Genomic DNA, 115,975 nt, shown 5'->3' with positions numbered 1-115,975 from the left:
GTACTGGAGAGGTAGACCATCATAGTATACTCTACAAATATAGTACTGTACCTAAAAATAGTGTACCATATTGGGCTTACCTGCACATATTGAAACCGTTGGTTCTTCACCCTGATTGCATTTCTTTTAAAAGGTACTCTGTAAACTTGCTTCATCCTCAGCCTATTGCGGTGAAGTATGCGCTGTATGGTTGATATGGCAATACGCTCCATCCCTCCAAAAACGCCCTGATCTTGAATGATCCTTGTCTGAAGTTCACGCAGGCGAATGGTATCGTTTGCAATGACGATGTTCACCACTGCCATTTCTTGGTCATCTGACAACAGTCGTTGCCTGCCTCCAGCCGGTGGCCGCCTCTCAGTTCTGCAAAAACACAATGTAAGCAAACAATTACTGATGATTACGGAGTCATCCATTTGTACAATAATATCTAAAGAACATATCGTCTGTAAATACACTTCAACATTACATAAACAGTATATCCTCTCACAGTAGTACAGCAGATACAATATGTAACAGTACAGTAAATTACGGTACCTGTTTTCTTGTCTGAAAGTACGGACAATGGATGCCACCGTGAAACGGCTGAAGTTCGGCTGAACTCTCTGTCCAGCTTCCCTCATTGTCATACCATGCACCAGCACATGGTCAATCAAGGTGGCACGTATTTCATCTGGGACAAATTATCTCCTGCCTCTGCCTCTGCCTCTGCCTCTGCCTCTGCCTCTGCCTCTGCCTCTGCCTCTGCCTCTGCCTCTGCCTCTGCCTCTGCCTCTGCCTCTGCCTCTGCCTCTGCCTCTGCCTCTGCCTCTGCCTCTGCCTCTGCCTCTGCCTCTGCCTCTGCCTCTGCCTCTGCCTGCCGTCCTTTGTCGTCCATGTTGAGGATCCATTGTTCATAAGCACACAGATGCAAACTGTGGCCCTATTTATTGGTCCTGAGATTGGTGACTGGCGATTGGTGATTGGTGACTGGTGTGTTAACAATTTTGCTGCCAAGCGTTTGCACCTTGAGAAAGGTGTGCTACCTGAGTTTAGGTTGTGATGACTTGAGTTAAATATTTCGACTGCTAGTGTTTGTTGCATGAGCACAGTGTGTAACCTGTGATTCATGAGGGCATTTGTTTGTAGAGATTTGCAGAAAAAGTTTGACAATTTGCAGCATGTGTTAAAACAAGTGAAAACTGTTTTTAGTTTTGAGAGATGTGTTGGTCCTCTGAGAGCTGAAATAATCATTCGGGAGTTTTTGCTAAAAGAACCAGTTTTAGTGTGTTAGCAATCGAGGAAAACTGTTAATATAAAGACTGTTGCCATGATACAATACAGTAAATATATCCTCATATAAATAGTGCATTTGCTAGGTAAACCTAATTCTAATTCAGTACAGTACAGCAAAGTGTGTGAACCGTTATCACTTTGAGTGTTGTTGTTATTGTGTATGATACAATGCACATTTTACTGCATTGTCCTGCCAATGAGGTCCAGTTAGGCTGCACTCACAACCCAGGTTCCATCATGAGTCATACTGAACATTGTTAGAAGTGTTTTTCCTTCTTCCTTATCAGTGAATTATGAGTTTTGCCAAAATAGATAACATTTGTGTCTTCTCAAAACGAGAACATGCTTAGACTGTGTCAGTCTGGACAATGGATGTAATGATCTGTTGACATATATGAAATCAATGAACAAATTCAAAAAGGTAACAAAGCAAATCTTTATTTGTTACTGTGAAATAAATCTTTGTTCAGCAGACTGCAAAAATAAAAATCGTAGTTTGTAGGCCTGCTGTAAAAATAACAAAAAACAAATACGTGATCAACCAAAGTTGCACGTATTTCATTTGAAATGTTAGCTCATCTCCCTCTTCCTCATCCACCTCGTACACGTACACGTACACCTCCTCTTCCTCCTCCTCTACCTCTACCTTGCTGTGCTGCGTGTTGCTCCATTGTTTTCCAACACAATAGAAGTCACCTGAGGTCTCTTTTATTGCTCTGACAGATAATTGAAAAGTTTAGCCAATTGAGTTTGAGCAGGTGTGGCATGAGTGAGACCAATTGGTACTTAAAGTTTGGCATTTGAAGGCCAGTGTTTTCCATGTGAACAAACAAGGCTTGATTATCAAAATTGTGCTAAATGATGAGATTTTGTGTATAGAGTGCAAAAATGTGATTTAGAATTGCTATTTGAGTGAAAACAAAGGAATTGTGCTTAGAGTTTTGTGGAAATAGTCTTTGTTGTTGACACATGAGCTTCAAGTTTTCACCATCGTGTGCATAGTTCCAGTTTTAGTGTTTAAACATTTGAGAAAAACTGTAGTATTTATAACAAGGCTATTCGCTCAGAAAGAAAACCCCACTTTTCAAAGATCATCGCGGATAATAGCAAGAATTCTAGAGTAATAATTTTTTAATGATAAAATAACAACCATTAGAGCTGGTATTGTTAGAAATACTAGTATCCCACATGATTTGTCCTGTAACAAGCCGGCAACCATGAGGAATTTTAACAGTATCTCTGATGCAGAACTCGACAGAATTATAGCACAGAGTAAATCGTCAACCTGCTGCCTCGACCCTGTCCCTACAAAATATTTTTAAAAGTTGTTAATCGAGTTTCCACATCAGTTCTAAAAATAATTACACATCTCTTAAGACTGGAATTTTTCCCAACACATTAAAAACCCCTGTTGTGAAACCGCTACTGAAGAAACCAAATTTAGACTACAACGTCCTAAGTAATTACAGGCCGATTTCCAATTTACCCTACATGAGCAAGATACTTGAGAAAGTAGTCTTTAACCTTAGCGCACAAGCCAAATCTTACCAATCCTTGCCCATTTAGGGGGTACCATATTTAACCCTCTGGGGTCGAGAGCTCCGCCGGCGGAGCTCGACAAGATGAAATTAACTTTCGTTTCTATGTGGATGATTAACTTCACGTGCTGTTATCATACAGACGCAACAAAAACATTGACAGAAACCTTAGAATCACGACTTTCCAATGTGCCCATTGGCAAATAATGTGAATTGTTTTAAATGTTCTAAATTTGATTAATTAGATCATGTATGCTTCGTTAAACTTTACTCATTACTATGTGAATTTCGCTCAGCAGGAAGTCCGCCCAAATCGCATTCACATGTTAACAACATTATAATTACTCTCCATAGAAGGAGACTAAAGGAGGGGGCGATGCGAGATCCATGTGAGAAATGCCAAGTCTGCAAAAGCGGGATAGAATGTCAAAGTGTCGCCTAATTCACTTCTTTTGAGGTGAACATTTCGTTTAATTTTGGGAAATGGTCCGTCCGGAAGCCGACACTGATGAAGAGCGGTGTCATTTCGAACAGCGAACTGATCCAGCTGAGGATCAACTTCATGCGTAAGTATATTTCTTATGATCAAATCTGTAAATATGTGTACTGTATTGCAACGTATCTGTGTTTGTAGGAATATCCAGCAATATGCGCGTTTGTAAATTCCCACACTACGAACGATTAAAACTATTGCATCTCAAAATTATAGGATAGGCTCTCTGCGTCTGGTTGTGTTAGAAGTTGTCACGTAACGGGTAGGGGGGACCCAAACGCAGAGGGAAAAAAACACAAACTCAAAAAGGGAAAATTAACAAAGACTTTACTTACACGACAGGCAAACAAGCAGGGAACAGAAAAGGCCACGATGAGCAAAAACACAAACTCAAAAAATATCTAATAAAACAGAAAACAACAGGAACTCAAAAACACAGGCAGGGCAGAACACAGGCAGGCAGAGTACAAGGGCAGGTCCATTTCAAATAGATCAAACACAAGTAGGAAACAAACACAAGGAACCAGCACCCGAGTCAAGGGAACAAAGAACTTAAATAGACAGGGGGTAACAAGACACAGGTGAACTCAAAAAACAATCAACCCAGAAAAGGAGGGGATAACAAGACACAGGTGGGAACAATGATAGAATAACGAGACAACAATAATACAATTAACAGGGGGGAGCAGGACACAAAACAGAAGTGCCGCCATCTGGCGGCCCAACAAGGGAAACACAGACAGGAAAACACAGAACCATGACAAGAAGTATCAGGTAGACTGTATGTTTTTCGATCATATTGGTAATAAATAGCCCGTGGCGTGGCTAAGATTCTAAAACTGATGTCCTCGCACAATCGATATTAGCATACTGTAAGTAAATTCGGGAAATAGCAATATAATAACCACTTAGCTAAACAGACCTAGCCTACTTCAGGTTGAGGCATTGTTATTGATGAGTTGCATGTAGTTGAGCTGGAATAGCAATGTTTATTTAGTTTAGCTAATGTTGTTTCGTTGATAGCTTGCATTATTTGTGAATGTGTGCTGTATTGCATTCTCTGTGTGTTTGTAGGAATATTCACTAATATGCGCGCTTGTAAATTCCCACACTACGAACGATTCTAATCATTGCTTCTCAAAATTATAGGATACCTCTCTGCGTCTGGTTGTGTTTGTTTGGTTCTTCGTTTGTATATTACATTACATTACATTACATTCATTTGGCAGACGCTTTTATCCAAAGCGACGTACAAAAAAGTGCATTTCATGGTCGTAGACAACTGCTGAACACGGGTTCAGTAAGGTACAATTACTTATTTTGTACAGCATTTCTAGCCGAGAACAATGAACACTATTCTGGTCTAACATCTGCAAAGCCAACTAGGCAGAAGAATAAGCTACAGTATTAGGACAAATACAAATTACCAAGAAGTGCAGGGATGGGGCAACATGTAAGTGACAGGAAAAAGGTTTATTTTTTATTTTTTATTATACAGCGTGGTGGTGGTTAGTCTAGGTATAGACTGAAGAGATGAGTCTTCAGGCCACGGCGGAAGATGGATAGTGAGGGGGAGGTTCGGAGAGGGACGGGGAGTTCGTTCCACCATGGGGAGCTAGGGTGGAGAAGCTCTGTGATCCCTTTGGGCGGGTGGGAGGGGTTACAAGGCGCCCTGCTGCCGCAGAGCGGAGTGGTCGAGCAAGCACATAGAATTGAGTCATGTCCTGCAAGTAGATGGGGGCTGTCCTGTTGGCTGCAGTGTAGGCAAGGGTCAGGGCTTTGAACCGAATCCTGGCAGCGACCGGTAGCCAGTGAAGTGATCGCAGCAGAGGAGTGACGTGGGAGAATTTGGGGAGGTTGTAGATGAGTCGGGCAGCGGCATTCTGAATCATCTGTAGTGGCTGTATGGCACAAGCTGGCAGGCTTGCAAGGAGAGAGTTGCAGTAATCAAGGCGAGAGGTCACCGTAGCCTGGACGAGCAGCTGGGTGGAGTGCGTCGTCAGGTATGGTCGAATCCTCCTGATGTTGTACAGGAGGAATCTGCAGGACCGTGATGTTGCCTTGATGTGCTCCTTGAGGTCCAGTTGGTCATCCAGGACCACCCCCAAGCTCTTGGCAGAGTGAGAGGCAGTCACTGTGGTGCCATCAACCGTGATTGAGAGTTCACGAAGCAAGGAGGTCTTGCACGGGAAGAAGAGCAGCTCAGTTTTGTTGAGGTTGAGCTTCAGATGGTGGCTGGCCATCCAGGTGGAGATGTCAGCCAGGCAGGAAGAGATCATTGACCTGTGTGGCCGAGGGGGGGAAAGAAAAGAAGAGTTGTGTGTCATCTGCATAACAATGATAGGAAAAGCCATGTGAATTAATGACTGAACCAAGAGATCTGGTGTATAAGGAGAACAGCAGAGGACCCAGTACAGATCCCTGCGGCACTCCCGTAACAAGTGGATGAGAAGCAGAGGCTTCTTATGATGTAACCATGTCACATTTCCTAAGTTCTGTTTTCATTAGTTAGTGGTTTGCCCCTTTTTTGTAAAGCACATTTAATTTTCACCTGTTGACGGAAATTTGCTATATAAATAAAGTTTGATTTGATGTCACATTTCCTAACAATTTTGTTTTTTATCATATTTATAGAGATGCTGATCAGGAAACACGGCCTAGTTCACCACTAGCTAAGAGGCCACGCAAGCGTTGAAAGAGTACACCAGTCTCATCTCATCTTCCATGCGTATAGTTTGCTTCAATAAATGTTCTGAAAATCAAAAGATGTCTTTGTTTCTGTCTTCTAAATGGCTCACTGAGTCTTTGTCTTAGTGGTGGGGAGGCATGTGGCCAGGTGTGAATAGCCTACTTAGCTGGCAGGTCGTCCTACCCAATGCATATTCATTACAGAAAGGCCATTTGCCCTCCCATTCTCACCTGTTGTTGAAAAATAGTAGTCACAACACTAACTTTTAGCAATGTATTTTATATTTCTCATTGGATTTGCTAAAATATTTTGTCATCTTTTGATACCCAAGACCTTGATGAACACATTTCAGTGACCAAAAGTCTTAGTCACAATTGTTCGGTGTGCTTTATTACAACATTCCTGTGCATGTTCAAAACTACTGTTTACAGTTTGTGTGTTTTTAGAGCAGTTTACAATCCACACATGATTATGACCTACTTACTGCTGCCATATTATTGTAGCTGAGTCTGTGCTGAAAACAAAGATATGAAACACTTTGGAATCACTATATAAAATTTATGAAATTTACACAAATGTCAGAGCATCGCACAATCACCAGTGTGCCTCATTTTACCCTTAGACCCCAGAGGGTTAAAGCTTTATAACTCCAGATGTGAACACCACATAAATGAAGCAAGACATTTGTACAATTTACAATACTAATGCAGATTAGTTTATATTCATAATTTTGGAAGAAATAAAGTGCCACAAATGCAATTGTCTAGACAAAAAATCAAAAATGAATTTGCACTTTTTTAGTTTGCAATGAAATACTGAGAGATTGCATATATACAGCAGGTTAAACTCTACATGTGCTGGATCAAAAACTTCTTGACCACAAGTTCATAAAATCTAAGGGTGGATATGTATAACTACTATAGATTTATGAAGCAAAAACTAAGCAGTGTACCCAGCGTCTCTAAATCTATCCAAAATGTCTAAATTATGCATTGCTGTAAATCACGACATATTCACATATTACACTGCAAATCAACTGTTTTGTCTCAAGAAACTCACTGTTGCATCATTTTCAAGTGGGAATTACAAGCTTTCCATCAGTGCAGTGGTCTAAAATATTTAGGGGCCCAGAAACATATCCAAAATCTCTCCAAAAATGAATTAAATGCTTTTTGTCCATTATAAAGCATATAAATGAGCCCCTTATTAAGTTTTAAGATGGAACATTGCTATCAGGTTAAAAAATAATGCAAAAATATTGTCACACAATGCGGTACAGTACCTAAATGTGTAATAATTAACTCTTGTATGTATTTCTATACTCTGTACTCTCGTATGTTTTCTTGTATGGGAATGGGGCGACATGAAACAATTTTCAACCGTCCACCGCGTTTTGGCAATGCTCCAACTCTCATGTCATCACTGTTGCATGCTTCACAAAAACTATTAACTACTAACTAACGCTTACATTACAGTGTGAAATATCCACATTATATAATACCACTAACCTGTAACTATAACTATTTTGAGCAGTAATACTTACATAGCAATGACGAAATCTTATCTGTTTTCAGCAGATAGAGACAGAGACAGGAAATCAGTGATATAGTTCTATCCGCTCCTGTCTTACACCAGAAAACGATGTCAGCTAGGTCTATCAGCAAACATATAGCTTAGCTATGCTCAGAAGTCCTCAATAATAATAGTATTTTCCAAGAAATTCCGAAAACAGTTGACAAGGTTTCGTTAGCAGCCTTTTTGTTTTACTGCTACCATAGAGTGAATGCATAATTGAATGCGATGATAAGAAAATTTCCGGTTACGCTGACCTGTAAAACACGACGCTAAAGTTGGCTCCCGATTCGAAATTTCCGGTCCACCTCAAATCGGTTGTGTTATAAGATTGGATGGTTTCGCAGTCTTCCTTACGTATTTGCAAAGGTTATAACTTGCTTCTAAAAGAGAGATACGGATCAAGAGAGAAATTGTACAAAGGTGGTAATGAGAATTAAAAACTTCTGGAACAGATAGTTGCTTGCTCAAATAGTTTTTTGGAAATATGTCCAGCAAAGATTATCACATTGCTCCATTTCTTTGGGAGGTGGTAGAGGACTGCATTCTACATGTACAGATGTGAAATGGCTACTGTAACTGCATTGGACAGTACATTAGGTTATTAATGCATTACATTTATGGTGACTCTCCCCTACTATATCCATCCATCCACCCATCCATTATTTAACCTGCTTCTCCTGGTCAGGGTCGCAAGGTGTGCTGGAGCCTATCCCAGCATACATTGGGTGAAACGCAATAACACACCCTGGACAGGTTGCCAGTCCATCGCAGGGCACACACACCATTCACTCACGCACTCATACCTTGGGGCAATTTAGACTCTCCAATTAATCAGACCTCCCTGTCTTTTAACTGTGGGAGGAAACAGGACGGAGTGTAGCACAGTGGGTAAGGAACTGGGCTTGTAACCGAAAGGTCGTAGGTTCGATTCCCGGGTAAGGGCACTGCCGTTGTACCCTTGAGCAAGGTACATGACCTGCACTGCTTCAGTATATATCCAGCTGTATAAATGGATACAATGTAAAAGTTGTGTAAGTTGCTCTGGATAAGAGCATCTGCTAAATGCCTGTAATGTAAAAACCAGAGTGCCATTAGGAAACCCATGCAGACAAGGAGAAAATAGAAACTCACAGGACACACAGAAAGGCCCCGGCTGGGATTCAAACCAATGACCTTGTTGCTGTGAGGCAACAGTGTACTGTATGTAGATCTTAATGGCCATCTCCTCATTTTTTACAACTTGACTGCCTTCATGTTTATTTGTTTATAAAATATACCTCCACTGGTTATGTCTGTCCTTGTATTGGCTTGCCATTTTAATGTGCAATTAACACGGACCAAAAGTTGGTAAAATTATGGCATGTAATTCAGCATTTAAAATGTAATATATCTGAATAACTTTTATAACTTTTTATAACTTTTTTTTTTTTTTTTAGAAGGAATATTTGAACTTCATTTTTGGCCAATGTTGACAGCTGTGACAAACACACCTGCCACAGGCCACCAAAGTGGCTTTCCAAGGGGCCCTCCAGCACAGAGACACAGGGAGAAGATGTTCAAATAGTCCACATTTATTTGTAAGGGTTTGGCAAGATGTTACTGCCAAGGAGCAGATGTTAAAACACTGTCATGACAGAGGCTCCCCCATGTGAGTGGGGATGGCAGATTTAACCTGTGCGCACTGATTACCTCACTACGCACAGGTGCAGCCACTCCTGCTCCCGGGTCCAATTAGCCTGGCCAATTATCTAATTAATAACCAATTATCTAACTAGCCAGGTCTAATTAGCTTGACCCAGGGCAGGTGTGGCTGCTTAAACCAGCCATCCCCACACCACAACAGCCTTATCACATACAGGGATTTGGAATTGTGGCTCTATACCACAGTGATACTATGCATCAAAAAACTATTAATTAAATATCCAATTAAATTAATCACTGTGGTTCTTTGACAGCATAACTCACATCTCTCTCATGAATGAATACTTTCAGTATGACTTAATCACATAATTATAAAACACATGGGGGGAGGGGTGTTTGCTCACTTCATGAGGATAACAGACTTTCTAATACTCCTTTCTCAATCATACGCACACACACATTGACTGATCTCTTATCAATCACACTCACACTCCCCTCTCTCAAATTCTCAAACAGCCCTCTCAATCACACTCCTCTTTCACTCATACTAGAATTCTCACGCTCACGTACCCTCATATATTGCTCTCATACGCTCCTCTCAGTTTAGTCAAATGGTTTTTTGGAATGACAAAATTTTGTTGCCAAAGCACAGTAAGTTCACAACACACAATCAAAATTATGTCAACAACAATTAAATGCTTTGTTGATATACACATGCATATACAATATACTTTAGAATCATAATCAGATTTACAGTATTGGTCAGATAAGTTTGCACATGTGGGGAATTTGTATTGGTTTGGTTCCCATAGATCACATTAAACAATACACAATAGCAACAGTACACAATAGCAACTGCAGCAAAAATTAGGAGTAAGAGAGGTTTAACAAAGGAAAATAAAAGTATATAAAATAAAAATAAATTAAGGCATGTAAATAATTTAATAAAATAATAAAATATGAAGTACATAAAATGTAGAATTTTTATTAAGTACATAAAATTAGAATCAGAATTATGATCAAATTGACAATGTGATACGAAATTATAACAAAACATAATACCAAAAAGTCACATGCCAGCAAAAGACACCGCTCAGTTGAATTTATTGCAAAAAGTGCCCACTTGTTCACAGGTCATACATAAACCAAAAAAATAAAATACCCCACTATTCATGGGAAAGTGCAACGAATGTCAGCTTTGATTTTATATACAGTGTCCATCAGTCAGACACCTGCCTTCCAGAAACTAGAGTCCAGGTGGGGGTATTGCACCAAGCAGGATTACACAGTTAGCCAGGCAACTTCTAATATATAATAGCATGATATTTATAATAGTCCATAGAATTACCATCTATATCACTAGATCAACTTTAAATAAAATTGTATGCCGTTACAATATTAACCTTATGCAAAAGAACAGCAAGCCAACCTCAGCCTAGCCAGACCTTCATTTGAATGATTCTGGCTAAGCTATTCATAGTATTGGATTGATTGCAGACCTTGGTTGGCAAACACAGGTGATTGTAATCAAATAGTAGGTGATTATCATGAAAGACCTGTCCCATGCATTGCGCCATATTGTATGGGCGGCATGTAGTTGGAATAAAGGTGGATGTGAGGCCCGGGCATGAATGGGAAGCAAATGGCGTTTTTAATGACGCCCACAAAATAGGGAAACTCGTAAAAAAGGAGATTGGGGAAGTAAGAGCAGTGAGGGTAACCGGGGGGGGATTGTAATCGTGGAGTGTCAGTCGAAGAGACTGAGGGACAAGGCTCTTAAAATCTAAAGACTTGAATCCACAAAAGTAGTAAATTTTTTAATGAGAGAAAGAGCGCTGCGGAAAGGTGTTATTAGTGGGGTCCCGTTGTCGGTAGACGTCGATTGTTTTTTGGAGGTAGAAGGAGTTTTAGGGGCAAAGCGGATGAAAAGCTATCGGGAGGGATAAGAACAAGACTGTGGATCAGTACTTTTAGAATTTTAGGGAGAATTACCAGAAAGAGTCTATTTAGATTATGTTTGTTACAGGGTGAGGGAATATGAGAAGGTTCCACTGAGGTGCTATTGGTGTCAGGATTATGGACACGTGGCAGCGGTGTGTAGGAAAAAGGATCACAGGTGTAGAAGGTGTGGGAAAGATGGGTGTTCTGATGATGATTGTACGGTGTCTAAAGAACAGGCAATATGCTTTCACTGTGGGGGAAATCATGAAGCGGGAGCAAAGCAGTGTGAAAGAAGGAAGAGGGAAAGTGAGGTGGAAAGAACATGAGTGCAGAATAAAATAACATATGCAGAAGCAACGAAGAGAGTGAGGCCAGAAGCGGGAACTGAGAGGAAGGAACAGAATAGAACTAGAATAGAGGGAAAAGATCAAGGGAGATGTGACAAAGAAATCATGCATTTGGATAGAAGGTTTCTGGCTTTTATTGCGATGGTGATTAATTGTCAGATGACTTATTTTTCCTTTAATTTGTCACTCATCTATATATATATATATATATATATATATATATATATATATATATATATATATACACACACACAGAGTCCCCTCCAAAAGTATTGGAACAGCAAGGCCAATTCCTTTGTTTTTGCCACACACTGAATACATTTGGGGTTGAGATAAAAAGATGAACAGGTGAGCAGAAGTATTGGAACAGTACGGAAGAGGATTAGGGCCACATGTGAAATTTTTTTTTGAGTTCTGACTTTAAAGTCAGAATTCTGAGATTAAAGTCAGAAGTATGGGTACCTGTAAGGAACCAACTTCAGTGAGAGTCACTCTGTGTCATGCAGGAGGGAAACCACACGCTGACCGAAAATGTCGGATTTAAACGAGTTTTTGCGTGTTTGAGGGGTCCCAGAGGAAGCCATTTCATTAATGGAAGAGCAAAAGGTGAGTGAAACAGAAATATGTGTTGTTTTGGTGCCTGGTGTTTGTAAAAACAAAGGAAAGGCTACGGATATGAAGGATGTGAAATGCAGACACGGGTTAGCTAACGTTAGTAGCACGTTTGTTAGCCAACATTAAGTTACTGCAAACTAACGTATCCCGGCTAGCTAGCTATAGTTATAACTATTGAATTGTATTCAAAACAGCGGTTACTACAAACGCAATCGTTTACAAAGATACGGATGAAAATGCGTCCCGTAGCCATGACTTAAATACGGAACGCCTATTCTACTGTCAAAATAAGGGGCGATTCGGTATTTTGCGAGATGGTTGGCATTCCTAAATGAAGCCAGTAACTAGAACCGTGATTCAACGTTGCCATTGCGAAATTGGACATTGACAAGGGGAGGGGACGTAACAACAATTCAAAACCGAAAGAATAATGTTGCTGTTTTAACTGCTTAGAATGCTGGATTTTGTAGCGCATTGATTTTAGAACTGTTAAAAGGCCGATGTGTCCCTTAACTGAGAAGTAATGCCCACACTTTGGACCAATCAGAATCGAGTACTGCTTTGAAAGGGTCTAGAATGGAGTAAAATAGATAATATCAGTTTCGATTGCAGGCAACATCCAGATACTCATAAACCTATGAGTGTGTGTGAAGTCTCACAGTGAGACGGTTTAACACTCCCTGGCTTTTTTTTTTACAAAGCTTTCCTGCAAATTTAAATCAGTATTTCCCTACTGACACTAGTACTGACTTAAGGGGCTTAACCTTAACATTATTTATGCAATGTGCACAAATAATAGAAAATAATATAAAGAAAATGATTGAAAATGATCTTTCTTCTTCTGTGCAGATTGACAGCGACGTCATAGTGCTGATGGATGATGCAACTCTGGCAAATTACATCCCCTCTTACGGAGACCGAATTGCCCTCTTCAATTTCTGCAAAAGTAAAAAGCCCCTCTCAAAGCGAAAACAAGGGCTTTTAGAAAAACTTCATGAGAAAATGAGTCAGAAAGGAAAGCACCAAGGAAAACACATCACACGAAGACACAAGAACAACACAGACGAAGAAGCTAAAAACAACCCGAAATGTAGAGATAGGATGGATTCACAGTAATGGCAAAGTAGCCAAACAGGTGAGGGCAAAGCAGGGAGGTGGCACCAGGAAAATTCAATTGGACTTTAATGCTGGATTAAAAGACATCCTTCAGGAAGGAAAGGAACTTTTCTTTCCTGATGGAGTATCTCCTAAAGGATCAGAACCAGATTTTGACTTTGAGGTGTGGGACTTCAAACAGAACTGCCTTACTGATGACGCTTGCCTGTCCGTTGGCACTATGTACGAGACTGCGAGGCTGACAATGTTACGCTTTTACATTGCAACCAAGCCAAAAGAACTTGAAGATGATGCCAGCGAGACATCTGAAGTGATCCTTGTCTCGGCACACAGTGGCAATGAAATCAATACAGCAGAACTACAAGAGGGAGATGGAGCTGGAGTCCAGCCTGCTTTAGAAATGTCTGTTGTCTCTGAAATTACGTTTGGTCCCCTTTATGGCGTTGAAGAAGACACAGAGGACACATTGATCTATGAGGGTTTTCCTATGCCCGCTAGTCCAGCTCACCCAGAGTATGTGATAACGATCATCGTACATCATGCTAACTCTTTACATGACATGATCACTGCTTTTTCTGATGCAGAGATTTTGAATTAATCACTGAGCGTGAGACGCATACTTCCAGACAATGAAGGAGAAGCAGGCTGTGGATCTGGGGTACTGAGAGATGTTCTCAGCTGCTTCTGGCATGAATTCTACGAGCGATGCACACTCGGTACAACAGTTAAAGTGCCCTTCATTCTCCACGATTTTCCTGCTGAAGCATGGAAGGCAATTGGCAGAATCCTTTTGAAAGGTTACCAAGATTGTCAATATTTGCCAAACAAACTTGCACTCCCCTTCCTTGAACAGGTGCTTTTTGCCAATGTGTACAGTGATCTTAAAGAACATTTTCTGCAATTTGTGAGCAGCCAAGAACGTGAGGTTTTGATGGAAGCGATGAGTGATTTTTCCGCAGTTGACTCTGATGATCTTGTGGAAGTTCTCGACAGCTATGGCTGTAGAAGGAGAATCACCGCTGAGACTCTTCCTAAAATACTGGATGAAATAGCGCACAAAGAACTTGTCCAAAAACCGATGTTCGTTATTGACTGCTGGAGGGAGATCACCCATCATCATCTCTCCCTCAGTCCAGAGGCACTGACCAAGTTGTTCTCTGACCTGCAACCAACCACGAAAAAGGTCTGTAAACTGCTGAAATTTACCATTGATTTGACTCCAAAACAAAAGGAAGTGGAAAATCATCTGAAAAGATTCATCAGAGAGTTAGACGAAAGTAAACTTCAGAAATTTCTGTGGTTCTGCACCGGATCTGATCTTGTAATTACAGACAGCATCTACGTGGAATTTGAAGAAATGACAGAATTCACAAGAAGACCAATTGGGCACACGTGTGGGAAGATTCTGCACATAGCTGACAGCTATGAAAACTTCCCAGATTTCCGTTCAGAATTTAATGCAGTTCTTGAAAGCAATGTCTGGGTAATGGACATTGTTTAGATTCCCACAACCATTACCACAACAATCCACTGTTAATAGTTGTTCATGTTTTAACTAATTTCGCAGAATTGCAAGGACATAATTGCAAAGAATGGTGAGGAATAGATATTTAGGACCTATAATAAGCACTTCAGCATGGCCCTTAATAGTTTGAGAGAACTTACTCCAGCTGTGGAAAGAAGGAAGCCCAGCTTTGGCTACAAAATCTCCAGTTTCTACTTTCATCCCTGGTTTCATGTGCTAGGGTGGCGCATTCACAAACCACACCAACTGGCATACTGTCCATTACCAAAGCCAGATCCATCTCCACCAGATCCAAGTTCTCCAGCTGCACAACACAAACCTTGCTGGACAGAAATGTGTTTTTTTCATGTAATTGAAGGCCTTTTAATGCTGCTAAGAAGGTTGAGGGCTTAGATTCCAACTGCAGCAAGAACAGTTGCATGCTTCATCACTGCAGTGTGCAAACAGCTGTAGAATGTATTTTGCTCTGTATTTTTGCTCCTTTTTGCTTTTTTGTAAGTTGCAAAATGATGTACCACCGAGGTGAAAGATTTGTGTAAACCATTGAATTGCATGGAAGTGTAGCCAAACCCGCATCTGTCCATTGACTGAAATCTCATGTTGGACAAAAGCAAGCGCTTTGCTCAAGTCAGACTAGTTCATCCATATTTTCTACTAAGGTCTGAACTAAGTAGAACCGGACATTGGCATAATCTAAAAGTAATGCTGGCAGTTTTTCAACACTGTATTGTTAATTGCCCAGTAATCGGTCCAATTTTACCCTTGACTTTTGCATTACTCACGCTTGCAAAATGTTGCGTTAGGCTATATGCCATTGCTGGGTTTAATTGAATTCAGGTCTTTAAAGTTTGGATACTATGACTGCTAAAATACCACGTCCTAGTTAGTGAAAGCAAGTCTGAAGTGTAGTTTTAGTAGGCCTAAATACTGAAGCTATTCTGTTGTTTTCTCAGATGTCATATTGCCTTGATACCACACGTCTTAATCAACCAGTTTGATGATGCATCTTGCAGTATCTTGTGACACCACAAATCCCAGTTGAATTGCATGAATATATAGCTAACAGTAACTCTACATCTGTCCATTGGTCGTGATCTCATGTTGACTGAGCAAATCAGACTAGTTCTTCCTTCTGAACAGACCAAGTCTTATACATATTCTCTTTAAAGTTCGGACACTTATTACTATCTGATTGTTATGTGCTAAAATTGCAAATATTTCTTTTTTACTGAAAGTCTGTAGTACAGTTTGATTAAGTCATCCAAATCCAGCATTGCAAGCATTGTTGTGAGCAGCAAAACTGATGTAATCTCTTTTCATTTTGTACACTTTGTACTGATTGTTATTGCATAGGCACTATACAATGCAGTCTCATAATTTTGAGTTCTTACATTACACACCTTGTGGATCAACCAATTTGATAACAGCAATGTCAAAGGGCTGTAATTGTTCAGTCATTCTTGTGCCAAATTCTCATGTTCTCAGGTGTCATGTTAATCTTAATTCAACACCAGAAAGTATTTCCTTGTTACTAAAAGTAAGTCTGGAGTATAGCTTTAGTATAGCTGTATGCACATCTTAAACATTAACACATGCCTTAATTCTACACCATGTTTATGGATGACTCTTGAGGTATTTTGTGATACCACAGACCCTGGTTGAATAGTCAATGTTGCCTTCTAAGTGTTCATGATCTTTTACATTAGGTCACTGATGTAGAACATATGTTATGATCAAGAGGCTATATGCGACTATCTAAGGCTAAACATTCTACTTTTTTATTTTCCCATCAAAATGAATCAGAATCAGAATCAGAATCGAATTTATTGCCAAGTACATTTACACATACGAGGAATTTGCTTTGGTCAACACACCGAGGCAGCCATCTGCGGCGCCAACTTATTAGATGAGAAATGAGAGAACAGGAGGAAGGAGGAGGAAGAAAAACAGTCCTTTCAATGAAACGAGAGGGCACTCGTTTCATTGAAACGAAGAAAAAACCTCAGCACATAGCAACATCATAAAAACATTACAAACATTACAAACATTACAACAAAAACTCGAAGACTTGCACATGTGGTAGGGGGTAGGGTGTCGGGGAGGGGAAGTGTCGCAGCACAGACACTGGGGGGAGCGCGCAGCCGCTCAGGCGCAGCGCATCAACCCTCAGCAGACTGCACTGTAACGGGGGAGGGAGGGGGGGTGGGAGCCAAGAAGGCGTTGAGTAGGAGGTGGTGTGTGTTGTCTTCATGTGCGTGTGTGTGTAAGTCCATGGACTTCATCTCCACCACAGTCTCAACATTGTCTCTGCCGTCTGATACTGATGACGAGGACACGGCCGTTGCCGTGGAGATAACCTCGAAGAGTCCTGATCCAGAGACAAAGTTCCATAGGAGCAGGGAGGTGGGGTAGGGCCGAGCATCTGGCTGCATAACAATCCAGGAGAGTGGAGAGATATCAGCCTTCCAAGGCCGATGTGGGGGAGCCAATGAGGATAAGGATTGTTTTGGGTTCAGGCAGACTTCTGCATTTTTCGTCTACCTTTAGTCCTGTGGTTCTCTCAGCGTTGTTCCAATCATCCGAATTAGTGGCCCATTTCAGTGAGCCGAACCGACAACTTCTCCAAGTTGGTATCCGTCATGCGAATTTGCGATCCAATCGCATCCAGTTTGCGATTGAGCTCACAAATCGCTTGAGTCTGAGTGTTGACAGCCCTGCCCGTTCCCTCAATGGCGGGCAGCTTCCCAATTAGTGCTGCCAACGCCTTCGGCATTTTGCGATAAATCAGGATGCTGCCAGCTCCAAACAGCAGAAAGCCTGTTATCATAATTCCAATCAAGTAAACGTCTTCAACATCCTCAACGGAAAGAATCGACAGGCACACGACCCTCCACTCGTTCCAGGAGTCCATCGTGTATCCGGCTGCAAACGTTCCGTCAGGGCAAGAGGGCTCTCCCTGACCCGTTCTTCTCGTATGAAATTGTATGTTTCATATACTCTATGCATTATGTAGAATTTTTCATGCAGGGACCCATTTTAGCTCATGAGCATCGCTTTAGTTGAGATCTCTTGTAAAGCCTCTTTAACTGTAAAAAGGTTAAATGTTACTTTTAACATTGAAATGTTAGTTTAAAAAGTCGAGCCATTCTAGTTATGCTCTTTATCGACCAGCCAATCTGGTTATGACATTTAACCATGTTATTATTGGTATTACTAAGAAAATGTATTTTTATATCAACTTTTAATGTGAATTAAATGTTACTTCTTCCACCACATTTGTATTCGCGTCTTTGGTTGAATGTTGATCAAGCTCCCTATCCATATGGGTAAAAAGTGATGGGGTAAATAAGGTTTACAATACAGTTGTTCGAGAATGTTACAAAGCATTTTATAGTCATTCATATTGGACACAAATGTGAGAAAGTCATTAGTCAGCTGGCATTAAAAACAATTGTGAAAGAAGTGTGTGGACAATTTACACGAGTGAAATGCACACTGCATTGCATGGGCATTCTGAGAATAAAGCAGGGCTCTGAAATTACCAATAACAACTGACTCATTTAAAGGTGCAGTAAATAATTTCACCAGTACCAGGTGCCAACCATTCACCATTAAACAGTGGTAGGGATTTACCTAGAAAGAACAGATTTTAGTGTTAAGGAAAAATATGAAACCTGAAACGGTTCCACTGAAAGTCTAATAGTAAATGCACAATGGTCATTTTGAACACTCTTAATAAAGACTTGGGGCAGTAATACAAAAACTTGTTCTTGAAACGTGGGAAAGAGAAATACGACATGGAAATTATGTTTCTGAGGGTCAAACATTTCTGAGGAATACATGGAATATCAAGGCCTACAATTTTTATTGATACATTTTTGACAAAATGAAGTAACAATACCATGGTGGGTTGTTTTTAACCATCTCATGTTTAAGAAAGCCCTTTCACTGCTTAAGCTTTAGAACCAAACCTTTTCCTCAGTTTTCCTTACTACATATAGTACTTAATACATTCATTTGTCCCCATTTGTTTTGCAGCAAAATATTTCTTAAAAAAAAAACATTTCACTGATTATTTTTTATTAAAATGTAGCTACAATTTAGCTATTTTTTAAGGGCTCTTGAGTTGTAGTTTTCTTCTTTCAAACTTCACCTCAAACTGCATGTTTTCCTTTGTATTTAGTAAAAATTGGATTTGTACCATTGATCAAATATGTTGCTGTATTTCCTCTCTTAACATGATGTACAGATCAGCTGCAGCAAGCGGATCTGCTGGAGCATCCCATCCATCAGTAGACAACACAGTTCAAAAACGGTTTCATCGCACGGAAACTGGCCTTTGGGAGTACACTCTTCCTTACACAAAGTGACCTCCTCCATGGCAATAGGTTTGAGTCTATCCTCAGCACTGTGCAACTCTGGGAATAAGTACATCACAACTGGCCGACCCGACGCCGCCTCATTACTTGATCTTGGTCTGATTTTGTGTGAATTCCATGTGTTGACGACTTCATCAAGTTCATCCTGCATAAAAAGAAGCACAGTAAATACAGATTACAAACGTGTCAAATACGTCTTGTACTACGTAACTGCTGCCTGTCTAAATTGAAGCTTAGGTTGCTGCGTTGTCACTGTATGCCCCCATCAGCTAAGTCAATATCGAACAGACACAGTACGCATCATTGTTAACGTCAACAATCAATGTAAAATTAAGCAGCAATAAGACAATAGCCCTTCCACCAAACAGCACGTGCACACAGAACGGTGCTGCACTGATGGCCTAATACTTTCATACATTATCGGTTTTATTTAACTTTTCAATCCCATTCATACTAATTAGACCCTTTCCCACTTTTCAAACAATTCATATGCCTTCAGCTGCTTTTTCATGCATTGATCAACTCTTATATACTGATTCATACTCCATTCTAACCTTGAAATGTTCCACATCTTTAATACATTGAGTTTTATTCAACTTTTAAATCCCATTCATACTTTTTGAAAACATTCAACACAGCTGATTGAGATTTCCTAATTAGACCATTTCCCACCAGCAATCCAGTTTAGCGTCAGCCTTTTAACAGCCAGCATTCACACTGCAATTTCTTCAGAAATTGCATTCTCCAGTTATTATTATTATTAGTATTAGTATTATTATTATTATTGTTATTATTACTTATACAACTTTTTTTACCTGAAGAAGATTAAGGAAACAGAATTGGATAAGACTTTTGTCCAAAAACTCTCCCGTGAAATGCCCATCATCCTGGAAAGTTTGAAATAAGTTCATCCAGAATTGCGCACTCTGTCTGCGGAGGGTACTCCACCATCCCTCAATGCGCTGGTTTGCTGTGCTTCTTCCATAGAGGAAACTTCTCTCCCCTGCAAAACTGTCTGGGTGGTTTCTCCGCAAAAACATCTGCATTTCTTCTACACAACCATTTTCCGTGCCCCTGTCTGCACGAATCCTCTCTGGACATCCACCTATGCATGAAACTGTTTTGATAAAGTAACTTGCAACTACTTTAGGATCGCTGTTCGTGGTATAGGCCTCCATCCATAACACATAGCGGCTAAAACCATTTATACAGCCATTGATGGCAATGCCATAGGGCTTTAACTTATCGTAGCCGTCCATGTGCCAAAGTGCATTTGGCCCTCTGCAGCTGTACTGACGTCTTCTCAAGCGTCGTGCTCGTCTTAATTCCACACCTTGTGGATCAACCAATTTGATGATGCGTCTTATGGTATCTTGTGACACAACAAATCCCCGTTGAACTGCACGAAGATGTAGCCAACGGTAACCCTGCATCTGTCCACTGGTCATGATCTCATGCTGGACAAAAGCCAGCACTTCGTCCAAGTCAGACTGGTTCCTCCTTCTGAACAGACCAAGTCTTCTACAAATTCTCTTTAAAGTTTGGACACTTATTATTATCTGATTGTTATGTGCTAAAAGTGCAAGTATTTCTTTGTTACTGAAAGAAAGTCTGAAGTACAGTCTGATTAAGTCATCCAAATCCGGCATTGCAGACGTTGTTGTGAGCAACAAAACTGATGTAATCTATCTAATCACTTTGAGAGGAGACTTTTGCAGAAATTGAAGAGGGCAATACGGTCTCCGTAAGAGGGGATGTAATTTGCCAGAGTTGCATCATCCATCAGCACTATGACGTCGCTGTCAATCTGCACAGAAGAAGAAAGATCATTTTCAATCATTTTCTTTATATTATTTTCTATTATTTGTGCACATTGCATAAATAATGTTAAGGTTAAGCCCCTTAAGTCAGTACTAGTGTCAGTAGGGAAATACTGAATAAAATTTGCAGGAAAGCTTTGTAAAAAAAAAAAAAAAAAAAGCCAGGGAGTGTTAAACCTTCTCACTGTGAGACTTCACAGTTCTAGTTACTGGCTTCATTTAGGAATGCCAACCATCTCGCAAAATACCGAATCGCCCCTTATTTTGACAGTAGAATAGGCGTTCCGTATTTAAGTCATGGCTACGGGACGCATTTTCATCCGTATCTTTGTAAACGATTGCGTTTGTAGTAACCGCTGTTTTGAATACAATTCAATAGTTATAACTATAGCTAGCTAGCCGGGATATGTTAGTTTGCAGTAAGTTCATGTTAGCTAACAAACGTGCTACTAACGTTAGCTAACCCGTGTCTGCATTTCACATCCTTCATATCCGTAGCCTTTCCTTTGTTTTTACAAACACCAGGCACCAAAACAACACATATTTCTGTTTCACTCACCTTTTGCTCTTCCATTAATGAAATGGCTTCCTCTGGGACCCCTCGAACACGCAAAAACTCGTTTAAATCCGACATTTTCGGTCAGCGTGTGGTTTCCCTCCTGCATGACACAGAGTGACTCTCACTGAAGTTGGTTCCTTACAGGTACCCATACTTCTGACTTTAATCTCAGAATTCTGACTTTAATCTCAGAATTCTGACTTTAAAGTCAGAACTCAAAAAAAAATTTCACACGTGGCCCTAATCCTCTTCCATAGAACAGACAGTATTTAAGTAAATGAAAAAAAATAACACTTAATATTTGGTAGCATATCTCTTGCTTGCAATAACTGCATCAAGCCTGCGACCCATTGACATCACCAAACTGTTGCATTCTTCTTTTGTGATGCTTTTCCAGGCTTTTACTGCAGCCTCTTTCAGTTGTTGTTCGTTTCAGGGGGTTTTTCCCCAATCTCCTCTTCAGGAGGTGAAATGCATGCTCAATTGGGTTAAGGTCTGGTGATTGACTTGGCCAGTCTAAAACCTTTCACTTTTTCTCCCTAATGAAATCCTTTGTTGTGTTGGCAGTGTGTTTTGGGTCATTGTCTTGCTGCATGATGAAGTTCCTCCCAATTAGTTCGGACGCAAATCTGATTATGATTCTAAAGTATATTGCATGTGCATGTGTATATCAACAAACCATTTAATTGTTGTTGACATAATTTTGATTGTGTGTTATGAATTTACTGTGCTTTGGCAACAAAATTTTGTCATTCCAAAAAAGCATTTGACTAAACTGAGAGGAGCGTATGAGTGATAGAGCAATATATGAGGGTACAGTGTGACAATTCTAGTATGAAGTTGGCAGACCGAATGTTTTTGTAGACTTCTGAATTCATCCTGCAGCTACCATCATGAGTTACATCATCAATAAAGATTTGTGAGCCCACTCCAGAAGCAGCCATGCAAGCCCAAGCCATGACTCTTCCTCCACCGTGCTTCACAGATGAGCTTATATGTTTTGGATCATGAGCAGATCCCTTCTTTCTCCACACTTTGGCCTTTCCATCACTTTGGTAGAGGTCTCATCAGTCGATAAAACTTTGTTCCAGAACTTTTGTTTGTGGCTCATCTCTGTACTTCTTTGCAAATTGTAATCTCGTCTTCCGATTCTTACTACTGATGAGTGGTTTGCATCTTGTGGTATAGCCTCTATATTGCTGCTCTCTAAGTCTTCTTCGAACAGTTGATTGAGATACCTTCACCCCTGTCCTGTGGAGATTGTTTGTGATGTCACTGACTGATGTTTTGAGGTTTTTCTTCACAGCTTTCACAATGTTTCTGTCATCAACTGCTGTTGTTTTCCTTGGTCGACCTGTTCGATATCTGTTGCTCAGTACGCCAGCGGTTTCTTTCTTTTTCAGGACATTCCAGGTTGTCGTACAAGCTATCCCCAATGCTTGTGCAATGGCTCTGATCGATTTCCCCTCTTTTATAAGCTTGCTTTTCTCCCAAAGACAGCTCTCTGGTCTTCATGTTAGTTTATCTTTTATAACACAAATGCAGTTTTCACAGGCAAAACCCAAGGCTAACACCAAGAGTAGACATTCAGAACTATTTATTGTTTAACCAATCAATCTAACAGGATACATCTGGGCAACAAGAAACACCTGTCAGTCACATGTTCCAATACTCACCTAAAAATTGGGTTGTCTGATACAAAAGGTGATATGTTCTAAGTTGTTTAACAAATCTAGATAAAAATACCAGGAAATAAAAGCTGAAATTCAGATCGGTCATCTCATGTACATATTTTGACCTCAAACTCAATTGTCTTCAGTATATAGCAAAAACAAAGGAATTGACCTTGCTGTTCCAATACTTTTGGAGGGGACTGTATATATATATATATATATAAAATCCTGCCTGGGCCTTTTTGTGTGGTTTGCATGTTCTCCCAGTGTCCACGTGGGTTTCGTCTGGTACTCCGGTTTCTCTAAATTGAGTATGAATGTGTGAGTGTATTATATGTGAATGGTGTGTGTCCTGTGAAAGATTGGCAACCTGTCCATGCAGTAGTCGTGCCTCTTGCCCAATGCACACTGGGATAGGCTCCAGCATCCCCCGGGACCCTGACCAGGATAAGCGGGTATAGATAATGGATGGATGGATGAATATATGTATACATATATATATATACACTCACCGGCCACTTCATTAGGTGACAGGAGTGGCACCCAGTGTGGTCTTCTGCTGCTGTAGCCCATCTGCTTCAAGGTTTCACGTGATGTGCGTTCAGAGATGCTCTTCTGCATTCCTCAGTTGTAACGAGTGGTTATTTGAGTTACTGCTGCCTTTCTATCAGCTCGAACCAGTCTGGCCAATCTCCTCTGACCTCTGCCATCAACAAGGCATTTTCGCCCAGAGAACTGCTGCTCACTGGATATTTTCTCTTTTTCGGACCATTCTCTGTAAACCCTAGAGATGGTTGTGCGTGAAAATCCCAGTAGATCAGCAGTTTCTGAGATACTCAAACCAGCCCGTCTGGCACCAACAACCATGCCATGTTCAAAGTCATTCAAATCACCTTTCTTTCCCATTCTGATGCTTGCTTTGAACTTCGGCAGATCGTCTTGACCATGTCTACCTGCCTAAATGCATTGAGTTGCTGCCACGATTAGATATTCGCATTAACGGGTGCAGTTTGCAGTTGAACAGGTGTTCCTAATGAAGTGGCCAGTAAGTGTATATATATATATATATATAGTAATGCTTGCTGACGTAACTTGTGTATAGTTGAGAAATTACTTTTGTGTTTATGTGCAACTAACCAGTAAGTGCGCACTGTAAGTTGTACCAGTATTTGCATATGGGCCACAGATGATGTATAAGAAACCGTGTGTGGCCAGTTCCTGCAGTCTCTGGCTTATTTACGTTTCCTTAGATTTGTGAGGTAATAAATGAGCGCAAAGACTCAAATACAATATCCACCCGGTCTGAGAAGGGCTTCAACCTGGCAACGTCCCTAGAGGAAGAAGCACTGCAGGTGCTCTTTGACATCAGTGACAATAAGCCCCCAACGTTTGTTGAGTGCAGCGCTGGCCAGGTGGTTTGGCGAGGTAACCACAAGCAGAAGAGAAGCTGGGTCTATTTGCAGAGGATGTGCAGTGGCTAACTCAACGAGCTTACACATCCACTGCAAATAGACCCAGCTTCTCCCCAGGTTTCCTTTTTTTAGCCTGTAGCTGGTTTTTGAGAGTGATGAGACAGCTTGGCCCTCCACGCATTCTAGCAGGGAATCCTTCTAACACATTTCAGGCAGCAGGTCTGCACTGCATGCCCAAATGATCTGAATGAGCCTCTGGCCCAGGCTGAGAACCTAAAGGCAGTCCTTAATGGCCAGTGCACCAACAGTTCGTGGGCTGGTCAGCTTGGATGACAGGGGTGGACAGGAAATGACGTCAGGGCAGTGGAGGCTCCAAGATGGAACCTCTGGTACAGGCGGCATTGGAAAAAAAGGCATCTGATGTGAGACTTCAAATGGAGTCTGTGAGATGACAGTGAAAAGCCACAGCAGCCGGGAAATGGGGCACCATCAGTCTGTGAGCAGAAATCCCTCAGAAAAACAGGCTGGGCTGCTTGGGCTGCTTGTGAAGTGGCCGATACACCGGTTACTGCGGTGATTGACACCAGACCTAATATTAGTTTAATTCAATGGGACTGTTAACATATAGAGCAGCAAGGGTAACCACAGGTATTAAATTAGAGACAGTGACTAGGCAAATGGCCGACAATCTCAATTGCTATAAGCTACCTGTGCGGTTAGGGCCGGCCATTATTGAACAAGAGTTCTTTCAAGCTAACATGACCAGTTCCTGTATCTTAGGCCTGGATGCCCTAACCAGTGCTGGGGTGACTATTGACAAAGCCATGCAGTTTGCCCTCCTTAAAGGCCAATGCCAACCCTCTTCCAATAATCACAGTGGCACAGAGTGCAAAGCGAGTAGCTCAACTGTCCTGCAGACAGCGATAGAACAATTAGTGCAGCACAGTAGTGAAGGGCTTAGTTATGGTGAACATAGCCAGCTACACATTCTACTAGTATTTGTTTGTGGCCAAAGACAGCAAGTGCACATGGAATAATGTCACCAAAAATGTCATTGATACAGGTACAGTCACACCTATCTGTCATCAGCGGTGGCACCTTCCCCTGATGCAGAGAGCAGAAGTAGAGGCAAAAATGAAAATAATGGTAGCAACCAGCATTATTCACCCCTTTGAAAGCTGGTGAGCCTCTCCTCACAGCTCCCTCCTTTTCTGTGTAGACTATAGGTGGCTAAATGCAGAAACTAAAAAAGACTTACCTGTTCCCCTGTGTTGTAGATGCATTAGAGAGCATAGGAGGCTCTACTTGGTTTTGTCTGCTTGATCTACATAGTGGCTCTTAGCAGGCCCTCCTCACTGCTGCTGCCCCTCAAGATGGCATTTATGTCATGGTTCTGTCTTTTTGTTTATGTTTTTACTTTTTTGGCCGCCAGGTGGCGGCACTTCTCAGTTCTGTACTTCTGTTCGTTTCCTCATTGGTTTCCCCTGTATTAATTGTATTATTGTTTTCTATTATTGTTTTCTATTATTCAATCATTGTTTTTGTTCATGTCTCGTTATCCCATACCTCTCTTGTTTGATTATGTATTGAGTTCACCTGTGTCTGGTTTATTTAAGTCCTTTGTTTCCCTGACTCGGGGGCTGGTTCCTTGTGTTTCTGACTGTATGTATCTGCCTGCTTGTGTTCTGCTTGTGTGTGTGTTACACCTGCCCGTATTCTGTCCTGCCTCTGTTCCGCCCTGCCTGTGTTCTGTTCTGTTTTTTTAGTTCTTAAGAATTCTTTTGAGTTTGTGGTTTTGCCTCTCATGGCCTCTGTTTGTTCCTGAGTTTTTTTGTAATTAAATTCTTTGTTAATATTCACCCTTTGGAGTTTCATTAGTTTCTCCCACTCTGCGGGTCCATTTCCCCAAAAACCCGACACTTTACTGCCGTTTGGGCTTACAAATATCCCTGCCTGAGTCCTAGCTTTGGTGTACCCAGATAAAGCATTCATTTTGGACACCAATCCTAGCAATGTAGGTACTAGAGGGGTTTTATTGCAGCTCACAGAAGAGAGGTCACGCCACCCCTGTACTGGTAACCCTTGCCGACACTGTGTGCTGAGCTGAGAGATGACCAGAAGAGGGAACAGGAGACCCCCCTCAAGACCATCCCCGAACCTGAGTCCAGTTCTGAGTACACTTCTGAACAAGTAGTTGAGAAACATTGGTCCTCCTGTCTTACCGATCCGCTGAGCAGGAATTCATTGTCTGCACCCTAGTGGCATTGCAGTTCAGAAGAGAGCTCCTTCCCAATGGCCCCAGTACTGAATATGTGCACCAGCTGCAAAACCATCTGGACTGCGTCCACCAGCTGGCCAGAGAGGAACCTGAGCAGGGGGCACAGCAAAAAAGGAATTACATCCTGCACTGCTCCAGTCGGGTGTTCCAGCCAGGGTACATGGTCTGGTTGTACAACCCTCACCGACAGAAGGACCGGGCACCTGAACAAGTTGGAGAGTGTCTGGGAGGGCACCTACATGGTCCTCTTGCTCTTGTCTGACGTGGTGTACCAGGTCTGACTGCAGATTCGCCAGTGGGAAGTGGTCCTGCATGCGGACCACCTTGCACCGTATTGGGGGACCCTGCTCGCCAAGCAACAGCCGCTGGTCCCAAGTGACACACAGCAGCCGTCAGCAGTAGCCGTCAGCAGCCTATAAACCTTCTGACTGACCTTTTTTTCCATTATGGAGAGAACACTGAGAGTCTACCAATGTCCTCTGTGCAAATTAATGCACATATGTTATAACGGCCACAGCCTATAACTTGTGACAGTAGACTAGGAGTTGAAATAAGGGTCAAGTTATGAAAACAACAACAACAACAACAACAATCAAATAAAGGTCTGAATATGTGAATTAGCGACACAGATTGCATTCATATTTCTATATAAAAACGCATTGTGTCAGTGAACTTTCGATGAAAACTTGCCAGAGTGTTTGAACAAGGCACAAACCAATGCAGTTTATAAGCCTCAACGAGAAGGCACAAGTCAAAAAGCTTTTACAAGATTGATGGATGTTATCCTCCTTTCCAGTGTCCTTTTGTTACTGCAGGGAATTATATTATTTCCAGTAGCCTACCCCCAGAAACCTCCATAAAATATCACTTTGGTGACTAAACTCTAAATGGCAATTTTGGACAAAGCTGACAAATAATGTCTGATGGATGACATCAACAATATCTAGATAAGGATAATCAAGCTTCTATGATGTTGCGATTTGGTGAACATATTCTTACTGTACAACATCAGAAGGATTCGACCATACCTGACTACGCACCCAGCTGCTTGTCCAGGCCATGGTGACCTCCCGCCTTGATTACTACAACTCTCTCCTTGCAAGCCTGCCAGCTTGTGCCATACAACCGCTACAGATGATTCAAAATGTCGCTGCCCGACTCATCTACAACCTTCCCACAGTACAGTCACCAAAATGCAGTTGGTTATTTATAGCATTGTATCTTTCAAGGTTAAAGGGGAAATTAGATGGAGCAAATGCAATTTTATTCAGCTCAGGGCATTCATGTGTTAAAAAGTGCGGAAGGTGATTTTTCTGGTTTGCTTTTACTGTATACCCAACGTAAACTACGCAGAACTACCACATACCTCACATAAATGTGTCAAGCGTTTTGAGTCAATTAAAACGGGCTAACAAAGAAAATCCGGATGAAAATATTCAGCAACCGAATTAAATAGTTTGAATGTTTCGGTATGTAATATGCTGTCCCAGCACGAACGCTTAATAGTTTATAAAACAGATGCTTAATGCTAAAGCAAGAAAAGAACAGAAGAACACACAAAATAATCCTCAATCTTAATTTCTCATCTGTAGACGTTGGCAGGCTATAACCAAAAGTAGGCTACTAATGTTTGAAGTCAAGTTATTGTTTTGAAAATAATAAATCGGTTTGCGGCTGCAGATTTTTAAAAATGGCGGTTGAAATAAAATGTTGCGAGTACTCGACCAATCAGAAATGTTCAGCGCTTGAGCCCCACCCCAAAAGTTCCTGTACTTTTCGAAAGTACTACCCCCCGAGCAGGGACTTTTTTAAGGGTAAAATAAAGTCCCCGGAACTTAATTTAGACAGCTAGTTCCTGCGGTGGAAACACACTGAGTTCCTCAACATTTCACAACAGCTATAATTAAAGGACGTCACAGTTGGCTATTGAGAGGTTGTGTCTGTTGGATGCTGGGATACAGATTTTTCACAAGGAGATATAGATCTCTCACAGGGACATATACAGTAGGTCTCTCACAATAGTGGATGTGAATGAGTTTGTGCACTCCTCTACATAAACACAATGTACACTCTCACTAACACACACTTACTCTCATTCACACACACACATACACACAATGTACACTCCACACATGCGTACATACATGCACATAGCCATACAGACACCAACACACACACACACACACACAGAGGTCAAGAGAGTGCAAAATAAATGCATGCAAGTTTTTCTTTATCTGAGGATATTACAAGAGTTTGCCAGCATGATGTCCACGCAGGACTTAAGGTTTGTCTTTTTCATATTAAAGAGAAAGTGTCTTATTGTGACAGCCAGGAGGGAAAAGAGCACTGCACAGGATTAATGATTCAGTACACCAAGAAAACCCAAACATACCTATACCATGAATAAAAATAAACAGTGTACTTTAAAATCTAATACTTACATAAAATCATAAAGTAGGTATATTTATGTATTGTAGCGTATTCAAGTCAAGTTTGTACAAATTTAGGGAGGTATACAGCTTTAAGGAGGGTGCACTGCTGCCTGGGAAAGGTGGGTGGAGTTTAGGGTCAAGACAGCCCTTCCTGTGCATGTTTAGTCTGTGAATTGAGCTGTGAGAGTAAGAAGTGTCTGTCTAGAGAGCGTAGAGAAAACAAGTTTATGAAAGTTGCATTGGTTTGTAAGGCGTGGTTGTGGCCGACAACAGCCGTAATAAATACACAATTCGTGTAAACTGTATCGGAGACTCTTTAATAGTAGCGAACGCTACAGTATATATGAAAAATCTATATCAAGCAGCCATACTGTAGTTTTAAATTAGTTATATATTTTTAAAAACAACATTCAATTGTGAATTTAACCCTGGAAAACAATTTTGGAAACTGAGAAGTCATATCATATTATGCATTTTTTAATGAATCAAATTTTTTATGTGAACAATTAATGAAAAAATAGACTTCTTATAGATGGATGAGGTACAAATGTGAAAATCAGCAGCATTTAGTCTCATGTAAGACCTTCTTACAATCACGTTTACGTAATGCATAGCTTTTGTATCTGAGGTGGCAGAAAGCACTCTGCAATTGCAATCAGCAGCAGGAGACACTTCAATCAGGACTAATGCAGTTTTGTCTTAATCATGCTCTACAGTCAGGAAATATGAAAAGTTGTGTGTTAAACACTTTCTGGGCTCCAAAAGAGTGCACTGCAATCAATACAAATACAGAGCAACAATACAGACTGAAAATAATTTACTTCATGCAACAATTTCTTCTCAGCGTGAACAAAATTGAACACAAGAGGGAGCCATAACCAACTGTGACCAACAGCGACTTGCATTTGTTTTTTTCCTCTTGATTTGGCACATGTAGCCAAACAAGGGCCGGCTCCCTCATTTAAGAGCCATCTGACCTCTTGACTATTTTGCAGAACTAGTGATACATTTTCAGTGTTTCACACAAATTCCAAAACCAAACAGCTATTTGAAACACTTTAAACAAAACTAGAAAATTCTCCTAAATTATTTTTAAAATGCAGTGTTTACAACTACCTGCCAATTGCCATTATGCTAATTTGTCATCAGGTGAGTTAGTAAAGCACACAGCACAGAAGGTGCTAATAGTAATTGTTCAGTATCTTATTTCAAGCAGGACTCACTATAGAGTCATTTTTGTGGAAGCTATTCCAAGAAAACAATCAATGGAGGAGGCTAAAGAGTTGTTAGAGTAAGATAAGTAAGAATGTTAGGGGGTACAGTTGGTGGAGAAGGTAGATGAGAGAATAGACAAAGGAGGGAATGGAAATATATTAGCTGTAGGAGGGATAGGAGATAGAAGGAGAGAAGTGGGGTAGATGGAAATGGGAGAAAATAGACGTGGATGGAGGAGGGAGAGATGATGGGATATGGAGAGGAGGAAGGGAGTCAGGAGAGAGAGACTAGATGGAAAGGCAGAGCACATCTCAAAAGAAGGCTCCAATGGTTTCAAAGCAACTCCTATCACTGTTGTCATCAACCATGGTTTGTCCTTGAGGGAGGCTGGAGAGGATTCAGCCTAATGACAGAAGATCAGAGGATTCAATCATCTGTGTGGTCAAGAAGGAAAATGGGTAAGTCGTAATCATTATTGTGGATCATCCAAGTAATGCAGTGTACTATATATATATATATATATATATATAGTTGAGGCCTTAGGAGTAATTTTTAAACAACTGAAGGTACCACAAGCATATGTAAAAACAATTGTATGCAAATATAAAAACCTTGGGATCACACAATATGTAAGATATTTTATTAACAATGTTGTATTTTGTTTAGTTTTACTTTTTTATTGATGATGATTTAGGCTAATGAAAATAATGTTTATGTATATATTATGTGCTGAGACCAAGGACCACAATGGAAATAAGTTTGTGACTTTTTGTGCTATCCTTGATAATTTTAGGATGCATGACTTGCTGTAACATGTATTTTAATAATTGTCAAATAAACTAAACTAAACTAAAACACACACACTGCATCGTTCAGGAAGGAGGCACAAATTAACTCCCAGGCTCAAACAAACTTTGGTCCGAAAGGTTCAACTGAAACCCAAGACAACAACAAAGGTACTGGTGAAGGAGTTGGAGGCATCACGTACCAAAATATCTACATCCACCATGAAGAGAATCCTACATCGCCATGGCCTGAAAGGCTGTCACGCAAGGAAGAAGCCCCTACTCCAAGACTGGCATAAAAAAAGCCAGAAGGAAGTTTGCAGGAGATCACCAGGATGAAGACCTAGCCTTTTGGAGGAGTGTTCGCTGGTCAGGTGAAACAAAAATTAAACTGTTTGGCCATAATGGTCAGTGCTGTGTGTGGAGGAAAAAGGGTGAGGCTTTTAATCCAAAGAACACCATCCCAACTGTGAAGCATGGGGGTGGCAGCATCGTGTTGTGGGGGTGTTTTGCTGGAAAAAGGGACTGGTGAACTTCAGAAAATAGTTGGCATCATGAGGAAGCAGGATTATCTAATCTAGAAATACTGAAGCAACACCTCAAGACATCAGCTAGACCGTTAAAACTTGGTCGCGACTGGGTCTTCCAGCAGGACAATGATCCTAAGCATACTTCCAGAGTTGTAACAAAATGGCTTAAAGACAATAAAGCGTGTCTGAGCAAGGAGGCCTACAAACCTGACTGACTGAGTTACACCAGTGCTGTCAGGAGGAATGGGCAAAAATTCTGGCAAAGTATTGTGAGAAGCTTGTGGCTACCCCAAGCATTTGATTTACGTGAAGCTATTAAAAGGCCATGCCACCAAATACTAACAGAGTGTATGTAAACTTTTTACCCACTGAAAATCTGACAGATTTATTTCAGCTTTGAAGCACTGTCTCTAAAGCTATTATTTTGAAATTACCTCTTATGGAAATAAAGTAGATACCTTATTTGACTTAACATAGGAAATGTATGGTAACATGAAATGTGTGGAGTTGTGAAAAATTGACTTTGGATGTCTTTAGCCTAAGTGTATGTAAACCTTTGGCCTCAACTGTACATGCATTTATATAATACCACTACATTACAGGCATTTAGCAGACATTCTTTTTCCAGAGCAACTTACACAGCTACATAGCATTTACATTGCATTCATTTATACAGCTGGATTTATACTGAAGCAATGCAGGTTAAGTACCTCGCTCAAGGGTACAAGAGCAGTGTCCTACCCAGGAATCAACTCTATGACATTGAGGTTACAAGACCAGTTCCTTACCCATTATGCTACACTGTGGTCCCATGAAAAGGTATTTGTCCCTATCCTTATTTCCTATTTATTACTGAATGTCACACTGAATGATCTCAGATCTTTAGACAAAATGTAATATTAAACAACGGGAACCTGAAAAAAAACATTGTTAAAATAATTATTTCATTTATTTCATGAAAAGTTGTCAAACATCCATATCACCCATGTGAAAACGTAATTAACTAAATTACCGATTTCACCACCTTTAGCAGCAATATCTGCAACTTAAACACTTCCTATAATTTGATATCAGTCTTTCACATTGTTGTGGAGAAATTTTATCCCACTCTTATTTGGAGAACTGCTTTAATTCTGACAAATTGGTAGGTTTTCGAGCATGAACTGCTTGTTTCAGGTCCTGTCACAGTATCTTTATTGGGTCCAAGTCAGGACTTTGGCTAGTTGTCCAAATCCTGAGGCAGCAAAGCATCCGCACACCATCACACTACCACCACCATGTCTGACTGTTGGTATGGTGTTCTAACTGTAAACTGCAGTAAAACACCCTGAGGGAAATTTCCCCACCTTGTCAGGGAAATCCAAATTATTTTCATGGTTACTTGTGGATTCCCCCGTTTTTACCATAATGCTATACACCCGGGGTTAAATTGGGGGTGGACGCCGTCCATCCACCTTTGGTAAATAAATAAATAATTTTGACTGGTAGTTTTACAAATAACTGACAATTCAGTCCATTTTTCGTGTGCTCCGGTCCATGTGTTCCCTCTAGCCAGTCACTCCCTCAACCAATCAAAAATCCGAAGGAAAAAACTCAGGAGGAACAGTCGTTCATATAGACAGACACAGAAAGAAAAATATAATTGATTATCTTGATTATTTGGAAGCGGACGCGGTAGGTAATTTCATTAACATGTAATTTCATCTATGCAACATTTTAAAGAGAGATGAATAAACAGCCCCCACGAACGCTGGCTATTCTTAACGGCAACTTTGATTGCCTGAGCAAAATCAGCAGGTTGCTCGTCAGCAGCTAAACTAGGATTGAATATTTCCCACGTACATAACGTTTTATTCAGCAGCGACTGGTGAGCTGAAAATCGGTAGGGCGCAAAACTTTCCTTTAAACTAATCATTGATCTCAACCTGTTTTCATTAGTAATTTTCCTTTATAATCAAGCATGCCAACGATTGGATTAATCAAATGGCAAGTAGCCTAACACACAGTGTCTTCATACCGCATTAGGGGGATTTAAATCATAAATTCAATTTATCCGTTAAAAATCCGTTTTAATCACCAAGTAGTCTACACTTAACAAACAAGATACACCAGTCTGTTATCTACCGTGTTAGCTTTCAGAATAACCAGTGAAAACAAAATCTGCACTACAATTTTGTTTACAATATACGCATTATATTTGCCATGAATACAAGTGCGGAGAAAGAAGTGCATGTATCCGCAAATAATGTTGATTAAAAATGTGCACAATTTGGTACTACTAAATGTAGGCTATAAGGCCTAGGCTACTCGCTAAAACTGCCTATTTGGGGAGAGCTGGCTATATATGATAGTATTGAGTGATTAGTGATTAAAAGTGATTTTTCTAAATCGCATTTATCATTTAATCTCCCTAACACAATGCGAAGAAGCTGTGTCCTTTTCCAATTGATTAGTCAGATGTTTGCATGCTTGTTAATCACTGAAAATTAATTAGAACAGTTTGAGATCAATGATTAGTTAAGGAAAGTTTTGCGCCTCACCAGTTTAAGAAAGATGGATAAAGGAGGAAGAAAGTGAGGACAAGAGATGGATGACCGATTATTTTCGTGGGTAAAAAAATTTCTCAGCATTAATGACACTCAATAAACTTGAAATATATTATGTAAAAGCTTGCATCAATAGTATACTTTTTTTAAAACATTGTTTTCCTTAATTACAATTATGTGCACAATACATTGAAGATACAACTATTTTGAGCTGAGACATTCATTGGTTTGTACCTTTTTTCACCCACCTCCCACTGGATCTCAGGGTCCACCCACCTCCCAAATCCCAATTTAACCCCTGGATACACCTATATAAAGTACAACACTTAAGACATACGCTTGTCTTTCGAAAAACATCTGAGGGGTTTTATGCTATGCATTTACACAATTCCCTTAGGTAAGGAGGAATAATCTCTTAAGTAAAACATCTAAGGGAAAAACATAACGTGTTTTATGCAACTGGCCACTGTAGGCTAAGGAAGAACTCTACAGTTTATGTTCTTGAAAACATTACTATCTGTCTGAAGTATGCACTGTACATTACATCACATTACATTTTTTTGGCAGACGCTTTTATCCAAAGCGACGTACAAAAGTGCATTTCATGGTCATGGACAACTACACTACACTGTAACTGTACCTGTTACTGTAATATTTACCAATCACATATTCTTTCTCTAAAGAATGATGGCACTTGATTCCAGCTAGAAAAGACATGAGTACATCTATGTTGATGAGGTTGGGTTCACACTTTCAAAAGAGAAAGAAACATCATTGGTCAGAGTGCCACTATGATGGTCCCAGGGCAATGTGGAGGAGCATCTGTACAGACAGTTTCAGATATAGAGTAGAGGCTCACAATGTTGTCTTGGGGCCCTACAGCTTAACAAGATTCTTATTCTACTTGGATTCCCCCAATTATACCCTTATCATCAAGGACCGGGAGGGCCCAGAGTTGACTTTGTGACGGTACTGGACAATGTACAGTTAAACCATTCACTAATTGCAGGGGTTTGCAGTTCATCCAAGGCTCATTTTGGTATTCCTTCCACTTTACTCTCCATTTTGGACCTGATTGATGATTATTTTCTACCTGGAGTTGGAATGTCTATAACTTCAGATGTGCAGGCAAGACTTCTCCAGGCTATAAAAGAAACCTGTGGAGATATTGGTGCAAATGAATGACAAGACGGCAGTTTTTTCTTCAATATTTGGTCAGAGACAGTATTCACTGTAATGCTAATGAAATGCTTCACTGTAATCCTCTGGCTTGATCAGAAGAAACCCATTTATAACCAGTTAAAGTATTGTTAGAATGGTAAAAACAAAAAACAACCCTTGGTTTCTTTTGTAATTTGTGAAATGTGATGTGCAATTCTCTTTCACTTGTAAATCTTTAGTACCTATGCTCTTGAAAACAGACAAGCTTTATCCCTGTAAAACACTGCCAAGACACACTCTACTCAGTATGTGATGAACAGATTTTTTGTTGACAGGTCTTTTTAGTAAAGAAAAAAGTATTGTGTGTGATTGATGTGATCACATTTTATACTTCTGTGTGAATGTAGCTGAATATATAGATGTGTGTATAGTTTTGTTGCAGATATTAGATTTTTGTAATAGCTAAAAACTGTTTTCGATTTCACTGCATACTGCAGCCAATTTTGAAAATTGAAAGTGTGTTTAAACGGCAGTATTAAGATCATAGACTTTTGTTTGGCTATATATGCCAAATCAACTGAGAAATAAACAAGTGTGTTGTTCACTTTTCAATCAATTTTTTAATTTTTTTTTCAACAAAAGTATACTGACCATTATTTTGACTGATTTTTTTTAAGTATAAAGAGAAAAGGAATCAGGAAGTGATCTGGTTAGAGATGTGACATACAAATAACAGTCATTATTATTAATACTAGTAACAAAGGCTCAGCCTTATTAGAAGTTATGAATGACATTGCATTATCAAGATTGAGAACTTGGCATCACAAATTCAAACTGCTTATAGTTCTGCAGTTGAGGCCAAGAGTTTGCATACACCTACAGTAGGCTAAAAAAAAAAATAAGATCCTTAGGAGAACAACTCCCGCACACACAGGATCGTATACAAACAGAAAACACGGAGTAAAAACGACTCCGAAGGACAAACCTGTCCAGCTGTAAAACTGGCTTGAGAAACCAAAAACTACCCTTTAAAAACCAGGGCGAAAAGAAAGGGACCAGAGATACGGAGGCGAAGCTCCGATACCAAACCCGAGACTGGTTTCAAAAATAAAGACAACCGAGTAGAAAAAAAACTCAGCGAGAAGAAAAAACCTGAGACGCAGCTCAGAAATAACAAACAAAAAACAATACCAGGGACAACGTCCCGATACCCAACAGCTCACACAAGCTCAAAATAAAAGTATAAATACCGTAAGGCGTCAGAATGCGCTCACTGCGCTAAGAGACTGAACGCCTTCTAAATGAGGACACAGAATCGCACACAAACACAATTCTGTACAGAGTCCACCAAGTACCAATACCTTACCGGCTTAGTATAAAAGAGGTTTAACACAGAAGCGCTGATTGCTGTTCAGTCAGCGCTTATAAAGGCACCTCCCCAGGTGAAAATAATAGGTAATCAAACACCTGAAACAAATTAAGCATCTCCCAGACGCCGGGTGCCTTCTAGTGGCAGCACAAGGCCACTGCACCCCAGACCCATGAGATAAATGTCCTGAGTTAAGTCAATTTACTTTATTTCCATTAGAGTTAATTTCAAAATAATAGCTAAGAGACAGATTTATTTAAGCTATTATGTATTGTATCAGATTTTCAGTGGGTCAAAAGTTAACATACACTTTGTTAGTATTTGGTGGCATTGCCTTTTAATTGCTTAACTTGAATTAGACACTTGAGGTGGACTTCCACAAGCTCTCACAATACTATGCCAGAATTTCTGCCTCCTGACAGAACTGGTGTAACTCAGTCAGGTTTGTGGGCCTCCTTGCTCAAACACGCTTTTTCAGTTCAGTCCACAAATTTTCTATGGAATTCAGGAGAGGGCTTTGTGATGGCCACTTCAATACCTTCACTTTGTTGTCTTTAAGTCATTTTGTTACAACTTTGGAGGTATGCTTAGGATCATTGTCCTGCTGGAAGACCCAGTTACGACCAAGTTTTAGCATTCTAGCTGGTGTCTTGAGGTGTTGCTTCAGTATTTCTAGATAATCCTGCTTCCTCATGATGCCAACTATTTTCTGAAGTTCACCAGTCCCTTTTTTACAGCAAAACACCCCCACAACATGATGCTGCCAGCCCCATGCTTCACAGTTGGGATGGTGTTCTTTAGATTAAAAGCCTCGCCCTTTTCCCTCCACACATAGCGCTGATCATTATGGCCAAACAGTTCAATTATTTTTTTCATCTGACCAGTGAACACTCCTCCACAAAGCTAGGTCTTCATCCTGGTGATCTTCTGCAAACTTCTTTCTGGCATTTTTTATGTCGGTCTTGGAGTAGGGACTTCTGCCTTGTGCGACAGCCTTTCAGGCCATGGCGATGTAGGATTCTCTTCATGGTGGATGTAGATACTTTGGTACCTGATGCTTCCAACTGATTCACCAGTTCCTTTGTTGTTGTCTTGGGGTTCAGTTTAGCCTTTTGGATTAAAGTCACTCAGCCCTGGGAGTTAATTTGTGCCACCTTCCTGAATGATGCAATGTCCGTGTGGTCCCAATATTTTTATATCTGCAAACAATTGTTTGTACAGAGGCTTGTTGTACCAGTTGTTTGAAAAATGCTCCTGAGGCAGAACCGGACTTGTGAAGGTCCACAATTTTTTTTTCTGAGGTCTTGTATATACATACATAAATACAGCCACTGGTGCCAATTAACTCCGAATTAACTCCTAATTATTACAATTGGCCAAACAGAATCTTCTAAAAAGTCATTACATCAATTTCCAGAATCTTCCAGACTGTTTAAAGAGACAGTCAACTTGGTGTATGTAACATTTGACCTACTGGAATTCTGATATAGTGAATTAAAACTGAAATAAATCTGTCTGTAATTGACTGTTTTAAAATTACCTCTGATGTGAACAAAGTAGATGCCCTAATTGACTTGCCAAAATAAATTTATGGTAACATGAAATGTGTGGAGTTCTGAAAAACTGAGTTTGAATATCTTTAGCCTAAGTGTAGGTCAACGTTTGGCCTCAACTCTAAATCAAAATTTAAAATTATATTATATATATTTTTTGAAGCCCAGAATGGAATTAAGGCTAGTTCATTCTTTTTTTCATATCAGAATTCAAATTGGACCTACTGATAGTGGAATACTGTATATTGGATTTTGTTGAAAAAACGTCAGTTTGGCTTAGAATATTCCATGGAATTATAATTGTTCATAATTCAATAATAATTATTAATGGAAAAAATTTGAATTAAAGCTGTAATCGAAAACATTTTAAAAGCCTCCAAGTTTACATCATAATGTCTTCACAATGTCTTTGGGATATCATGCGCAGATCGCCTTATGTTATTAATGTCACCTGAATGAAGTCGGAAGGTAGGCTTAATGTCAAGATCCATGTCATAGTAACAGCATGTCAGCAGAATCGAACAATTAGTCAAAGTATTAGTACTGCAGGGTAATAATCCCCAGACACTACTAATTAAGTGGTTCAGTCCATCCCAGAGCAGAGGTAATGATCCCCATCCTGCTGCCCAGTTGGTTCAGTCCATTTGAGAATTATATTAATGAGCTTCAGGCAGAATGTAATGGCTGCACAGGAACTGGGCAGTGAACACGAGAGCCTATGGACCATGGCCAACAGTCTGATTAGTGCATCCCACCCAAATATGTTCTGGCTCTCAACCAAGGCCCAGATTCAGCCTGATTAGTTTGGCTGGGATGCTGACTTTGAGAGCGGATGCTCCTGATTGGTTGAAATGCTCCCAACCCAATTTCCTTACATTTCTGTCCATGTGCAATCTTTTTTTTTTTCAATCTCCAGATTGTGCACCAGATGGATGTTCTGGAGCAAACTCAGCACCCTGTTATCTGTTTTTACACCACTGGCACTGTTTACACTTCTCAAAGGACCCACCACTTCATCCATGAATGAACTGAACAGTTTGTGTGTGGGACTCAATTTTCTAAGCTTGTTAATGCTCAATATAAAGAGTGGTTCATATGGCTATTTTCAGAGACTTCTAAAGGGATAACAAAAATTGTGATTCATTTGAGAATTTTCTGAGCTGTGCTAAAGAGCAGCGATTCATCTAGTGATATTATGTGGGCTTTTTTTTTCAGTGATGATTAAGCAATTACGACACAGACTGGGCTCATTGAAAGACTGGTTTGAGCATCAGTGGGAATGCCCCCAATAAAATATCCAAATGCAATCATTAAATGGCCCTTTTCCCTATATTCACACACGGTAAAAGCCACATATTATATAGACTTAAAATGTGCAAAATTATATGTGCCATCATAATTAAAGTCTGGACTTTGGCTTTGCCATTCCAGAATACTAACTTACCTTTGTAGTTTTTGCTATTTGCTTTGGGTGATTGTCCTGTTGGAACATAAATATTTGCCCAAGAGAGATTACTCTTAAATGTATTTTAATATGACTGCAAAAAGTATTGTGGATTGAAAGATAGATAGGCTGCTACTCATGGGCTGCTGGTTGTGGTTGTGTTTCAGAGAGGATCAGCAGCTTGCTGCAGTATCCGTCACCTCTTAGGGGGCGGTCTCTTGTCAAGGGGTGTGGCTCATTGAGGTTGTGGGAGTTGTCTAGAGCTGACAGCCCAGGAGGAAGGTCCTTCGGTATCAGTGTGACACTGGGATAACTGGGATGTGAAATGTGTTGTCTGCTGCTGATTCAAAACCACTCCTTTGGAGCGTCCCTCTATTTTACTTTCCTGATGTCTCTCTGTTTCTCTCTGTTTCCATCTCAGTGGTCTCTCTCTTGATGCTTCTCATCTTTCTACACCTTTACTTGGTTCTCCCTTCACCTGGAATAGTCTTCATCTGGGACAGAATTTTCACTGGTAAGACTCCTGTGTGTGTGTGTGTGTGTGTGTGTGTTAGCATCTGGTGTAGGATGTGTTTCAGCTCACAAACATACACAAATATGCAAAGAGACATATTTTCAAGTACTCATGCTCACAGATACATATATGCTCTCTTGCTGTAGCAGCATAAATGTATGATATAGCTTTGCAACTGTGCAAGAAAGGAATTGCCTCATTGTCTTTCATTAATTGGATTTGCTGTATTGGACATGAGTAGATTATAAAGAGGTTAATTATGGTAATCTGCCACTGTGCTTGGTTTCAAAGTTAGTAAAAACATGAGGAAGAAGGTTAGCTTAGTACACAAGTATGATCCCCTAATACATTTATACACTCCAGAATAATCTGGTTCCAAAACAATCTGATTAAATTGCTGTTATATAATAATTAATTTTACTGTTCTGCTCAAATAACTGACTAGGTTCTACTATAATCACAAACTTGCACCTAATTGCACCCTCATTGCAAACTTGCACCTCATTGCAAGCACTGCATTAGAAATGTGGCAGGGCACAAGTGATGAGTTTTGTTGTGTTTCTGACCTGGAGAAAATTGAGACAAAATAAGACACCCACACATCTCACAGGAGAACCCTGCCTTCACACTATCTGCCTGCTGAGGCCAGGCTAAGCCAGGGCACCATAGGTCACCGTCTTCAGAGTTCACTGGGCCCACATCACTGCTAATCAAAGCCTGATGAGAAAAGGCCACGGTGTGTGCAATCAGGGGTCCCAATAAAATAATAATAAAATAATAATAATAATAATAATAATAATAATAATTGATTTAATACTGCTGGTGTGGTATCATTTTGTCCTACAAGGTTATATTTTCCTACTTTTTATTTTGTGCAGTTGCTGCACATAGGCTGTGAATTTTTGGAAGAAATTAGCTTTAATTTGCTAAGCATTTATTCCAAACTTACGTTTGTTTAATTATACAGTATAAGATTCCCCTTTCCACTAAAAATTATGTTTTAAAAATGAATCTTTATGAAAGGTTACTTAAGTTAACTTTCTAGCTAGCTATCATTAGTCGTACGCATGCTGGCATGGTAATCTAGATAGCGTTTGCGGTTAAGGAATTTCAACAGCAACTTTCCTTACCTAGCTGATTGTCTCTGAGAAGCCTGATGATAAATTAACTTTTTTATGCTTCAACCTAGTCAGAGGTTTCAGGTGTTTAATAACTCAAATGCAGGTAATTTAGCATGATATGACATGGTAACAATTAATAACCCATATATTGTATTTTGTCATGATAAGAAAATCTTACAGCATAATGCAGAAAAAAATAATACCGGGCATGCCACCTGGATGATTATGGCTTATGGCATAGGACAACCAGGTTGCCCTCAGCTTTTAGTACAGAGAACCTGTCACTCCTTCCCCAACCAGCTTATCTGAACCTCCTCATTAAGAGGTCGGCTGTGCTATGATGAGAACAGTCTGTATGTGGACAATACAAAATGATGATTCATCACTAAAGAGGACATCTTGCTGAGACATCAGGTTCCAGTGAATGGAATTAGCCCATGATTTGATATAGAATCTTGGCTATGCCACTGTTAACTATGGCTAGTAGCTCCGAAGAGCTGCAGCATGGGCTTGGGAAGGGAAGCTGAAATGTATTGGCTGTGCAACTCAGATGGACAGAGTTAAAACAAAAAGTGGTGGCTGGCAGAACAGAACATACTTTAGAGGGAAAGCTTGCCTTTAAATTTATAGAGGACATGGCCGTGATGAAGACAGGCCTACAACTAGTACAACTGGTCAAAAAATTGTGGTTTTTAAAAAAACATATTCAAATGACAAATAATAAAACATGCATGACCTCACTGTTGATGAGGCCCCCTGAGGGTACACTTGCTCCATCAGATTTTAATGTGTTAATGAGCACTGGTAAGCACTGGTCACCCCATGTCCCCCTGGGCCTTTAAGCCATCACAAGGTCAAACAGTCTGAATTACAGAGCTCTACCCATTGGGCTATCTGATGCAGTGGGAGGTTTCTCTAGTTTATGGGGGAAAACACGCCACAAATTATGATTCAAAGGAGTTTCACCTGACTCTTTTAGTCAGATTTTTATTATATTGTTATAACCAGACCCCACAAATATGTTGCTGTATTGGATGTATCTTCTTCTAGAGCTATAGAAATATAATGTACAACTTTGTATGTAGATCAAGACTAATGACCTCTTAATGAATAGACTTATGTGGGTAAGAATATCTAGACTGGCACATGTCCATTGTACTTAGACAGAGGTTGAATTTCTCGGTAGGCCTACCTTAGATAAAGAGAAATGAAAGAACAAACTTATTTCTATCTTATTTCACTTAATTTCATACAAGATAGAGTAGCAGAAGTGAGCAGCCTACGCCAAAATTAGGGAACTTGTGATACATACATACAGAGCATAAAGAACCTTCTGCAATAGTACGTCTGGTCGTGTCTACAGGTGGAATCTATGTCACTGTGCAGATTCAGCAATCTTGGAATCATTTGTATAACACATTCAACTTACTGAGATTATCTGCAGCAGATGAAAATCAGTGGATATTCACTCATTCTGTAAATTAGTTTTTCTTTCTGTGCCTGTCTATATAAACGACTGTTCCTCCTGAGTTTTTTTTTCTTCAGATTTTTAATTGGTTGAGCGAGTAACTGGCTAGAGGGAAAACATGGACTGGAACCTACGAAAAATGAACTGGATTGTCATAGTTATTTGTAACACTACCGGTCAAAATTATTTATTTATTTACCAAAGGTGGGTGGACGCCGTCCACCTGCTTCCACCCCCAATTTAACCCCTGAAAAATCCACAAACAAGTTTCAACATTAGAGTAGCATCTTAATATTCAGATAGGATACAGATTCAGAACTTTCCACCAATTCTTCTTTGAATCGTATTTTTTGGAAAACTATGAAATTCTAAGTATAGTTTCAGAATTAGTGCACTGAGCCACATAGCACGTTCTCTTGCTGTGAGATTCCGCCATTGTTAGCGCTGCATAGTGAGTAAACTGGCCCCACATCTGCACCAGCATACCCAGAAGTGTGAAACAGGCTAATTCTACCTCACCGAACATGAACACAGGACAGCTGTGGGTCATGGCACACCAACAGCAAATGAGCGCGTGGACATGTGACCACATCAGAGGCTCTTGAGTCTAGCCTGAAATCTGTTCAAAGCCAGCCAGCAACCACACTGTAGCCTCGCCTTTCCGCCCCATCACTGCAGTATCTCATCATTTCCCAAAACTGCTACAAAAATAGCTGCACCACTTTTTTTTTAGCAATGCAGACATAAAAGGCAGGCTGCTCAGGATTACAGATGCAAAATAATACATGATTGTAGTACATCTCAATGTGATTGCTTCAATGACATTTGACTTGGAAAGGATGCACCAAGTCAACTGTCAGGGAAGCTTATTTACCGATTGTTAAATTTAAAATATTGAATGTACACTCAGTGGCCACTTTATTAGGTACATCAGCTCATTAACGCAAATATCCTGCTCCTCCAACTGGTTGCAACTCAATATATAAAGCATGCAGACATGAGGAAGATGTTTATGTTTATTTGTAGTTGCTTGGCCAAACATTAGAATGGGCAAGACGAATGTAATCTGTTCTGTGAGCAAAAACACCTTGTTAATCAGAGAGGGCACAGGAGAATGGGCAGACTCATTTAAACCAACAGAAAGGCCACAAATGCTCAAAAACAGTTATTTATAACAGTGGTATGCAAAAGGGGATTTTTGAATAAATAATGCATACAACCTTGAAGCAGATGGCCTATAGAAGAAGACCAAGTTGGGGTTGAGTCCTGTCAGCAAAGAACAGGCTACAGTGGGCACATGGTCACCAAAACTGGATGACTGATGTCAGAGCTCACAAGGAAGATTAAGACCCAAGTGCAGAAATCACATGGGAAGGCAGAGATAAGTAAAACAAGTCTTTACTGAGTATATAAACAGTATACAAACAAACAAACAAAAAAACTAAACCAGGAAACACAAGGAGCACTGGGAACAAAACAGGGCATGGGGACTAGCAATGAGGAGAACGTACAAGAAAACACAAAGACCAAGCACAGAACTTGTCTCTGTAGGAAAACCAGGAACAAAAATGCATAGTGGAACAGGGGCAGACAATTAGGAAATGAGCAGACAAGTGGGGAGTGTGGGAAACCAATAATCCAATTAACAATCCAACACACCAGACACAAAACACGGTGACAACAAAACAGGGAATTAGTGGTCCTACGCATTGTTGCTGACCATATGCATCCCTTTCTGACCACAGTCTACCATTTTTCCAGATGGATACTTCCAGCAGGATAATGTGCCATGTCACAAAGCACACATCATTTTCTGCTGGTTTCATGGACATGACAGTGAGATTGGTTTACTCAAATAGCCTGCACAGTCTCCAGAACTCAGTCTAATAGAGTCTCTTTTGTATGAGGTGGAACAGGAGGTTTTGCAACATTAGTGGCTGAAAAATCCACAAGAACTGCATGAAGCTATTGAGTTAGCATGGACCAAAATCCCTTCAGAATGTTTCCAGCACATTGTTGAAACAATACAGCAAAGAATGCAGGCTGTTCTGAAGGCAAAAGGCAGTCCTACCTGCTACTAGATAGGTGTACCTTATAAAGTGCCATACAGAGTATAATACCTACAGAGTGTGTGCATGTGTAGGGTGTGTGTGTGTGTGTGTGTAGGGTGTGTTTTCAAACAAGCTCTATGTGGGTATTATCTGGCAAAACTCATTTTCTAAGCTTAACTCTAACATTTCACTACCACTAAAACCTGTTTCTGCAATCCACTGCCCTGAAGTTCACTGCCATCTCTATCTGCCATAAACTGGGCTCCTTTCTTCCAAAAAAGAATTTTGTGTCCATTTTCTGTGAATAGCAGTTGATACAGCATGTTGACAAAAAACACTGACCAAGACTGTTATTTTACATAAAATGCCATATCCTGCACGGAGCTTGATATTGCCCTGAAAGGTACCCCTTGCTGCAGAGTGTAACCCTGAGGCAACAAAAAGAAAACAGCCTTTCCTCAATATATAGCTTAACAAAACATATGAAAAGAACTATCCATTATGCATCATTAAAGGTCCACGCCCAAGAACATTTTTTTTTATTGTAAAGTTATTTTCTTCTAAACTGGCTACATACTGAACTTTAACCCGCTGTTTCACCAGACCATGTGCTTCTCCAGCATTGCTTCTTGAAAGAAAGACCTCCCCCAATTGTTACATCAGCACCTAATTGGATTTATTGCAGACATGTCATCAGACACTACTATGTGTACAAAATAAAATGCTTGGGGGAGGTGTTATGGGCAATGCTGTGGAGCAGAGGGTGGAGTGTATTAACATAAGGTATATGAGCAATATTTAAAGAATAGTTAGTGAATGTGCAGAATTATTATAATTAAACAAACCAAAATACAAATACAACAAATAATACAAAATATAAAAAAATAATATACATAATAATAAAGAGATCAGTCATCGAGCTAACATCCATATAAAAGCATGAAGCATGCTATACCTGTCCTAAAGTAATTACATAAGAAACAAGAACTAGGGTGTGAGATGATTTCCAAGATGAATTTTTAAATTCATAGATACTGCTCTTAATATTGATAAGCATGTTGATTATTCTTTGTGACCTATGAAATATCGTTATTGATGTTGCCTTCACCTGAGGACACAAAATTGTATCTGCTTGTTATCTGACAGCATCCAATGGTCTTATATACAGCATTGAATTGGCTTCCAAGAAACAGGACTATTAGTTTCTGCCAACTTCTCAGGCATACTTTCAATGACACCATTATGGTGAACTTTGCAAACTTCAGACCATTAGCACATTGTCCTTTGCTGCTATGCTGACATCTGGGAGCTCTAATGGTTTCATTTAATCAGACTCTGTACACATCCTGACATTTACATCTAAATGACACCCTGCCCTTTCCCTGCTGCTAGATACCAGCTTCTCCTTTTCTTCTCCCCATGATAGAGACCCCAGTGCCTCCTTATTTACCCACCATTAGAGACGCCACTCTCTTTTTCTATACCCACCAATACACTCCACTCAAACCTTCATGGATAGATAGTGATAGAGACCCCACTCTCACTGCTTATACCACAGGTTCCCTTGCCAGATGGTCAGCTCCTATGTTCCTAATTGCAGGAGGTTCCAGCTGGCAGCAGCTAGCTGTGCTATATAATTGCATATGAATATTCAAAAAGCCCCAATGACAGAACATCCATAGAGCCATTTTTTCATTTTGTTATAACGAGGAATAGAGACAAGGCTAGTCTCAGCGATATATAGCAATAGGGACCCCTCTTGATGTTACAAGTCCCAGGCTTGTCATTTAATGGGGATTTTGCAAGATAGTTCCTCCCTTTGCCTCACTGTTTGACCCTCCACCCTGTACTCTGCACAAAATCACATACTATTAATCTCAGCAGCCTACACTTTAGCAAGCCATCGCCTGTGCCTATAGGCCTATTAATAGCCCTGATGATGTGCCTTTTTCTGTGGTATGGAGCTAAACACAGTAAATTGAAAACACTGACAGAGCTAAGAAAGAGGCTGATTCCTTCCTTCTCCCTTCTCTCCCAGACCCCCATGCCACCCCACAAACACACACACACCTACACGCATCACATCTCTGAGTTTGGGTCAGTGGCAGTGGGTTTGTGGCAGTCTCAGTGCTGCAATGGATTGGATTGGGTTCAGGTTTCACACTAGCTGTATGTAAGCCTTCCTTTCTGATGGCCACCAGTTTTTTTGACTGTTACAATACTACTCTATTTCTGTGTCTATTATGTACTATAGCTTTCTCTCCCCTATCTGTACCCCTCTTTATCTCTTCTTTCTGTCTATGTCTTGCCCTCTGCCTTTTTGTCTCTGTGAATAAATCCTCTGGCTGTCTTATTGTTTTCTCCATTTTGCTCTCTTTGACAGTGTTTGATGTCCTTTCCCTCCCTATGTCTCCTAATTCTCCTCTTCTCTCTTCCTCCTCCTTCTCTCTATTACTCAGAGGAATCCCTGTTCTGTTGTTCAGCTGTGGGGGGCAGAAATATGTTGCTCTGGTGGTTCCTGGGTCTGGCGGGCTCCATCGTGCACTGCAGAGGTAATGCTCATTGTCTTATTGGCTTGTTTCCATGGTAAAACTGGGTGTGGGGCGAGATGGTGTGTCGGCAGATGTGCAGTCGGTCAGTCAGTCCCAGGCTCTAGTACCAGGTGAGGCACCTGAATGTTGTCACAGCACAGTGTGTGATGCACTCAGGTGCTCTTGTGGAAACTGCTGGATCTCGTTGGAGCTCTGGACTGCTGGATTAACCCTGGGAGAGCAATGCTAAGAGGTCAGAGCCCCAGCCAGAGGAGGCTGTATGGGGGAGGGGATTTGGGTCACCAGCTCATAGACACCACTCTTGAGTCTGCTACAGACTTTAATCCCACCCCTCCTTCTCAACAGCGGGTGAGGGGGGTGAGGGGGGGCAGCTGGGTGAAGTTCTTTATATAACAGTGTGATCCAATTGGACAGGGAACACAGCAGCTAATTACAGACCATAGATCACTTCCAAGGCACATTGCTGAGTGGAACACAGCCTCACCCTTGTATGTACTGTTGTGGTTGGTGGGGGATGGTGGGAGGTTGGGGGGGGGGAGGGGGGGTGGCGGTCACTGATGACATGGTCCATAGGGTTGCCAGGAGTTTTAAACAGGAAATGTTTGAAAACATTGACTGAACTATTAGGAAGCTTGGAAACCTGGGATTGCCATCTCAAGATTCTCTTTAGGAACAAGGCTGGCAGTACATTTTGGTAGGATATTTACAGAATCGCCAATATCATCACAGGGGGTGCAGTAATGACACCACTGAGAGTGCAGCAATGACCTCAAAGGAAACTTTAGAGATGAGATAATGGGGGATATGACAATAATGTCATAATGAGTTCCGTGATGATTTCATAGTGGGCTGCAACAATGACAGCACAGGGGTATACAATGAGGATCATGGCCATCTTCCATCTATGAAAAAGCTATTTAAGGGCAAGGACATTTGCGCCCCAAAAACTGCAAATTTGATACCCATGTGGGGTACTGCCACTGTCACACTTCCGAGCAAGGAATTCAGTATGTCAGTAAATATTCACCTATACAAGTAGACCATTTTTATGAAGGAAATTGTGGAGGGGAGCATGTAAGTACATATACAATTATCTAGAAGATATAAGCATGCACATAGATGTGCTCAAGGAGAGTTATCTCCATACCCATGTAGCTGCTGCTTCACACCCTTGTCAACTAGTCCTTTCCAGCAGTGACCAATGAGCAACAATATAAAGCTGGTAGAGCCAAAGTCTGTTCTGAAGATGGTTCTGATTATTAACAGTCTCATTACTGCCAGTATTAGTAAATATCACTTTTCAGTTGCCATTCCTTTCTATTTAAATGAGAAGGGGCTTTATAGAAGGGGCTTGCCACACTAAATTGTTTCAATGCTGTTTTTGTAACTGTTTTTTGTCATGACAAAATATTTTACATACAGTGCACAAAGGCAATGCTACAATGTTACAATGCAACCAAATGAGGAGGAATCAATCACAAGAGGATGAGCAGCATAGATGGTAAAATATGGCTCACCAGTATTTTTGCACAGTTGCAAACCAGAAGCAGGCTTATCATTTAAAAAGGTAAATTCCCTGCCTGCCCCTTAGCTGACACCACCATCTACTCTCACCATCTGGAAGGAGGGATCTATGAATGTGACATCACCTCCAACTCCACCCTCCTCCTTGATTGCTCCTCCTCAAGGCTGTTACGAAAGTCTCGTGGCCAGAGACCAGAGGGATTACCTTCTTCTCTGCTTTCCATATTAAATTAAGAGATAAAGTTGCCCTGTCTTTTATGGATGCGCTGGATTTTAAAACGGGCAGACCTAGAGCATACAGCTGTGAAGGTGCTGGTTAGTCCTCATTATATTGATAGTACTGTCAGTCACAATTATGCTTGTCACCAGGACACATAAGGACACTTGCTAGAAGTCAATGTTTATGTCAATGGGAAATGCTACTGTTGGGGCCGCTGTTGGAGGTTCAATGGTTGTGTTAAAAGTGAAAGCACTCTTTCTCAAGTGAATAACAGTGAATTCAGTAAACAGTGAATAAGTGACACACATGTTTGGTTTGGAACACACATGTGTGGAACACATAATTAAGAAAATGCTATAACAGGAGAGATCAAAGGTCAGAGATTAAAATACCTTTTAGGGGACAGAAAACAAATCCTATCAACAATCTTATCCTGCATCTTAATCCAAGACCTTATCCTCAGTTAGAACTGGTAATGGAACATGTACACAATAGCTCTCATGCCGAACATTTTCTTATTCTTATCTTGACTTTCTCGTATTTTGGCATGAGTTGGTATGAGTGTGCCACGTCAAATTCGGCAAATGTTCATAACTTCAGAAAACTGTCATAATTGACCCACGTAAAATTGAGGACTGCCACTTGTTCGTAAAGGAGAGCGTGTTCATGAGAATGTGAATCAGCATGATTGACAACCAAAAATTGCTAGATAAGGCTAGGGGTCCCGACCCGTTTGTCCTGAAGTACCATAAATAAAAATGGCATCCAAGAGTAAAAAGAGTTTGGTGATTGAAGTCCTGCTTTCAGAGATCAGTAAACAAAAAATATAATTTCTAACAGTGTCAATAGTGATATTAAGGGATGCATTGTCACTTGAGATCAGTACCATCGCTGAAATAAAGAAGAAATGGTTTGATATGAAATTGGATTCAAGAAAACATACAAAAGCAAGGTGGTCTATGACTGTAATGGGAGGGAGTCAAGGGATATGAGAGAATAACTTCCATAATAGGCACAGTTCTGTACAAAAGTCATAGATCACCCTTTCATTTATTCAGTGTCAGATGATAATGGAGGAATAAATAAGTTACCAAACAAGTTTCCGAAGGTGTCAATGACGTTGTTTTAGAACACTTCGCCAACAGTCAAACAACTACCCAAACATACCTCAGCTGCCTAGCAGATTTCTTTGTCATGTGTATCAAAAATGGCTAAAGGAGATAGTTCTATTGAGATTAGATATGAAAAAAAATCAATCTGCATAAAGAAGGCAAAAGTCAAATGAAAAAAGGTATAAAAAAAGTTCCTGTAGCCAGGAGTCCAATTGTAGTGGGTATTTGGAGGTGCGATGGAATTGGGTTGGATCAGTCCGTTAAGTTGCAGCTCAAACAATTTCCAGATTTCCAGAAGCAAGCCTCATAGGCTAGATACAATCCATTAGTCAAAAAATAAAGTTTTTAGCATTAAAGAATGGCAGGCTAATTGTACATGACTTGTTGGCAAGTCTGGACCACTCGTAAATTCCATTGGTGCCTAAGAGGAAAATCTGAATACAAGAAAATTGGTGAAAGCGGCAAGCACTCTTGCTCGTACAAGAAACCTAACGAATGTGTTTGTTAGGGTGGTTGTTGCATGAGGCCCAATGTGTTTATTTTACACCGATTTCCTGTAAACACTGCACCACACAAATACACAATTCTGGAAACTTTATCAAGTCTTTTACTGACTTTTACTTACAGTTCAGAAAATAATTATGTTTTACTGTACTTCTGCTTATAAATAAAAATGGTTTTATTTTTTTTCATTGTTGTAATTGTTTACAACAATGATGTAATTGGTGAAATGTTTTTAACTGTTTCCAGAAACTTGTTTGCAGTGTAGTTTTGCCGTTCTGTAGACCTGACCTGTAAAATATAGGATTCAAAGTTAGCATTCAAAGCCATAGCTGGGGTGCCACGGTCTATGTGCTGCACTGGTTGTTAACTGTGCACGTAACTATAAATAGTACTGCCATAGGATTTAACACAAATAACCGGAACATTGGTGTTTGTAATTTGGTTTGTAAATGCGCATGAGAAAATTAACGTAAAAGGTGAAATGTAGTAGTACAACTTACCGCATTGTTTGGCTGGTTTGGTGTGGTGTTGGCAGTATCTGGGGATGCAAAAGAGGCGCCGCTGTCTTCCGCAAAACTTTATTGATTCAGGAGAACATAACAATACACTAACAGATGTGGGGGGAGATGGTAACCACAGTTCTTCTTCTGTTAAAAGTGTTAGTGTGTTGTGTGGAATTATTTTTACATCAAGATGTGCAGTATTGTTATAATTAATATCTTTCAGGTAAATATTGTAAATTATATAATTGTTAACTTTAATTTATTTCCCTTAGTTGGAAGGTTCCAGGGGAGGCGCTTAGGAGGGGAATCTATATAAGCCAGTCCCAATCATTTAGTGGGAAAAGAAGGGCTGAGGAGAAGGAGTTGTGCGGTGCGATGTGATGCAATAATTGAGTATCAACAAAATGTTTATACTGCTTCATTTTTTGTTCTTTGTTTCCAAGTGTTTTTGTTTGTTAGTTAGTTTGTAAATAGTTCTGCCGACCATAATTTCTTCTTGCACCTGTGGAAAAATAAATCCCTCACTGGAGGAGTGCACTTGACTTTTGTGTGGTTCCATTACTGCCGTATTCGCTCGACCATCCCGTCACAGTATACAAACATTCACATGCATGTCTGCATACTTGTGTATGTATGCACACAGCCATGAACACATATATGCAAACACACACACCTACACCCCTCTATGAACAGACTCATCTACATGTATGCACACACACACACACACACACACACACGTACTCCACTTCTCCCTCTTTCCAAAATGTCCGGACTGTCATTTCTGTGTAGAAACTATTAAAGCTGCAGTTTAGCTGAATGGTAGTCAGTCAGCTTTAGCTTTAGTTCTACTGAAGTAAAAGAAGGTTGTTGTTCCTGACTGTTCCCAGGCCAGGTGAGCAAGTGTGATGACTTCACTGACCTTGACTTCCGTGAGACGTTCATGGGGACAAACCTGAATGTGAAGCTGCTGCTGTTCACAAGAGCCAACCTGGACTGTGGGCGGGAACTCTCGCACCTGAAACTGATGGACCAGCCCCTGTTCCAGCTGACCCGGCCTACTGCTTTTGTCATCCATGGGTACCGACCCACAGGCGCGCCGCCAGTTTGGGTGGGCCACATTGTGCATCTGCTGGCCGCACAGGAGGACATGAACATCTTAGTGGTGGACTGGAACCGTGGGGCCGCCAACCTCAACTACTACTCTGCTGTGGCAAACACACGTAAAGCAGCCGAGAACATCACTGCATTCATCCAGAACATTCAGGTGAGACGAGAGCATGTTAAGGGCAGGAGAATGTATTAGGAACAAAATCAGGCAGATTCCAGGCTGATGGAGAAGGGCAGTTTTTAATTCATGAGTTCTTAAAGCTGAAAAATCATTCTCTGCGTCTGTATTGCTTGCTTTTCTGTCTTGCTGCTGGTATCACAGTATCTGCATAGGACCTATTTCTTGGTCTTATTTCTGAAATGTGGCCTGACTCAGTAAAGAATCACATAAATGTTGTGGTTACCACATTTAGGTATTGGTTCCCTGCTTTCTTAAGATTGCCAGATTTAAGATTTACTTGATATTAATGAGATATAGCATTAATCATAGGAATGAATGTGCGAGTGGATACATCAGCTAACAAGTTCCTGAAGATGAAACGTCATTTTTTTATAGCAATGATTAACTTTTATTCAATATTCTCGCTGCTTAGACTCCATGCACAGTCAGTAGGCTTTTGAGATACAAATTCTAACAAGAACCTGTACTGTATAAAACATCCTAGAACATAGTAATGATACCATACTGATTTAGGCAATGGTGTATCATACCAAACCAATGTAACTCCAATTCCAATCTTTGGAATAATGAATTAACTGTTTTTCAGTGGTAGGTTGACTAATCAGTAAACTATTTTAGGCTTGTCACAGCTTTAAACCAAATCTTTGTTTACTGATGACAATGTTTTATACTGTGATGACAGCATCATTTTAAATTATGAAATAAAATAAATATTTAATATTTTCTGTTTGAGCAGGAACGTATACAGTTTTAATATGCCAATTTATAACTTTAAAAATTTAAATGTGGATTCAGCCTAGGAGAACTATTTTGGAGAACTGAACATTTACATCATACAGTCTATTTCTGTCTTTTTTAAATGGAACAAAAACATTTTTATGTTACTGCTTCATGTAAAAATGTACACAGCACAATACAATTGTGGTCAACACCAATAAAATCGTGTCTGTGCTGCTGGTCTTACTGTGTCTGAGTTGTCGTCTGGTTTCTATAGGAGAACGGAGCGCTACTAAGCTCTGTCCACCTGATTGGGGTCAGCCTGGGGGCTCATGTCGCTGGGTTTGTGGGGGCCATGCTGAAGGGGAAGATTGGGAGGATCACAGGTGAGACTTGTAGTAATGGGCACGGTCTTGTGTGCCCTAGAAAGATTGCCATAGTTCTATGCGCATGTCATGTGTGAGTTGTTGAATAAAGTATGGAGTTGCAAGCATGAAAGTCTCTGGCTGAGTAGCTTAAAAGTCATACTTTACAAGACTGACAGAGAAGGAGGGGGGGGGGGGGCAAAAGGGATAGTGAGCAAGGGAGTGGGAAACAGACAAAGGTAGGGGGTAAGGGACAAAGCAATGCAGGATGACTGAGATGTGAAGGAGGATAGAGAGAGAAGGGGAAAGTGGAGAGAGGGATACAGTTAGAGCTAGAGGAAGAGAGACAAAGGAAGTGAAACAGGAAAAAAGAGGGAAAGGTAGTGATAGAGAGCATAGGGACTGCTTGACTGTCTGTCTGTATGCAGCACAGTCACCCCAGTTATGTGCCCATTGCTCTGCTTGTGCTTCCCTTCCAAACCCATAGCACTGGACCCTGCCGGACCTCTGTTCTCTGGGACCCCACCAGAGGAGCGCCTGGACCCCACTGACGCCCAATTTGTGGATGTCCTACATACTGACACTGATGGTAGGCCATAGAAACATCAGAATAGCCTTGACATGAACAGAGAAATGCCTGAGCATTCAGCCCCAGGTCACAGCAATAACTAATCCCATTAAACACAACTAATCCACCCAATCTTATCAATTCATCTGCCAATGGATTGCTGCAAGCTCTCTCGATGCTGTGTCTATGATGGTGAGCTGCAAAACACCATGGGATATTTATTCCCATTGTACTGCGGGGATACTTTGCTTGACATCTTGCATCCTCCTATTCATACCCGTTAGCACGCTTATGTTATTACTTTAGAACTGTTAAATGGATGTTTGCTGTATGACTCTAATATATGTTTTATACATTATGCATTTGATTTGCATTATATTTATTATTTTAATGCATTTAGCACTTGAATGATGCATATACACTTGGTGGTTTGGAAATGCTGCTAACTAGGTCAAGCACTGTTTCCAACATAACTCAAGCAGATGCATTTATGTTTCTCTGGACAGGAGCAACTGTTTATTAATAAATGTAATGCATTGTATATTAAAAAGGTTTGGAAGGTCATCCTTTCTACAGCCGTTATTCTCTGTGAGCTTGAGTTATTTCTATATTTTTGCTGTATAGTTAACTATGGTTATTCTAGTTTTGGTTCTTAAGTATAACAGATGTTTTTAAGCTGTGTGTATGACCTCACTAGACATAGGGAGGAGGCTATGTGTCATTTAGTGCAAAGTACTGGCTGTCATTACTCCACCCTGGACACACAGGATTTAATGCTGACGCCCTCCACAGCTGCAGTAAGAATAACCATGGTGGGAAATAAGTAAAAATAAACAGTGAGTTTTCCTTCTGCTGCAGCTAACAGAAACCACAGCGTACCTTCGCTTAAAGGCCTCAAAGAGATGCTGCTCCTAGTAATTACTAACTAATTCACCACACACCTACAGCTGAACGGCATGGTCTGTGATATTTGTGTGACTGCTGCTGACTGTTTTCATGTATTTATACTTGTGAATCTGATGGAGATATTACCACAAACATTTTTTTTCATGTGTGAGCAATATGGTTAATGATTCATTTTAAAACTGTAGTTTGTTATTCATTGCACCATTGTGCCAAGGAAAGTTTGAAATAACAGCCTGTTGTTTTCATTCAGATGTGGTTTAACTATAAATTGTATTCTGTCCAAAATAAATGATATACAGTCTGCAGTGAACAAGGCGGATAGCACTACTAGGTGCTATTGGTATATCCATGTTTCACTCTTCCCTTTAACTGCATCAGAATATTGATTTGTGCCAGAAGTCTTTTATTAAAGTTATCTTTGATGGCACAATTGGTGGTACTTGTGCTGTTTTATTTTTATATTTCTGAGATTAGAGTGTGTGCAGTGACTTCTCAGGGTTGAAGCACTTGACCCTCCAGAGACATGGTCAGGAACCTACTCATAATGTACATAATACATAATCAAATAAGGGATATATATGGCTTGTATGCATGTGCACTTGGTGTAATAACCTGTATAAATTTGCCTTTGTGCATCTCATGCGCTTTTGCAGCTCTTGGCTACAGAGGACCCCTCGGTCACATTGACTTCTATGCCAATGGTGGGGCTGACCAGCCTGGCTGCCCCAAAACCATCTTTTCAGGTCAGTCTTAAGTTTTCTCTCTCATCTTATTAAACAGGTGGGTCTTCAGCAAAGCTGCATAACAGTGGGCCCTGTGGCTAAACTCAAACACATCACAGCTCAAATTAGCGAGACATACTTGCTGAACTTCAAAAGCCTGATGGCATTTTGGAGGGAACATTCCATTGCTGATGGCAACACTCATCTTTCCACCTCCTCAAATGATCAGCAATCAGGCAGAAACACTGTTCTCAGCATAGCAACCCAAGCCCGTCATTTATAGCAAGGGTGTCAAACTCAAATCCTAGAAGGCTACAGTTTCTGCTGGCTTCCTTTTAATCAGAAGCAAATTTAGGCCCTGGAAACAAGGTGTCTGCATTATTCAGCCAATCAGATACTTAAAGAAATTAAGAGCTTAACCACACCAGCAGAAGTACAGCCCCCCAAACTGGCGTCAGACACCCCTTATTTATAATTTATATTATATTTTATTACATTTATGTTATCAATATAAAAAAGAAAACAGTAAGAATAAATGACTATAGCTTCCTTCCTATTGGTTTTGTTACCATAAGCATGGGGCATTGCATTTCCAGCAAGGTATTTAACTGAATGGCTTCAGTAAATATCCAGGTGCATGACTGGATTGTATTTATACATAATGTCATCTGCTTTAGAGTATCTGCTAAAACAGCAGCTGGCATAATGATATCCTGAACACATAGGTGGACAGAGCGAATCAATGAAATATTCAATAGACCACCGAAATGTGAAGTAAATTTGACACCCAAATAAGGAATTCCGATTCCATCACTTTGCTAGACTAATGGGAAAATGAATAGGGGTAAAAAATTATTGCCTAAAATTACATCCGACGCCAACACTGTCTATTTGGCTTAGGATCTTTGGAATTAATATGGATGTCTTTACTTTTTAAAGTAGTATGTAACAGTTTTGAAGCCTGAATATATTTATTTTATTTGATTGTGATGATAACATAGTATGAATTCACCATGTAGCATTCCTAGTGTCATGGTTTCACATAGTTAAAGGACAAGAGGATTGGTAGATGGGAACCAAAAATCCTATTCATTTTAGCCATAGGTGAAAAAAGCGGAACCGGAAGTTATCAGAAACCACCAAAATGACAATAACACCTGGTGATGTATGAAGCTGAGTAGACTGTAATTTTTTTGTCTCTGATCAACGAAAGGAGGGGATGCCAAGCATTCTGACATTGACCCGGATTTCCTGTCTGTTTTGTGCTGTGACTTCCAGTTCTTCCAATGGCATGCTATCAGTACAGCCTGCCTTCTTAAAGAGCTGTGTTGGCCTCTTTCCATATGCTCCTGCTCCAGCACATAGAGGCATAAAACCCACATTGGCCACCACACCCTGTTAACCATCAGCAGAATCTTGCTACATACATTAATAGAAGAGTTCCCATAAAGAAAGAGCCTTGATTAACCTGTTTTAAACAGTGATTAAGGATTTCTATTTCTGTCAAGATAAACATTGATGAGCTTGTAGGAATGGACCATCTCTGTTTTTTCCAAGAGGTATGCTTAAAGAGTAATTGCCTCTGGTAACATTTTTGACAATAAAGCTTTTCTTTGGAGGAAGAGAGAGTGTTTTTACGAGTGCTTTATAACAAAGGAATTTAATAATTACGCATCAAACTTGTCTTAAAAGCTCAGTGAATATTTTCTTTTGCAAAGCTTTGTGGCTTAAGGAGAGTCTTAAAGATGTGAGATACTCACATCCTAATAATTTACTTTCAACATTTAAAGCATTTGGCAGGTGGTTTTAGCTGAAGTGACTTACAAAATATACATTTTAAATTATAAGCAAACCACTATAAATAGAAATAGCGCTTTTGTTGAGGTGTGTGCTATATATTCTGCAAAACAAATGGAGAGAAGTTATGGTGTTTTAACTCTTCTGTGTGACTAATTTTCCCTCAGGCCATGGCAAGCCCTTTCAGGTCATTGCTCTTTTTACCTACACAGGGAAGTCATACTTTGTGTGTGACCACCAGCGGTCAGTGTTCCTATACCTCTGCTCCCTCAACAAGACCTGCAACATCACAGCCTATCCCTGTTCCTCCTACCATGACTTCCTAGATGGGCGTTGCCTGCAGTGCGAGTCCTTCAAGCCAGCTTCTTGCCCGATTGTAGGTGAGGCTGCAGTCTCTGGGGCACCGCCTTTGGTCAAGAATGCACGCTTGATCAACTGGGTACACATCTCCGAGTACACATTTTTATTGTCAGATCGCAATTTGTTCTTGTCCATCATGTGAAATTTTATCCCCACTGTCACTTTCACCCAGGTTACCATGCCAGCAAATGGAAGGACTCTCTCCTCCGTCTGGGTCAGACGAAGGTGTACTTCTCAACCACTGCCGTGTCTCCATACTGCAGTGAGTAGACAGAGACAGCCAAAACGTATCACATCGTACAACCGAGCCTCAAATGCGCAAATCTCAGACTGGCTAAAATTACGGACTAGGCAGTCAACCAAGCAGAGTATAAACCTGGAAGTAAAATACCAAATTATACCTTTTCAAGCTCCTAATTATAGAGGACATATGATTCCCTTTGTTATCATCACTGATGACAAAAGGAGCATTAAACAGAAGCAAGACTTTATTCCCTGTTTTTGTTTCTAAACTTCTCCTGTGTAACTGTTTATGAAGGTAGCAAGCTTTTTCTGCATGCTGAAACTATATCAGTGGTACCTATTTATACGCCATTAAACAGGTGTTGTTTGACACATTGAAGGATGTGCTTGTTTAGTAACAGTTATAGAAGCCGTTTGAACTCAGTAGTCAGCAAGGTTGAGGTCTATTCCATTTTAGTTTGAAATGCTCTTGTTGTTTAAAATGATTTTGTAATAGAGAGTGCAAGATGGATGTGAATTTTTTTGGCCAACAGATGTTGTCTGCAGACAGGTTAATTTGTGCTGCATATTTGTGTTAATGACACCATGCTCATTGTTCAATATAGGAGCATTGCAGCAAATTGGAATGCATTTACCATGGTGGTGATTTTCTATTCGACGTCCCTTAATCTATCAATTGAGATTGAATGGTCAACTATATCACAGGCTTTAGAAAGGTCGATACAAAGGGCAGCACAGTGTTTTTAATGTCAAGCACTTGGACTATATCATTAATTACTGTAGAGGCTGCAGTAATTGTACTATGACCAGACCTAAAACCAGACTGCACATTACTAAGTATATTGTTGTCATGTAGAAATTGCTTGATCTGAGCATTAACCAGGGATTCTAAAATGTTTGCCAGAATTGGGAGTTTTGAAATGGGTTGGTAACTATTCAGCACAAAGTGATCACCACTTTTAAACAAGGGGAGCACACAGGCTGCCTTCCAATCATTGGGAAGAGTGTGAGAGACAGATTAAAAAATATGAGTGAGGGGATCAATAATAAGAGGTGCAACGAGCTTCAGAAGCCTTGGCGCTAACCGATCAGGACCTGTGGTTTTTTTATTTTTATAACAACAAAATGAGAGTAGTAAAATTTGTGGGTTGTGTTAGTAACCATTCCAATAAAGGCTTCAAAGTCTTTAAATTAGTGCGTTTTGAACACATTTTCCTGTTAATCTAACAAATACATGCCCACTCAGATGCTGCTGGATTTATGGACTTTTTGAACAGAATCCTGCTAAGTACAGGGCTGAGGAACTGTTGAAAAAGGTTTTGACTGAGCCCTTTTGTCTGGATGACAGAGACAAACTACAAGGTGGACATTGTGACGTGGAACCAATACACACGCTGGGGCATTGTCGTCATCAAGCTGCACAGTGGCAGGAGGGTGGTGGAGGCCAGGATCGATCAGTGAGTCCTGCAGGAGTTCCCTTCCCGCCTTGCCTTCTGCAAACCCCAGTGTGATACACCTGGAGACTCAAAAAGCTGGTGACAGGAGACAGGAGACAGGAGAGTTCATGAAACTAGAAATGGACAGATCCACATGCTGGGAGAGATTCACTGATCACTGGAGCTTGATACAGAGAAAAAATGTTCTGTTGACTGTTTATATAAGTCAGTAATTGACTCATTTTGAGCCCGCCTTCCCCAGAGGTTCATGCAGCCTGAGTACCCTACCACAATCTGTGGCCTCACCTGTGTTACTGTCTCCTGACCTGTACACTTCACTATATGCAGTATCAGAATCATTCACATTCCCCCTTGAAGTAAATATAATTATCCACTCCCTCACAGTTGAATTCTCTCTCCTTCACAGTAAACTTTCGAAGTTTGAGCAATACACAGCGACCCGTTTACTGGCCCAGTTTGACGAAGACCTGAATCCGGTCCAGAAGATCACGCTTTGCTTCCTAACAGGGAATATGATTGGGCCTCGCTACAAAATGCGGCTACTGCGCATCCGACTTACACCCCTGGAGAAGCCTGATAGGTCAGTGTGGCCTCACCCGTCTCTTCACCTGTCATGGTGTCTTCGCTCGCCTGTGCTCTCACCTTTGCTATACAGTACCTATCAGTGTCCACTCACCTGTTCTCTCACCTGTGATAAACAGTACCTATCAGTGTCCACTCACCTGTGCTCTCACCTGTGATATACCTCTTGATGTCCACGCACCTGTGCGCTTATCTGTGATATACCTATCAGAGTCCACTCACCTGTGATATACCTATCAATGTCCACTCACCTGTGCTCTCACCTGTGATATACCTATCAATGTCCACTCACCTGTGCTCTTACTGGCGATATACCTATCAGAGTCCACTCACCTGTGATATACCTATCAGTGTGCACTCACCTGTGTTCTCACCTCTGATACACCTATCAATGTCCACTCACCTGTGCTCTCACCTGTGATATACCTATCAATGTCCACTCACCTGTGCTCTTACTTGCGATATACCTATCAGAGTCCACTCACCTGTGATATACCTATCAGTGTGCACTCACCTGTGTTCTCACCTCTGATACACCTATCAATGTCCACTCACCTGTGCTCTCACCTGTGATATACCTATCAATGTCCACTCACCTGTGCTCTCACCTGTGATACACCTATCAATGTCCACTCACCTGTGCTTTTACTTGCGATATACCTATCAATGTCCACTCACCTGTGCTCTCACCTGTGATAAACAGTAGCTATCAGTGTGCACTTACCTCTGTTCTCACCTGTGATATACCTATCAATGTCCACTCACTTGTGCTCTCACCTGTGATATACCTATCAATGTCCACTCACCTGTGCTCTTACTTGCGATATACCTATCAGAGTCCACTCACCTGTGATATACCTATCAGTGTGCACTCACCTGTGTTCTCACCTCTGATACACCTATCAATGTCCACTCACCTGTGCTCTCACCTGTGATATACCTATCAATGTCCACTCACCTGTGCTCTTACTGGCGATATACCTATCAGTGTCCACTCACCTGTACTCTCACCAGTGTTGCTTTCTTTCTTCATTCTTTCTCATTACACTCATTTATTGTTTCCTCTTCCTCCCAGGGCACAGCTGTGTCGCTATGACATGATACTGGAGGAGAACATGGAGGTGTCCTTCAGACCCATGGCCTGTGATGGGTCTCGTAACTGACCCAGCACTGGGGGGGCGCTCTGTTTCATACCAAAAAACAGCACTCTGGGGAGCCTCAATTCTGACCCAACATCAGGTGGTGCTCTGCTTCATCTCAGCACACAGAAGCAGGCAGGTGCAGATACAGAAGTCAGAGGGGGTGGGAGCGTATGCCATTTTGACCTGTCACTCACAAAGTGCCCTCCTGGATGGTGCTTTTTTTCCTATGTTACATTTTTTTCTTATTGTTCATCATACTGGCACACCAAAAAAAGGAATGCAGCTTTATCTACATCATTCACAATGTCATGATGGGAACCATGACAACGATAGTGATGACGATGATGGTGATGATTACAGCAAAGATGAAATAAAAACAATAAAGAGGCGGACATGTCATGGGACTGCCAGAACTCTCTCGCCCATGCACCAAGGGGAAATTTTTTTGCCTGTATTATAATCCTCTCCTGTGTGTGTCTTCATTGAAGAGCATCTGCCTGCTCCTACCTTTTGTTTGTCACACTGTTCACAACCTGGCAGAGAGACTACATCACCCAGAGTTCCCTTATGAAGGAAGGCATTCTCCTCCAGTCTTCCTGTGACTTAAAGGAGTACCATGGTGGTTGAACGTGACACTAACCAGTTGTCTTCAGGCAACAACAAAACAAATGTGCATAATTTTTTTATTCTTCAGTCATTTCAATGTACTTTAAAACGTATTTTTCTAAGCCTAAATTTCCCACTATAAAAATTCACCCGAACCGTCTGGGCGTGGTAATGAGAACTGTCAGTTAGCTATGATTGACAGACCGTGCCCCGTTACCATAGCTACCCCCATGATATGCTCTCTTTGGGAGACTGAATTTTCACAAGCTAGCTAGCTTAGTAGTATATCAAGTATCGATAGATAGCTAAGGTAAGGACGTTGACTTATATCCAATTATAATTTTTGCTATCTAGCTAGCCAAGTTAAGATAAAAGCACAACTATAACGTCCTCATAAAAGCAAACTTGCAAGATAACGTTATCGATATCATTGCCTTATGAAAGCAAACCTCCTAGCTAGCTAACGTTAGCTAGCTAGCTAAATGAATATAACCAGAAATAATCTAAAGGCACTCTAATTTAAGTGAACCTAACGTTAGTCAAATATTTGCATTGTCTGAACAGCAGGACGGTGTGTCCTGTCAGATTTCTTTAAGGGGCGTGGAAATAGGAGTGGTTACTGTACTCGTGACGTAGAAAAATGACAACTTTCTCAACCGGTTGAAAATAGGACGATGAATTTAAAACGCATATTTCTCCAAAAATACAGAACGGACATATTTAATACTTTGCTCATTGTGTTTCTTCAATGCCTCTTGTGCAAATAGCACATACAACCGAGAAAGTGTGAAAATCACCATGGTACTCCTTTAATATGGCAATTCCAAAAAGGTCCACATAAAGCTCAGGTACTTATGATCTCTTTCAAGCTCTAAGAAATCCTGCCGATAAGGGCCAACATTGTCTTTGTTTCTGTAATAATTAGGGGAGGTGGCTCTGCAGATTTATATATTTTCTTAGCAAACTAATGATGGTAGAAGTTGTCCTGTTAATGGAAATTTTGTTATTGTTTTTGAGAGACCATCAGAAAAAGATCACAGCAAACAATGATGAATGGTGAATGATGATGTATGGATTCATAGTGCAATAAATGCTGAATATGTGTGGACTCATGGAAAAGTGGATGATAATGAGCAGATCTTGACCACAGCAGATACTGAATATGTGTGACTATGTGTTAGTCTAGAAGTATCATGGGAGGTAAATAGTTGATTGTCCTCGGTGAACTACAGATGATGCTGATACAGGTGTATAGAAGACTTGCCTGGGGGCTGGGCAAAACTACTGGAAACATATCTGGCTTTCCTTAGGTACAACTGAGTCAGTGGAAATATTTCTGGCTTTCAGCAGGGTCAGCTGATCTGAAGTCAGTGTAAACACATCTATTGTGTTTTGAAAAGGGAAACCCCATAGACTACATTAAATATCCTCATGTGAAAGTGCTTGCGTACATTCAACATGTTATTTTGCTGTTAGTAGCATACATCTTATAAAATCATAGACTATTTTGTACTGCATTGCAATTGTTTTATTTTTTTCTTTAATTTTGTGTAAATATGTATATAAATCCCTAATGTAGGAATACAAGTTAATTATTATGAATGGCTGCAAATGTGGTTATTTTGCCATTTTAAAAAGCCAGCGATTAGATACATGTTGCATTTATTAGATGTAATATGCATAGATTAAATACATTTAGCATTGTTGCCTCACAGCAAGAAGGACCTGAGTTCAAATCCCAGCCTGGGCCTTTTTGTGTGAAGTTTGCATGTTCTCCCTGTGTCCGTGTGGGTTTCCTCCACCAGTCCAAAGACATGCAGGTAGACTGATTGGACCCTCTGATAAGGAATTTCCCTCAATTGTAAAGAAAGAAAACAATTTCCTTAACCTTACAAAACAGCTAAAGTTATTAAACAGCTGAAAGGGAATGAATGTCAGCAGATACTGTAGCTGTAAAATGAACTTCTCAACTGCTATGTTAATTCAATCCATTCTTATTCAGTAATATAAAGTCACCACCTGGCAGAGAACCATTTGTAATGCACTGACTTTTAGCTAAAACTATTGACCTGGCTTCAGAAATAAATAACTCCCTAACTAATCTATGCCAATAGCCTTTGGAGGTCAGGATTTAGCACATCAACAAAATTTGTTTTGTAACAGACTCCCCCCCCGTGTCTTTGTGTTTCACAAATGATAAAAAATTGATAATTTTCCAAATAATAAAAATGCATTCAAATAATGTTTGTCAAAAACATCCCCCCAAACCCAAAACAAACAAATCAATAAATACTAATTAAAAGTTAAACAACACAACTGAATTAATAAAACAGAGACCATGTTTTAAACTCCAGAGTGTCACAGTCATCCTAGCATAAGCAGAAGCTTTCCATGTAGGCCAACTATGGCTGCCATATACTATGTAATGTAGTGCTTTTATTCCTTAAATTATATTATGTTCAAATGGAACTCAACTGTTAAGCAGTCAATAAAATATATAAAGTTAAATTGATTACTAAGAGTAGTTTTAAAAGTGTAGAATAGTTTCATGTTTAGAAATGTGAAGGAGGTATGTAAGTGGACTATTGTAATTATGTAAGTCCTGGGTTACAGGCTTGTGCATGGCTCCCTCTTGTGTACAGATTTATGCAAGCCGAGAAGCCATTCTCACACAAAGTATACAGTGCCATGAAAAGTATTTTCTCCCTTCCTGATTTCCTCTGTTATTGCATGTTTGTCACACCGATTTCAGATCTTTTAACAAAATGTACAGTAATATGTGTTTGAGAACTTTTTCCATGAAATTAATTATATACTCAGCGTTTACTCAGTTTCCCTTTGTCTAATACTCTATTACATTTTGTCAAAAGATTTGATTCAACATGACAAATATCCCGGCCTAGGCCTTTCTGTGTGGAGTTTCCATGTTCTATGTCCGTGTGGGTTTCCTCTGGGTACTCTGGTTTCCTCCCACAGTCCAAATACATGCAGGTAGGCTAATTGGAGACTAAATTGCCCATTGGTGAGTGTGTGAGTGAATGGTGTGTGAATGGGATCAGCTCCAGCACCCCACTCAACCCTTCCCAGGATAAGCAGGTATTGATAATGGATGGATGGATGGGTAGCATTTCTTTGGAATACAACTTGTGTGAGCTAGGATAGTCAATATTCTCATTACTTATTTGTGTTATTTTGATATCAATACATTTAATGGCAATGACTTATAGACAGTGCTTTGTATTTGTGAGTAACTTGTCATTTTTGTATATTTGAAAATGTGTTTTTTCAGATTTCATTTCTTTTTGTACTGTGTTATGAGTAAGTTATAGTAGTAATGCATATAAATGTAGGCTATGGGAGCTATGCATACACATAAAAGCATCTAAACACATAGCTGAAAGAAACACATTGGCATGAATTCAGTAATTTTTCCTTTACCATGAATGACAAATAAATTAATGTGTATGTCATATGAAAGTGTTTTTAATGGACTATTGTATACAAAAATGGGAAATTGTGGTATTTAATTTCAGAGCTGTCTGTACTAACATTTATAGTCAATCTGTAGTCTCGTTAGTAAAGTAGCTAACATAAGCTTAATCAAAATGCCGCGGAACTGTCATACATATAAATGAGTTTCCCACAAAGATTATACAGATGCAAAGGCAATAGCTTAAATGTTTTATTTTTTGTTAGCTAGCAAGCTAGTGTAATGAGTTGAGGTTTGCTTGAGTCCAAGGTGAGATAAGTACCCACACCTGTCACTCCCATAGGGAAGCACGCTACCCAGTGAGTTATTAGTGAGCTACCGCAAAGTGTTGTTCTTTGAAACGTGTGCACTTCTATATATGTCAATTTCCATGCACATACAATGTTTTCATTGGTTGATGGACCTAAAAGCCCAAAGGGGAGACCTATTCTTTGAGGCCTGAAGCATTTGCGATGATGTAATCGGCAGGAAAAAGAAGAAGAAGGAAAAAAATTGGTAATTGGCAAGAGAAAGAAGAAGGAAAAAAAAGTTGTTTGTGAATTCTGTCTGTTGAAATTGTCAGAAGGTACAGAAATGAATGCTTTTAAGGGCAGAGAGTCAGTGGTAATTTTTGTAGGGAACCCTGAAAAGTGCCAAACTCCTGCGTTCTATAGGTATGGGGCATGTCACCCTTCCAAGGCATATACCTGCCAACCCAATTCCATTCCAGATAGTGTTTCGTTTTGCTTTTCCAATGGAAACTGAAAATAATGTTTCCCTTCAAACAGTTTATTGTGAAATGAACACAAAAGGAATGACAACCTCCAACCAATTCACATCCACTAAATGCTGGTCGGTTTAATATTTATTAATACTTAGGTATATTTAACTTAAGAATACAATGTAGAGTAGTAATGTGTAGTCTGGCCACATAACACACTGAGCTGTTCCAGGATGGCTAGGACCTCAGGAGCCATGGCTTTGAAACTCAAACAAACAAGATATTACATTTCAAAAAAGATCTATTTTCACACATAACACACCACCTCCTTGCTTCCAGCGAGATCAGTTAATGAAGCGTTTATTCTCCTCCACATAGTTATAGGGATCTCCTTCGAAGGGCAGCAGGGGTGGATGATTATATATGCCCATTAGGAATATGACAATGGTGCCCACTGTCATAACTGGCGTTATTAGGAAGAGGCAGAGGCGGTCAACTGTCCTGGCGATGCCACTCCAGTTGTCCTTTTCCTGTGAGAGGGTTTTGGATTAAGAGGGAGGCTGGTTATTTTAAACCAAACATTTTTTTACTTAAAGGAATATCTGTGATTTGCTAACACGTCTTAGGTCACCTGAAAATGACCAGTATCCTGGTTAGATGGAAACCGTGTGCTAAGTGCAGAGACAATATGACTAGCAAAGTGTTGAAAATGCCATGCATCTGTGTTTACTTCCTATTATTAATGTTTAAACTCAGCTACATATTGAATAATTAATTAATCAATATAATGCTGGCTGATGGAACATCAAGGACCAAGATGGAAATAAGTCCAGGACTTTTTTGTGTTATCCTTGACAATTTCTTCACATGCAAGTCTTTTGATACATGTGTTTTAATTTTGTCAAATAAACTAAACTAAATTAAACTAAACTAAACTAAATTCTTTGTTGGTATAACCTTGGGCTTTGGGTGGCATATGGTATAAGATTGAAAACATCAGGGCTACTCAACACTGATCTAGGAGGGTTACAGTGCCTGCAGGGCTACTAAACTCAGATCTAGGATGGTTACAGTGCCTACAGGGCTACTCAGCTGTGATCTAGGATGGTTATAGTGCCTACAGGGCTACTAAACTCAGATCTAGGATGGTTACAGTGCCTACAGGGCTACTCAGCTGTGATCTAGGATGGTTATAGTGCCTACAGGGCTACTAAACTCAGATCTAGGATGGTTACAGTGCCTACAGGGCTACTCAGCTGTGATCTAGGATGGTTATAGTGCCTACAGGGCTACTGAACTCTGATCTAGGAGGGTTACAGTGCCTGCAGGGCTACTCAGCTCAGATCTAGGAGGGTTACAGTGCCTACAGGGCTACTGAACTCTGATCTAGGAGGGTTACAGTGCCTGCAGGGCTACTCAACTCAGATCTATGAGGGTTAAAGTGCCTACCCTCTTTGATTTTACCCCATATTTAATTATTCATGCATTTGGCATACCCAATTTCAATCTTAAAGCTATCCCAATGAGTACAGTTGAGGCTAAAGACATCCAAACTCTATTTTTCATGACTCCACATATTTCACGTTACCATACATTTCCTGTGTTACGTCAATTAGGGAACCTACTTTATTTACATAAGAGGTCATTTCAAAGTAATAGCTAAGAGACTTATTTCAGAGATTTATTTCAACTTTTATGTACTATATCAGATTTTGGGGTTCAGTTGACCCTTTCGGACTAAAGTTCGCTCAGTCCTGAGAGTTTATTTGTGCCTCCTTCCTGAATGATGCAGTGTCTGCGTGGTCCCAAGATTTTTATATTTGCATACAATTGTTTGTATAGATGCTCATGGTACCAGTTGCTTGAAAACTGACTTGAGGAACCAGACTTATTTTCTGAGGTCTTGGATTTTCCCATGGCATCAAGGGCAAAAATGCAGTAGCTCTAAAGTTATGTACATATATACATACATAAATACAGACACATGTGCCAGTTAACTCCTAATTAACTCATAATTATGACAATTGGCCAATCAGAAGCTTCTAAAAAGTAATTACATCAATTTTTGGAATCTTCCAGACTATTTAACCTCTTACCACACACCCCCTAGTGGTTGGCATGCCGGCGTGCCTAAATTGTTCAACTCAGACATTCATTGCACCTGCAACCAATGTATGAGTTGAAAACAGAAACGCTCTGTTTTAGTTTCATTAGTAGATGATACACTACAGTGGAATTTCCCAGCGCCACCATTGTCGCGCTGGGCGTTCATTTAACAAGCACCCCCTGCAATCTCATCTGCAACTACACCCATGACATAATTGACAATATTGTCTATCTGGGCATTCATAAAAATATTCTTTCACCACTCAAAAATCATATTCCGTCATAGTAACCCAAGATAAACCCAACAATAGCCTAAGATATGCCAATACAGCAGTGAAAACGCTGCTCACTGAATAACGAAATAAACAAGAGAAAGTTTACAAAAATTATACCATGTCATTCTAAAGTCAATATCTGTGACTAAATATTGAATAAATATACAACATTACCATTGGTTTCACGCATAGAGATGTCCCTTTTGAGACTGAGTGGTCATATTATATTGTCTTAGACAATCCGTTTGTGAAATATATGCGCATTTGTGATGCCTGGGTACCTTCGAAAATAACTGCGTAATACCACACGTGTTGTTTCAATTCATTTATTCAGTAGGTGAGAGTATAAGCTTTCTAACGATGTATAACAAGTGTACTTTTGTTTTTGGAATAGCGTTTTATAGCTCAGTGTAACCAAAAGTTTCTCATCATTGCATTCAATTATGCATTCACTCTATGGTAGCAGTAAAAGACACTGCACCTGACGAAATGCTATTGTGGTAGGGTGGGCGTGGTTTTGCGTAGGCTGCAGAGAGAGAGTGGGCGGGGCGGCTCTCGGAACTCTGCGCCACGGCTGTTGGGGATTATTAATCAGCACTGATGGTTAATTGTTTGATTGATGGACAATGTGCTGATTACCTCGACAGTGAGCCTGGACGCTTAAAAGTGGGTCGACAGAGAGAGGAAGGAGGAACGGAAGAAGAGCTGACGGACAGTCAGCCGGGAATTGTGTACTGTGTCTTGTGTGTTGTAAATTGTAAATTGCGAACAGAAAGCTGCGTGGCGGCCGTAAAATAAAAAAGACGCAGTCGCGTCCAAAGAAATCAACTCGTCTCTCTCATCTCTTAAACGAGCGGTGGCACTGAGTTGTCACAGCTATCAACGATTTTTCATAATTTATTGTAAAATACTATTATTATTGAGGACTTCTGAGCATAGCTAAGCCATATGTTTGCTAATAGACTTAGCTGACATCGTTTTCTGGAGTAAGACAGAAGCGGAGAGGAGTCATTCCTATGTTCCCAGGGTCCTATGTTCCCCAGATTTATATGGCACATAATGGGAACATGACAAAGGATCCTATGTTCCCAGGGTCCTATGTTCCCCAGCTTTACATATGTGCTCTCCCAGGGTCCTATGTTCCCAAGGTCCTATGTTCCCAGGGTCCTATGTTCCCCAGCTCTATATAGCACATAATGGGAACCTGAAAAAGGTGTTCCCCAGCTCTGTATTCGCTTAATATGACATGGGCTATTGTGGGAACTCATCAAAGGGGTTTTCTGTTCCCAAGCACTGCCGTATGGCTCTCAATATAATAGGCCTACACTTGAGGGAACTTATCAAATGGTTGGAGTCATGGAATCACCAAAGGTCATAGCTTAATGCTTCCTTAGGTGAAAACTAGCCTAGCATACATGTTTTTGAATCTAACTCTCACACTTCACATCTGTATTTTAACTGATATAAAAAAAACATGACATCATGACTTAAGTATCTAATCCAGTTTGTTTTTGCCTCTACGCTAGTTTATTTTTTCCACATTTATCTATAGTTGATTTTGAACACTTTTATCTATTTTTAGCTGTGACTGACATCTCACTGCTGAAATGTCCAAATACAAATGATATTGATATTGGCAGTGATATTGTTACAACAGAACAGTGGCATGCAGAGGGGCGCAGCCCCCAAAGAGAATATGAGATGTGCACTCGCAGAGTGCACGCTGATTTCTTTTTAAACAATTAATTAATTAATATCATACTCCAGTGGAACGGAAAGTGGAAAGTGGAAGTTAATTATTACACATTTATGTACTATACCACATTGGATGACAATGTTTTTGTATTATTTTTTTATCTGATAACAATGTTTCATCTTAAACCTTCATAATGGGCTCATCTATATGCTTTATAATAGACAAAAAGCATTTTATTCATTTTTGGAGAGATTTTGGATATGATTCTGGACCCCTAGATATTTTAGACCACTGTACTGATGGAAAGCTTGTAATTCCCACTTGAAAATGATGCAACAGTGAGTTTCTTGAGTCAAAACAGTTTATGTGTACTATATAAATGCAGTCCATGTGTAGTGAAATACATGAATATGTTGTGGCTTACAGCAATGCATAATTTAGACATTTTGGATAGATTTGGAGACGCTGGGTACACTGCTTAGTTTTTGCTTCAAAGATCTTTAGTAGTTCTACACATCCACCTTTAGATTTTATGAACTTGTGGTCAAGGAGTTTTTGATCCAGGACATGTAATAACCTGCTGTATAATATGCAGATTGCAAACTAAAAAAGAGCAAATTCATTTTTGATTTTTTGCAGAGACAATTGCATTTGTGGCACTTTATTTCTTCCAAAATTATGAATGTAAACTAATTTAAGCCATTTTCCAAGTCTTTGTGGTGTTCACATCTGGAGTTATAATGCTTTAAATAGGGTACCCCCTAAATGGGCAAGGATTGGCCAGATGTGGAATGTGCGCTAAGGGATTAAAGAGGCAGTCAACTTGGTGTATGTAAACTTTTGACCCACTGGAATTATGATATAGTGAATTAAAGCTGAAATAAATCTGTCTCTAATCGATTGCTTTAAAATGACCTCTGATGTGAACAAAATAGATGCCCCAATGGACAAAAATAAATGTACGGTAAAATGAAATGTGCAGAGTTTGAAAAACTGAGTTTGAATATCTTTAGCCTAGGTGTATGTAAACTTTTTTGCCTCAACTGTAGCCATGCCTTAGTGACTGGATTTGAGTAGCCTGTATTAGTGAACGGGTAGTAGAGCAGACCTGCCTTAATGGCCTACGCCTAGGTCTGCATTAATGAATGGGGATTTCTCATGATTAGTCTCTGTGAAAGGGGATGAGTAGTTTCACCTTTGTGAGTAGGTGGTGCAGTAGCCCACAATCATGAAGTAGCTGTCAGGGAAAGCGGGTGTGTGTTTGCTCTCCACTGGCCGAGTCTCTTACCTCGCTATAGTCATTTTTGTCACGCATGTGTTTCACAATGTAATTAGCCCCTTCCACAGCAGGCTTCATTTCCGCATACAGCTGCTCAGTGGCCTCTCCATCATTACTGGTCGTGTTCACTGGAATAAACCAAATATGAAAAAAGTGATTACATTGTCAAAACCAAGTCCCAGATATACTATACAAACAGTGTATTGCCGAGGCTAACTTTTCGAGATGGGCTTCTATAGTAGTATGCTAAAAACCCGACAGAAGAATAGCTGCAATATGAATACGTGATCAAACAATTAACATTAAAGGTTACAGTGCAGATTCACCGCTTTTATTACAGGGTATTATATATTTTTGTTTTCTCATTGAAGAAATTACACTTTTTATACATATCCCCCTCCTCCCCATTTCAGAGCACCAAAATATTTGGGACAAATGGATTCACAGTTGTTTCTGATTAATGTTTCTAGTTAATGTTAGAACAACTTGTAACACAGAAAGCCCTGGAACAGTGAATGAGGTGAGAAAATTTAATCACAGCCCAAGATGAAGCTAATGAATCAGCAAAAGTTGCATAATCAGTGGATTGGGAGAATAAAAATAATACAGTTGCTAGCCCAGTTACAGCATCCTGGGAGCCTGCAGTGGGGGTTTGAGAGTGTGTGAGACTTATCTGCAGTGGGCAGGGTTTGAGTACATGCTCTCTGTTACTGACCTGCAGCGGGTGTGGTCCGGGTGGCAAGCCCATGCCTCTCAGACTGCTTCTCAAACATCAGCTCGCTACGGGCCTTGATGGTGTAGTACTCCTCTGCCTTGGCGATGTACCCCAGGGAGCTAGAGCGACGGGGGAGGGCCATCCCCTCCCACGTGGGCTCACTTTCCATTGGGCGAGACATGTGCAGGATGCGGGGCAGCCTCTCCAGAAAGAACTGCACCCAGTCATTTAATTTATGTTAGAAAAAAGAACAAAATAAAAAGAATATATAGACATGATTAGCAATTAATAGTTTAAAACCTGCTCCTTGTAAGTTTGTAGTTGTTAAGGAAAATACATTTTAGCAGTGCTCTGAACAACAAATAACAAATGTAATCTCTGTGTATGCGTGTGTACCTGTAAAACCTAAGTTGCTTTACTTTATGTTCTGTACTGTATATTGTTACCTCACGATAGCACAGCAGTTAATGCAGTAATTTTCTGATGTTTACAACAGCCAACATTGTTCTCAAATGCAGGTTAATGTTATCCTAATATAGCTAACATCCTAGACATGGTAGCTTCAACCTGACAGAGTGGTTATGTAAACAACCATTCTTGTGAATATGCAATGTTAATGGTATTTTAAATTTAACTGATACCATGTACAGTATATGTGTCCGTGCAAGCACAAAAGAAACCTTCTTATTAATCGCTTATATACAGCCAGTTATTAGCCTGAAAATGGCCCCACAAAGATTTATATTGCATAGGCATAATCAGTTATGGGGGAAAGGCAATTTATTACAGACCAGCGTTGCTGCTATGATAATATTGTCATGTTGCAACATTAATGGCCAGTATCGGTTAGATGCTATTTGTTGTAATTTAATTCCTTCTTTGCCAAGCAAAAGGGCACTTCTTGGCTGCCTATTGTTATTAAAATTCAAACACACTTGTAATTTACTTGCATCTTTCATGTTCACATAATATAATTCTAATTATTGTAAATAGTAAAATATTGTAAAGATTATAATGATTGTGTTCAACTCTTGTGTTTTATAGAACCGTGTGCATTAGGAGAGAATAAAGAGCACATGGACACCTGTGTTTGTATTCTTGCCGAATGCCCAGGGGTGATCACAACTATCCTGAACCACACCATATAGCATCAAAATCTTTAATAGTATGATTTGGGTGAACATACTGCAGTGGTGGGGGGACCATTTCTCAATAATCTGTCCTTCAGATCCATTGGCCAGCTCTTGTGGACTGCCCTCTTCAATTTCAAACACTAATTTTAGATCAGGTTCAAGTCAGGAAACTGGAATGGCCATAATTTTGGTCAGCTAAACATTTCTTATTAATATTGAGGCATGCTTGGGATCATTATCTTGCAGAAAGATCTATTTCTAGCCAAGTTTGAGCTTCCTAGCTGGGGGATACCCGATTTCAAAATACCACTGGTGTGCATGGCCAAAAAAGCTACATCAGACGATAACACATGGTTCCAATCAAAGTTCAGCTTTTGAACTTCATCTGTAACTGGGTGTTATGGACAGATGAGACCAGGATTGAGCATTTAGTGTGAAGGATTGGGCCTTCTATAGCCCAGAGCCCAGAGATTCTAACTAACCAAGCTCACCCCTGCAGCTTCAGCAGTTTGACACATGCAGGGTACAAGGTATTTTATCTACAGTTTCCTATTATAGCTGCAGGGTGAACTAATGACTTGACTTCAAAGACATTCCCATGGTGAGCCCTGAATTTTGGCAATGAATACCTCTTTAGTCCATTCTGACATCAGGTGGGTGCTGGGCGTTCGGAAATGGAGATTGAGCACAATGACGCAGTTCAGGACCACAATTGTGACCAGAACCATAATGAACATGAGGTACCTGTGTGAGGAACAAAAGTGAGGTTCTCAGTACATGTAAATGTTAAAGAACTGCACACAGTACATATGTACACAGCACACCTATTCTCCATGTGCACTTCATGAGCTAAGGACCACACCATCAACTGAATGCAAAAAAGTGTTAATTGAGCGGGTGTTTTAAATTAAAGGTAAAAAATTGTAGATAGATAAGATATGAATGAGAAGTCTGCGGTGAAGACTCCTGCCAAAGCTCCTGGGCTTGGTGAAAAGAGAGAGAGAGAGAGAGGAGGGGGGGCATGTAAAACAAGAACAAAGGAAAACAAACAATATTGTAATATCTTCGGTTTCGTATATCTTGTTTTAATAACTGAGACTGAGATGGAGATCAGCGCGGATGCAGATTTTCTGGATCGCTAGCTGATGAAAACAATGCAGGGCACGTGCAAAACAACAGGGAAGCGCTGTGCTTAAACACCCAATAGGGGGAGTTAATCGATTACTAAGCAGGAATAATGCCAATACATTACAGATAGGGTGGGCCGGAAGGTTTCTTATAGAAAAAAAGCAGAAGGCTTGTGTTAGATGTGTGGTCCTGAACCTCAGCTACCGCAAACTACTGCACTATTATTTCGCCAAAATAGTATGTGAGCATTTTTTTTTTAATGTCCAAAACCACAGTATTCATCAATTAGTATGCGAAAAATTCCCTGATATCATCTGGTGAAATATTATAGTATGCAAACACCAGAAACTACAATGGTATGAATATCACACGATACATTGAGATATTTCATAACCGAAGCAACCAGACATCAACAAATATTGGCAGAGGGCAGTTCAAGCCAAAGCAAAGATGTGAACAAATGAATTGCCTTTCTATGGAGTTACTTTTGTGTCTTTATTATGCAATCAAACAGAATAGATTTGACAGCAAAATTTTCACACTGCAATCAAAAAATAGATTTGAGAGCAAAACTATCGACACTGCAATCAAAAAATGTTTTATTGCAAGTAAAATAAATTTGTGATAAAAAATGTATTAATGCGAATCCAAAAGTTTTGTTTGCGAATCCAAAAGTTTCTGTTGAAGAGCTGACATGTGAAAGCATGGGAGACTAACTTTGATGACCTAGCAAGCCAGCTATCTATAAAGGAACAAAAAAGCAACAAGGTATGTAATTGTCAGTTATATCTGTAGCATCCAAAACTTAATGCCAATGCCAATTAAATAGTTGAAGTTGTTTGAAGATACAGTTAGACACTGAAACAATTTCTGCTCATATAATCCCTGTAAGATACATGATATTTATACTAAAATATCAAGTTTCCCACAGAAATTTCTGAAACTGTGGTGGGTGAACTCTAAACCCTCTAAACATTCAAATCAAATCAAAATCAAATCAAATCAAATCAAGTTTTATTGTCACATACACAATCATACACTATACAATGTATAGTGAAATTCTTCGGTGCCTAGCTCCAGAACGAAGCAAACAATTAGATAAATACAATATAATAAAGGTGAATCTAACAATAGAATAGAAAATGAATCTAGCAGTTAGATAAAATAGAATAAAGTAAAATAGAAAGCTGGGGTGGTAAAAGTCCAAATCCAAATCCTGAGACGCCTATGAAATCTCTTGGAGCAGGACACTCGCATGCTGTGGATTGGAAATGTTAGAGATGGAGAAGAGATACAAGATGTCTGCTGTTGTAGAGAGCATGATCAACTCCATAACTCGCTATCTCCCTGTTTTGTTTTCTAGGATAAAATGATTAAGTGCAGGATCTGAATAATTTGGATATTTTATATTTCAACCACTATAATGACGTGTGTGTATCTAGTCTGAGGTTTGTGAGTGGCAGTCGTGACAGCAAGGCCCGGATCTAGCACTACCAACAACATGAGTGGAAGACCATGCGTGGGGGAACAGACTGGACCTTTACCCTCACCCTGGACATATTATAAAATAAAATGTTTTGTTGAATGCAATTGGTTGCCTTGTATATTCTGTGCTATTTACCAAACTTCTTTCTTGGCTTAAATTGAGCAGTTGCTGGCATGATTGATATTTAGATTAGATTCAACTTTATTGTCATTGCACAAAGTACAAGTACTGAGACAACGAAATGCAGTTTAGCATCTAACCAGAAGTGCAAAAGAAGCAGTAAAGTGCTGTGCAGTGTAATGTACATATGTATAATATATAAATAGAATAAACAGTAAGGGTAGGTACAAATGTGCTAAAATACGCTAAGATATATAGTGTGAACACTAGTATGGACAGTATGAAATGTAAACGCTATGAAATGCAGAGTAACAGCTCGAGGTATGATAAGAATACGATGTACACTATAGATCAGATATAAACACTATAGACAGTAGTACAAATATGAATACACTACTGTCTATAGTGTCTATATCTGATCTATAGTGTGTACATCGTATTCTTATCATACCTCGAGCTGTATATATATATATATATATATATATATATATACAGGGGTTAAATTGGGTAAATAACCTTTGGTAAATAAATAAATAGATAATTCTGACCTGCAGTTTTACAAATAGGCTAACTGACACTCCAGTCCATTTTTCGTATGCTCCAGTCTAACTCCCGCTAGCCAGTTACTCGCTCAACCAATCAAAAATCATAAGAAAAAAAACAGTCGTTTATATAGACAGGCACAGAAAGAAAGATATTGTTGATTGTCGCGGACGCGGTAGGTAGCTAATTTCATTAACATGTAATTTAATCTATGCAACATTTTAAAGAGAGATGAATAAACAGCCCCCACGAACGCCGGCTATTATTAACGGCAACTTTGGTTGCTTGAGCAAAATCAGCAGGTTGCTGGTCAGCAGCTAAACTAGGAATGAATATTTCCCACATACATAACATTTTATTCAGCAGCGACTGAAAATTGGTGGGGCGCAAAACTTTCCTTTAAACTAATCATTGATCTCAACCTGTTTTCAATAGTAATTTTTCCTTTATTATCAAGCGTGCCAACGATCGGACTAATCAAATGGCAAGTAGCCTAACACACAGCGTCTCCATACCGTGTTAGGGGAATTAAATCATAAATTCAGTCCGTTAAAAATCCGTTTTAATCACCAAGTAGGCCTAGTCTACACTTAAGGCCTAGGCTACTCACTAAAACTGCCTATTTGGGGAGAGCTGGCTATATATGATAGTATTTGAGTAGCCTATTTTGTGGTTTAATTGCATTGATACTCAAGAAAAATCAGAGGAAGATTCCGCCACTGCTTAGCGATTAAAACGGATTTTTCTAAATCGCATTTATCATTTAATCTCCCTAACACGATGCGAAGAAGCTGTGTCCCTTTCCAATTGATTAGTCAGATGTTTGCATGCTTGTTAATCACCGAAAATTAATTAAAACAGTTTGAGATCAATGATTAGTTTAAAGCAAAGTTTTGCTTTAAACTCACCAGTTTAAGAAAGATGGATAAAGGAGGAAGAAATGAGGACAAGAGGTGGATGACCGATTATTTTTGTGGGTAAAAAAAATTCTCAGCATTAATGACACTCAATAAACTTGAAATATATTATGTAAAAGCTTGCATCAATAGTATACATTATTTTTAAAACATTTTTTTCCTTAATTCGAATTATGTGCACAATACATTAAAGATACAACTATTTTGAGCTGAGACATTCAATGGTTTGTACCTTTTTTCCCCCTCCTCCCACCGGATCTCAGGGTCCACCCACCTCCCAAATCCCAATTTAACCCCTGTATGTATGTATATATATATATATATATATATATATATATATATATATATAATTTCTTTCCATTTACCTTAGTCACACCAACTAACTAGTTTTTATTATATTGGATAAGTACACTCAGCAGAATTAATGAATGAAATGTTGCCTGCATTTGTAGCAGACATTAGCTATAGTAACTAGCTGCCAGATTAAACCTTCCGCATGTTAGTGACTTTGTTAAATGAGAAAGGAATATGGGAACATATTTATGTGAGGCAGTACATCCTAAAAGCCATCATACGTTTCACTCACATACAAGTATGCTGTTGCTGAATGAGAATGTACATATAAGCTATGTATATATAGTAGTAGGGGAGATTCAGGGAATAATTAACAGTTTTCGTATTTGGCTCAATTCTGAAGATATAACAGGAGCCAGATGAATAATTTTTAATACAAACAACCTACATCGCTTGAATGTGATTAGATAACATGATGAAATTTCTCGGATGTACCATTACACTAAATTACATTTATTTTCCTGTGCATGTTCAAAACTACTGTTTACAGTTTGTGTGTTTTTAGAGCAATTTGCAATCCACATATGATTATGACCTACTTACTGCTGCCATATTATTGTAGCTGAGTTTGTGCTGAAAACAGAGATATGAAACACTTTGGAATCACTGCATATAAAGTTGATGAAATTTACACAAATGTCAGAGCATGGCACAATCACCAGTGTGCCTCATTTTACCCTTAGACCCCAGAGGGTTAAAGACGTGGTTAATGTGGCATGTGATTTGTCCATCATTTGTACTGTCATGTATTGTATTGTTAGTACAGTGGAGTGTATTATCTGTGTAAAAACTGTTTTGTGATGGAAAATGGATGACTGTAGAATAGATGATAAACTATTATCAAGTAGATTATGTAGATCTTAATTGAAAGTGTTATGATTTCAAACTCAGAAAATAATTTTCATAAACTGAATGACAACATAATTGTATATTGCTATATTAGCCTGATAAGGGGACATTATTGATTATTGGTCAGGACAGACTAATGCATGCATATGATTGGAGATCCCATACTTGACAATGAGAGGAATGGCCATGGAGGTTTCAGGCAGACGCTGTGAAATCAGCAGCAGGAAGACAGACTGAGCCAGAAGTACAGAGATGGAGAGGGTCATCTTTTCCCCACCTGCAGAGAACACACACACTCATGCTGACACACTGTCAAAGAAAGAACACAATCACACACAAACACATAATGATTTACATATTTGTGCAAGTGTGCATATATGTTTGTGTTTGCATGATATGACTGGATGTGTCCCACTCTGCAAACTATGCTGCTATCATGCTATTCTGCACTGCAGCAGTCACCAAACAGGTGCACATAAGAGTAAATGTGTAGACACCCAATATAGGAGCTGACTGCCCACTTAGCCCTTCTTTGGGGGTGCCCGTCTGGACTCACTGTCGGCTGGGAGGTAATACACAAGGGAGGCCATAAAGGAGATGAGCACACAGGGTATAATGATGTTGACGACATAGAAGAGGGGCTTGCGCTTGATGATGAGGTAGAAGGTGATGTCCTGATGCTTGTTGCTGTCCATTGGGATGTGCTTGTATATGTTTTTCCGGGCTGGCTTGTGAATGATCTCCCACTCCCCATTTTCTGTGACACAGCAAAGAAAGGCTTAAAATTAAAAGAAAATCAAGGGTGAGGGAGAAATTTTAACCTCCATCCTGAGCTGGACACCAAGGTAATTAAAGGGGTGACCTACTGTAGTCTCACATATCAAGCTCAGTTTTGAGCCTGATATAACATATCATTACGTAACATAATATAATAATGAGAAAAGGCCATTCAGCCCAACAATGCATGCCATTTTTCTAACTAAATTAGCTGTCTGATTACCTACAGATTAGACAGTATCTAACACTGTATCAAGCCTAGTCTTAAAAATCCCCAGAGTTTCTGCCTCTACTACATGACCTGGCAGGCTATTCCACACATTGACTACTCTCTGCTTGAAAAACATATTCCTAATGTCCGTATGAAATCTACCTTTTGTTCATTTCCATTCATGTCCCCTTGTTCTACTAACAGAACTCAGTGTAGAATAACCTGTAGAATCTCTTGTAGTTCACTTTTTGATTCCCTTTATGAATTTAAAAGCCTCAATCAAATAACCCCTGAGTTTCCTTTTACTGAGGTTGAAGAGGTTAAGCATCTTAAGTCTTTCCTCATAGCTTTTATCTTTCATACCAGGAATCAATTTTGTTGCCCTTCTTTGAACTTTTGCCAGAGCCTCTATATATTTCTTGTAGTATGGTCCCCAGAACTGCACACAATACTATAAGTGTGGTCTAACAAATGTATTGTATAAGGTAAGTATAATTTCCTTGGATTTATACTCAATACTTTTGGCTATATATCCCAGCATCGTTTTGGACTTTTTTTTTAACTTCTACAGCACAGTGCCTAGAACCAGGCTTTGATCAGCCATTACTCCCAAGTCTTTCAAACCGAGCACATTCCAATTTTGTTCCTCCCATAAAGTAATCCTGCCTAATGTTTTTATTTTCCACATGCAGAACTTTACATTTGGCTAGATTAAATGTAATTTTCCAGGTTTTTGCCTACCTCTGGATTTTATTTGAAACTTCTTAGATTACTTTAGTAGCTTCTCTTATCATTATCACAATACAGTTGGTACAATGGTAGAATAGCGACCGGGAGTGAGAGATTGGGAACCATCCAAGTCAACAGACGTGCTAATTCAATCACAACAGGACGGCCAATACACTACGGCCTAATTGATAGGTGTTACAAAACTGACTACATCCTTCGTATGTGTATGATCCTGATCAAAGCTTTGAAAACAAATTAGAAGCAGCCTCTGGAAAGGTTCGTGGTTCCAGCACTGATTTGTGGGACTCCACTTTTAACAGCTTCCTGCCCACATAATGTCCCTCCTACTACTACTCTTTGTGTTCTACCCTGTAGCCAGTTCTGAATCCACGCTGAAATATGTCCTCTAATTTCTACTGTCTTCATTTTACTAACAAGTCTCTCATGTGGTACCTTATCAAATACCTTTTGGAAATCTAAGTAGATAATATATGCTTTGTTATAATCAAAACACTTCCCTTATGAAAACCGTGCTGACTATCCCTTAGGACAGCGGCGTTTCTAGGATTCAAAGACATCAGGGGCTTAGCCCCAAGGGGAGTTTTAGTTTGGCGAATGCCCAATTATTATATTATTACACATCCGAACATTACTGCAGATTACAAAAAATAGTGACAGTGCTATACTAATCTGGCTAGTATAGGGATATAATGTTGAATGAATGTAATAAGTAGGCCCAAACGGAATCTGCACCCGCAGAGCTCCGACGAGAACTCCGCAGAAATTCCGCGGAATTAGAATGCAAACCGTTAATTTTATGTTTTTCTGGTGCTACAGGCCAACGAGACGGCAGCATACGAGCGACAGTGACACACAAACACACACACACACACATGGGAGGGAGTGAGACAGGTTATCGTTACAGAGCCATCCTTTGAAAGGTAACGCACTGCTGTCACCGCAGATTTTAAACAAATAGAGATTCACTGCACCTACCATTACCTGTGGCTTTCCGCCGAACTCTCAATGGAACCACACTTTTAACAACATGTTGCTTTCTCAGCCTTCCTGGTCAAAGCTTCCCGACTGTAGAATTAGATTCCAGTGGTGGCAGGACTCGCGTGATCCAAACATTTCCAATAACTTGCAGAGAGTTGTAAAGTTCAAAAATCAAAATTTATTGAAAAAAGACAGATGAAATAATTTCCAAAATTTAAAACATCTTTATACCAAACGAAATACTCAGTTTCAATATTTTCTGTTGCCGTCTAGCCTTTCAAAATCATTTTCAAAAACACATTCACTGCGGTCAAAAAACGAACCTTGGTTCTATGAATAAAGGTCAACACGCCACTGTATGGGTCATCCTCGCCGAGAGGGTGAGCTACTAGGAGACTGAATAGCAAATTAACCACCACTACGGGGAGGACATGACGTCACGCAATAAGTATTGCTTCATGTCCGCCGCTCATTCTCTGTTCATGGAATTCCCCGAGTGACGATGCCGAGTGGCGTGTTGACCTTTATTCACAGAACCAAGGTTACCTACGTAACCATTCGTTCTATTTCATTTTGGTCAACACGCCTTTTGGTCAACACTCCTTCTTTGGAAGGAGCAAATGTAAAAATAACCACTGGGTGATAAAAACACCCTGAATCTCAAATTATATTCAAGGTTGCTCCGCTGCCCCAAGGACAGAGGAGGCAACTGATGTAGACAACGTCACATCCAGGCGATAAAACCTGGCACACGTGAGGGATGAAGCCCAGCCAGCTGCCGCACATATGTCAGATAGCAGGGAACCACGAAATAAAGCCCAAAAGGCAGCCACACTCCGAGTGGAGTGAGCCACCACACCTGTGGGAGGGGGCATACCAGCGCTGCTGTATGACATGGAAATTGCATCTACAATCTAGTGGGCCAAACGCTGTTTAGATATAAATAGATTATCAGTTTTTCTCACAGCCCTTATGCGGGAAACATAAGACCGCAGGGCCCAGACAGGGCACAGTGAGTGAAGTCTGGCCTCCTCAGGGGAGTCATGAGGGGGAGGATGAAAGACCTCCAAAACCAAAGGCCGAGAAACGTACGACCGCGAGAGGACCTTGGGCCGAAAAGCAGGATTAGGGAGCAGATAAGCAGAGCCACCGTCACCTAGCCGTAAACAGGAGGGGTGCACGGACAGTGCATGCAGCTCGCTCACATGCCTCGCAGAGGCAATGGCGAGCAGGAAAGCAGTTTTTAGGGAGAGGAGCTTCAGACTGAGACCGGCTAAGGGCTCAAAGGGCGGCTCAGTGAGGGCATTCAAACCACTTGTAAGTCCAAAGAGGGGAGCGAGGTTGACCTAGGTGGGCGAAGCCGTCTGGCTCCTCGGAGTAACTGGCTGGCCAGGGGGTGCGAACCCACCGTCAGGCCATCGATACGCTCATAGCAGTCAGAGATGGCAGCCAGGTAACCTCTCAGCGTAGACTCCGCCAACCCCTCTTCAAAGAGGGACTGAAGGAACGCTAAGACGACTGGAATGTTACAAAAGACCTGGTCAGACCCTTTTTCCCGGCACCAGCTGCTGAACCTGCCCCACTTCCTGGCATAAAGTGCCCTCGTAGAGGGTGCTTTTGATGCCTGAAGTGTCCCTAGCACCGCTGGATCTAGGTCCCGTAACGACCTCCGTCCAGGGGCCAAACATGCAGGCTGTAAATCCCCGGGTTCGGATGCCATAGCAGGCCCTGGGCCTGCGACAGCATATCCACCCTGGTCGGGAGATGCCATGGGGCACCCACCAGCAGCTCCCTCAAGTCCGCCATCCAGGACCGATGGGGCCAGTCGGGGGGAATCAGCAGAACTATTGCCCTTGACTCCCTGATCCTCGCCAGAACCACAGGCTGGAGAGGAAAAGGTGGAAAGGCATGAAGCCTGGTTCGCCAAAGCGTCCACACCCAGCGTCCCCACTGGCCCCACCATGGAGTACCATAGGGGGCAATGAGCATTCTCCAAGAACGCAAAAAGGTCCACCTGAGCCACCCCGAAGCGCGACCAAATGGCCTGCAGAATGTCCGGGTGCAGGTGCCATTCCCCTGGCCTGGGGCCCCCCTGGACAGCAGATCGGCTGCCACATTGGCCGTGCCTGGCAGGTGGACTGCCCTCACGGACACGCCTTGAGCGTGTGTCCAGAGCAGGAGTTGGCGTGCCTTGGCATGCAGGGTCGGAGACCGTACACCGCCCTGTCGGTTGATATAGGAGACAACGATGGAGCTGTCTGTTTGAATCAGGATCTGCCTGCCCCGGGCTGTTGGGAGGAAATGGGCCAGTGCCCGAAGCAGTGCCCTCCCCGCCCATGGGGGGCTCCACAACCCTTTCAGGGACTGACCCTCCCAGATGGCTCCCCAGCCGGTCTCGGAGGCATCCGTGGTGATAGTCACTCTTGAACACACTGGCCCCAAGGGAGCACCCTCCTGGAGGCCAGGGGTCGAGAGCCACCAGACCACCACCTTCAGGCACTCCTGAGTAACAGGAGTCTCCGCCCATCCTCGTGTGGGCTCCCTCCATGTGCCGCCAACCACCGCTGTAACGGGCGCACGTGCAGCAGCCCAAGTGGCACGATCTGGGCCGCTGCAGCCATCAGGCCGAGCAGCCTCCGACAATGCTTCACTGTCACCTGCCGCTCCACAGCAAACTGTGACAGGCTCTCCCGCAAAACACGTTGCCTCTCTGGAGTCAGAGAGACCCGCATGGACACAGAGTCCTAGAAAGACCCTCTGTCTGGAGGGGGATGAGGTGGCTCTTTTTTCTTTTTAGGGTCAGGCCCAGGCCAACTAAATGGGCCAGCAGGGACTCTGTGTCCCTTCCAGCCTGCTCTTCTGTTGGGGCACAGATCAACCAATCGTCTAGGTAATTCACAAAATGAATTGTCCAAGACAATATAGGCCTATGACCACTCAGTCTCAAAAGTAGAGAGGACAATTGAAAAATTTATTTCCGGAAATTAGCATAAGTATTGTGATTAAAATACCAGTTTAGCCTTAAATTAACGTATTGTGAACAGCAATCATACATATATGGAATATTAATGTGATATATTGGCTATGTTTGTGGCCTTTTAGCTCGCACTTTCCCAAAATTCCATCAATGATAATATCGGGACTCCGATGGCACCGAAAACCGATAGATTTCACTGAACATTCGACTATTTACATTTATGGGGTTCTGAACCAGTGACATCATAATAACTCTTACTGGTTGATTTTACGCGGTCATTTATGGCAGTTGGTTATTTCAGAATTCTAACTGATAGCCAGGTCAGTATTTTCACTGGACGCTTGATACATCCCGCTTTATAACTTCAAAGTCCCAAATCATTTGTGAATGGTTTAAATGGATTTTGAAAGTAGATTTGAGTGTGCTGTGAAGTTTAGGTAGCAAACAACAAGGCTGAATCCTTCTGACGTAACTTACATAGCGACTGTATGCTCAGATCCCCTGGTTTCACTCACTACGGTCAAGCGGAATCGATAAGGTTTCAGAAAATATATAACTTTTAAAGATTTAATTCAATGTTCTACTGGGACATTTGCTGTTTATTGAGGGTGTGACAGTAAAATTCTACTAGGGAGGGCAAAACGAAGCTTTAGAATGTCGCCAGCAGTGTATGCGCGTGAGCTTGACAATACATTTCTCACAGAAAAGGTCGTTTGTCGCCTTTTTTAGTTCATTACAGTGGTGATAGAAGTGACTAGAATTAAGTGGTACTGTGCTGTTAGCCTTTATTGATCGTCGTACAAGGTTAATGTGAAGTAGCAAGCACAATCTGACAGTACTAACCCATAAAAATGTACTTTGAATGGTACTTGGTCAATCGAACGGTAAATGTGAAAAACATTCGATTATAGTCAGTGGCACTGAAATTTTCTGTCACACCCTCAATAAACGGCACACTCAAATCCGTTAGCATGCTAATTTTGCTTTTGGAATAGCGTTTTATAGGTCAGCGCAACCGAAAATTTTCTTATCATCGTATTCACTCACGCATTCACTCTGTGGTAGCAGTAAAAGACGCTGCACCTAACGAAACGTAGTCCACAATTTTTTTGTAATTTCTTGGAAAATACTATTATTATTGAGGACTTTACTGCCAGGTTTTATCGCCTGGACGTGACGTTGTCTACATCAGTTGCCTCCTCTGTCCTCGGGGCAGCGGAGCAACCTTGAATATAATTTAAGATTCAGGGTGTTTTAATCACCCAGTGGTTATTTTTACATTTGCTCCTTCCGAAGAAGGGCATCTAAATAACGTGTTCATTACCCCACTACATCCCCCTCCTGAATGATTTGCTATACTGTTGACCCATACAGTGGCGTGTTGACCGAAATTAAATAGAACTGTATGCTCTCCCGCTTGCCCAAAGGGAGCCGCACCTGAATTAAAGGGGCGGTCAGCCACCAAACAGCACCTATCGCTCTACCTATCCACAATGCTATGTCATTCAAATAAAAAATAACAAAATAAATGATACTTAAATATCTTGACCACATTTACATTGTTACATAACCACAATAGCAAAAATCTATTTCGGCTCTTGTCGAGATGGCCCAGCGAACAGAAGATGGAATATCCACTTTTCCTCATGCAATGACGAAGCTGCAATGACACTGTGTATGTGTGTGTGTGTGTGTTTGTAAGAACCGCCTACTTTTTTTAGCGGTCCAATCAAATGCGAAGGATTTGATTTAAATCCCATTTGTAACGATGCCCCGCCCAAATATTCTGTTTCACTGTGAAATACAGAGTACAGATGCTCTAAGTTCCATAAGATCAAAGTTAGTGGTGCGATGTGAAAATATGTCAAAAATTTGATTTACTGCTGAAGAACTGAGGAGGCGCCATTTGTCAACACGAATAACTGCGAGGGATCGGGCAAATGAATTCTCCAATGACTTTTATGCGGACGGAGGAGTGTGGTAACAGCCTAGAATTGGCCAATCACAGTCAGATTTGTCAATTTCATGCCCTCGCCCTGTTACCACAGCAGCCAATAACTATTGCCACTGAGGGAAACACTGTATAGTATGTAAAATGTATTTTCAATGTATAGTGAATATCTGTCTTTCTCGTTTACTTTCAGTACAATCTAGGAATCAAACGTTGGATTCCTGCCTCTCCAAAACCCCATCTACAGCTGAGAGGAAGGAGTTTGTTCTGGACTTCACTAAGGCTCTCATTGAGGCAGATATTCCCCTGGAGAAATCTCCCAAGCTGGCTACTTTTTTGCAGAAATACTGCAAGCAAGGAGGATCTATTCCAGCTCCATCCCACCTATGATCTGACTACCTGCCGGAGCTGTTCCCTCAGTATGTGGAGGACATCCAGCGTGCAGTGAAGGAAAAAGCCGTCTACGTTATACTGGATGAGACAACAGATGCCTGTGGTCGCTGTGTCCTTGCCATACTTCTGCAACCTGTGGGCAGACCTCCTCTAGCTGCGGATCTTGTTTTCCTTGAGAGAGTTAACTTCAGCACTGTGTCTCAGGCAGTCATCGCTTGCCTTAACACTTACAACATCAACTTCAGCGATGTCTGGGCTTTTGGCCTCTTTCCCAATGCCAAACACATCACATGCCTGGCACATCTGCTCAACTTGGTGCTAGAGGTCATCCCTGACACCTTTGAGGACCTTAATTTGGTGTGTAGCCTTGTGAAGAGGGTGTTTTCTAAGGCCCCTCAGCGTCGCCTGGAGCTGCGGGCCTACATGCAGGCTCGAGGCTTGGCTCCTGTCATGCCAGTGTTTGCTGTCCCGACCAGATGGGACTCCTGGATTGATGCTGTGCGATACCTGAAGGAGAACTTTGACATTTTATATGACTTTATACCCACCTTACCACTGTCTTCCAAGGTTGTTCGGGACCTAAGAGCACTCCTAGAGGAAAAAATAAACGTGTTAAAAGCCCAGGCCATCTTCATTGTTGAGCGCACCACTGAGATCTTAGCCACCCTCACAAAACTGTAAGACACATCCAGACCGTCCTCTGCCACCATCCATGGAGAGTTGGACAACCTCTATATGTTGTTTGAGTATGGAAGCACTGCAGGTGCTGAAGACTGGCGTCCTGAGACTACAGAGCAGCTGAGGGTACTGGATGAGGAGGAGAGGGTTGCCTGCTCTCAGCTTTTCCAGCAGGTCATGGCTGAATGTTCTGAAAAGCTGCAGGCTGTAATGGAAAGGCATCCCTGCATGGAGCTCTTCAAATCTCTTCCAGTGTTTGATCCAGCAAAGGTGACTGGGCTTAGAAAGAACATTGACGACTATGTCCAGACCATACCTGCCCTTACCCAAGTGTCAGCTGAGGAATGGCACCGGTACATTCAGATGGACAAGAGTGACACTGTGGAGGTCAGTCCTGTGCAGTGGTGGGCCTTCAGGGAGGACAGGATGCCCACTCTTTCCCCGATAGCAGCTTTGTACCTCCGTGGATGTAGAGAGACTTTTCTCCCACTACACAATGCTGCTGACACAGTACAGATGGAGCCTGACTGAAAACAACATTAAGATGATGCTGATTGCCAAGTTCAACTGTAGACACCAAGACTAACCCACCACAAGTCAAAACTCATTCACTCCGTCACATCACTCACTGAGTCATTTGTTCTCTTACTGTACTCACTGTTGATTTGTTCACTTACTTTTGACTGAATGAATTTTGCAGGATATTTTGATATTTTGACTATCCAAAGAGTTTTTAACTTTTAAGCAGATGCATTATTTTAGAGCATCTGAGAAAGTTTTATGTTTGAGTGTCATGTTTATTTATCTATTTATTTAAGATTTATTTGGCAGGGACAGTACACATCAATCAACATTTTAGTTCACACTTCAATGTAAATGTGTCAGAGTTAGCCAAGAGGCTAATGTTTTCGCCTTTTATTTATGTATTTGTTTGTTTATGTGTTGAAGTGGTAATTGTTGGGAGATAATTAATGTTTAATGGTTTTGCAAATTAATTTTTGCTCTCTCTGCTCCACATTGAATCTTGCATTTTAGTGGCTATGTGTCCTACATTTCATACTGGTTGACTTTTCCAACAAATGTTTGCACTTTGTTTTGAACTGTTGGTGATGAAATAAAATCTCAAATTCAAAGGTTCTACTAAAGTCTATTAAATATTTATTTCAGCCTGCTTTTTGTGGTTTTAATGCATTGTGTGTGCTTATTTTTGCTATCTTAAATTAATATTGTCTATCACCTTGCAAGCAAAAAAAACTTTCCGCAGAATTCCGCAGATTTTTATTCTGGATCACTGCTGAAAACTGTAAAAAAAAATCCACAGATTCTGTTTGGGCTTGGTAATAAGTATGTATGTGGCTATATTGCAAAGCAGAATGAAGACAGCTAGATGTAGTTACATAGTTAATGTAACAGGTTATGTTACAGTAGAGAAACAGACTAACAGGGCAACATAGCTCAGGAGGTAAGAGCGGTTTTCTGGCAGTCGGAAGGTTGCTGGTTCGATCCCCCGCCCTGGGCGTGTCGAAGTGTCCCTGAGCAATACACCTAACCCCTAATTGCTCTGGTGAATGCGAGGCATCAACTGTAAAACGGTTTGGATAAAAGCAGTCCATTTACCATTTAACAGAGTAAATAGCTACGGGATTCAATATAACTGGCTATACAAACACAAGCAGTTACCAGAATATGTATAAGATATACTGTAATTAAATTAATAAACAAAATACTAGCCATAAATAGCTAGCTAACTACCTAGCTGCTTATCCAATGCAGCTGTGAGTTATGATATGTAATGGCTTTAAAAAAAAAATCTTTCATACTAGCATGTAAACTGGCAAGGCACTGGGCAGGCAAGCTAAAAAGAATACATAGCTAACAACGTTAGCTGGCTTAGCCAGCCAGTTACGTTAGCTAGCTAGCTAACATTAGCCGTACTAACGTTACTGAGCTGGCATCACATTTTTGCTGAAGTCTACCTGATCGGTATCTCATAACAGTTACACTTTTAAATCTGATTTTACCTCGCTAATAGCCTAATTTTAGTTAATCAAAATTGGCTGCATGTATAGCCAGTATCATCAACCCAGTGCTGCCCTGCACAAACCTGAAGCTAGCTGCTCTGCACTCTCCGGCTGAGCTGCTGACTGGCTGTCAACATCCGCTGTAATGTTAGTTACATTCTCAATCTCATCATTATTCTCCTGAATCTCCTCAACAACCTGCCTCAGTATTTTCTAAAAAAAAAAAAATCTGCGGATATCCATCGTTTCAGACAGTTCACTAACACTAACGTTACTGAACGAGAAATATTCGGACTCGTCGACAGAACTCTGCGTAGTGCGTAGTCTGCGTAAATTTGTCAGACAAGCGGAACTGTCAGTCTGTCACTCAGAACTCTGTGACTGAACTTTACTATACCAGTGCTAGCCATCGAAGTCTGCAACCTACTGCGCCAACTAGTCGGTTAGGTTACTTACTGCTCGATTTGAAGGGGGTGATTTGTTTACGTTAGGGCTCCATTAAATTGAATGATATTTGGTGCTGTATCTCTTTTTTTTGGGGGTGTCAAAAAATTATTTATTTATTTTTTGTGTCAAAAGGTCCGGGGCTGGACGAAAAACATCTGGGGCTTCAGCCCCGGAAGGCCATCCCTAACGACACCACTGCCTTAGGATGTTGCTATTTTCAAGAAATACTTCAAACTTGTCTCTAATGATAGATTCCAGTATTGTACATGTGATGCAAGTTAAACTTACGGGCCTGTAGTTTCCTGGATCAGTACGGTCCCCTTTCTTATATATTGGTATTATATTACCTCGCTTCCAATCCTCAGGAATTTCTCCAGTTTCTAAGGACTGCCTAAAAATACCTTCCAGTGGTTTAAAAATGATCTCACCTAACTCTTTGAGTACTCATACTCTTTGGGTATTTGCCATCAGGACCTGCTGCCTTGTTTATCTTTAGTTTAAGTAATTATGCAGTACTTCGTAATCCACTATTTCAATATTTGATAAGACTTTCTAAGTACTGAATATGCGTTCCAATCTATTAGTAACCTCTTCTCTAGTAAAACACTCAACAAAATAACTATTTAAGGCATCAGCAACATCTTTATTCTTAGAAAGCAAAGCTCCTTCTTCATTTGTGATGCACCAGATATCCTATTTTACTTTCCTTTTCCTACTACAGTATTGAGAGAAAAGTTTAGGATTACTTTTTGCATCTTGGGCAATTTGCCTTTCAAAGAGCCTCTTGGCCTCCTGTAGTTCTTTTTTAACCTTAGCACGGATATTACAATATTCAGCCTTATTACTCTCAGTTCTGCCTTTTTTTAAAACTCTCCCATATGGCTTTGTTCATCCACTGGAGGAACACTTCTTCATCTTTCTTTTCCTTACTTTTGGAATAAATTTACTTTTCACCTCAAGAATAACACTTTTGAACCTACCCCACTTTTCATTCACAGACTTGCAGTTAAGAAGTTTCACCCAGTCAATATTACTTAAGTTTTTATTGCATCTTGTTGAAATTGGCTCCCCAAAAATAAAAAATTCTGGCCATGGAGGAGGCCTTGTTTATAATGCCATAATGCATGAAATCTAACTGCAAAATGATTGCTAGTCCCAAATGGCTCAATTACCTCTATGCTTCTGTCCGGATCATTACATAGCACCAGATCCAAAATTGATTTCCCTCTTGTAGGCTGATTGACATACTGTCTTCCTCACTTTTTCCTTGTCCTGTCATCATTTCCTAATTAATAGCAGGGTAATTGAAGTCACAAATAATAATAGTTTCACAATCCTGACAAGCTTGTTTTATTTTTCCAAAGAGTGTTGAGTGCACACTACTGTCTGAAGCTGTCAGCCGGTAACACACTCCTATCGTAAGGCCCTTTTCATGTTCCCCTATGAGCTTTATCCAAATATCCTCACTAGGCACAAGCTGTTCAATTTCTGGAATTTTCTGCACATTAAAAATGTATTTTACATAGAGAGCTACACCCCCACCTCTCTTACTGGATTTATCCTTCCTAATGAGTTTGTACCCTTCTATTTTATATTCATCCTCATCCTCATCTGCAAGCCATGTCTCTGTAATCCAAACTATGTCACAACCCCCCCCCCCCCCATTTATAGTGCCACAAGTTCCAAAAATTAATTTTTAATACTTCTAGCATTTAAGCAAAGACATTTCAGATTGTTACTTCTACACATCCTCCACATATTACTTCTACACATCCTTCTCACTGAAATGCTGTTCAGTGCCACCTGACTTCAAGGATGTGCACATACTGTTTCAAGGACAGGGGAACTCTGTTCCAGAGGACTGTTTGCAGGTTTTACCAAACAATTACTGTTCCTCGGCTTAATTAGCTAATCAGCTATATGCATCAATGCAAATCCCTCATAGGGATTGAGGATCAGAAATCAAGCCTTGGGGTGGGCAGAGCAAACCAAGTAGCTTGGTAGAGGCCATCTGCCTTACCGCTCAGCTCCCAGCAAATGGACGCTAGATCCAGAGGGAGGAGAAATCTGGGCACAGCACAGAAGTGCTCAGAGAAGAACATCTAACCTGTGAAGCCTTCAGGATCGATGATGATCCACTCCACCTTGTAGGTCTTGTTTGCCTCTGTCTCTTCTTTCAGATTCATGCTGATCTCTTTGGCATTGTAGGTCAGGGAGCTTTTGAGAAAGAAGAGAAGGGAAAATAACCATCTCATAATGTTGCTTCAATGTTATGACAGTGTAATTGATGAATAGCCTTGACAGTCAAGAGAATTGTGTTTGGAGAGAGGCTAAAGGTGATCTTTGGTGAAAAAATAGTGAAAACTGGATTTTATTTTTCACCTTAAACTGATGCTAAAACTGCTTTATTTGTTCAAATAAAAATGAAAAAAACTTTTTCTTGTTGTAATGTCTATTGATTTAACTGACTTTATCTAGCCCTGCTCTGCTAGCCATCTTTCTTGTGATTCCATCTAGAAAAGAACATCTCCTTATAGACTAAATGAAATGCACACTTCACCTGAATTTGAGGGTACAGTTCTGCCAGTCAAAGGGGAAGTAGTTGACGTTGATGGCACAGGAACTCCGGAATATGGCTGGGGGCAGCCAGTAGACATACCCACTAGGGGACACCAGCACATTGCTGTAATAGGCCACCTGAAACTGGGCATCATTGCTATGGAGGAGGAGAAGGAGGAGGAAAGCTCATGTACCTAAGGAGCAGCTGCAACAAATATCCCTTGTTGGCACATTTGATAGAGCCAAACCTGTGCCGAACCTGTGCTGGAGCTTATGCAGTTTTTCAAATTTAATCCAAATTGGCAAGACCTGATTCAGAAACAGGCTAGTTTGATTTTTGGCATTGGTATTGTAATGCTGATGAAAGTATTTGGTAAACCCTGGGTTACAAGATGCCAAAAGATTGCCACACAAAAAAATTTGAGCCATGCTTGCCAGCTCACATTGGGGACAAATAAGACTGATAGATGGCTCCTCACCATATTCATGACCCTTCGATTTCCACCTTACCTACAGTGCAGCAGACCTAACCGTATGTGCATCAGATTAAGCAGGAATAACTGAACTAGCCAACACGCGGAACCTGCCCTTGCATCTCTTACTTGTTTTCCAGAACAATCTCTGGCAGCCACACCATTTGTGATGGAAGATGCAAGATATCAATGCCATCAAATTCAGTGCTGTTCCAAGAAAGCCTGGAGTCATACCAGCCCTGTGCGTGCGTGTGTGTGTGTGTGTGAGAGAGAGAGAGAGAGAGAGAGAGATAGAGAGAAGGGGGGGGGGGCGGGAGAGAGTCACTCCTTGGCTATAACTGAGATAACTGACACTTTGATATAGAAAAGATTATGTACTGGGGGTACAGAACACTGGTGGTTATAGTCTCTTACTTTATGTGCTACTTAAATCTCCAAAACTATTTTGAGTATGAACACAAAAATTTAAAAACTTTTCTCTTGGAAAGGGGATATAGCAGCATTTACTCTTACATGTTCCATCCATACATTGCTGAGCAGTGTTTCATCCACTTCTTTCTGTAGGGGAGAAAAGAACATAAAAAGAATCACTGAAAGTGATTAAGCATGGTTGCAACCTGGTGGTTGGTGGAAGGATGCTTATGTTGAAAAGGATGTCATACATATGGTAAAATTCTTTGAGGTAGTTTTGAATCTACTGGTCCTGGGGTTCTGGTTAAGGTCAATGGAATATACACAATATAAAATAAAGATAAAGAAAAATGATTTCAATTTTTTTTGCCATTCTATATTCATATTTATGTAACACTGTTTGAAACTCTATTCTTTTTGACTAGTAGGACATTATATATAGGAATCATAAAAAAATCCTGAAGTTCATGTTCTCTTGATAGAGAACCTCCCGGAACTCTTACACATCTCCAAAGTAAAGTAACTGGGGTGAATGTGTCCCAACAGGAGGCAATACGGTTCTTAACTGGAAAATCAAGAGATAAAAGCCATTTATTGCACACAGCCATTGTACCCGGCACACCAAAATGGATGAATCCTCAAAATATACTAACAAATTGCTATAGACTGTGCTTACTACTGATTGCAGAGCATAACCATTGAACAATCTTATTATGAAGATTTTATGTGCCTATATGATTCTTTGTGTGCCAAGTAAAGTATTCACATTCTTTAAATTGATTTTAAATATTTGGTGTATTTTTAAGAAGGAACATTTGATTTTTGTATAACCCTCATCATTCTTGATGTTTGTGTCTTAAATGTTATACTGTGCACACATAGGCCAATACTTCCTTAAGGAACATATATCTTTTTTACAGGCAGAGACCATATCACTCTCTCAACATCCACATGATAATAGTCTCACCTCTGCAAGCTTGTTTTATACACAGAGCATTGTATTCACACTGCTGTCTGAAGCTGGCGGTCGGTATCACACTCCTATGTTAAGCCCTTTCTCATGTTCCCCTATGAGCTTAATCCAAACATCGTCACTAGGCATGAGCTGGTCAATTTCTGGAATTTCTTGCACATTAAGATTATCTTTTACATACAGAGCCACACCCCCACCTCTCTTACTGGATCTATCCTTCCTAATAAGTTTATACCCTTCTATAATAGATTCATCCCCATCCTCTTCCCCCAGCCATGTCTCTGTAATCCCTACTATGTCATAGCCCATACAATTAATATCAGCCTCAATTTCCAAAAAATGGTTTTTTATACTTCTAGCATTTAAACAAAGACATTTCAGACTATTACTTCTACACATCCTCTCCTGTTCTCTCACTCCCCACCGTCCCAATCCACCCTTACTAAAATTTTGCTTTAAAAAAACTTTATTAAGGTTTTCACTATTATAGGTAGCCTTGACAGCTTCCATCTGGGCAGTCTGCGCCTCCCTACCCATTTCACTCTCTATCCTCCCTGCCCCCCAAGTTTCTAGTTTAAATAATCCTGTGCTACCCTGAGCATACGCTGGCCCTGTGCAAAGGTACCCCTCCGATTCAGGTGCAGCCCATCATGTTTGTACAGCTCACTCCTGTCCCAAAAGGAATCCTTGTGCCCCATAAACCTGTACCCCTCTTTCCTACAAAAGGATTGTAGCCATGTGTTAAACCTCCAGATACAGTTCTGCTTCCCTCTGCTTGCACGTGGTACAGGTAGAATTCCAGAGAAGACTACCGTGGAGGTTTTGCTCTTAATATTCTCTGCTAATTCCACAAATTTGTCCTGCAGGACCTCAAACCTGCCCTTATCTATGTCATTGGTCCCTACGTGGATCATGACAGCTGAATCCCTTTCTTTTCTGGCCAGGAGCTTGTCCACGTGCTCAAGGAGATCTCCTACCTGGGCACCAGGCAGGCAACACACTGTACGAGACTCATTTGTTACGCAAACAGACTATGCTGTCTACCCCTCCCTCATCAGTCCCCCCACTCTCAGGGTCAAGGGCCAGGTCCAATTCCTACAAGGGCTGGAATCGGTTGGACACCACAACCTCTGGAGATGCCGCCCCTATGTGGTGTGCAAGCCCTTTCCTGTGCTTACGCCCTACTGTCACCCAACTGTCTCTCCCTGCCTGCTCTGAAGACTTCCCCCTCCCAGTCTAGGCGTGCACACCAGTAAGGCAGGGGTATCCTATTTGTGCCAGAAGAAATGAGTAATTCCACTAATGCTACGGTCCTGCTACTGTCACCAAAACAGGATCCATATTTTACCAGGATGCATATTTTACCAGTGAAATCAGAATGGAGAGAGTGAGGGTAGAAACAGTGTTATTTTACCAGTGAAATCAGATTGGAGAGAGTGAGGGCCAAAGTGACCATCACGGTGTCCTCTTTTTTTTCAACTGGCCGAAGATCCTTGCTGTAGGCACGCTCCTTAAACAAGTGATTAATGAGCCGTTCTTCCTGGTTTCTCCCCCAGCATCCTGCAAACGGGACAGAGGTACAGAGGTCCACACTACTGTTCATATTGGGCCTGATTTATTAAGAACTTTAGCATGTGCAAAACCTTTTACACGTGCAAAACTAATAACACAACCAATGATGGGTACAGAAGAAAAACCATGACAAATCTTTGGTTTTGTGTGTACTAAAAAGTTTTGCATGTCCTAATGGTCTTAGTAAGTAAGGTCCTGTGAGTGAAAGCCCCTGATAGCACAGGTATGATAAGAGGAGCCTCTAGCAGGTGAAGATTTGACAAAACCCCCATAGCCTTTATAATGACATAACAATTTCAAATTAATATCATGTTTGAGACACAACACAATGCCTTTACTCATTGGTTAGCAGAATGTACAGTAGCACTATATCTTGCAGGTAAGGTTGTTTTAATGAATCATACTTAGGCACTATGATCACGCTCTTAAGCGTAATTGCTATGTATACCATTATTTTTTAACTTGCTGCCCATTTACTGTAATTCTGGCTGTTCTGTACCTGTGCTATTATTTTGCTAATGTCTGCAATATTTCAACTCATGTCATACAGGCCCAGGAAGTAGTCACACTGGATGAAACAGCTCAGCATGCATTTCATTACATTACTACCGAAGGCCAATGGAAAAACTACAAAACACAGGTCCGATAAGGTACAATACACATTTGTAACAGTTATTCATAGCCATGAACACATTAAGTTCAGTTCACTCAGTAAACATTACTCTCTGACCTAACCTATGGTAGGTCAAACTAGAAGAAATGACAAGCTACAACATCAAGATAATGATACAAAGTACAATATAAGTGCTGGATGGAGGTACATGTAACATGAAAGTGGCACAGAAGGTACATGTGTAACATGAGCATGCATGTACAGTGAGCTCCATAATGTTTGGGATATGTTTGGGATAAAGCTGTATATGTATATGTATATGTATATATATATATATATATATATATATATATATATATATAGTTATATTGAATTTTTATTTGACGAATAGGTTTCATCTGGCTGGGAATGACATAAGAAGGTGAGAAAAGACGGTAAGACATTGTGTTAGAGATATTAATGAAACCTATTTCTATGTTTTTTTTTTTTTTTTTTACATTTTTACAAAAAATTCCATGTCCAAAATTATTCATACCCCTTGAAATTGTTGCAAATGTTTGAGGAAATGCAAGCTTCTATACCATTCCAAATGGTCCTAGTAATTTCTACCATGTTCTAGAGCATTCTAATCAACTATAAATTGAGAACAGCTGATGCAATTGTTGTTCTCTAGTCAGTTTATAGTCAATTGCAAGTCATGGCTAAAACCAAAGAGCTTGGTGAGGACCTCCGGTTGTAGCTGCTCACAAGAAGGGGAAATGCTACAAAGCCATATCCAAGCGTTTTCAAGTGCCAATGGACACAGTGCAAAGCATCATCAAAAAGTACAAGGAGTTCCACACTGTAAAAAATCTCAAAGGGCGTGGTAGGAAGCCAAAAGTGACCCCTGCACTGGCCAATAAGAATCAAGGATCACCACCAAGGCCATCCTGAAGAATCTGAGCAATTCTGGTACCAACATCTCAAGGCAGACACTCTAGCAGACACTGCACAAGGCTGGCCTCCATGGACGCCGACTAAGGAGGACTCCACTTCTCCAAGACAGGCACACAAAAGCTTGCCTTCGCAAAAGCTCACCTGGACAAAGAAGAATCTTTTGGTCATCAATTCTGTGGTCGGATGAGAAAATTGAGTTGTTTGGACACAGGGACGTGGCTTTCGTTTGGTGAAAGAAAGGAGAAGCATTCAACCCCAAGAACACCATCCCCACGGTCAAGCATGGTGTTGGGAATGTAATGCTTTGGGGTGTTTTTCAGCCAATGGGCCAGGAAACGGCAAAGTAAATGGCATCATGAGAAAAGAGGATTACATTAAACTCTAGCCCCTAGTGGTCGGCAGGCCAGCGTGCCGAGTTTACAAAATGGTTAAAAATGGAAACACTTTGTTTTAGTTTCGTTAGTAGACGATATATGACAACTATGCCGAATACGGAGTTTCGCAGCGCCACCATTGTCGCTCTGGTAGTTAATTTAACACGCACCCCCTCCCTGCTGTCTCATCTGCAACTACATCCCCCACCCATGACATAAGGGACAATATTGTCTATTTGGGAATTCATAAAAATATTCTTTCACCACTCAAAAATCGTATTTCGTCATAGCAACAAGATAAACCCGACAATAGCCAATAAAGATATGGCAATACAGCAGTGAAAACGCTGCTCACTGAATAACAAAATAAACGAGACAAAGTTGAAAAGAATGATACCATGTCATTCTACAGTCAATATCTGGGACTAAATATTGAATAAATACACAACCTTACCATTGGTTTTACGTGTAGAGATGTCCCTTTTGAGACTGAGTGGTCATATATTGTCTTGGACAATCCTTTTGTGAAATATACGTGCATTTGTGATGCCTGGGTAGGCTACCTTCCAAAACAGCTGTGCGCCCTTTTTAGTACAGTCTGGCTTGATTGACAATTCATTTATTCAGTAGTTGAGAGTATAAGCATTCTAACGATGTATAACGTCTAATTTGGCTTTTGGAATAGCGTTTTATAGGTCAGCGTAACCGAAAGTTTTCTTATCATCGCATTCACTTACGTATTCACTCTGTGGTAGCAGTAAAAGACGCTGCACCTAACGAAACATTGTCAACGATTTTTTGTAATTTCTTGGAAAATACTATTATTATTGAGGACCTTTGGGCATAGCTAAGCCATATGTTTTCTGATAGACCTATCTGACATTTTTCTGGAGCAAAACAGAAGCGGATTGAACTGTATCATTCATTTACTGTCTCTGTCTCCATCTACTGAACACAGATCAAATTTCATCATTGCTATGTAAGTATTACTGCTCAAAATATTTCGGTTATCCATGATATTTTTGAAAATGAGTGTCTTTAAATAGGTTAGTGATATTATATAATGTGGATATTTCACACTAATGTAAGCGTTAGTTAGTAGTGTAATAGTTTTTGTGATGCATGCAACAGTGATGACGAGAGTGCTGGAACATTGCCAAAATGTGGTGGACAGTTGAAAATGGTTTTCATGTCGTCCCATCCCCATACAAGAAAACATATGAGAGTACAGAGTTTAGAAATACATTCAAGAGTTAATTATTACACATTTAGGTACTGTAAAGCATTGTGTGACAATATTTTTACATTATTTTTTAATCTGATATCAATGTTTCATCTTAAACCTTCATAACGGGCTCATTTATATGCTTTACAATGGACAAAAAGCATTATATTCCTTTCTGGAGAGATTTTGGACATGTTTCTGGACCCCTAGCTATTTTAGACCACTGTACTGACAGAAAGCTTGTAATTACCACTTGAAAATGATGCAACAGTGAGTTTCTTGAGTAAAAACAGTTGATTTGTTGTGAAATACGTGAATTTGTTGTGATTTACAGCAATGCATAATTTAGACATTTTGGGTGGATTTGGAGATATTGGGTACACTGCTTCGTTTTTGCTTCATAGACCTTTAGTAGTTCTACATATCCACCCTTGGATTTTATGAACTTGTGGTCAAGAGGTTTTTGATCCAGGACATGTATACTTTAACCTGCTGTATATATGTAATCTCCCAGTATTTCATTGCGAACTAAAAAAGAGCAAATTCATTTTAGATTTTTTGCTTAAACAATTGCATTTGTGGCACTTAATTTCTTCCGAAATGATTAATATAAAGTAATCTAAGCTAGTATTGTAAATGGTACAAATGTCTCACTTCATTTAAGCCATTTTCAAGTATCTGTGGTGTTCACATCTGGAGTTATAAAGCTTTAAATAGGGTACCCCCTAAATGGGCAAGGATTAGCCAGATTTGGCATGTGCACTTAAGGGGTTAAGATTCTGGAGGAAAACATCAGGCAGTCTGAAAAATACAGCCAAAGTGGTCAAGAAATTGTTAACAGAAAACAGTATCAATGTTTTGGAGTGGCCCAGCCAGAGTCCAGATCTGAATCCCATCGAGAATCTGTGGAGGGAACTAAAGACCAGAGTGATGGCAAGGAAGCCTTCCAACCTCAAGGACCTGGAGATCTTCGCAAAAGAGGAGTGGTCCAAATTCCCAGTGGAGACGTGAAAAAGCTTGTTGTCAATTATAAGAACCATTTGACAGCTGTGATGGCAAATAAAGGCTTTGCCATTGATTACTGAGAAAGGATATGAATAATTTTGGACATGGAATGTTTTGTCAAAATGTAAAATAAACATAAAAATAGGCAATATTTTTCATGAATATCTCACAATAACACAATGTCTTACCGTCTTTTGTCACCTTCTTATGTCATTTCCAGCCAGAAGAAACCGATTCGTCAATTAAAAATTCACTATAACTCATTTGGCATGGGTTTGGCATGGGTATGAATAATTTTGGGCTTAACTATATATATATATATATATATATATATATATATGACAACACTTATTATACATAGCCCCCCATATTTGGGTGCCATAATGCTTGGGGAAAATGGCTTGACAGGTGTTTCTAATTAGTCAATTGTGTGTTCAATTACTTTTTTACTACAAGGGTCTGGTCTTAATTCTAGGCTTTAGATTGCCTTTTTAGTCTATCATTGGTGTTTGTCAGTATACAGTAAGGACCAGAGTGGTGCCAATGAAATTGTGAAGCTGGAAAATAGGGAAAAAAAGAGCTAGACATAGGTCTAGGCCAAACGTAAGGCTTACCAAAATCAATAGTTTGGAACATCATTAAGAAGAAAGAGAGCACTGGTGAGCTCAGTAATCACAAAGGCCAAAGAATACCACTACAGTTGATGACCAAAGAATTCTCAGAATTTACTGAGCAGTTTCTTTCTTTTCCATCCATTAATCAGGTTAATACTCATCTTATCTGTCCTTATGACTTTGTTTCAGAACTGTACAGTTTTTTTATTATACTTTTTAGCAAACTCTATCCAGGCTGTTCTGTCCTTGAGACTTACCAGTGGTTTGCATCTTAAGGTAAACTTTCTGAGGCTATGCTGGTGCAGTCTTCTCTTAAATAGTAGTCTTTGATACATCAATGCCTTACATTCTGGAGAGTGAGAGATCTGTTTGACAGTTGAAAACGGGCTTTTCTTCACAATTCAAAGTATTCTTTGGTCTGGTCATCCAATACAGTGGTCTTCCATAGTTTACCAGGTTGTTTGCTATGACTGAGATCATCATTCTTGCTTCTTAACAATGTGCAGTAAAACTGTTGATTTTAACACACCCAATGTTTTCACTATGTCTCTGATTGTATTCAGATTTTTCAGCCTTGTGATGGCCTGCTTTACTGCCATTGATATGTTGTTGGTCCTCATATTGAGTGACTACAGCAACAGACTTCAAATGAAAATGCCAAACCTTAAATCAACTCTAGACCTTTTGTTAGCTTTCTTGTGAACTAATGATGCAACAAAAGAGGTGACCAGGAAACAGCTGAGCAGCCAATTGTCCCATTACTTTTGGTTCCCTAAAATAGAGGGTCTATCTATTAAAAGGGCTGTAATTCCTACATGGTTCACCCCATATCAATATACCCTCAAGTAAAAGCTGACAGTCTGAATTTTAACCTCATATGCATTGTTTCATTTCAAATCCAATGTGCTGAAGTACAAAGCCAAGACAACAAATATTGTGTCACTATCTAAATACTTATGGGTTGTGATTAGCTGTGTTGTGGGCAGTGCACATAATAACTGACTCAATTTACTATCAAACAACAGTGAATATTTATTTAAATGTAAAAATTACCAATTCATTAAAATAAGTTTTCTTACAATTGGTTCGGCTCCCTGTATATTTTATGGAATGACTACAATGAATAGAATGTCAGAGTCAGAAGAAATGTGTGTTAATTGAGCACACAAAACACACTCTTGTCAGTGAATGCTTTACCATAAATCTTAATACACAGTTACTCTTAATCACAAACACGTATGCTTTGGAAAGTCATCTTTTTCTGTGCCTGCAAGATTAACATGTTTTTGGTAATGTTACAGTAAACAGATCATCAGCCGATCAACCAACCCCCATTCATACGGTGTCTTTCACAGAGTGTTTTCACACTAACAAGCAAAAAAAAGGCTATCTCAAAGGTTGGGTGCTGAGACTCAAAATAAGTCACCGTGTGCTTACCTGTAGCAGACAGACCCAATAAAAACAGCAGAGAGAGACCAGTGTTAATGAGCACCATGGTTGTGTCCTGTCTCTCCAGTCCACCCATGCACACACACATTCACTACCCACAAGTGTCTGGGATACAGCGGAACAGGCTTCCAGACATAAAGTCTCCCTGACTGACAGGGGCAGGTGGGGAGAGAGACATGAGAAAATAGACACAGGATCTGTGACCTCCTCATGAGAGAGACAGGAAAAGGGGCAGAGACTACTGAAATGAGGAAATGGAATTTTTTTAAACTTTGTTTTCTTTACTCTTACCCCTATCGTGACCTCCCCCCCCCCCCCCAAGACACACATCATCTGTATCTAAAAACACACTTGCATACCACACCCATGTGAACAAATGCACAAGCTCACTCACACTTTGTGTGTCTTAAAGTGAACATAATGCAAGTGCCTACAAACATAGAACTCGGAAGTTAAAGTGAAAACATGAACTCATTTTTATGTAAAGACAAAAGAAATAAAAAACATTTCAAGGTGTCTGAAATGTTTCTAGTCGAGGCGTAAAAACAGTTTTACTGAGACTGAGTTATACCTTAGCTGTGTTGTTTCTGGAACTTTCCTAATGGGATGCACTGTGTGGTGTGTGGGGTAAGAATGTGTGATGAATGGGGAGGCTGTGCCTACAGGAGCTGCAGACTGACCTACCATAACAGCCTTGCTTGGTTTGTTCATCTATTTTTACACAAAGTAAAATATGGTTTAGGACATCAGAAATCACCTCTCCATAATTGCTCTGGATCTTAAACTGACCTTGAAAACTAACTGTGAAGAGATAGGGCTCCCAGGACATTAGGCTGCAGGCTGGGGCTCACTGACAAGCAGAATATTTTTTGGTTCTAGTTTGATAGGGACATAAAATGGACATTGAGAAAAAGACTACATCCTCAAACCACCAACCATGGGCATTACAGGCTGTGGGGATTAATGGGAATGGTCAGACCCTAAGCTCACTTGCCACTGTCCATTATCTATGTGGGAGTGGCGCTGGTGGCAGAGAGTGAGAGGACTTCGGTTTCGGGGGGTGGGGAGAGGCAGGGTGAGCAGCTGCTCTGGATGAACGGAAGTCACATGGGCCTGTTCTGTGAAAATCATTGTAGGAGCCAAGACCCCAGTCGGCATTGCCTCAGGGAATTGCGACTACTTCTGTTTTTTTGCTTACACTGCAGTCTTTCTGTGAACAACACGAGGCTGTTGCTCTCTGATTAGCTGAGCTGCAGTTTACAGTTTAAAACGAGTTTAAACCTGCCTTGTCTGAGCAGGTGACGTGGTCTCATAAACCTGATGGCTCTGTCATGAGAACGTGTGGTTTAATGTCTAAACCCGGTTGCTGTGTCTTGTTGAACTCAGTTGAACCAGTAGAGGTCACTTTAACTGCTGCACACATGCTTTAACCAGGCTTTAATGGGAGATGTCTACTCACATGATATGATTTAGGCAAGCAGGATATGCTCCTGGATTAACATCACTGTTGTTGTTCCCGGAACAAAATTCTTATGAACCAATCATTGCTCTCTGATGTCAGCAGTGTGTGCCCATCAACCTTCCCCTGTGCCATTTCAAAATTATCCAGAGAAGTAAGCTATTTTGCAACTTTCCTTTTCAGTTCATAACACTAAACAAAATCCTTGATTTAAAACAAAAAAACTGGGGGCCCTTCTAAAAACATAGCAGAGATGTAAGACAGGTGCTCCTGGAACTGGGGGGACAAAGCAATATTAAGGAAAACTGAAATGGCGTTGCAGGCACTCTCCGAAAATAAAAACGGAAGGAAAAGAAGGATTGAAAAGCCTTTACTGTGATGGTTATGGTGTTACCCAGTTGGGAAAAAGGGTTTGGTTTAATAAAATGCAATTAATTTGGTTCAGATATACAATGTTAAATTTGCAATGTTAAACTGTTGAAGTGTTATTTGAAATATGTCTTATTTTGACATACTTATTACAAATCTTCTATTTTGACATATCTGTTGTGAACGAATGGCCAATCCGCAGTAAGGGGCAGGGGTGATGGTACAGGTCTGATGGGAGTACCATGAAATGAGCGACCGTGAGCGACAGTAAGACGGCAGATTCGTTGGAAATCGTTCAAAATAAAAGTCTGCCTGCGCAAAAGCGAGAAACGCGTATCTCAAAGTTTATTTTCTAAACTAGCAACGTTTTGACATGTAAAAATACTCCTTCGTTATAATTATAATGCCAATTAAAAAGGCAGTGTATTTTTATGAAGCTTTTTTTTATTTCTGCCATGTTGAATCTTGGAAGTGCCGTAAGTCTAAATATGAAATACCATGATCTCGCTTTTTTAGGAGAATATAAAACTGATTCCAGCATATTTGTCATAATTAATAAGTCATGTTACCACTGAGGTGTTCTAACAACTCTAGATGATAGTTTATCCTATAACAATTTGCCAATAAGCTATGTGGCATGGGTATGTAAGTACACAATAAAATGTCCAGTGCTAATTCAGCTCTAAATAGATAACATTTGGACCCACATTCCAGAGTCAGACAAAAGTAATCTGTTAAGACTTGAATTAACAATGGGCATTTACTGTGTACAACCCTTCACTAAATTGATATGATGTCAAAGATATCAAATAAACATGATAGAAAATTTGATAGAAAATGTTGTGGTTCAACTAAACAGTGTATTCCTCTCTACTGCTAGTATAGGTCAATGGATCGTGTATATCAGGCTCTGCTGCCTCCCCTGGACATGTTGTCTCAATGATATTGGGGTGTTTTGAAAACCTTGGACCCTCCACTCTTCAGATATGGTGTCATTTATATATATAAGTGTCATAGTAAATGTGGCTGGGGTTTGAACATGCAGGGTATAGGCGAATTTCATTGAATTAAATCCCAATTGCTTTCTGATAGCATATGATATATCATGCTCTGCTGCCTCCCCTGGACATATTGTCTCAATGATATGGGGGTGTTTTGAACCTTTGGACCCTTCACTCTTCAAATATGCTACCACTTATATCAAATAAGCATCATAGAAAATGTGGCTGGGGTTTGAACATGCAGTACATAGGCAAATTTCATTCAATTAAATCCCAATTGCTTTCTGATAGCATAACATATATCATGCTCTGCTGTCTTCCCTGGTCTATATCATTGTTGTCTCAATGATATATGCAGGGCTCCAGACTAACTTTTTACATTGGTTGCACTGGTGCGCCTAACTTTCTCATTTAGGTGCACCAGTACATAATTTAGGTGCACCCAAAATTTTTCACCGCGCCTTTTGCCTTTTGCATTCAGTGAAGAAGAATATCAGGGTCAGAGCCAATCAGAGGCAGAGTAGGGGCGGGTCTTCGCAGAATGCAGGAGAAAAAAAAAACGCTACACACACACACACTGTACTATAACCCGAGACATTAGGGCCACATTGAAGGAAAAAAAATTCTGAGATTTTGAGAATAAGGTCGTAATATTACGAGAATAAATCATAATATTATGAGAATAAAGTCGTAATTGAGAAAAAAAAGTCATAATATTGCAAGAATAAAGTCGCAATTTAATGAGAATAAAGTCATTATATTTCAAGAAAAAAAGTCGTAATATTATGAGAATAAAGTCAATTTTACGAGAAAAAAATCACAATATTACTAGAATAAAATTGTAAAATTTCGAGAGAAAAAAAAAACATACATTTTAGGAAAATATAGGCCTATTACCAGCAACCAAGAAAACATGCGAGAGGAAAATCTAATGTCAGCCTGAGGCTGCAATTTCCTCCAAGTCCATGTGGTTATTTCTTCAGAATAGACACAGTTTCTTGCACAATCTTTTCAATGTCCTGATACTTATGATAATGTGGTGCTGATGTGCCAAAAAATTAAGTATATTGTTATTTGTGAAACCTATAGTAAAGTATAACTTCACAAGATGCTCTACCTTCCTCATTTTAATGCAGGCTGCTCTTCTGATATTTCCCCTCTAAAATAACACGTAGCCTAGAATTACGACTTCATTCTCGTAATATTATGACTCTTTTTGTCACGTTCGGGAGGGTAGGACCCAGACGCAGAGTGGAAAAAAACACAGGAACTCAAAAGGAAAGTTTAAACAAAGACATTTACTACACAAAAAAATGCAAAACAACAAACCAAAGGCCACACAGGGCAACTTTAGAAAAACTAAAAAAAAGAAGAAAATCCAAAAGTCCAAAAACATGTAGAACAGAACAGGCAGGGGAGACACAGACACAGACAGGCAGAAAAGCACGGGCAGTAACACAGGCAGAAACACAAAGGCTGAAAGACATTGAGAAACAAAGTCAGAAACACAGGGAACCAGCACTCGAGTCAGGGAGACAGAGGACTTAAATAGACTCAAAACCAACAAGACACAAGAGGGCACAATTACCAATCAAACCAGGACAGGGTGGGATTTAACTGAAGTACTAATTCGCCTATGTACTGCATGCTTATACCCCAGCCATGATATACTGTGTGTGATGTTTTCACTTTTACAAACAAGTGTTAATACTGTCCTATTCTCCTTGCCATACTACTGAAATATCCAGCCACATTTTCATATTTCTTTGTTTTAAATTGCATAGTTGATGTTACAACGTAACACAGAATGTTGAAGTGATGCATTTTAAATTACTTTAATTCTTCCCTTACCATTCAGTTAAACTCATGTACTGATGTAATGTTGTATTGGATATTGCAATAATAATTAAAAGCAATGGGTGTATTTTATCTTTAATTCTCCATTTAAAATTTTAAAAATAGAAGAAAGGAAGACATATTTGTTTGTAATTAATATTAGTGTGGTTATGCTGGCCTCCCTCTCTGTGTTTGAAGCAGTTTATCCAGCTAGCTAAACAATCAAGTATGCCCAGAAAGACTCTTAGACCGACGGGGTTGCATTGTCTTTGAGTTTACTGAGAGACATAACTTGACTGTGAAACTGCAACACAAATCAATAAAAAATGTCCATGAATAAAGGCTCTTACATACATCGTCTTGTAACCAAAATTATCTTCACAGAAATATTGGCATCAGAGTAAGCGATTGTATACAAATGCCATAAAACAGCATGTATTTTTTCATCTAGGCTACATAGACTACCGACTAGTAGTTAAGCTAACAGATTTGCTTCATGCTAACTGAGAAAACAGCAATTCTAATAATGCACAAATGAACAATATTTACGTTCCACAATCACAATATATGAATAAAGACTTATGAGATATCAGAAAAACTTATGGACATGGCCTTCGATAGCTTCAATGTACAGAAGAAAATGTTCTACCGCAGAGCACAGAAAATGCGAGTAACCTGCAGCACCAGCCATGTGCTCCCCTACTAAAACAGAAGTGAAACTTAACTCTAGACTAAAACCGCATTTCCACTCTGCGTCACTAGATGTCAGTATTAGACTGACGAATATGAATAGATTAATTTATTTCTTAGGACATGGCATACAGAGGCCATGACAGTGGTTCTAACTAGGGTTGAGTCGGTTTCCGGTTTTGCCGGTCCGGTCTGGTGTACGAGCTTAAACCGGTTTGATTTTATGCAAACCGACTGAACCGGCATTTGTCATTATGAGATGTAGCCTACATCAGCAACCTGTGCCGACAGCGCTATATCAATGTATTGCATTAGTAATAAACAATATGACAACGTGATTAACATAATATTATGTTTGTTTATAAATGGAGCCACTAGTGTCTGAATGGAAAAAAAAAAAGATTGACAGGCCGTGCACAATTTAATGCCGAGGCTGGCAACAAGGAGATCCAATTTCATTATACAACGGCTTGGCTGAATACTCGATTCTGATTGGTCCAAGGGTGGGCATTATTTCTCAGTAAAGGGACACCTTGGCTTTTTAACAGTTCTAAAATCAATGTGCTACAAAATCCAGCATTAGCAGTTTAAACAACAACTTTCGCTTTTGAATTGTTGTTACATCCCCTCCCGTTTTCAATGTCCAATTACACAATTGATGGCAACGTTGAATCAAATTTTTAGTTACTGTTGCTAGCTTTACAAATCGGAATCGTCCCTTATTTGGACAGTAAAATAGGTGTTATGCATTTAACTCATGGCTACGGACGCATTTTCATCCATATGTTTGTGAACGATTTTGTTTATAGTAACCGCTGTTTTGAATACAATTCAATAGTTAGCTAGCTAGCCGGGATAACAAGCATGCCGTGAGACCATTCTGACCTAAAACCAAGAATTTTAATATTGGCTAGGTGACAAGTGACGGCGAACCTAAAATAAAGCTACCTGGCATTCAAAACCCATTTCAGAGGGTCTTAGAAAGACATTATGTTGACACTGCACGACCACACCATTTAAAAAGCAAGACATTGCTAGCGAGATTAATTTGATTGACTTATGATTTCATGCAGTTTTATTAAATAATGTAACAACAAAAATGACCAAAATTGGTGCTAATTGTATGGTATAAAACGAGAAGGAACTATTTTTTCTTGATAACATAATTTTCATAGAATTAACGACCAAAGGTTTTTGCTCAACAACGGTGCAAATAGAACTATCAACCAGAGTTTTTGCATAACAACGGTCCAAACAGAACTACCAACCAGAGTTTTGTTTGACAACGGTAAAGCCGCTACACTCTCATTCATGGGCTCTCGTTATGTCCCACTCGGGAGCGGCTGAGTCACGTGCGACGCCTAGTGGTAAAATTTGGTATTACCGGTCCGGCCCAGTATTTGGCTTAATATCAAACCGGTTTGAAAATTTTTAAATCGGCCCAACCCAAGTTCTAACTTAAAATGAATAGTTTTACAATATCTATGTTTAAAATCGAAGTTGTTTTAATATTGTACAAATAGAAAACGAATAGTTCATATTTTAGGACAACTGCAGTTTGATTTTTCCTTAATTTCATTTTGCTGAATGTAATAGTGGTTTTATCGTTGGGACTTTTATTTTGAAAATTTCAGACCCGCGCGAAAGTCCTTACTGTCACTAGCTTCACACTGCTCTAATTCCTTTGCACAATTCAGTATCACTCCGCACCTGAGGGGAAAAAAAACAAAAACGTTTTAAAACAATTTAAATTGGAGTGTGTCTGTTACTTTCATATTGCCATACTTGGTGGCCGTATTATAAAAGCAATAGCTCACTTCAGGACGTGATTAAGTCATTATAAAGGGACATCTTTTGTTAGGGTGGCCACCAGCATGACCTCAGAAAGGAGAACAGTTCTGCAGGGCACACTGCGTGGGTAACCAACACGGCCCCTTGCAGCCCCTCTTGTATGTGTTTACACCATCTCTATGGTTTACACCTGCTTTGCACCACCACCATCTCGATCACATGGTACATCGCAAGTTTTAAATGAAGTAAAGCAAAGGGAATGGATTTGTTAAATTGAAATCCATCTTTATTTAAGGGAACCACAAAGACCATTGTACTACACTATTTTATTTTATTTCTTTACTTGTTTTTGTTTGTTATTTTTTCCTGTTTGGATTGTCTTTTTCTTGGGGTTTTGTTGTATCCAATTATTATTCCTGAGTTAAAAAGTCACAATGTGGGCTGAATGTTACCAGGATGTGGGCAACATCAGGGTATACAGAACAGAGGGTCTGATCATCAGATGCAGCTGAAGGTAGACACACATCTAGTGTGGACTGGTCTGGCCATCTGGGGCAGCTGTAGGTAGACACACATCTGGTGTCGACTGGTCTGGCCATCTGAGGCAGCTGTAGGTAGACACACATCTGGTGTGGACTGGTCTGGCCATCTGAGGCAGCTGTAGGTAGACACACATCTGGTCTGGCATATCTGATGAGACAGAGATGGAAAGAAGATGGGAAATGAGTTTGGTTACAGGAGTATTTATTACAGTGGTGTTAACATTAGTAGGGGTGAATATGTGTGAGAGTGGTAAATGTTTTTGCTCCTCACCTGAAATAATAAAGCAGAGAGAAGAGGGGAAGTGGAGACGCTCATGGACACTATAGGGTACTGGGTGCTCTCACTGGCTTCATCCTGCAACACGATATTTCATCGTTATGTCAACGTCACAATGTAGAAGCACATTTTCATGCATATTAGTTTGATTCAATGTGTGCTTTTTAAACAGTCATGAGTTGACTATTATTGTTAATAACTGAAAAATAAAATGTCAACTTACCATCTACTTCTTGTATTTCACACCTGTGCGAGCTGCCTCCAGGAGTTGCCTTTTGGATAGGAATACTTTGTACATAGCTGTGCACTCTTCAGTAAAGTTTATACAGATTTGCAGCTCTGCCTTTACACTGTTAATTTGGAGACTATTTCTTTCATCTCTCCATGCTGTTGTCATGATAGACAAGACCCTTTCGGTGTGGGCATTACTGCATGGTATTGAGAATATGAATGCAGCCAGTTTCTTCAGATTTGGGAGTGGAACATCAGTTTTGCTGAACAGCTTCAGGTATCGCTCCTCACAGTGGGCCTCCTCCAATTCAGGAGAGCTCAAAACTGCCTCCACAGTCCCATACTCCTCGTACAGGCCATTCATAGCCGCGTTTCCACCAAAAGTACCCAGAACTTTTAGTTCCAGGAACTACTTTTCAAGGAACTAAAAGGTTCCTTCAGCCCATTGTTGTCTGCGTTTCCACCGTGGTCTAAAGTCCCGCGCAGATTAGGTAAATTAGCCCACTGACGTATGAAAAAGCGATGTTGTCGTCGGTCCATCTGTCCTATGATTTCTTCTGTAACCCCATACTACCACCGAAGTAGCCTACATTGTTTTCTAATAACCGGGACAGCCCGGAGGGGTTTATTTCACTTATATACAACAGGTTACCAACAATGACTATATATGGTTACTTTTGTATTTATTGATTAGAGCGGCTCATGTTGATGTCCTTCAAGTTGCAGGCCTGGACAGCAACACTGACCTCTTCAAGGGGCACATCACTTGACAGATCCAATTTGGAGACTCTGCTGTGCAGGCTGTTGTCATCAAAAGCCGCGTTTCCACCGCAGGAATTTTCCCAAGGAACTAGGAACCTTTTGAGGAACTCAGAAGTTTCCACCAGGGTCTAAATTAAGTTCCTGGGACTTTATTTTACCCCCAAAAAAGTCCCTGCTCGGGGGGTAATACGTTTCAAAAGTACCGGAACTTTTGGGGTGGGGCGCAAGTGCTGAATATTTCTGATTGGTCGACTACTCGCAGTATTTTATTTCAACCGACTTATTTTCATAGTAATAACTTGAATTCAAACTTGTATGTTATGCAGCGTAGTAGCCTACTTTTGGTTATAGCCTGCCAAACGGTTTAATTCGGTTGCTGAATATTTTCTTCCGGATTTTCTTTGTTAGTCCGTTATAATTGACTCAAAGCGTTTGACACAGTTATGTGAGGTATGCAGTAGTTCTGCGTAATTTACATTGGGGATACAGTAAAAGCAAACTAGAAATCACCTTCCACACTTTTTGTCAGGGTAAAATAACAGGTTAATTCTAGTAATCGTCCCTTTTGCTTTTTCAGACTGCCATAATTTCACTCTGAGATTCTTCAATTCCACAAAAAGACCAGGAAGACTAGACATGGACTCTATTTATGGTGCATGGTTTGCATCTGGAGGGCACACTTCGCTGCTCCGCTAGCAGTAAGCAAACGGTGGCTGTACCACTGCAATATTAATTTAAATTTTCACGCAAGTCCGAGTTGTCATTCTATTTATTCTTGTCATTTTGCGATATTGGAATTGACGATAAGAGTCGAATTAATCAATTCAACAGCAAATTGTTTATGACGTGTGCATGTTTTCTGCTGTTGTTACCAGTTATTTGTAGAATGTGAATGCATTCTGTCGTCTCGGATGTCAAGACATGAAAGTGAAAGTTCGCATAAAAACATAATGAATGTGTTTGAGAGGATATTTAAAACAGTTAAAATCTGTATATTGGCCTGTAATATCCTGTTTGTTGCATAACAACGGTCCAAGTCGAACTACCAACGAGAGTTTTGCTTGACAACGGTAAAATAATATGCCCAAACGGCCGTGGTATAATATTTCAATTTCAGGTGATTAAGTCGATAAAAATCAATAAATACAAAAGTAACCATATATAGTCATTGTTGGTAACCCGTTGTATAAGCGGAATAAACCCCTCTGGCTGTCCTGTTGATTGGAAAATAATGTACTTCGGTGGTAGTATGGGGTTACAGAAGAAATCATAGGACAGATGGACCGACGACGACGTCGCTCTTACATACGTCAGTGGACTAATTTGCCTAATCTTCGTGGGTCTTTAGACCGCGGTGGAAACGCAGGAGCGAGCTGACGCAGCTTGGTGTTTACAGCAAATCCAAAAAAGTGGTCCTTATGCCTCCTCTCAAGTTTCCTGTCAAGCTCACTCAAGCTTAAACACAGAGGTGATGCTAAATGACTTTGCCTCCAATGCCTCAATGCAGTCACAGAATAAATTGAGCATGTGACTGAGGAAGAGGAAGTAGATCTCTGCCATATCAGATGAATCTCTTTCATCACTAAAGCACATCCACACCACTTTGTTGCAATCTTCCTGACCAAGACTCCTGAAGTAGCTTCTGAGGGGTGCCCAGTACTTAAAAATCTGGTCAACAGATGGCAGCTGAGATAACCATCTGGTGACAACATGTCGCAAAAGGTTGCAATCACTGACTTCCAAAAATTCACAAAACTCTGAGTTCTGCTTTTCTGCTGGCAGATATACTGAAGTGATTGTATACTTTGAGTACAACATTCTCTACATCAACGGTAAGACATCTAGCTGCATATTTTGTTGTGTTGTGTAGAATATGAGCTAAGCAGTTATCAGCAAGCATATCATCCTGGGCAAGCTTTAATTTTTGGTAGACACTGTTGTGCTTTCCATAGTTTATACTTGCATTGTCTGCAGTGTATGCTGAGACTTTATTCAGGTCCAGCCCAGATGCTTCTAACTTGGTTAAAAGCTGATTGGTGATGGCCGCTGCTGTTTCCTGACTATCATTATATAAAATCCAGAAGGACATGCTGCACACCTTTCTCAAAATGGAAATATCTCAGCAAGATGGGAAAGCACTTTGTTGAGCCTATGTTGGAAGCATCAGTGGCTAGACAGAAAGGAAGCTCATTGTCCTTTATGTAGTCAGTGTGGGTCTCGACAGAGAACGGTGCCAGTACATTTTCACAGTGTGCCTTAGCCTTTGTTTTTCCGCATGTGATGCGTTTAGCTATTGTTGTAAATTTCCCTATCCACTTTAATGTCACAGTCTACACTCCTGTAAGACTGATGGTGTTTGACAGTGTGATAGACTGCAGAGCTCTGCTGCTGTTGTTTTGTTCTCATTCGGGGATCCGGTAGGAAGGAAAAAAGACGAGAGGGAAGATGTACCTGCACTCCTCATATTGAGTAGATGCTTGTCGGTCAAAACATGGCGTTCTATGGCGCCTTTCCCTCAGTTCTACACACTGTGCAAAATGCATGAAATTCTACTTCTCTTTATGAAATCCGTCTCCTTGCACCATTCTTCACTAAAAGACGCTTCTCTTTTCGGCATCTTTCGGCAAATTTTTGTTGCTAGCTAGGTGGTTAGCTGGCGTCAGTTTCATCCGACCACACAAGAACCGGCACCGCGTGAGTGACCCGAGCAATGTACATAACAGGCTGGCTGCCAGCTGATATAGCCTATATATTGGGGTGGCAGGTATGCCATCCCGCCGTGTTACGCCTTGGCGGGGGCATGCCCCATACCTATACAGCACCGAGAGTTTGGCACTTTTCATGGTTCCCCACAGAAATAACCACAACAGCCACAGACACTCAGCCCTTAAAAACATTAAATTCTGTACATTCTCACCCCATTTCAACAGACAGAATTAATAAACAACTTCACATGTCCACACAATAAAGCCCCAAACTAAGGGGATTTTGCATTTTCTCCTTCTGCTTATCATTCTTCTTCTTCTTCTTCTTCTTCTTATTTTTCCTGCCGCCTATCCCACCAACAACATGCTCCCCATTGGACACTTTACCGACACCAGCCAAATCTTCACCTACACGACCCAATCTAAAACTCGCATACACACGCAAAATACCCATAACTTTTTATTCTGAAACATTTCCAGTTTAAACAGCTAGTCTGCTGTGGCCTAGTGGGCAAGGTTACATTCTTGGGAACACGGGGTACGAGGCTCAAGCCCAGCTAGGAACACGTTTCTGTAACCTGCTTTTACCCTCACTAATAATTGTCTACTACTTCTCAATTATTGCTTTTGCACCATATCTACCCGCCGTTCACCGAACGTATACACTGCATTATGATGTACCGTCTGCACGTTCAGTTATTAACCGGCTACAATATTGCAAAGCCATATGGATTCAACGGGAGCTCTTCTGTGCTTACTGGCCTGTGTTCTTCTTCAAAACCACGGACAGGTTTGCTAATGATATTTCACGCATTGCATAGCTATGTCATGGTGCTGCACTAACAAAGTCACAGACTGATAAACCTCCAGTTGAAGGATTGAATCCCGCCTCGCCCTCAGGCAGATCATTTCCTCTTTTACACTAACGTCTTCTTACGCTTTATTTATATTTTCTTTACCAAAACTCACTCACGGCCACCCATATGCATTTCATGATGGCAAATGTATTCCTTTTATTAAAAAGTTACACCAGCTCACCACTGTGCCATTTCTACTAACTATATTTCTTCACTTGGCTACTGTACAAAACCTTCTTATCAGCAAACGCCACGTTTCTACATTCATGTTACCTCGCCCTGTTCTCTATCTAGCCACATACACACAATTATTACGTATGTAGCCTACGTTCTGCAACTCCCCATTAAAACATTACATTTAAAATCACGACTCACTCATAATGATAACTACTACTACTGAACATGAGAAAAGCACATCAGTGCAATAGATTTCACATGTAACTTAACCCTCCACTTTAAAAACTAATGTTTTATACAGACTGTTATATATACCATTCGATAAGGAAACTAAGCTCGCTCATGGTCACTTCATTTACTTCGCACTATAGTCTGTGATCATGTCAACCTTCCCCTACGTGCCCATTCTGCTAAAAACATATTGTTTCAAATACGCAATTTCATAATTTCTCCTAATTTATCTCATAATGTTGTTATTTTCTCATATGCAAAGCCTGCTGGGACATATGCGTCTGCTCCTATTCTCCACTATCAAGTTTTCCGGTTCTAGCTTAACAAAACAGCGAAGACGATTCCTACCTGCAGATAAGCCTATCAAAATGCCTTATAAACCTTACAAACACTAAAAGTGCATCTCCACGAAATAACAGACAACGGAGCAGGACAGAAGGGTACACAAGTTGCGACCTAGGGAGTTTTAATTCTACGTGCTTGCTGATTCTTTTGTCAATAAAGGCTCGTTGGATGGCCGTCAAATCCATGAGTACATACTGGCCATATTTCACATGCGATTCTGATGCGTTTATGCTTACGCCACCACACCCTTCTGAACTGTTTTACATATATAGCAAACCAAAACTGCTAAAC

General features: G+C 40.4%; 2 protein-coding genes across 4 annotated transcripts; one reads left to right on the top strand and one right to left on the bottom strand.

Moving 5' to 3' along the window:
• Positions 1-40,189: 40,189 nt before the first annotated feature.
• On the top strand, positions 40,190-62,228 carry lipib (lipase, member Ib). The gene is made up of 11 exons (XM_064332688.1): positions 40,190-40,425; positions 47,525-47,617; positions 52,368-52,744; positions 53,763-53,871; positions 54,338-54,439; positions 55,978-56,067; positions 58,056-58,223; positions 58,376-58,465; positions 59,795-59,903; positions 60,310-60,483; positions 61,561-62,228. Exons 1-11 carry the CDS (start codon positions 40,347-40,349, stop codon positions 61,646-61,648), a joined length of 1,479 nt encoding a protein of 492 aa, XP_064188758.1. The 5' UTR covers positions 40,190-40,346; the 3' UTR covers positions 61,649-62,228.
• A 4,306-nt stretch (positions 62,229-66,534) lies between these two features.
• Positions 66,535-102,527, bottom strand: chrnd (cholinergic receptor, nicotinic, delta (muscle)). Of its 3 annotated transcripts, none has more exons than XM_064332686.1 (12): positions 102,400-102,527; positions 96,038-96,183; positions 93,753-93,797; positions 93,369-93,478; positions 92,768-92,923; positions 92,315-92,424; positions 79,581-79,781; positions 79,190-79,301; positions 74,257-74,371; positions 72,495-72,708; positions 71,789-71,907; positions 66,535-66,953 (listed from the first exon to the last, which is right to left on the bottom strand). In XM_064332686.1, exons 1-12 carry the CDS (start codon positions 102,497-102,499, stop codon positions 66,768-66,770), a joined length of 1,614 nt encoding a protein of 537 aa, XP_064188756.1. In that variant the 5' UTR covers positions 102,500-102,527; the 3' UTR covers positions 66,535-66,767. The 3 variants fall into 3 exon arrangements, with proteins under 3 accessions (XP_064188756.1, XP_064188755.1, XP_064188757.1); XM_064332685.1 differs by lacking the exon at positions 102,400-102,527 and adding an exon at positions 97,886-98,066; XM_064332687.1 differs by lacking the exons at positions 96,038-96,183; positions 102,400-102,527 and adding an exon at positions 95,989-95,995.
• Between the last annotated feature and the right edge of the window lie 13,448 nt (positions 102,528-115,975).

Source organism: Anguilla rostrata, chromosome 4 (genome assembly GCF_018555375.3).
Source record: "Anguilla rostrata isolate EN2019 chromosome 4, ASM1855537v3, whole genome shotgun sequence".
Lineage (NCBI taxonomy): Eukaryota > Metazoa > Chordata > Actinopteri > Anguilliformes > Anguillidae > Anguilla > Anguilla rostrata.
Note: the sequence above shows the minus strand (reverse complement) of the source record. Positions and strands in the feature narration are given on the sequence as shown.

What these genes read in the sequence shown, in the direction of transcription:
- chrnd (XM_064332685.1), bottom strand. Translation starts at nt 98,012, where the DNA reads ATGGTGTTCTTGGGGTTGAATGCTTCTCCTTTCTTTCACCAAACGAAA. An exon ending in TCTCCAATCTGATTTCACTG is followed by an intron (nt 93,798 to 96,037) that starts GTAAAATAACAC and finishes TCTCCCCTACAG; the next exon opens with AAAGAAGTGGATGAAACACT. An exon ending in GTATTACCTCCCAGCCGACA is followed by an intron (nt 79,302 to 79,580) that starts GTGAGTCCAGAC and finishes TGTTCTCTGCAG; the next exon opens with GTGGGGAAAAGATGACCCTC.
- lipib (XM_064332688.1), top strand. Translation starts at nt 40,347, where the DNA reads ATGCTTCTCATCTTTCTACACCTTTACTTGGTTCTCCCTTCACCTGGA. An exon ending in CTGGGACAGAATTTTCACTG is followed by an intron (nt 40,426 to 47,524) that starts GTAAGACTCCTG and finishes TCTATTACTCAG; the next exon opens with AGGAATCCCTGTTCTGTTGT. An exon ending in GAAGATTGGGAGGATCACAG is followed by an intron (nt 53,872 to 54,337) that starts GTGAGACTTGTA and finishes CCAAACCCATAG; the next exon opens with CACTGGACCCTGCCGGACCT.